The sequence below is a fragment of the Triturus cristatus genome, chromosome 3_1 (genome assembly GCF_964204655.1).
Source record: "Triturus cristatus chromosome 3_1, aTriCri1.1, whole genome shotgun sequence".
Lineage (NCBI taxonomy): Eukaryota > Metazoa > Chordata > Amphibia > Caudata > Salamandridae > Triturus > Triturus cristatus.
In genome coordinates this window covers 297,434,024-297,578,202 of record NC_140583.1, presented here as the reverse complement: position 1 = coordinate 297,578,202, position 144,179 = coordinate 297,434,024, and the positions used below count along the sequence as shown (strand labels likewise).

At 46.4% G+C, this 144,179-nt stretch overlaps 1 protein-coding gene across 2 annotated transcripts; it reads right to left on the bottom strand.

Moving 5' to 3' along the window:
• Positions 1-47,482: 47,482 nt before the first annotated feature.
• HEXA (hexosaminidase subunit alpha) lies at positions 47,483-108,630 on the bottom strand. Of its 2 annotated transcripts, XM_085643929.1 has the most exons (14): positions 108,299-108,629; positions 106,832-106,930; positions 92,342-92,407; positions 91,585-91,631; positions 89,051-89,161; positions 88,435-88,536; positions 87,136-87,268; positions 84,060-84,240; positions 83,679-83,765; positions 67,273-67,345; positions 64,474-64,657; positions 56,292-56,382; positions 55,134-55,238; positions 47,483-50,511 (listed from the first exon to the last, which is right to left on the bottom strand). In XM_085643929.1, the coding sequence occupies exons 1-14, from the start codon at positions 108,552-108,554 to the stop codon at positions 50,448-50,450; spliced, it is 1,599 nt and encodes a 532-aa protein (XP_085500055.1). In that variant the 5' UTR covers positions 108,555-108,629; the 3' UTR covers positions 47,483-50,447. The 2 variants fall into 2 exon arrangements, with proteins under 2 accessions (XP_085500055.1, XP_085500056.1); XM_085643930.1 differs by lacking the exon at positions 106,832-106,930 and having other exon boundaries at positions 108,299-108,630.
• Between the last annotated feature and the right edge of the window lie 35,549 nt (positions 108,631-144,179).

Genomic DNA, 144,179 nt, shown 5'->3' with positions numbered 1-144,179 from the left:
GTTTACCTTTCATTCGGGGGCGCATGGGAGTCTCTCTAGGCTGGACTACTTCCTTATGCCCGCGGCGCAGACTGGTCGGATTCGAGAGGTCAGACACTTGGCGCGTGGTATCTCCGACCATTCTCCGCTGTGGCTTCTCTTTGACACCGGGTCGCGGTCTGCAGGGCGGGTAGCTCCTATTAACCCTTGGTACCTGCGGGACCCTGCGACTCGTGACAGCCTGGTTAGGGCCATGGACCAATACTTCAGTGAAAACGAGGGGTCGGTGTCGTCTGCGTTGTCCCTTTGGGAAGCCTTTAAAACTGTGATACGCGGACACGCCCTCGCCCAGATAGTGGTGGCCAAGAAGGTTAGGAGCGAGGCGGTGGTGAAGCTGGAGACTGACATCTCGGGGTTGGAGTCGGCCCTGGAGGCGAATGTTACTCCGGACGGGCTACATGCCCTTAGCCTGAAACAGTTCGAATATAGGTCCATGGTCACTGACGCGGCCAAAACTATGTATAGGGAGCAGCAGGGCCGATTGTATGACGCGGGGGACAAGGCGGGAAAGTTGATCGCGTGGCTGGACAAAAAGGAGAGAGTGAATCGTGTGGTCCCCGAGTTGCGTGCTGCTGACGGTGTGTGTGTGACTGAGCCGGATGAGATTGTGGAATGTTTCGCTGACCACCTCCGGGCGGTGTACTCCCCGGTGACTGACAGGGATGAGGAGGACTCTCGCCTCCTACTGAGAGATATTGCTCTGCCCGGCCTGTCCGTTGAGGACCGGGAGCGGCTGGACGCTCCCTTGTCGTCGGATGAAATAGCGACCGCGATCCGTTCCCTTCGCTCGGGCAAGGCTATGGGTCCTAACGGTCTGCCCATTGAACTATACAAATTGCGTCCTGATAAGCTTGCGCCCTTCCTCAGCCGCATGTTCCGCGACTCTCTCGCGGCGGGTTCCCTTCCGGCCGACCAGCGCTTGGCCACTATAGTCGTTATCCCCAAGGAGGGCAAGCCGCGAGACCGCTGTACTTCTTACCGGCCCATTTCACTGCTCAATGCGGAGCCCAAAATCCTGGCGAAAGTCCTGGCCAATCGATTGTTGAGTGTCGTGTGCGACCTTATTCATCCGGACCAATGCGGCTTTATCCCGCACCGCAACACCGCTCTTAACTTGCGGCGTCTTCACGGTGCCCTTGCCAGGGCGGAGTTCCTCTCCGAACCGGCTGTGCTGGTTTCTTTGGATGCCACGATGGCCTTTGATACTATTGAGTGGCCCTTCCTCTGGGCCGTCTTGGATAAATTCGGCTTTGGAGAGGGATTTATTGGCTGGGTGAGGCTCCTTTACACGGGACCCATGGCTCAAGTGGTGGTGAATGGGCGGGTCTCTCGGCCCTTTGCCCTCGGCAGGGGCACGAGGCAGGGGTGCCCGTTGTCCCCGTTGCTTTTTGCTCTCGCCCTGGAGCCACTCGCTGCCTGGCTCCGTTGGGAGCCCTCGCTTAGAGGGATCCGGTGGGGCCCGGGCTTCGAAGATCGGGTCTCGCTGTATGCGGACGACATTCTCCTGTATCTCACCTCACCGCGGCAGTCACTCAACGTCCTTTTTGACGTTCTGACCTCCTTTGGGAACAATTCGGGTCTCACGATCAATTGGTCTAAATCCTGCGTTTATCCCATCTCTGGTGGTCCTCCTCTCCTGCCGCCTCGGCTCCCGATTCAGATATCTCTGAGCGGCTTTAAGTACCTGGGGATATACGTTTCGCTGGACCCGGTGGCTCGCTATGAGCAGAATCTCCTGCGTCCACTTCGGCGGCTGCGGGAGGACACGGCCCGGTGGTGCAGGCTCCCCCTGTCCCCGCTGGGTCGGGCCGCGCTGTTTAAAATGATGTCCCTTCCCAGGTTCCTCTATGCACTCCAGAACTCCTTCGATGTTATCCCAGTGGCCTACTTTCGGGAGGTGGAGAGCCTGCAGAGGAGACTGGTGTGGGACGGGCGGGCGCGTATTGCTCTTGCCAAGCTCACTCTCCCCTGGTATGACGGGGGCATCGCGCTTCCTGACATTCGCAGGTACTATTGGGCCTCGCAGCTATCTGCCATTAACCACGCCACGTATGCGCCCGGCTTGAATCCGGCGTATGAGATGGACAAGTTCCTGCTTCCCGGCGGGAACTACAACAGGGCACTTTATTCCCGCCTGGCTGGCCGGACCCTTACGGGTCCTACTAAGATTGCGGTGCGGACCTGGAGGGCTGCCACTGCGGCCATGGGCTGGAGTGAGCGATTAACATGTGCTACTCCCTTGTTTGCTTCCGACCGCCTGGGAAGCTTGTGGACCACGAAGGGGTTTGACCAGTGGGACACGATTGGTATCAGCAAAGTGGGAGACCTGTGGCACAAGGGCGCGGTAAAGACTTTCGCGGTGCTCCAGGCCGAATACGAGCTGACCGACAGGGAGTTCTTCCGCTACGCCCAGGTTCGGCACGCCCTGCTCTCGGTCTTCGGGGAGGGGACCAAGATCCCTGTTTCATCGCCCCTCGAGGACCGCATACTTGATGGACATGTCCCTGATAGTACTATTTCTTTAATTTATAAAAAATTAATCAATCACCGGGCGGACCTTCTTGTTCGCCTTCGGGAGGCTTGGACTGGGGACGGGGTGGAATTGGACGACGAAGATTGGCAGTCTGCACTGTCGTCCCCCAAGGAGGTTGCCATTCCGGCTCGTCTTCGGTTGGTACAGCTCAAGATTCTCCACCGGGTGTATGTGACGGGTCCGCGCTTGGTCTCGATGGGATTTTCCGGCGACGGGCTCTGTAAGCGAGGCTGTGGGCTCAGCGCCACCTTTCTTCATATCCTTTGGGAGTGCCGCGAGGTGGCGGACTACTGGCGCCGGGTCCACACGGTTATGGGACAGGTCACCGGGGTTGTGCTGCTGCCGGAGGTGCGTCGCTGTGTCCTGAATGTGTGGGAGCCCAATGACTACAGCGCGGCTCAGACTCGGTGGGCGGCCCTAGGGAACATGATTGCCAAGAGGGACATAGCGCAACTTTGGGGCGCTCAACGGCCGCCCACCGTGTCAGTACGGAAGGAGAATATGGACTGGTGTATGTTTAGGGAGAAGACTGTGTATGTGGCCCGTGGCAAGCCGGGGGCATGGGGTAGAATTTGGGGGCAATGGAACGCGTATCGCGGAGGCATCTGTACGCCCCCCCTGGTAGATACTGATATCGCCATGTCCCCCTGACCCTTGATGGCTCCTGGCGCCTTTTGGAACAACTACATATGGACGTTCATCTTCCTTGACCCCCTCCCCCCCCCCCCCCCTCCGTCCCCGGCCTCCCGGTACTCCTTTCTTTAGCGGTTTGCTCAATTGTCCTGACTGGAGTTTCCCGGGGGGAGCCTGACCCGCACTGGTTTCCCTCATAACTCGCCTTATGTTGTGTATTGTTTGTCTTTTTGTTTTTGTGATTGTTGGACTTACGCTTCCTGTTCCTCGAGAACTATCTGGAGCCACTGCAGGGCAGTGCCCTGGGAACTGATTGTAGCTTTGATATGTGTAGATTTCCTTCTGTACCTAGCGGCCGGCCCGAGTGGTTGTAGGCCCGTACTTGTAACCGAATTATTGCTTAATAAAACTTTTTCAAAAAAAAAAAAAAAAAAAAATAAACATATTGGTTTTTACCAATGCTTGTTTCATCCAGCCATGTACTTCCTAGTCTGTCTCCTTCTACCTTCTTATCAGCCTGTAGTCCCCTGCTACTCTAACCATACACTTTCCTTCCAACCCACACACCATGGAGTAGCCACACCTGGATCCATCAACCTGTAACGGGAACAAGAGCAGAAGAAAGGAAGAGACGAGATAGGGGAAGAGAGACGCGACTGGAAGAGGAGGGCACAAGACACGTGAAAACGAATAGGAGAGGAGGGATCTCTCCACAAGGACAATGAAGGGACTGCAAGCCCGTAGCAGTGGCAGAGACACACTATACAAGCACCAGTTGCCATAATAAGAAAAATTATAAAGCAAAAACATACTCTTCAGTCTGCCACGTTCACTCAGCTCCCCCATACAAGCCCCAGGGGGCTCCTCTTGAACAGCAGAGATGAAATCCGAAGCTCCCTGGCTGCTGCCCTTTAAGCAGAAGATCATTAAATGTGTATTTAAAAGCAGTTACACCAGATTCCTGCAAGGGCTGCCGTTACAGATGGAGGCTGCTTTAATTAGCATGACCAGAGCAGTTTGTTATGCATGGCTTTTAAGAGACACTGGAATGATCTGGCCACATCCCTAGTAGTTTCTTTCCCAATGTAAAACTGTGTTACAACACCTGGATGTCTCATCTGTGCATCACATGGAATATTCAATGAGCCAATGTGTCCCTTACCATATATAGGTCGGCATACCTTTCTTATTTATGGTCTAGCTTGACAGTGCGGCTGTCCCCAGGCAATTATGTGAGAACCGCCAGGAGAGGAGCTTTGCCGATGTGTTTTAGCCATGTTGTACACCAGCATGGCTGCTGTTCAGCATGGCTAAAAGTTAGTGGCGTAGAGGCGAGTTGCGTGGAGTGTAGTAGAGTGGAATAGAGAAGAGTAGAGTGTTGTAGAGTGGAGTAGCAGAGAGTGTCATGTATTGGAGTGGGATAGTGTGGAGTCACGTAGAGTATACACTGGAGGGGCATAGAGTAGAGTCGACTGATGTAGAGTGCATTGGTGTAGAGTCTTGCAGAGTATAGTGGCATAGAGTACAGTGGCATTAAATTCCGCAGCATACAATGCAGCGTCGTAGAATGTAGTGGCATAGATTACAGTGATGCATAGTAGAGTGCAGTTGAGCAGAATGCAATGGCACAGAGTAGAGTCGCGTAGAGTGGTGCACAGTGGAATGGCATGTAGTTGAGTGATGCAGACAGCAGAGGCTCAGGCTAGATTCAAGTGACAGAGGGTGCAGTGGTGTAGACTGGTGCAGAGTAGAATATAGTGCCGTAGAGTGCAGTGGCATAGAGTGGTGTAGTGCAAAGTACAGTGGCGTAGATTTCAGTGTTTGTTGTAGAGTGTCAAACTGCAGTGGTGTAGAGTGGCATACAGTACAGAGATGCAGAGTACAGTGCAGTAGCATAGAGTGCAGTGATATAGAGTGGAGTGGCACAGATTGGAGTAGAGTAGCATCGAGTGCAGTGGCAAAAAGTAGATTGTTTCACAGTAGAGTGAAGTGCATAGAGTGGAGTGGTGCAGGGTAGAGTGCACTTGCGTAGAATGGCACAGAGTGTAATGGAGTAGAATAAAGTGGTGTAGAGTGCAGTGATGCAGATTCGATTAGAGCGGCATACAGTGGTTAGGTGTAGAGTGCAGAGGCATAGAGTTGAGTGTTGCAGAGTGAAGTGCATTGTCATAGAGCGCAGTGTCATAGAGTGCAGTGGCATAGAGTGCAGTGGCATAGAGTGTAGTGGCATAGAGTGCAGTGTTGCATACCGGTGTAGAGTATCGTGGCGTAGAGTGGAGTTGTGCAGAGTAGATGGGTGTGGCCTAGACTGGAGTGGTGTAGAGTGCAGTGGCGAAAAGTGCAGTGATGCAGAGTAGAGTAGCGAAGAGGTCATTGGCATAGAGTAGAGTGGTACAGGGTAGAGCAGCGTAGCATGAAGTCGCATAGAGTACAGTGGTGGAGAGTGGAGTGGTGCAGAGTGCAGTGGCATGGAGTGGTGCAGAGAAGAGTGTAGTGGTCTGGAGTGGTGCAGAGTAGAGTGGAGTAGCGTACAGCAGAGTATGCATGGTATGGTAGCACAGTGCTATTACAGACAACACATTTGAAATGACCATTACATTTGCACAGACATACAGTTTTAGTAAGAAAACTATACAGTGCACAAATGAAAATGTGTGAAAATTGCATCATCTAGTGTAATGATTTGTTTTGATCAAATTAAAGTACTTGTTTCCAACAGCTTCAGAAATAACAAAAAATGTTCTTCATTTCTGTTTCTAATTCTGATATATTCTGAAATACTTACACAGTTAATTTAAATATTGTTCAGTGCTAGGAAAACCTCTTTCCTACCCTCAGTATCCAGCAAGATTGTCACATAAATCCTCTCACTTTAGAGTCAGAGAAAGAAAAGTAAACAAGAGCCTTCGGAAGAATTTTCACCTCGGTCTTTGAATGCACAGCAAATGTGACAAGATATAAAGGAATGTTTACAGAAAGGGAGTTTGAGGAAGAATATAGTATACACAGTTTAGGCAACGGGAGGGACAAACTGAACCTTCAGAGTCAAAAGCAAATAAAGCCAGCAAATAGAAAGCCAGAAAAAGTGAGTTACAAACCACAAAGCCAACGGTATTCAACGAGCTGAATGCATTCCTAGGTCAACTTTCTGAAAGTCCCCATAGCTGTCTGGTAGGCTGCAACCTACAAAGTGCTTGCCCTCCACCCAGCTGTGTTCACTTATTTATCCATCTGCCTGAACTTTCATTTTAAGGGGTACACACACGTCATTGTAATGATATGAAAGTGTCTCAGATAACTAAACAATTGATGGTGTTTTTCACTGGCAGCAGCACAGATAGGTGGAGGCAGTCATTAACGTACATGGATTTTAGGTCTGGCTTGTCAGTCCATTTGTAAGCCAGGCCTATTGCAATTGCCAATGCTTAAATGTGTATCTAAAACAATTAAAATAAAGGAGCCGGCACACTTTTAATCATGTGAACACTGATGGGAAAAGGTGAGTAAACGTGGTGAGTCCAAGATGCACTGACACTCCTTGAGAAAGACTATGTCGCTACTTGGTGCCCCACCGCCCGCACAAGCAATGTAGTGAACATGGTGGTCCCTTGACTCTGGAGCTGCACGCTTTGATAAATGATAGGATATAGACATTTAATATATAGCGTGTGTTGAACTTAGCCCTTTTTGTAGGGTCATCCCTAAACTTTTTGCCTTTCTCCTAGCCTTTTTCCTGACATGGTGTTGGTGGTTTTAGGACTCTGGGCACTTTAGCACTGCTTTTCAGTGTAATGTGTGTGTGCTCTCTGTGATAAACATGGTAAGATTGGTCTACACCTGTTTGGCCTATTTAATTTACCTGTCAGTCCCTCGTAAAGTGGTATCTCATATACCCAGGGCTGGTTAATTAAATGCTACTGGTGGGCTTGCAGCGCTGATTGCACCACCCACCAAAGTAGCCTTTCAAACCTATCCCAGGCCTGCCATTGCAGGGCCTGTGCGCACAGTGTTACTGCCGCTGTGACGTGGCACCTAAAGTATGTGCCATGTCTGTGACCCCCCTTTTTACTGCATGTCAGTCACCCATAAGGTAGGCCCTAGCTAGCCCTATGGGCAGGGTGCATTGTAGGTAAAAGATAGGACATGTACCTTAAGTGTGTGACATGTCCGGGTAGTGACAAACAGCCATTTGTGGGTACTCACTACTGTGGGGCTGCTCTCCCATAAGAATGCATTGGGGAATCACTTATAAGTGTTTCAGTGGTAATTCCGGATATGAGAGGCGCAGAGTGGTCAAGTTTGGTATGTTCGGAATAGTGATAATAAATGCTGCGCAATGGTGTGTGCAGATTTATTATAACTATTTTAGAAATGCCACTTTTAGAAGTTGGCATTTCTTTGTTCTATGTGTCTGCCAGCCTGATGTGAATTGCATGTCTGGCTTTTGAGTGACAGGGGCTGGTGAGGTGTGTGTGGCTCCAGGAGGGGCAGGGTGAGTCAGCGCTAGGCTGAATGAGACATCTGCATTTGGAGTAGTGGGAGGAGTAGTTCCCTGACCCTGAATAGGTCTGTGCCTGCCTATGTGAATGCTGGCTCCGCCCCCCTGTGGTGTGTCTGATGGCAGAGCCCCCATCTCACACAAAGTGCTTCAACACCCCCCAGAACCAGTTGGAACTGGTTCCCCCAAGCCCTGTGCTTGCAGACAAAGGAGAAATGTGGAATAAATGTAGGGGCTGTGACCCCATGAGGTGTGCTTTTTGGTGCTTGCTGGTACCTGTGCTGTGCAACAGGATGAACCGCCGTAGGACCCAGCTGCTGCTTCCTGGGGTCCCTACCTGCTGGCCTGCCTGTGCCCGGCTCTGCCCCGGATTATGTTGACCTAAGCATCCTGGGAAGCGCACTTGGCACGAAGAATGCCCCAGGGATCGTGAAGCCGGCAGCGCTGTGCTGTGTGAGCATTTTCAAGGAATTCCCCACGTGTGGAGGATTCCACCGTGCTCTGATGGGGAGCGGGAGCCCACCCCACATTTTGTCAGGAGACAAGGAGCGTGCATGCTCCGCAGCGCTGGGCTGTAACTTGGCCGGAGGGAATCCCGATGTGGGGATTCCCCTGCATTTAGGATATTTCAAAACGGGAGCCCACTCCACATTTTGCCAGTCGGGAGGAGCGGGACCCACCCCGCATTTGTGCACCTGTCAGAGGGAACCCACTCCGCGTTTGTGTGCCCTTGAAGGCGGGAGCCTACCCCGCACTTCTGCCAGCAGGAATGGAGACTCGATAAGCTGCCGCCGCCGAGACGAGCAGCAAACCAGAAGTCAGGCCGCTGCTACGCCTGACTGTAGGCAGGGCCAGTATCAGGAAGCCAGTGCCAGTGCGGCAGAGACGTCACTCTGTGCCTGACCATCCTGAGGAACCTGAGGAGAGACCCCAGTGTGTGGCCAGAGTTGGAGGACTATGCCGGAGGACGCGGGGGCCTGCGGGACCTCAAGCAAGGCAGACAGAGGCCTGAAGAGTGTCCCCAACTGCGGCGGCTGCACCGAAGTGCCGGTCTTGCCAAGGGAGTAGCAGTCGAATGAGGGAGAACAGAGCCGACGAAAGTTAGGAGTCCTCCTGGCTTCCGGGTGTTACAGCCACCAGCTGTGAGGAGAACCGCTCAGCCCCCAGAGAATGGTGAGTGGGGCTGAGCTAACTTGCGGTAAGCTCCAATCGCCGTGAGGGCAGGATCAGCATCCATTTTTTAACCAGGGCGGGAGGCTCCTGACCGGCCTCGTTGGGCATTCCTGGCATTTGCGCAGCTGCACCACAGAGTCGCGGGAAGCTGCCTTCGTATCTGCTCTGGGGCATTCATATTCAGAAGCAGGAGCCAGAAACAGCCTGGTAGACTTCAGCGGCACCGGGTCAGTCTCCACGGAAGGAGACAGGGGCGAGTTGCGCCCCCCCTTTGTTTTCTGTTGGCATTGCGGGGTGAGCCCAGGACAGGTCTCCCGCTTAGAGACACCGATGTGTGGGACAGGAACCACGTGGCAGGTGTGTTACGGTGCACAGTTGCTGATGGGATACCTAGCACGTTATACTGGTCAGGTTTTGCCTTATCGGCTGTCCTAGGTGATGTTAGGACGTGCACTACTGTTAGTGAGGTTTAGGCATCACATGTTATGCTTCGTACCCTGGTGTGTAGTGTTTATTAGGGTACACTGCTGCTGAATATGTTGTATGCATAATAGGCTATTCTATGCAATGCTATGATTTCATGCCTAATGAGGTTTATACCTAATGTGATGGATGCATAATGTGTTTATGCCTACAGTGACAACGTGCCTGACGACGGAGGTGGCAGACTCACCGACCACAGCCTGTGCTGCGGTAGAATGCGCTCTTCCGCTGGATGACATGTTGGAGGACCTGGAGGGCAGATCCAGATGAAGCAACCTCTGCTTCATCAGAATTCCAGAAAGCGCAGAGGGTGCAGCACCTGAACTGTTCCTTGAGCGATGGACACAGGAGGCAGTGCAGCTGGTGGTCCCCTCCCAAATGTTTGAGATTGAGAGAGCGCACAGAGCATTGGCCCCATTCTCACCTCCTGGAACCCCGTGCCAGGATTATGATTCCCGAATTACACACAGAAGGTACAGCAACAGCGCAAGAGGTTTATGGCAGTGAAACAGAAACTGAGGCCATGGGCCTGAGGTATATGCTGCTTTTCCCTGCAACCCTTAAGGTCCTGCACAGGGTAAGGTTGCACTTCTCCCATACCCTATACGAGGTGTGGGCCTGGCTGGAACTGGATGGGAAAATGGGGCTGTGGTGTCAACTGGTGGAGCGGGTCGCCCCCGTGAGAGAGTTGCCGAAGACGCCTGCTGATAGAGAGAACCCAGCCTGAGGCAGGTACAGCTGCACCAGAGGAGTTACTGGTGGTCTGGGAGGACGGCACATTAGACTAGGTCACTAGATCCTCACCCACTGAACTGCCATCTCCATGTGAGATGAACCCTTTTTCACTGTTGGAGGAAACAATGGGGGAGATGGAGCCAAGCCCTGGACAGTGAGTAGAAGACACCGCTCTGAATAGGGAGAAACTGGGGGAATCATTGCAAAGCGATGTGGAATTGGATGTTGGCTCGGATTGCGGGTGGGTGCGGGAAGAAGATGTGAAGGATATCTTACATTAAAATGTATGTTTTCAGTCATTATTAACTCTAGATTGCTGGAGGGGCCTATGACTGCTCGGCCAACTAGAAGCAGCTTGAAAATGAAGCCCATACAGAGAGGCCAGCCGAGGTAAGAGCAACGGAGCAGTAAAGACCCCAGTTACACTGTACGCCGGTGCTACCCCCAATCCCCACATACCTAAGTAAGCACTTGGGGGATCGGCCCCTGAGGTGGACACCTGGACAGTTGCGAGCCTGGTAGCACTTGGGAGGAGAGGTCCTTCTACATATTGTGTTAAGACTACAGTTTTTAAAAAATATATATTTTTATTGGCATTCTTTAAACAAGCGTTACATTACAGAATAAGTAACTTACATTTATTATCACGCCTTATCGACACTTATAGTAGAATTTGCGAGGACATTATCCAACAGTATTAGCACCTTCAGTCCACTACAAATAGGTGTATGCAGGAGAGCTATGTAGTGCGCAGCAACTCCTTTCCACTGGTTTCGGGTTTATCAGCAGCTATGTCAGGGTGCGTGTCCTTAGTGAAGTCCCTCTATGAGAAGTGGCGTGTCATTTCTTCGCTGGTGTCAGTGCTGCTGAGCGGGGAGTGTCATATTGCCATGTAATAATCAAATGTGGTAGCATATAACGTGATGAAAACTAACAACATATAAACCAGGAAGCTCAACTAGCGCAGGTTGGGGTGGCAGAAGGGGTTTAAGAAGCGTAGTATGGGTAGTAACCAGTGTGAGATATTTTAAGTTAGGGCGACCCCGGCCTGCAATTGTGCCCAATACAGTCGCACGATTCTATGGCGTGTCAGTCCGGAGAGGGGGACCAGAGGGGAGGAGAAGAGGTGGGGGCGAAGAGGCACAGGGCAGGGCCACACCCACTCTCTAGTTTCAATAAGGCTGACCCCAGTCTGTCTCCATTGTTGCCAATGTTTCAATTTGTGGGCGAGTCACTATCGTCGTCTTTACTATTAGAGTGTCTTGGGTGTTTCCAAACAAATAAGGCATCTTTCCAGAGGTCTGCAATTGGGTGTTGGCGCAGGCCCTTTAATTCTTCTCTATGTAGAGCCCTACCCTCAGCCACAGCCCATTTGGAAACTTCTTGGATCCAAATATTGATCTGTGGCCCCAAGGACAGCTTTCACGACACTTTTATTTGTCTCCTGGCTATCGCCAAGGCCAGGTACATGCACCTGTTTCTCACCTTACGTTTCGGTGGACGAGGACATAATCCAAGTCGGTACACCTCTGCTGTTAAATCGAGGGCCCGCCCCAGCGCAGCATTAATCTTGGACAGTACTGCCTGCCAATAGTTGTATTGTTTTTGCCAGCTCCAGGTCATATGCAGAGAGTCTGCATCCAACTGGCCACATCTCAGGCAGCCTCTCGTCTCCCCCCTAAAGGCGGCAAAAAGCTGATGAGTCATGTATGACATGTGAATGAAGTTAAATTGAATATATTTTAGTCAAGTGTTACGAGAGATTTTCTTGGGGGACTCTAAAACTCTACTCCACTCAACATCAGGGAATTCTCTATCTAGGAGCTTCTCCCATTTGCCCCTCATTTGCAAGAGTGGGGTCAAGGAGGCTTCAAGTAGCAATGCGTAAAACCATTTAATTTGGTGGCCCGCTGTTCCCAGAGTAACCAGAGTGCAGCACCGCGTGGGTTTCAGGTCCTTCCCTGGCCGTACCCCACAATCGTCCAAACGTCCACACCAGTACCTCGTATGTGAGGAACTGCCCGGGTGGGAGTCCGTACCGTCAACTAACTCTGACAAGCGCGAAATATAATGAAGCGCGCAGATGCAGAGTAGTGGGGCGCTTGCGAGGGCTCTTCCAGGGGGAGCAGGCTTGTGCGGGCGTCGCGTCCCAGAGCGGTGGGGGAGCGGCAGTGTCAGGACACTGGGTTAGCTAGGGTAGACTGGCCCTCCCCCGACACATTCTTGGTAGCAGGAGCACGTAGCGGCGGGTGGATGTCCACTGAAGCATGCATGCTCATCGATTATCATATCAGTCCCGCATAGTTAGGACGTATTGCTAGCAGGGCTATTTCCCGCAGCAGACGGTGCGCGTGAGTTGGGTCACTCGATGCAAGATTAGGGAGCCTTGGCTAGCGCAGTCGGTGGAGTGGGGGACTCTTACTCTCTGGGATGTGGGTTCGTGCCTCACGTTGGGACATAAAACGAGTATTTGAGCCGCGTCATGCGCAGCGGGATAGATAGGGCGCGGTTAAGAGTTAGGTAGGGTGGTAGGAGTGGTGTAGACCCTGGGTGGCCTGCTTGTGAGCAGAGCTGGTGGGGAAGGTGATGCGCACTCAGTGACAGCGAGCGCAAGACGTCGTGTGGGACTCCTGTCCCCTGGGTGGGTTATCCTGCACTGCAGAGGTAACATGTCTGACGAACCGGGCCATTTGAATAAGAGATGCGCCAAGCCTGAATATTGGGAACCTAGGGGTCACAGGTCGCTTGGGGTGGGGAGGGGGAAGGGCGGTCTGTCCTGGTCCCCCTTGTGGCGGTAAAGAGGCCACATAGATTGCCTTTACATTGATAAGGGGAGTCCTCCGGCATATTCCGTAGGCCAGCACTGAGGTGGACAGACGGTAAGCTCACCCCAGAGAGAATGGGACACCGGCTGGGGGCAAGGGCGCCAGTTTAAAAATAGGGCATGGGGCTTCCGCCCCTGGTTATTCACAACGAGCCCCGATGAGCAGCCTGGTGGTGGAGGGGTGGGCCCCTCAGGTGGCGGACCTAGACCAGATGACAGGGGCTCACCCCTCAAGGACGCAGGTGGGTTGCGCCTTGCGTGGTTCTCAGTTGGTTGGGCGAAGCGAGCCAGAAGGCCACTTAGTGCTGGAGCAATAGACAATGTTTTTTCTGGTGAATAAATTGAGTTCTGCCCGACTGGCACGAAGCTAGGGGCAACTCGAATATAAATATTGTTTAACAAGTGAATTATTGAATTTGATAACTCCATATCGTATCAAATTGTATGATTTATATATTGTCATGTTTGTGTGATGATTTGTAATAAACATGGCCTTTTTTATCCCACAGCTTTGGTTGTCAAGCATTGATTTGTGGGTGTGGTTGGGGGCTGGGAGCCATACTGGGGGGTACGAGTCCTATGCAAAAGGGAGTAGTGTTTTGCCCTGATAACAGTCCCCCACCGTCTCAATCCCGGCTTCTGTCCAGGTTGGCAACTGCTCGGCCGTAAAAATTGACTGCGGTTCCCGTATGGCAACCGCACCAGCGGCAGTTCCGGGGAGTATCTCGGAGCGTCTGGTATTTTAGTCATACAGAGCTTCCAGCACTGGCTTGGAGTTTCATCGTACCAAAGAGACTCAAGCATTAAATAAATACATTTAAAACAATCTAACCACCGAAACTAGAGAGTGATGTTCCATATCTAGAAATGCTCTTCGAAGTAGCTACCATATCTTGAAACTGTGAAAATATACAATAAAAATTACTTCAGAAAAGGATCACATTTTTTTTAAATTCAGACCCCTCGGTTTCCCTTGGCTATCACAGTAATATTTTGCTTTTTGCATTCAGCGCGGACACCCCGCCAGGCAGTGGGTAAAGCAATATGATTGGGCCCCCAGGCTGAATTTCAAGAGGGCTCCCCGAGTTTTCAATATGTTATAGAGATTCATTTGCTTAGGGCTATATAGGAGCCCTATAAAGGGTTACCCACCCCCCCCAAACATCCGCCATGCATCAGAGGGGCTGCAGAGAGAGGCCTGTGTTACGTCTTGCAAACCAGGATAAACACATAGTCAAAATGACATGTATTATTATTATGCAAGGAAGTAGTAAGAAACGTCATATATGCAGGGCTTTAAGTGGGGCGGGTCCTGCCGGTGTTCTAAAAAACAGGTGCCGAGACAGGTCCCTATTGGGCTCTCAATTTTTGCCCTCTCCCTCGGGGTGAACAAAAAAATTCTTAACTCTGCAGCAGTGCTACCCTTCACTGCCTTTGATGAAACTTCAAAGAGACTCGTTATAGTTCTTTCACAGCCTCATCATTTCAGAATGGAAGTATTTTCAATGTATAACGAACGAAGCCATAGTTGTTGCTTATTTATCTGATGCAACTAACAACCATTGACAAAGCCAATAGTCCTGGCTTGTTGTAGGTGTAATGTTACATGTATTATATATCTGGATGCAATGACAGAAGCAGAAAAATACTAGACGGGTTGCGCATTATGCCAAGCCCAGATTTTTTGCTTAGGTATTTTTAAGCCGAGCCCTTAATTACATCTGCCAAGCCCCTTTGAGAGACCCCTCGGTTTTTTTTATCCCGCTTAAAGCCCTGCATATATCTATGTCCGGACCATACACTCAATCTGGACATCTCCCTTCTCTACAAGGACTGCAGTGAGGTTGGGCACCCCGGCCTGTAAAGTTATCCTCGATTCACCCAACCCACACTCGTGCAAAATCAGCTTCCACCCACAAGCTGTCTTGGATTCTCAGCAAAGGTATGAACTGCAATTTAACAGATTAGTGCTACTCCTTCTGAGGGAATACACTGTTCAACCCCAGGGATGAAAGCATCAGGGTAGGCTTGGGAGGTGGCCGAGGCCACGCATGGGCACCACCCTGGCTCTGAGTGGGAAGAATCATGGAGAGCCAGGCCCATCCTGGTGGAAGTTCAAGACGCTGAACATACTACAACTGCAACGGAAGGGTGAGGCCTACTTAAAGGGGAGAGGAGCCTTCTGCAACCTACATGTAGAAAGAGGTAGAAGCCCACAGGGGGAGGGCGGAGTGTGATGCACGGCCCATCATTGGATGTTGCATCAAGATTTCAAATACTTTTTCCAGGACTGGCCTCATTATTCCACACTTGCAGAAGGGAGGTTTTCGTGCGGTCAAGGCGGAGGAGGACATACTGCTGCTGCCTTCCCACACCGACCTCCCTCAGCCATCTTATTGCACGAGTTCGAGCTCTACCGCTGTAAAATGGCTTCTTGGAAAGCAAAGAGCAGGGGATCTCTCGCTGCAGACTTCAAGGGGTACTGAAAGTCTCATAGATGTAGAAGGAAGGCACTCTGGGACCAAGCTCGGCTTTCAATTACTAGAAAGCCATGGCCCAGCCAGGAGTCGATCGATAGCATTATTAGCCAGGGGAGCTGCTGAAGTCTGCACATCGCAATGACGCGGGTGGCCTTCGTGGTTTCAATCAGGAAGGGAAGTCCCGCCCCCTCGCCCGCACCGTTAATGTCAATCACTCTCACAGGCCTCTGGAGCCCAAAGGAAAATCAAGAGGGAGGGAAATAAAAACACAGCACTGGGGATGCTCTAGTTTCCTCGCCTAGATAAATAAAAGGTCCTGGTGGATGTATCAATGAAACAAGAACTCTCCCAAAATGCAGAACATTTCTGCAGCACGAAGGAGCGGTGCCTTCTCGGACAGAGACTATACGAGGGATTATGCCCCTATTTAATGGTAGCTTCCAGTGATGTCGACTGCAAACTCTGATATAGCACTGTAATTCCATGAGAACTCGCCACAAGCTCACTGGACCTTCTATTACAGTGGCCACGGTTAAACTACTTAACAATGCAGAAACAGTTATTGCATGCATGGGACGGTCTTATTGTAAAGTTTTTTTATTTCTATGTTACTGTGGAGGCTGCTGGGAAGTTTGGGGTAGCTTACATTTCTATGAAATGCACTGCATCTGTGTGAAAGTCACCTGAAATAAAATGTTTTTGAAAAGTTACGGTAAGCTATGACGTCCTCATGCGTGCCTTATATCAAATCGTTGAAAAAGACCCGCACAAGAAAGGTGCCCGGGAATTCGGGAAAGCGCGCTGATGTCTGCAAACTTCAATAATGAACCGGGAAACGGGTGATGCTGCAGTGGCCGCTGCGTGGGGTAACGTGCCACTGATCTGACCCATTTTATACCCAAAACAGTGCCCAAACCAAAGGCAGGGTGCAGAGTGCTTTATGCTGCACGCCCTTTCCTATCTCATAGGACTGTATGCATGGGCTGCAAAGAGAAGGGCCCTGCGCTCTGTTTTACAGATGTGCCGTTCTGCAGTGTCTTGTCTGTAGTACACGTCGCCTGAAGGTATTTGAAGCAGAGTCCAGATAGGTGCCCCTGCGCAGAGGCAGACTCTGTCAGGTTCAGGAACACCGAAAGTGCTCCTCCTTTTATCCGTAGGAAGCGACCTCTCCAGTGACCTACAGCTACAGTCCATGGCTGCACGCTTAGTAACAGAAAGGCGTCATGCTGCTGTTTTGTGTAACCCCTGGGTGTGGCTACCTCCCACCCCTCCACCACGATGTGTAATAATGTCCCTGTGAAAGCGAATGTGTGGTAAATATAGTTTAATAAATGCCTCGGATTCTACTAATTTATTTAAAGGTTGGTAAGGGGTGGGGAGGCATTTTTTTTTCCTCATAAGACTTGGACCCAGAAGAAGAAAGTGCAGAAAGGAGAGCAAGAAGGAAGAGAGAAACAAGGAAACGACCAAAATGGACAAAGCAGGGATGAAAAGACCCTGCAAGAGTGCAAAAGAGGAAGTGTAAGTGTGGAAGAAAGGTGTGAGGTGGAGTAAACACTGTGCAGTCTTGATATACGACAGCAGGCTCACAAGAACAAATTGTGGCCCATGCACTTATTTTTTGTTTACATATGGAGCACTGCTCAGATCTGGGCACGCTGCACCCGATGCTTGTGTGTCCCTGTGCTCTGGCTAGGCCGCCATGATTCCTCTCTGGAAGGTCACCGGTGTAGATGGCACCTAACATCCTCATCCAGTGCTCCTTCTCTTCTGCCCTTGAGCCCGGTGCCTGGATTCTAGATTGTGAAAGAATAATGTAAGGATGCTGAGTTTTGGAAGGTGTCCTATTAATGGACTTTAAAAATGTCTGCACTAGGTACATCTAGTTAGCTATTACAAATATTCATTCTAAGAAAAGCACTTGTTTTTTCACAGACATTAAATTATTGTGTGACAGACTACCTTATACTGGGGGTCAGCCAGGGACTAAAGCTTCTACTCCAGAGACTTCTGTTTGACCGCCGCGTGGTCACAGGTTCAAAACCTGCCAGATCTACTAAGCCTTTCATCCTTTTGAGCTCAATGAGTATCACTGAATTAATGAACAGTAAACATGATTAGTTATCTGCCCACAGCACCTCCAAACTCCACTGAGGTGAACATACATTGTACAAATACACCCGTTACATTATGCTGATGTGAGATATGGGCAGAGCGGCAGACCTCAGCGAAGCCCCCTCCTTCTGATCGTCTGGCCTTGCTGGGAAGGGGTTTCAGTTACTGTTTCCGGGTGCCGGAGACGTTGGGGCAACGCACCTGAGTGACCGCAGTGTACGCGTCACTTCCGCTCCCGCCATGGCGACCTATTTAGTGCGTGTTGGCCCTGGCCACCTCCATTACCATTGGAGGCATCGCGGCGACGAGAGCGGCAACGCTGGCACAAGCGTCGTGATTGCTGGCCTTTTGGGTTTAGCGGCACAGATTACTTAGCCGCCGCGGCGACTTTGGCTGTTTCGGCGACACATCGGAGACCGCTCACTCTCGCACAGCTGATCCTTGGTTCTCCGCGGTCCATCCCCTCTGCCTCGATTTCTCCTAAGCCGGCGGAGGCCTTGGCACTTTCGGCGGGACAGTTTTAATTAAGCGCTACTGTCCTTTTCGGCCGCTCCAGCTGACCCATTTTTTTTCAGCGCTCCTGCTCCACTCTGCCTCCTTTCCTCTCGGGCGGCTCCTTTGTCCGGACGGCACTGAGGCTCTGGGTATTTCTTATTCTGTTTGCGGTGAGGGCCTCCTTTTTTACGCCGTAGTGGCCCTCCCCCCTCCTGGTCTTACTTTGGGAAATTGGCCCTGCTGGTGCGCACAGATTGAGCACCCTTCTGCAGCTGAGCGGGGCCAGGAACTCAGACCGGGGCTTCAGGTGAGTGGCTGTCGAGTTATTTACAGTCTTTATTGTTTTGGTGATTGCACTGTTGGTTGCTAGTTGGGTTCTGGGGTACAATGCCTGCTAAGGGTGGAAGAGGAAGGGACGTGACACAGAACTGGCCCAGCTGTTAAAATTGGTTCTTGCAGAGGTAGGTGATGAGGGGAGTCGGACAACTCCGTCCGCATCTGAGCCAGAACTAGAGCAGGTAGTGATCGAGCTTACTTTCCAGGCCTGGGAAGTTAGCTTCACATCTTCATGGTGAGGTCAACTAGAAAATAAGAAGCGGGAATTTGGCGATATTTTTTCGCGTATTAGACCTAAAAGACATGAGGGTGATCCAAAAGAAAAGGAGCCGAGAGGTGTCTCCTCGAAGGAGAAGCCGAAGGTCAATATTTTACATGAACCAAATACTAAAGGCGCACATGTGTATCGTGGGGGTGGGGCGGCAGCTTGGTTGGATTACAATAGGTACTTTTGATGGGCAAAAGTAGGGGATCCTAATATTGGTTGGTACCAAACAGGTCAATGTGTGTCTGGAAAGTGTGAACAAGACACCCCTTAAACATACTTTTCGTAACCAATATGGCTCTAGTGACAGGAAGGGGTACTGTTGGGCATTCAAAATAAAGTTATGCACTCGACCAACAGGGTCTTGTAAGTTCAACCATGTTGTTTATTCTGGGGGTACCCCTCCTTATTGGAATCCAAATGTGTTAAAAAATCAAGAGAAGGGAAAAGCTTCCACAAAGTCATCCAACCAGTGAGGCCATGCCCACCCCGCAGATCCAAAACTGCTCCCAAGGCTCAATTTATACCCTAATAGGAAGGCAGCTCAGTTGTTATATCAGGGGTTTTCTGGTGGCTTTCGCATACCTGCCCAGGGGATCCTGCCTGTTTTACGTTGCAAAAACCTGTTGCCTGCATATGCTCACACCTGGTGTGGTAGCTTCAAAATTGGAGATGGAGGGCCTTTTGGGCAGGATCGCTGGGCCATTCACCAAACCCCCATTGCTTAATTTAGTTTGTTCCCTGCTAGACGTGGTTCCGAAGAAGGAGTCGGTCAGTTTAGAGTGATCTATTACGGCTCAGGACCCGAAGGCTTATCTTTAATCGATGCAATCACCCTGATCTATGCTCAGTGACTCGCTCCTCTGTTCACATGGCGTTGGCCAAGTTGCTCAAGCTGGCCCAGGGGCACTATTTTCTAAGGCCGACATTGAATCCGCAATTAGACTTCTTCATGTCTATTCTGACGATTACCACTTGGTTTCCAGTATGGTGCTTAATATTTTTAGGACAAATGTATTCCTGTGGGCTGTGCGGTCTCTTGTATTTAATATGAACAGTTTAGCTGTATGTTTCAATGGTTGTTTACCTATAAACCCGGTCACTGCAACATCATACATTATCTTGATGATTTTCTGATCATGAGACTGCCGGCTTCGTGGGCTTGTCATCGGGCCCTAGAGGGGCCAATTTTCTTATTCAGTAATTTAGACGTTCTCCTTGCCCCAGGCAACACAGTTGGCACTTCTATCTGTCTTTCCTTCTTGGGTATTGAGATTGACACCATTGCCGGTGTATGCAGGACTTGAGGATCTGGCGGGAATTTTTGCATCAGTTTAACAGGTCTGTAATGTGGCTTGCCCCGCATGTATCTAGCAAGACTTTGGGCTTGTTTACTGTTGCAGCCAGCAGCATGGGTTTTGGGCCCACAATGGCCTGTTGGGTCGCATGATAGGGGTGTGACAAAGAGCATTGCATTTTTGGAAATGTTGCAGTCCTCATTTGGTCTGCTGCTTCCCAGAACAGGCCGGAGATTTTTTTTTTTTGGTCAGACCAAATGTCTGTAGTTGAAGTTATTAATAGGCAGCTAGCTTTCTGTAGGCTGGTTCTGAGGCTGCTAAGCACCTAGTCTTGTATTGTTTAAAATTGAATGTTGTCTCTAGGGCCAAACACATCCCAGGTGTCCATAATAAGGCTTTATCTCGCTCCAAGTTCCAAGAATTCTGGGAGTTTCACCAACGAGCAGCAGAGCGGATGACAAAGTTCCTGGCATCTCTGTGGAAAACTGGAGCCCCGCCATGTCAAATTTAGTGTCAAGTGCTTACCAGAAGTGCTTTAAGACATACAAGGTCTTTTTGCAGGATCAGGGCATGTCTGAATTATTTACGCCCGGTTCCATATGCCCCTTCCTGGTAGCATTGATGTCACAGGCCCATTTCTTATGCTAGAGCCAGTTTGGCAGCCATTGCTATTATGGGGATTTTAGGATGGGCGAGTTTGTTGGGGCATCAAAAACTGACAGGCTTGTCCTCAGACTGAGGAAGTCCAAAACTGATCCAGCTAGTAAAGGTGCTGCAATAGAACTTAGGGCAGTTCTGGGGGTCTGTTATTTGGCCAGCAAAGCGTATGAGGGCATACCTTTTGGTTCATCTCAAGGTACAATCACCCGCACTGTTTATCCATTCTAATGCGGAATTGCTCTCACGGTACCAATCTATGGCAGTTTTACGCAGCGCTCTCATCAGTATTGGCATTGACCGGTCAGGCTACGCTTCCCTTTCTTTTAGGATCGGGTTAGCAACTTTTGCTGAAGGGGCTGGTTTGTCTTCAACCAAAGTCAAACAGATTAGCCGGTGGTCATCATCTTATTTTATGCACTACATTGACCCGAGTTGCTTTGAGCTTATGCTTGGCGCCATTATTTTTTATGTCTTTCTGTTATCTCACTCTACTTTTTCTCCTTTTTAGTATGCCTTCCAAGGTCGTGTGGGTTATTGGTAACTCCTTTGTGCGGCGGGCGGCCTACCATTTGCAACAGCAACATAAGTCTAAGCCTACTGGACTGAAGAACGTCTTATTCCGATGGTGTGGAATTGGGAGCCTCCGCATCGGTCAGCTGCGTCAACTGGTGGAGGAGATGAGGGTTTGCGGACAACTGCAGTTTCCGAACCTGATCATCATCCACGTCGGTGGTGACGACTTGCTTGGGCTGGGGCGCAAGGGAACCAGGGAAGCTCTTTTGTGTGAGATTGCCTGGTTGGGAAGGGCCTTTCCTGAGGTCGTCATAGGCTGGTCACATGTAATCCCACGGAGGAAATGGGGTCTGAATGTTAGATCTAGGGCCCTGAATGTCTCAGTTAGGCGCCTCAATTCTGAAATGGCTAAGCTGTGCCTGGGGCCTGGGCAGCTATGGAACCTATCACACAAGTTGATTAGGGGTGACCACATGTTTCATAGAGATGAGGTTCACTTATCAGACATGGGTACTGGCTTGTTTATCGATGGCATTTGGCAATTTACTCAAAAATTGTTCTTTGGTGGGGAGGGCAAGTGACTGGTAGACCCTGGTCGCCCTTGCGGCACAGAAGTGAACCCCAAGATCTCTCTACAACAGTGGTAGGAGTCTTCAAACTCATTTCATTGAGCAGCACTGAGGGGAGGGGACAGCAGTCTGAATCCCAAAGCGGAATGTTCACACAGGCTGGGGGCAAGGGTGCACAGTTAGTGTAGGGCATGGGGCTCCAGCCACTGGTCTCACTTTAGGAGTCCCGCGGACAACCTGATGGTGGAGGGGCAGTCTCCTGTGGTTGCAGGCAAGGTTAACGGGAGCGGGGAACGCCACTCAGAGATACAGGTGGGGCACACCTGTATGGTTCTCTAGGGATAAAGTTTGATGGACCTCAGTGTTGGAAGATTATGCATACGAGACTCCATGATGGACAGAACGGTTCTGTAATTAATGATGTTGCTATATCTGTACATTAACTGTAAATGTGTGTTCTGCCTCCTGACTAGAATAAAAGTATTTTACTTTGATAATCCTTTGCTATGTTATTTTAAGACAGTAATAATGTTATGATGTGATGTTGTGCTTGTTTTGATCTGTAATAAACATGGCCTTCACCCCAAAAGACATCTGCCTGTCATTGGCTCTTTGTGGTAGGTGGAGGGGGAATCCCGCAGAGGAATGTTCACATTGGCTAGGGGCAAGGACGCACAGTTAGACAATGTTGGGCATAGGGCTCCAGTCCCTGGTCGCAACCTAAGAGCCCCGTAGATAGCCTGGTGCTGGAGGGGTGGGCCCCTAGAGTTGTGAAGAAGGTTACTGGCAGTTGGGCCTGCTCCTCAGAGGTACAAGTGGGGCAGCTCACCTGTGTGGTTCTCTAGGAAGGAAGGTTGGCTGGACCTTAGTGTCGGAAGATTATGCAGTGGAGACACCATTATGGACATAACATTTCAGTATTCAATAATGCTGCTATATCTCTACATTAACTGTAAATGTGTGTTCTACCTTCTGACCCAGATAGACGTTTTTTTAAAATATTGTATCCTTTGCTATGTTATTAAGAATATATTAATAAGATGTCATGTTTTGATTTGTAATAAACACAACCTTCATCCCAAAAGACATTTCTGACCATCTTTGGCTTGTTGAGTGGGGGCACGGCCCGGTTTTGGGGGGCTACGGCTCCTAAAAAGAGAGATGAAGTTGAGAGAAAACTAAAGTAGACTGAGGAGAGATACATGAAGGGGAGATGGAAACAGCAGTGAGCTGTTGTGAAAGATGTAATGGCTGGCGTGAAGTAGAGATAGGAGGACATAGGTAAAGGCAGTGCAATGAGGTGAGCCTAGAAGACCACAAGACGGAAAGATTATTTTTAAATTAAATTGTCACCAGCCACCTACTTTTGTTAAAGCAAGATGTACAAAAATATGAGGCATTTCAGTAAGGCACGGCAGGAGTAATACTATAATTGGAATTGAAATGGTTACGGTTGGGCAGACCAGGCATACCCCGTTGTCACCTACTGAAGCATTTTTAATGTACACTAGGACTTATACCCTTATCACTTTACCATGGGGGGCCTTGGAAGGTGGAGGCTTTGGGAGATTGCTCATGTATCCCATGCCTCAAAGCATATCTGACCAAACACCCAGATGGATGAGCTGCCCCAGCTAAAGGATTTTGGTTGGAAGGTAGGCATAATTAGGAAACTAAGCAGCAATGGGAACTCCGTGAGATGTATAGACAACAGAGCGCACATTCACACAAACCTAGTGGCAATGGACTTGCAGGCAGTCATTAGCAGAGGAGCAATATATGGTGGTCAGGAGATCACAGATAAGAAACCAGAGTAATAAGGCAGAACTCTAGAATACACATCAGTGGAGAAGAGGCGGACCAGTCATCACGATTATGCTGTTCGGCAGTGATCGCTTGGGGTCAGAACTGGTAGATATGAATTGGTGCCAAAACACGAGGAGAATTTTTAGAACACCTGCAAGTGATAAAATCCTCCAATCCATCCCTTCCTCCTTGTAAAAGAGGTGCTATCTGCACCTGGACTGTGCAACAAATCCATTATGGTGGCCCGTCAGAGAGATGATGGAGGTGCCCCAGTATCTGGCAAACCCCATGCAGTGAACCAGTCCAGAGACTGCACAAAGTTGGAGCAGGGGTTTGGAGTAGGATTCCATGCTGGACGCTCATCATTATCTGGCTGGAATGATGGCTATGCCACTGCCATTCTTGTTGACCTGTGAGAATAACATGAAACTAGACAGCAGGCCCACACAAACAGGCACAGAGAACATGCTACACAAGACAGTATCAGCAAAGGTGGGCAACTGGGATAACTTTGCAGATATAATCTTAGAAGAGCAGCAGATGATACCGTCGATGTTTAGTCTTGGTCATCCGAAGAAGAAGGAACCAAGAAAATAACACATGCTGCATGAAAGGGGCTAGGCTTCCATCACTGGGAAGAGTAAAAGGAACAAGGAAATGACGTTGATCAGATGGCTGGGGTCATATGTAAATTGGTCCCGATTGCGGGGCATCAGTCAGCCCCCTTCCCGATCTGCCGCGGCACGAGACAGGGCTGCCACCTGTCTCTGCTATTGTTCGTCCTAACCTTGGAACCCATGACGGCTTGGGTGCGCGGTGACCCGTTGATCAGAGGTTTTGAATGGCCACAGTGCCAATCTGACCGCATTGCGCTACACGCGGATGATGTGCTGTTCTTTATGACCGACCCGTGGTTTTCGGGACTCAGAATCCTACAGATTCTCTCTGTGTTTGGTCAGACCACTGGGTTCAATACTAACCCCTCAAAATTGGTGCTATTCCCGGTATGTGGGAATTAGGGACGTGGAACCTGGGTAATGCAGCAGTGCATCTTCATGTCGCCCTGCTAGATTACCTCGTGGGCACACAACATTAAGCCGCTTAACATTAGTCTAAGGCAGGGGTACTCACAAACTTTCTCTTGGGGGCCAAATTTACAGTGCGGTTTGTGGCCGAGGGCCGCACCTTGGGGGCGGGGTCATTGGGGGAGGGGGCGGGGCTAGAGCAACAAAAAAAACTGCGACCATGAGGTGGAACATAGGTCCCTGCAGCGGACGCCTTCGTCCACTGAGCAACCGGACCCGGCATACACATATCTCTCCATCTCCCTCCCTCCCTCCTCCGTCTCCCTCCCTCCTCCGTCTCCCCCCTCTCCCTCCATCTCCCTCCCTCTCCTTCCGTCTCCCCCTCTCTCTCTCCCCCTCTCTCTCTCCCCCCTCTCTCTCTCCCCCCCTCTCCCCCTCTCTCTCTCTCCGTCTCCCTTCCTCTCAGTCTCCCTCCCTCTCAGTCTCCCTCCCTCCCTCTCTCTCCTTCCCTCTCTCTCTCCCTGTCTCCCTCCCTCTCTCTATCTCTCTCCCTCTCTCTCAATCAGTTTGTCTCCCTTTCTCTCTGTCTCCGTCCCTCTCTGTCTCCCTCCCTCTCCATCTGTTCTCCCTCTGTCCCCCTCCCTCCGTCTCCCTCCCTCTCCCAACTTGTCTGTCTCTCTCACGCTGTCTCTCCCTCCCTGTCTCCTGCTCTGTCTTCCCTCTCTCCCTCCCGCTTTAAACTCATCTGCTGCTCTCACTAGCTGCTGCCCCCCCCCCTGCCCGTCACCTCACCCGGCGCTTCCCTGGAACACAAACAGCCGCCGCACCCAAGTACTTCACAGCTCTTTTAAAGGCCAAGTCACTTGTTAATGAGGCTTTGTTGTATTTCATCTTTTCTTAGCGCCCCTGCATCTCCACTCATTCAGAGGGGAGATGCAGGGGCGCTATGAAGAGGTGAAATACAAAAAAGCCTCATTAACAAGTGACTTGGCTTTTAAAAGAATCGCCCGGCCTCACAGCTCCGCGCTGCTGCAACCGGCGGTGCACAGGTACGATGTCTGCAAGGTCCGCGGGCCGCCAGGGAGTCCAGCTGACAGCATGTCTGCCTCGAAACTGCAGGAATGCGGACAAGGGGAAGTTTTGAAGGGAGTGTATATTTACAAGATTGTCATCAAACAGACAGTGCACCGGCGCTGATCTGCCAAGTTGGGGGAAAAACACAATGTCGTAATCTTGAAAGGGATAGTTTTATACTATATGAATTAGAGGGTTGTATGTCGTTACAACACATTCTGTTGCAACGCATGCCTTTACCATGCATGCGTTACAACGGAAAGCTTTTTCAACGCATAACCTTTATCACAAATATTCCTTTATCACGCATACCTTTACAACGATTTTCGTTGTAAATTTATGCATGGTAAGGGCATACTCTTGGTAAAGATTATACCCCTCCCCTGTACCCTTACGTGACCCCCCAGTCCCCAATCCTTTTTATATTTACCTTAACCATCAATTTTTTTTTTCCATACCTCTTCACGTCGTCTCCTCTCCATATTCCGCGGTGACGTCGTAAAGAAGAAGCAGAAGTTTCTTTCCTTTTCCTCTCAAACAACGCCGATTGCCTGCACTTGCCTTGCCCTTTTTTTATTTTTTTTGGGGGGGGGGGTGAGACCCCTCGCCCCCGCCCCCCCCCCCAAGATCCCTTTCTCTAATTTTAGCCTTTAAACACATGCCTTTACTACGTATCTCGTAGTAAAGGTATGCATGGTAAAGGCATGCATGGTTAAGGTTTGCGTGGAAACGGCCACGTTGTAGTGGCCGTTTCCCAATTAGAGAGTATTGACTGTTGTGACCAATGTAATACCAAAAATATACAGGGTAATGGATACAAAATTGACAAAGTCAATAATAAACTAAGTCCCACAGACAACGTGTGTATGTTGGAGAAGCAAAAACACGGAAGTGAGGGGACTTCATTGTTACGTGGGTAAACTAAACAAATAATGCAATGGCACCACTATGCGCTTTAGCTTTAGATGTTTAAAGCTAAAGCGCAGCATGCTGCCTTTGCCACAAAAGTTAATAAAAAGGAAAGAAGTTGTGCTGCCCCAGTATTTCTTTACTTTCATATCAATCGTGGCACACCACACTTTAGCTTAATGTGTTAAAAAGTAAAGCGTGGCATGCAGGGCTTGCTATAAAAATAAATGGAAAAGGAATGTGGAATCAGCCCGCCTGTTTTATTGACTTTTGAGCAATGGCGGCGCGCTGCACTTTCGCTGTTGAAAGCTAAGGCACGACGTGCTGTCATTGCAACAAAAGTCAATAGAAAAATAATGGGAGGGAGTGGGTGCATCTGCGAGCCAGTAGGTAACAGATTGCCAACCAAAAGAAACAAATTGGTGATGTCCCTGTGGGAGGGAACCTAGCACCCAAAAGTGGGTCAGATGGACCCGATTGACCAACCTCAGTAAAGGAATTTCCAAAAGGCAGGCCTACCAACCAACCAGAAGTGCTGGGCAGAGCTGAAAGCTCATATTCTGAATACAACATGTCTCGAAGAGGCAGCGCAAGTGCTGCCTAGGCGAGACCTAAAAAAACCCAAGAATTTTCAATGCATTCGGTCTTGCCTTTGGGACCTTATAACTATTTACCTATGCTGGATATTATCGCACATTACTGCTTATTCTCTGTCGTGTGCAGCGACCACTGATAAGAGGTCTTAGCCCTCTGGGGAGTTCACATTGCAGCATCTCACAGTCAGTCTGTTGTTCCTTTGGGAAACTTCCAGATAACTCAAGCAAGACCCGCAGATTGTAGACTGGCTACAGCCATTATACTGCATGCTGCCGTTACAGGAAGCAAGAACTGCAGCATCTACCCTAAGTGCTGCGTGATCTGCTGCCGCCAACTGTTCTAGACTGGTTCTAGGACACGTTCTAGAACAGCTGTTACAGGACACTCATAGTCGAGCCCAGCTATAGCAGATCTTTAATGTTTCGCATTCACTACAGATGCTGTATGTCCCGAAGCGGAGCATGCAGGCGAGAGACTGCTGCAGAATGCCCCTGGGCACCACCTTGCATGGAAGTGCTCTGCTGCCTTCAGGTTCTCGACTAACTGTATTTATACTGCAGTTGTGGATGCAGACTCGGTAATAATTTTTCAGCAGGCGGCGCAAGCTCTGGACTAGAGGTAGCTAGGTCTGCCACTGACTGTTAAAGTCCTTTGCAGTTGGCTGTCTCTGCAATTCACACCATCAGAAAGGAGATATCAGCTATGCAAAAATGCAATTTCTCCCTCACATACCATCCCACTCCACTTACCGCCCATGCCACCTTTCAGGATTTGCAGAGTGGCCACTCCCATCCGTTCACACGGTCACGACCATGACAGGAACGGTGTATGCAGGCACTCAATATTGCTAGGGTGACTTAAATTTGCTGCAACGTGTTGTGGGCTGCCATGTGCACTATACAGCGTTCCGGGTTTGTGTTTTATACTTACCGCTACCCGTGCATAAAGTGTTTTACACTTCCTCCCCAGTGTACACAGTGCACGGTAACAGAAAAGGCAATATATTAACTGCACCACGCAATGTGTGCGTGGATGACGTTTTCATCTAGTAAAGTCCTGTCCTGTCCCCCATGCAGTTTCACAAGGTACACTGTGCTCGTTCTCTACACGCCATGCTTGGGATAGGTTGCAGTTAATGTGATGCAGCTCCGGAGTCGTTGCGTACTAGACCAGTGTGGAACAGGTACTGCCTTGACCCGTGCAGCATGTTGTAGTTGCTCGGCACACCCTTTCCCAGCTGCAGGTCGCTCAGCTCAGACTCTGCGTGACCTATGCACAGCAGCTCGATGCGCTTCACACCATGTGCACTTGGCCTGCCAGACCACTGGATTTTACGTGATTTTATGTACTTCTTGTCTGGAGGTTTGGACTTCTTTCCCATTTTTTGCACACTACTCAGCTGGCAGCCAGTTCAAATGGTGATGCAGTGCTCAAGAGCACATCTTAGCCACGAACAAGGTAGGTGCCGCGGGGAGCCCGTGTTCAAGTATTTTTGCCTACATGTCTTTCCTATTGTTTCCCAATGAAGAGAACGCTCATTTAATAGAATTATTTCTCCGATGTTTCACGGCAACAATTATCCCATCCCTATGCATGCTAAATGGGACGGTTCAAGGTGAATGAGGCTCACAAAGAGGATGTCTTTTGCCCAGGATCACACAAGCTGCCTCTTAGTGAATCCACGAACATAACACAGTTCTTCAGAATTCGTAGGTGGCGAGGCACGTACTAGGACGCATCGCCATGCCATGTGCACATTAATTTTCATCCTGCTAATAAAAACGCAGATGGCTTTGAGAGTGCATGGTGCGGGCCGTTCCCTTCACTTGACACCTTAATGGGAGGAAGTGTGCCATAGTTTGCTTTCCTTTCGCACCCCTGATGTGTTCCCCTGTCTTCGGAATACTTATCACATCTCTGTGTCGGATGGCTAAGCCTCTGTATTTTCACTGCAGCTTTACAGCTATCATAATGCTATATAAAACATACATTTGCGGGTTTAGATGACTGCCCGTGGGCGCTGTTTCCTTTTCACCACTGCTCGAATCTTTGTGCAAGGGAGGGGCTCTGAAAAAATCAGTCAGAGCACTGAGCTATGAGTATTATTCTGCCACATTGTGGTAAATAAAATATTACGCTCTATGTATTTCAGAATATCAATAAGATCATGCATAAAGCAAGAGGCTGAGTCTGTGGTATCAGGTTCTAAAAGGGCTTTATTCCAATAACTCGAGTCAAAAGGAGAATATTTCCATCACCAAAAAAGGATCTGGAAGGGGACTCAAAAGTATTCTCAATATTCTCAAAACATTATTCACAGAGTACAGTATATATACATTTCTCAATTGTACGTAAGCAAAAGAGCAAGAGAGAATGAGATAAGAGCATGTGGGCGTGTAAGTAGGCGTGAAGGTGGGCGTCCATGTGGGCGTCCACTTGATGATAATGGGTAATTTGTCATGTGTGGGTGGATACCTGGAGGGGGTTGCGTGATCTGCTGGAATTGTACTGGAACTTTGCCTTACTTGTGCTCAACTCGAGCATGACGTGTAACTGACGTGGGGCTAGAGGGAGAAAGGGACTTGACATTTAGCTCTACATGTGGAGACAAAAGTCTGGGGTTATGTCAACCTAATCCCAAATCATATCTAACATCCTATGTTTAAAGAACTATGTTATCCAAAAAGAAAGGTCTCTCGGAGTAGAACCTTATTCTATACTGACTATATTGACTGTGAGTGCGTGTACAAGCGTCTAAGTGTCTACACAATATGCGGGGGCAGAAATCGTCCATAGTAACAGGGCTATGAATTACTTGCATAGAGACAGAGAAGCCGGGCCTTTGCTCGGTAGCTGGCAGGATGTTTACTTAAACTACTAGACAGGAATGCATTGGGCAGGGAGCGGAGCAGATAATTTCGAAGCTGAAATACAGTTTTTGGCAGGCAACAAGCTGATGTCAGGCACCGTTAGCTGCGCAGAGAATGAGGACAAAGTTCATGGATACAGATGCAGGCTCAGACTGGAGCTCTCAGAGGCAGAAGGCAGGAAAAGCTTGATGGCAGAATCAGGGCCTACTCGCCTGGACTGAAAAATAGCATAAGTGAACCATATAAAGCCGGTGGCCTTTCGTACTTAGGAATGGAATATCCGGCCCATTCATGGCGGATCTGAAAGAGGACATGTTAACGGTGGACGCACATGTATTTGCGTCTTCATAACTGGAACTGGAGGGAACATACATGTACTTGTGATTTATACATGAAACCGTTGGGGTCCAAGATAGGGGACATAACTGATCATAAAAATCCATATTTCCACATTCCCTCCTTGTCCCCTACTTGCCCGTCAAGAGATATCAATCTTCATCAATCCATTGATCTGTTCATATAGCATCATTTGTTCTTCTTTTTTCTTCTGGGACGAACGAAATCTTGGTGGTGGAATACACGATGTGGCACACAGACCACAAATCGCTGGTCCACATTGTAGGCATAAGCAGCAACTGAATAGTATGAGAAAGCCAATACCTAGGAAGGATAGGACCCTCCATCCAAAGGTAGATAATACACTCCAAAACCAACAGGACCAAGTCCCGGTGCCTGTATTCTGGTGTATCTGGCTTACAATCTTATGAAGGCGAGTTATGGCTTTATATACAGATGGCGAATTTTCTGGTATGAAAAATGCAACAGCTTGATTTGATGACCCTACAAGCTCCGCCCCTATCGGCCAGGATAACGTCAAGGACAAGACTATTTTGAAGCACAACAATCCGCATAGCAGACTGCTCTTCTGTTAAATTGCCTAAGGCGGAAATAGTTTCGTTCACTACTGCTTCAAGGGTTCTGATTAATCTACGTATCAGCTTACTATTGGTAACTGTACCTATATAGGGAAAGAAACCTTTATTGAAATCTGTGTATTTTTCCCATGCTGTTTCAGTGTAATCGACAATTGGGAGATCTCTCTGCTGTCTATTGTGTACTAAATGAGTATTTCTATGATAATCAGGAGGAGCTAGGAAAACAGGTGGTAGGAGGAATGCCATGTAACAGGTACCATCCCAATCTAGAGGTAGGCGTATATATGCGGTCTGGCCACATATAAAGTAGGAATGACGAGAAGCTCTAAATGTAGACTTGCCTTGATCACTGAATTTTATTACAGTGGTGCATTTACTATGGCCCATGTGTATGGAGCCATTCTTTCTTATACATAATTCCCCTTTTACTGGGAATACGGACATGGCGGGCAAGATTGGTGTAGCTTCAGATTCAACGTTCAGGATCATGAGGTTAAGTGTAAAATTACCTAATCCATATACTTCATTTCTTAGATCAGTTCCTGTTCTTTTGGGAAGTCCCTCCTTGTTAGGGTAGCAGACTTTAAGCAAAACTAAGTTCAGGTTTCCCCATACCCAGCTGTCTTGATAAACTGCGGAATTCGAATCTAGGGAATTAATTAGACTAAACCATGCTCCACAGGAGCCATTGTGTGTGAACGGATAGAGAAAGAGGGGCAAAACTCCCTTATAGTTCTGATAGGGGGGGAGTCGGCCACAGACCCAGCAGTCTGTAGCATTGCTAGTCTGATGTGAATGGTGCAGCATCTGAATAAAGGTATTGTTGCGTAAGGCAAGTCGATATGATAGCTCATAGGATGGCAGATCACTAAATGTGTGCTTTATGGTATCATTAGTGGAGGAGTATAAGAGTGAGGCAATAGGAGGAAAAATAGCATGTAGTATTAAGCTGATACATATTATCGTGATGCACAGAAGAGATTGAAAAATTACAGTCACTATACATCTATTTGCTTCTTATCTTGCTCTCTTATTTTTGCTTTATGTTATTGTCCAAGATCTTATGCGAGCCAGAATACATGTTCAACCGCTTCACCACCTAGTGGACTTAATTGATCAAACGGGTTCTGACTTCTTAGATCAAAGTTTAGCTTTGTGGAAACTTCTGGGGAGTCTCCTCTAGAAAATGGTGTTCAAAATCCAAAATCCAAGTTCAAAGTCTTTTTCCTTTGTAAAAGAGTGGTGAAGGTGCACTTTGACTTTAACGGCCGTCCCCGTGGTCCAGAGCACTGACTTTGGCGCCTTTCATCCAGGAGCGATGGAGTATTCTTTGACCTGGGTGTTGTCAGGGAAGGCGGCAGCAACCTGCGAACAACAAGAGAGTAGTGCAGACATCAAGGAAGCCAGGTAATCTGTCAGCATGTTACTATTAACATCAGTAATCTTTTAGGCATTGGAGTGCCCCACATATTTGGTGGTCTACCAAAGACCACTTCATAGGGAGATAAGCCTGTTCTAGAATGAGCTACCATTCGCATGAAAAAGAGGGCAACCGGCAGGGCTACCATCCAATCTACACCTTTGTCTGCGCAAATTTTAATATCCGATTATGTCTTTCTACAAGGCCTGCTGCTTCAGGATGTCGCACACAATGGAATTTCCAGGTATACCCTAACAGAAGGGACACCTGCTTCATTAGTACCAGGACATATTTGTAACCTCTACATCTGTTCATTTGGATATAATCCATTTGGAGCACTTCAAAAGGGTGGTCAGGTGGATGGAATCCACCTTGTTCCATCGGAATGCCTTTACCTGGATTGAATTGGCAACAGATCATACATGTTCTGACCTTTTGTTTCGCTGCTGCACGCAGGTGCTTGTTGAACCATATATTCTGTAAGCTATCTATCATTGCTTTCTCTCCTAAGTGTGCAGGACTATGTGCGGTATTTATAATCACTTGTACCATCGAATCAGGAAGAAGCCATGTGGATTTGCCCTTGTCATCCAACCCTGATCAGTCAGTACCCCTCCTTGTTTCGACCATTTCTTTAATTCGTCCATCGTAGCATGTGTCTGTATGTCTTGTACATCCTTGGAAGGATCCCTAACTGTCATGGCTTTGGACACTTATTGAACCTGTAACTTTGTCATGTCTAGTGGGGTCTGAGCTGTCTGTTTAGCTGTTCGGTCTGCCAGATCATTGCCTTGGGAAATGGTATCTGTGGCTCTAGTATGTGCTTTACATTTTAGGATAGCTATGGCTGTTGGTAAATGTATTGCTTCCAGTAGGGCTTGAATATGGGGGCCATGCTGTATCTTGGCCCCATGAGAGGTCAAGAAACCTCTTTCTCGCCAGAGAATCGGTGTAAATGTTTACTCTCAGGTGCTTAGCTCTTATGCACGCTTGTGTCAGGGCGATGAGCTCTGCTGCTTGTGCTGACAATATGTCTATTCTTTTAGTCTCTATTATTACAGTATCAGTAGTCACTGCATATGCTGCCACTAATTCTCCCGCCCCTGTCCTCATGCATGAGCCGTCAACATATAGTGTTAGGTCGGGGTCTGGGAGTGCAACGTCTGTCAAGTCTTGTCTTGGTTTAGTCACGGTATGTATTACTTCAACACAGTCGTGTGGTGAAACGCTTTCTGTACTGGAGGGCAAAAGGGTAGCAGGATTCAGTATGTTGCATCGTCTGATCTCTATGTGTGGTTGAAATAACGTTGGCTCATAGCCTGTCAGTCTAGCTACAGTCAGGTGTTGTGTTTGTGTCCGGTTCAAGAGAACCTCTACTGCGTGTGGTACTTGTACTGTCAGAGGGTGGCCCAGCACTATCGAGTCACTTTGTCTTATGGCTAAGGCCGTTGCTGCAACTGATTTTAGGCACGCAGGCAAAGCCTGTGCTACTGGGTCTAATGTACTAGAAAAATAAGCACAGGGCTCGTGTTTTCCTGCATGATCTTGTGTTAGGACAGATAGTGCTGTTCCATCCCGCTCTGTCACAAAAAGCATAAACGATTTGTTGTAATCAGGGTTTGCTAAAACTGGTGCTTGACATAAAGCTCTCTTTAATTCTTCAAATGCCACAGTGTGTTCTTGAGGACTTTAGTCTTTTTGTGTCTTGGGCTGGGAAAAACCAGAAATCAATTGAATACGTTCCGGTGCCCACAACTAATTCCCCTGAAAGATCACAATAAAACATGAGAAAAAGGGGAAAGCACCATACCTATTTCCTCGACTTAATTTCTAAGGGGGCTAATTTCTAAGGGGCTTAATTTCTTAAGGGGCTAGCGGGAAGCGAACCTCCTCAGGGGCCAGCAGAAAGCCAATATTCTCCTCCTTCCCCCCCCTTTTTGACAGGAGGAAATCTGAAACAGATTTCACTGCTGTCAAACACTATCAAACCCTGTGTCTTGTCAACACTATTAATCCCTGTGTGTAGCTACTGGGCGTAAGCAAAATTATAGGAGATACACAGCGTATTTGAAACGGCGAGAAATCCTTCAAATTAATGTACAAACCTCATTGTGTTAGCTCATAAGCTAGCCAAATGACATCTCATATGCAAATGTCCCTATTACATGAACCTACACCAACCTGAAGTCAATATTAATGCTAGTAGGCCCTAATAGGAATGCTAAATTACCTAAATATTCGGAAAACCAAGTTTAAGAACAGTTGTTAATGTTGATAATTAATAATTTATCTGCTAAAGAAATCAGTCATTTTGCAATAATTTCCACCTATACAATAAATAGCCTAATTTAAAAACAAGTCAACTTTTGGGGCCACCACTTACAAGAATGAGCTTACTAAAGCAAACTTTAAAAAGGAAATCCTGTCAGATATTTTCTCATTACCCTAAATACCGAGCCTCATTTGTCACTCTGTGGTGGCAGTCCTTATTTAAAACAGGCCTTCAAGAGTTAAGATGCGAGTGCACAGATCATAATTGTTCCTTAATGTCCAATCTGGAAACATATGACCGAGGCTGCCTGTCTATAAGAGAAAGGCAGTCATGTGAAAAATATTTTAGTCTTGCATAATTTTTCCTTTTATTTCATTCATCTCCAACACCAATTAGACATACACTGATAACGTGTTGTCTGCTATTTTGACAGCATGATAAAGGTAATATCACGTCTGTGAAATTTAGTAATTGTGAACAAGTTCCAGCCAAGCGCTGTGCAAAGATCGCCGTCGTCACGACTATCTCTGTACTTGCACAGGAGAACTTGGTATTAAACGCTAAACAGACTGGTCAATACAACACAAAAACAAAACATATATAAAATACATATGCCAAGCCATCAGTATACCAAGCACAGAAAGCATAGACAATTGCACTAACATATATAAATGAGCAGCGATGCGCAATTACAGTACCTACAGCTCAGAGGCGAACATTCTGGCCTGCTTAATTTGTCAGGCTTATAATCAATAATTCATTTACCTGCCCTATATACCCCCATCTGAAATCACCGTGTCAAGTCTGACACACAGAATCAGCAATAATAATCAAAAACGAAGAACACACGAACCTGTTTGTTTTCTTTTATAAAAACAGAATCAGCAATAATAATCAAAAACGAAGAACACACGAACCTGTTTGTTTTCTTTTATAAAAACAGAATCAGCAATAATAATCAAAAACGAAGAACACACGAACCTGTTTGTTTTCTTTTATAAAAATGAGCTATGCATCTTCGTCAACACAATGTACCCTAATGTCCCAGACGAAGACGCACCTCTCATCTCTCCTCACAGACTTTTAACCACTGGATCATTTATCCAATGCAACTGGTGGCAGCTTGTGGCCACAATTCAAAAATGTCTGAATTTGAAAATCGTTTTTATATAGGCACATAGCCCTTAAAATTCCCAGCAAGAGCAACATTTTACTTTCTGGCCAGAAGCAATATAGCATTTTCTAAAAAATAAAACAAATCTTCTCCATAGACATTTCCTCGGGGCACTCGTTTTGCACAGAATTGAACAAGGGAATCTTTCTCGACTTACATTTCTCAGCTGCCCTGTCTTATCAGAGAAGTTAAAAATAGCCCCTCAGCGCGGCCTGAGCCTGGGCTGCCAGCCAACTTTTTTTCGTTGTTCCGGCTGCAGGCATTACACAGATGCGATGTCAGAGAAGCTTTCTAAGCAGTGCCTCTGTTCTGCTCCTCTCACCGGCCCCCACCTACACTGGCTACAAGGTCAGAATCTGTCTCCGATTTCTGTATCACATACTGCTCTACACAGCCCCCACTTCTCCTCACTCTGAAGCTGTCATCGACAAAAAGACTACTCAATTCCATAAAAACTGCAATAATTCGCTCAATTGAAAAATTATTTTTACATACAATTTGCACTCAGGGGGTCATAATCTCACCGACTTGACCCAGCACATTGGCTCACTGGACCACCAAGAACACAAACCTGGATTCTGGAACAATTTTGTAAATTCGAAATACCCACAATTTTTCTCAAGCTAAACTTTTCACTAATTATTTTTCATTAACACTTTGTACATTAGGGGTGTCATCAAATCACAGGTGTTGCTCCTTCTCTAGCTACACCCCTCTCAATTTCCTATTGACAACGTAGTCAAATGTTGGACCATGTAAACACCAGCTATGCGCTGTTCATTTGGTGGGTGGCTCAAGAACCTTCGGGCTACTATATCATTATTATATGTATCGTGGTACTTGCGGTGGCACTCTAACTGGTCTTTCTACTGGGGCCACTCTTGCTAGGTCCTCTGAAAGGACGGGATAAATACCAGCAACGTCAGTATTTCTTTCTCTGTCAGCCTGCGCTCATTTTACCTACTCCAATTACTCCTGTAACATCTGTTCCTTGGCTTTTCCAGACTCCAGTCTACTTCTCTCTGCTTCGTGAAACACTTACTCTGACCTCCTATGTGACTCCTTGCGCCAAAACTCAATGGCATCCTTCCAAGCTGGTCTACATTTTCTCTTTCATAAGAGTGTTTCGTTGTCCATCTACTTGTTCTGCTTTTACTCGGATACCTTCCTCAACTAACACGTTTTCTCGGGCTTTGTCTGAATCCTCCCTACTTTTCTCTTCTTTTCTGAGCGCTTACTCTGTGCGTCTATGCTATTCTTTACGCCATAATTCAATGGCATCATTATGTTACTGTCTGGCTATCTTTTTCCATAATTCTTCTTCTACTCTCATGATGCAATCTGCATCCCATGTCCCAACTGCGGGCCACCTCTGACTTTCTGGTAAATCCTTGGTGTAGTCCACCCATAAATCAAGAAATAATACGGCATCTAGGCCATGCTTATGATACATAAAGTACCCTGGAGTGTCCCTAGGTGGAATGGGAACAGCTTCTTCGAGTACCCCTTTTCTAGTTTTGATCTGTCTTAATTTTGAAAAGAGCGGCATTTTTAGACCTTATTACTTGAACACACTTAATACAATAAACACAATAATGAACAGTCATTCACACCACAATATGTAGAACGTATTTAAAACATTTAACATTTAACATTTAACGAACAACAATGATCATTAGGGAACTAATCACTTAGCATAATACTCGACACTAACTAGATTATTCTGAATTATATACTAGACATACTAGATATACTGCTAAACAGTACAGATACACTGCTGAAACAGTGCAGACCGGATTTGTGTACCCAAACCCGTCTTGACCGGCACAACCTATGTGCACGTCAGAACGCCTCCCCGGCAATGGTACTCACCGGGTAGCTCGGAACGGAAGGCCTCGGAACTGAACTGGACTGGACTGGACCGGACTGGACTCGACGCGGAACTTCGGAACTTCAGAATCTGGTGGGCCTCTGTATACCTCGGACACAGCTCTCTCGCAGGTGGGCTCTGGGTAGGACAATCTGCGTTCCTCACCGCCTCGTATGGATGCCTGGTCGCAGTCTGTCCCCTTCGTTGGCCTGAGGGAGTTGGCGGGAAGACCCGCGACGTGCGCGCTTGAAGTCCGTCACGGCTATGGAAGGGGGCAAAACTGGACCTTCATCTCCGGCGTGTGGGGAAAGAGATTAAACTGTTCGGGCGCCATTATGTGGTAAATAAAATATTACGCTCTATGTATTTCAGAATATCAATAAGATCATGCATAAAGCAAGAGGCTGAGTCTGTGGTATCAGGTTCTAAAAGGGCTTTATTCCAATAACTCGAGTCAAAGGGAGAATATTTCCATCACCAAAAACGGATCTGGAGGTACTAAGGGGCCCACTTCCGCGGCTACCGTCGAGTTGCCCGCTCCGGGTGGCGGAGGAGTCTTTCAAATACCTGGGAATACATATCGCGCTGGATCAGACGGAGTTCTTCAAGCGCAATCTAAGCCCTCAGATAGACCGCCTTAAGCGGGACGTGCAGTACTGGGGAGCGCTGCCCCTGACCCTGGTCGGAAGAGCGGCGCTCTTCAAGATGATGGCTCTGCCGCGGTTTCTCTATGTACTGGAAAATACCCCATTCCAGGTGCCTCCGGCCTACTTCCGTGCGATAGCGGCGCAGGTGTCCAGCCTGCTATGGGGCAACAAGCCGGCGCGCATAGCGCAGTCTAAGCTGGTTTGCGGGTGGTATGATGGGGGAATTGCGCTCCCGGATATCCAGCTATATTACTGGGCGGCGCAACTGAAGGTGATCAACCAGTGGCTCCACGCGCCTCAATCTGACCCGGCCTTCAAGGCGGATAGGGACGTACTGGGGGAGAGGGGTATGCTGTCCCCACTGTATGACACCCGACTGATATCGAGGAGGGTCGGCCCTCTGCGGCAGACTATATCCATCTGGCATGCTGCTCAAGCCAAGTTGGGATGGCGAGGAGTCTTGACTCAGCTAACACCTCTGTGGGATGCCAGGAAGCTGGGACGTCTGAGAGACAGCAAGGGCTTCGACGCTTGGGATACCATTGGAATATCGGCGATGTGTGGCAGAAGGGGGAGGTTGTTCGGTTTGCGAGCCTACAGCAGCAGTACGAGCTGGCCCCCTCGGAATGGTTCCGCTACCTCCAAATGAGGCATGCCTTAATGACACAGTTGGCTCCTGGAGCGAAGGTTCCGGAGGCGTCCCCGCTGGAGGACAGGTTGCTGACGGAATATATGCCAAAGAGGGCCACTTCCTTCACGTACCGCAAGCTGGTCAACAATCTACCGGACCCTATGGGGACCCTGCGGGAGCGGTGGGCTGACGAACTTGGCGATCTGGATGACCCAGAGTGGCGTGAGGCACTGGCCTCGCCGCGCGAGGCGGGTATACCCTCGAGGCTGCGACTGGTGCAACTTCGTATATTGCATCGCTCCTACTACACCAGATGCTTACTACACAAGCTGGGCAGGGCGCCACATCCCTTCTGCTTGCGGGGTTGCGGGGAGGAGGGAACCTTTTATCACACTATCTGGGACTGCCCAATCATTCAGGACTTTTGGAAACGAGTGCTGCGTACAATGTCACAGGCGTGTGGGATATCACTGTTGCCGGAACCCAGACGCTGCTTGATAAACGTGTGGGAGCCCAATGACCTTAATCGTCAGACGCAGGGTTGGGTGACGCTGGGCATCATAACGGCCAAAAGAAATATAGCCCAAAAATGGGGTGCAGAAGAGGTGCCGCTGCTGTCCACGTGGCGCAAGGAAATGGACGCAGCCATGTTTGCGGAGCGTTCCATATTCATTAGACGGGGGTGTCCCCGCAAGTGGGCCAAGGTCTGGGGGGCATGGAACAAGTACAGGGGAGAAATATGCGAACCACCGCCTCTTTCCGATGAGGAATCCTCTGACTCAGATGGTTAAGGGGTCCTGTGGGGCGGTGGGGGGATGGGGAATTAGAGTATTTCGAAATGCATTAGAACTTGGGTTGGTTGAGGGATTGTGCAATGGGGTGATGCTCTTTCTATGGATATGTATACAAGGCTCGCTTCAATGTCCTACTGTTTTCACTGTTTTACAAAACAATAAAATTCTTTTTAAAAAAAAAAAAAAAAAAAAGGATCTGGAAGGGGACTCAAAAGTATTCTCAATATTCTCAAAACATTATTCACAGAGTACAGTATATATACATTTCTCAATTGTACGTAAGCAAAAGAGCAAGAGAGAATGAGATAAGAGCATGTGGGCGTGTAAGTAGGCGTGAAGGTGGGCGTCCATGTGGGCGTCCACTTGATGATAATGGGTAATTTGTCATGTGTGGGTGGATACCTGGAGGGGGTTGCGTGATCTGCTGGAATTGTACTGGAACTTTGCCTTACTTGTGCTCAACTCGAGCATGACGTGTAACTGACGTGGGGCTAGAGGGAGAAAGGGACTTGACATTTAGCTCTACATGTGGAGACAAAAGTCTGGGGTTATGTCAACCTAATCCCAAATCATATCTAACATCCTATGTTTAAAGAACTATGTTATCCAAAAAGAAAGGTCTCTCGGAGTAGAACCTTATTCTATACTGACTATATTGACTGTGAGTGCGTGTACAAGCGTCTAAGTGTCTACACAATATGCGGGGGCAGAAATCGTCCATAGTAACAGGGCTATGAATTACTTGCATAGAGACAGAGAAGCCGGGCCTTTGCTCGGTAGCTGGCAGGATGTTTACTTAAACTACTAGACAGGAATGCATTGGGCAGGGAGCGGAGCAGATAATTTCGAAGCTGAAATACAGTTTTTGGCAGGCAACAAGCTGATGTCAGGCACCGTTAGCTGCGCAGAGAATGAGGACAAAGTTCATGGATACAGATGCAGGCTCAGACTGGAGCTCTCAGAGGCAGAAGGCAGGAAAAGCTTGATGGCAGAATCAGGGCCTACTCGCCTGGACTGAAAAATAGCATAAGTGAACCATATAAAGCCGGTGGCCTTTCGTACTTAGGAATGGAATATCCGGCCCATTCATGGCGGATCTGAAAGAGGACATGTTAACGGTGGACGCACATGTATTTGCGTCTTCATAACTGGAACTGGAGGGAACATACATGTACTTGTGATTTATACATGAAACCGTTGGGGTCCAAGATAGGGGACATAACTGATCATAAAAATCCATATTTCCACAACATCGTGATCGCAGGTGTCCTGTATTCTTCTTAACTAAAACGCACACCAAGGACTGTTACACATATGCAGGCACGTACGATAAAACTACTCGCCTCCTAACATGCATTTATGCATCTGGCAGTGCCTGTATATTTTTTTGCAGTTTTATATCACGCGAACTTGGCCCAAGGTATCACAGCGTGCTTGTTGTTCTCACTAATTTTATGGGTAGAATTGTTCGGGTAGTAGAGTAAAGGCACAAGTAATTGCGTTTCAAAGGAGCGGCTGCGATTTTCCCGGCTGATTTAAAAGAGAAAGCGGGTATGTCATGCTGAATGTAAGCAGAGCACGTCATGCCTGCAGTAAGAGAAGCTCAATAAAGAAAATAGTACAGTGCTTACAAGACTAAACACTACCGTGGAACAACCAAAGAAAAGGGGCCAGTAGCCATGGGAGTTTACAAAGGAAGACAAGGCGCGAGTAAGGAGGGACTAACAAGCCTCTTTATGAATCAGACACCAGCATTTAGGAAGGACACTGTTACAAGCCAATAACACACTTGGGCGGAGCTTCTCCTTCGCACTCCACTACAGCAGTCTTGCAGAGCAGCGCATGCGCGCGGTCTCAGGCTCTACCTAATGATACACTTTAAAGTATTATGCTTGGTACAGTCAGGCTTTTACCACACTGACCCTAGGTTTCGGCTTCATCATGCTTCTTTCAAAGAACTTAGATCTATGTTTCAAAAGTGTAAGCCCAACACTACAGCAGACTAGCTAGAATGCCCCCCTTGTTGGTCTCTGGCATATTTCTGATTGCTCCACCTTTCAGAAAAGGTTGAAAACACACCTCTTTTGCGAAATCTTCTGCTGTAATAGGCTCACAATATTTCTTGTGTGTAGCTTTTGCGGCTGGTCCTAGCACCATGATGCCTTTGGGGAACAGTTTGTGCTTTATAAATAATGTCTAAATAGATATGTTTTAGAATTTGCGCGTGGCAATGCGGATGGCAAAGGTGCAAGTGAAGTTACTGGATCAACAATACACAACACAGATACCTGGTGGGGCAGGACTGATTAACCCCAGGTGGGAGACTAACAGTTAAGAAAATAACCCAGACCCCTCAACTGGGGGAAGGTTATCAAGAGTTCATAATGTAGGAGCAATAGTAGGGAAACAGGACAGGGGCTCACAGTAAGTGCACTGCAACAACAGAGAAAGGCTGTGATCGGAGCCAGCACACTACAATGGTAGGCAGCAGTCGTAATCTTGACCTCACCATCTGGTAGTCTGCTGTAAAAGGTGTCTGCGGGCAAAAGAGACACGACTGAATTTGTAAACGGGCAAAGCAACGACATGGAAAATCAACAGTAGTTTCTATCATGTTTTCTAACTGGCGGGTTTTATTTCCAAGGTGCTTCGATTATACAGTGTAAACACTTGGGACAGTTTAGGACTCGGGGAGCTCCATATTTTTGGGCAACTGCCAGAGGAGCCTAGTCCTTATGGCTCTTCATTTTGTGATTACAAAATGAATACAGAATAGTGTATTACACCTAAAATGCAATATATGGAGTAGTTTTTCTTCCACTCAAGGTAAGGACAAAGTTCTCTAGGCCAGCGACTACACCAATGAGAAATCTATAGGCAACATTTGACTTCAAGTAGCATTAAAAGCCAGCGTCCACTGGAAATAAAATCAGAACCAAACCCCAGGAACATAATGAATGCAAGCCCGAGTTCAAATTCAACATACTGATTTAAGGTAGAAGTCAAGATATTTTCTCCTGAGAAGGAGCAGGCACAGAGGTGAAGCAGAACACGGCACGGAAAGGGTTACCTCGAGAGGAGCAACACAACGCCCAGTGGGGAGACGACCGTCACAGGGACTTAACCTGCAACTATTCAGCCTTGACACTTAATCCATCGCCATAAATCAGCGAGACGCCTGGATTATTCCTTAATTATCTCTCTCTATTCAGTGACATGCCTAGTCTGCGCTGCACATCACAGCTGATTGGCGGCAGGAGCTCAGGGTCACGGCCTCCGTGTCAGCACACGCGCGCGGCTGGAAGTCACCACTGCGGGCATAGAGCGGGGGTGCTCTGGGCAAGAGCCATGGGGGCCAAAACAGCATCCCCAACAGAGCAAGAACCGCCCTTTAAATTATTTAACATGATTTACACAAAGCCGATATCGAAGCTTGAAAAAAATACCTACCAAATCAATAGGGGGAATATAGAAGTTATCAATTAATAATTTGGGGCCGCATTAAAAAAAAACGTTGGACTAAAAATGTTTATTTAAAAGACAGGGATTTTCAGAATTTTACGGTGTACAAAGAATAGAAAGTGGACCCAGAAGGAGGACTTTATGTTTGGGCAATATCACAGTTCTTTCTGCTGACGATATCGCATGATAAACATTAAAGAGAGCGGCTCCCAGCATTAGACATATGAAAGGCCCTATCCAGGGACTGGAACTGTAGAAGCATTGCCATTCTGGCTACAGGCTCTTACGTTCATTCTGGAAGTGTGGAAGAGTTATCGAGGCTTCTCGCCATCCTTCAAACAGAGGAGGGCAGGGACCTAAACTAAACCGGAGGGGGCCACCTATCTGCTCCCGCAGCACAGAAAAAGCTCTCCCCTGATCCCCGCATCATGCACAATAAATACAATATAAGGCACTTGGGTCGGCATGTCAAGTCAGACAAGTGCTACCAAAGAAATCTTGAATACATGAAATATCCTGCCCAGTAGTGGTGGTTTCACTTTCTAGGCTATTTTAGCATCCATTTTGTATGCACTGTCTCCTTTGGTGATAAGAGTAGATGCACTTTGCGGTCCTCCCCTCAGTTCTTCTAGCATCACCTGTTCAGATTAGATTTAGGCCCTTAGAATTCAGGAAACCATGATCAGTGGTCAATATGGTGAACTGGTGTATACTTAAAGAAATACATGCACTCGCAGATTACAGAAGCAGCACTCATCATCAACACAGATGTAGACCGCATGATCCTTGACAGAGGAGACACGCAGCCCTCATTCTCCTGGACATATCTTCGGCATGCTTCACAGTCTCACACCCCATCCTCATCAGGCACCTGCATGAGATTGGCATCCCAGGACCCGATCTCAGCTGGATCGGCTCTTCCTTAACACAAGCGGTCAGCCTGGCACCTTACTCCTCAGAAGCCGCAAAAAATCTGCAGAGTGCCTCATGGTTGTTTGCTCAGCCTTACCCTCTTCAACGCATACACGACCCCTCTGGCCAGTATCATCCACACACACACATCAACATCCCCTCTTACTCTGAAAACACACAACTCCTATTCTCCCTCTCGGACAAGACCCCAACACAAGAAACAAAATCAGCACCTGGTTAACCGAAGTCTGGATGAAAGGCAACTGCTGACAAGACAGAAGTAGTGATCTTCGGCAAGAACACCCACACCCACCACCCATACCAGGAATCTCAAAATTATCATCAACAGCAAACTGGAAATGAGTAAGACTGGCTGTCACTGCATCCTACTTCCATACCCTGAAGATGCGGAGGAAGATCATCAAATGACCCCCCAGCAATACCAGGAAAAGCGGTTACTCATGCCATACTCGCCAGCAAGATGGATTACACAAACACCCTCTATGCCAAGATAATCAAATAACTCATAAGAAGAATACAAACCATCCAGAACACAGCAGCCAGACTCATCCTCAACCTCCCACACAGAAGTCACATCACAATTATACACAACTCGCTCATTCTAAACTCCTCAAACAAATATTCAAGGCACTATACAACTTAGGCCTCACCTACCTGAACAGTCACATCCACCTCCACCAACCACCCAGACACCTCTGCTCCACAGGACTCTTACTCGCACACATCCTACACATATACAGAACCAGATCAGGATGATGGGCGTTCTCTTACACCGACCTCCAACTCCACTTTAAAGCCTCCTCTTCATTTCTTGAATTCCACAAGAAGTTGAAGACGACCTGGCGTTTCAATTAACCAACATACCTGAGCCAGGGCTAGGCACACACGCCTCCTAAGGACCAGAATACCCTTGCGGGGGATATTGAGCTTTATAAAAGAATGAGAGTACTTTCTCATGAGGGTAAGCTACATTGGTTAAAAATTAGCGCGAGAGTACCCAATGAAAATACTACTAAACATTTATTTTGTAAATACCACTAGATCAAGAAGAGCTTCACAAATACATTTAATAAATATTACACAGCACATCTTGCATAAGTTTTCCTTTCAGAGTTCCCATGGTTTCATTTATTCATTCATTCCAGTCCATTCGCCTCTGGAGAGTATCTATTCTGCCTTTTCGAACCAGTTTTTACTCTTAGGCAACGCCTGTTTCACCGCTGCATGGCTGGGAAGTCTGGGGGTTTTTCAAGGCTTACTAGGTAAACTAGTTAAAAGCTAGGAGCCCACTCTTTCTTTGCAATATTAGGATCTTCTGAGAGTTAAGTGGATATATAATCTTGGACAACTGGATAACCACCTCTCTTCGATACAAAGCGCATCTTGTCCCTTACCTGCACCAAAGGTTCACCCCTCCAGTTTTTAACCAGAAGACCTAACACATTGGTTACCTAGGAAGCCTTAGAAAAGCTCCAGAGTTACCAGCCATGCAGGGGCAGGCAAAGAGGAGCAGACACTGCCTCATGGATGTAAAGAAGAGTCGGGATAGAGAGGGTGGGTGTATGGATGTATGGGAGAGGGGATCTGGAGATATTTGTACACAAACCTATGTAGGCAGAGTGAGTGCATAAGCAAAAGGAAGCATGGCATGTGGGTTAATGAGCAAAATGGGCGAGCTACCTGTCCTTTAGCAGGTAGACATATGGTTAGTCCTCATTCACATGCAGGGCTGTAACATGGGAATGTTGGTCAGTATTTGCCCATGTGACACAGTGGCAAACAATTGGCTGGTTAAAATGCCAGCTAATTGGCAACTAAATGTATTTACTAAAATATGAAGCAAATTGTCATTGGCAAATTGATGGCATTTTAGAAAAAAATGCAATCAAAAAGAGGTGTGCTGCAGATTACTTTATAAGACAAGGGCAAAAAGAGTATTTTCCGCAAATGGATGTACGATTATTGGGCACAAAAATGCAACCGCTTTGAAAATATTCTAAAGTGGGTTTTTGAGTGATAATTCATTTTGAATTGAAGACACTAATTACTTACGTGGTGCCATCGATTCCTTGCCTCTCCAGCAGTTTTTTCCGGACTCATGGAGAGTGATTTAATCATATTTAATGATAGCTTCTTATGACATTATCATTACTATATATAACTGCTGTCTGAGACCTTAGCTTTTAATATTGGTGTAAGCTAACAAATAGATCAGCTGCCTGAACCTTTAAGGTATTTTAACCTGAGTTATGCTCTTCTGCCTCTGACTGTAAGATCTGTCTACCCTGAGCAATTATTCTGTCTCAGGCCGGAGATTTACAGATAAGAGTAATTTTTCACTGGACCACTGTGTTCTTTCTCAGAAGACACTAAAAAACATTACATGACTGCGGATATATATACTCCGAAGGGGCAGAAACAGACGACAGGAATGGGAAGGGAAAAGCTAAGCACAATGTTAATACTTTTTGAATAAATAATTATATGAGAGTTTATGCCATTTGGCATAACCATATTATTTCAACTGCTTTCAAACCTGGGGTTTTCCGGTCAGTTTCCTAGGTGTAGCCACTCAACACCTTTGGCGAGGATGAATTATTGGAATATTTTGAAAGAACCTCCTCAACATTGCCTACAAAATCTTTCATGTTTGAGCCATTATTTTCGTTTGTGCTGCAAAATGCAGCAATTGGCTGCCAACATTTTACACATTTTCTTGAGGGAAAGGAGGAAACAGTCCTCCAAATCCGACTACCCAGTGCGGCAGGAATCTCTCGCATTGTGCTATCGGATTTGGGAGCAGGGCTCCACAATTCACAAAGCTCGCTAGCTGTCGCTGCATCTAGAGTTTCAACGCGGAGGCACACTGAAAAGAGGCCCTAAGCTCGAATGTAGACCCCATGTGCCCAACCGTTTTTATCACGCAACCAGCGCTCTACGCAAGAGCAAACCCGCAGCCCTTATAGGCCTCCAGCACCTCTTCCCTTCCGAGAGCTCTCCATCTGGTCTGTGAGGTGCATATAAAGCCCGCACAGAGCGTTAAGAGGTCAAATTAACGCAAGCCTAGCACCTATCTGCCAGAACATCAGGTAAAACTCTACTGAAGTACTGCAGCTCCAATCCGAAGAAAGAGCACTCATTAATTTTTAACCAGTTTTATATCAAAACCTGTTCACGCTATCTCGCGCGTTGTGGCAGCCACGCGCTTCTTCAAGCCAGCAACGCCGCTTCCATGGAGCAGTACTGCCCCCTCCTGGCACTTTATAAAATCGCAAGCGCTGACTGAAGACGAGTCTTTCAAAACCGGTTATCCAGCACAATGCCGCTTTTACATAAAAAGCACCCGCCAATGACAACTCACCAATCCCACGAAATCCCCCTACCACAAATTCTCAAAAAATGTAAGAAAACGCATTTTGAGATGCAAATTTTTATTAAAACTGTACACAAAGTAAACCCAACGCATGTATGCAACAGCCATTTAGTGCAAACTCGCAGACGCCCAACTTTAATTAAAGCGCCCGAAACACGTAAAGGAGATTTGGGTGGCGAAGACTACAGGGGTTTGGAGAAATGTTCAGTCGAATTACGACAAGAAGTCTGCCTGCAGACAGATGAGAAAAAAGCGCAACACATTTGGTTTTGAGGCCCTATGAAGGGCTGGGTAATGCATTTACTTTAGTGATAATTTGCTTTGCCTGGGACCCCCCGACAGTGCTCTTGAAAGCAACTTTGCCATGAAATCAAGTTCTCCAGGAAGGAAGCCGGTGTGCTGCTCTTGCCTGCAGGGTGCCCTGGATGCTACAGCAGGTAAGCGCCACGAACAGGTGTCACCTCTGGGGAACTTGCTTTCAAGCACTGGCTGGTAACTCCATGGTCCAGCCGCAGGGCAGCACACGCATCTCTCGTTCCGTGCATTCCTCACTATGCGGAACAAGGGGAGTTCTAACGCAGTAAGGTATTCTGTCTTTTTAGAATTCGGGCTAGGCAGATGCGAAATGGGCCAACCTGGAGAAAGTTTTGCATCCGCGAACCATGGATTTGATGAAAATAATAAAAGGGAAAAGGTACTACCCAATCAAAAAACAAGTAATTAGCAATCAGAGACAAGGTAATGTTGTGGATGTAGGTAACTGGACCGTGAAAAGAACATGTTAATAAAATAACATGCAGGCTGAGCCCACAGCATCACTTGTTTTAGCTGGGAGGGGTGTAAGGGTGTAAAATTAAGTAGCTATGTCTCACAAGATACCAGCAGGAGACTGATTCCAGCAGAAGATGTCTCGCCAGGAGACATTCTGCTTGAACCGGTCTCACAGACAAAATAATCGACTCAAACATTGCGCGAAGACATCATTTTACAAATTATGCACGGTCTCCAACTTGCGGTTGCAACGTCAAGTTTAACTTGTTTATTTCTCTCCCTCTCCGCATTCAATGCAGGTCTCAGTGCATTCGACAGCTTGGGAGCCAGGACTCCCAATACCCTACCACCTTGTTCCAGGTACATGTAGGTACGTTGTTTGACAAGTACTGCATGCAAGCGGAAACCCTGGGGCTCTGCCAGTGGAAATAAGAAAAGGTTCAGCGTGGAAGAGCCAGACCAGTATGAACAGCTCTCCTCCCCTACCATCTGCTAGATGTACCTCATGGAGGTCGTGGCAAGGAACAAACATGCATTAAAGACCTAAACATACAATTTTACCAGGGCGGCACTACACGGCAACTGGTCATTGCGTTGATGGAAGTAATTAGAGGCATAACAAAAACAAACCAGAAATCCTCTTGATAAAAATCTGAAAAGGTATGACAGTTTCATTGTTGGGGGAAGGCATTTCTATTTTATTTATGCACTGTACATCACTGGAGCGGTTTTAGAGTACTTGCGTGAATGTAACGGTGCAAGACGGTAAACAGTGGGATGGTATGAAACCAAGGAGCTGGCTGAGCCACGTCTTAAAGGGGCAGTCCAGGGAATGGTGTCCCAATACACCTCAAAACGGAAGCAGACATCAAAGAGCAACATTACAGAATACCTACTGTTGCTGGGAGTGATGCAGAACTGGGTTAAGAGGGCATATTTTATCTCGACACCGGAAGGGGCCCTTAAATATAAGAACAGTAGATCGAGCTTGTCTGCCAGGGTCTGTAGAGTAGTGCAGATTGGAACCAGTTCCATAGCTCTGCTGAGCTCCATGACAGGTTACTACAGCCCCAGCATCTTAGGAGCTATACATCACTGCTCCCCTGGCGAGGGCCAATTCTGCCATACCTTAGTAATAGGCACTGGTCTACTAATGCTGGAAATAAAGAAACTTAATAGGTGCTCTAAAGTATGAAGAGCTTGCTTTAAGGATTTCTGCATAAAAAGTTTAATGTCATCAACCAAGTTAAATGGGATTCGAACACGAGGCTGGCACTTCTCTTCATGTACAACTTCCGCTCCCCAGTTAGACGATACGGTTGTGTCCTGTCCGCAGTCTCACTTGAGGGGCAAAGGATCACAGACACACATGGAGACAACCACTTCATGCCAAGGTCTTTGGTAAAGAAGCATACAGGGCGAGCTTTGAGTCCACTGACCACAGTGACATGTAATGTGGAAATTTCACACTCCTCTACAAAAGAAACATATAAAAAGAAACATGTTCCCAGTTGTTGAACATCATTTCAGTACAATTACTACGGTCCCAAGTACATTTATACAAGCTACTCAAACTTCCTCTAGAATACGCATGATCGAGAACTACAATCTGGCCAGAGTTTGGCATCATATCTCTTCGTGTGCTTCGTTGTCGCCCTGCAGCCTAACTGACCTTTTGTGCACAATGGCGGCAAGTGGAAGAGGACGTGTCCACATATCTCTGATCGATGCACGTTAAAGTCTCTTCGGCTCCAGGGACGTGGTAAACACATCTCCCCATAGAACACAAATCTGCTCTGATGTGAGGCCACCCACTCCCAGCCCCTCTTAACATCCAGAATCTCGAAGTTATGTTCTCGACACCAATTGTATACTCCACCCACCCTCAAATAATACTATCGACTGATGTCTGGCATGCAGCATACATCTCACATCCAACAAAAGTGCCACCAAGATGTCCCGATACCCAGTGCCCACCCACAGCCAAAATACAATGCACTGTCAAAATATCTGAGACACCAGCTATTGAAACCGAATAACGCAGCACTCGTAATCGGACAGTAATTGGGGATTCTGTGATTTTTCAGAGTGCTGACCACCCTAAAAGCAGTTTGTGATATTCCAGACACCAGAAATAAGATCCAGATGATCATCAAAACACCAGAAGCCAACACCTCCACACCCCGAGAGCAGAGGGTAATGCCCGAAAAGGATTCAGCAAGCAGAGTGTCGATCCTAGTAGCCGTTGTACTCGGGGTCACAGACTCCAACGTAGAGAGGCTCCGCTCTTACTCCTCGCCTGAGAATGGAAACAGAAGGAACCATTGAAAAGGATAGAGTACAATGTGACCACTCTGGCACAACTCAGGAGTAATCCACAAACTCTTATGAGATAAAGGAGTGTCACAAAGTGCCTAAAGTACATGGTAAGGTATGGACTGGTATGTGTGTGGTCAGATGTGTGTGTTCTCAATGCTCTACGTCAGCAGCATTAAAATGAGATATACTTACTTTTATCACCTTCTCATTCAAAAGAGTAATCACAGTTAGCCCAAAAGTACCTTTGTGTATAAATGTGTACTAGTACATGTGTGACACAAAAAACAATGCAATGCCTCAAGAAATGTACACAAATTGCCTATAGTTGGTATTTTTCCTATCTGCTGTGGAGGGAAATTAACCATTTGCACAAACAGGACCATTATGGTAATGATGTGCACCCACCTATGCAAAGGAGGCAGTGAACCCGGTAATAATGAGGAGGTCAAATTCCAGCTTGGGAAATCGCCACCTAGATGCACTCCTCAGGCTACACATACACTACACGTTAGATCCATGTTTCTAGCTAAAGTAGTCAGGCAACCAACCAGGACAAAACCCACGCCCACCCTCCCCGACAACACGCCCTCAGTGGTTTCCTGGGAACACAATGAATAACTGTTGGGCACTCTGCTACCACTTCGTGTGGGATTCGGAATAATTGAGCTTGTTTTTCTTCCACGTGTTTGTTTCACAATGTACACAGACTCCACTTTAGATTCAAGCATTTTTTCGCTTTTCACAATAAGTATGTGGTAAATGTGCAATGTCTATTATGCGGATCACTGTATTCTGTTGAAGTGGTGCTGGACTTAGCAGCATTATCATGCAAGAAACAACGTAGGGAGCAAGAGGCAATGGGTGAATCTGCGGTACAATTCAAGGTAACCGGTGTGTCCCTATTTTGCGGGGGTAGTTAGTATTCAATGAAGAACTCACTAGTAAGCTATTTCCTGAATCGCAGGACGGTCAGATCTAATCCTCGCTGACGTGAGATGTTGTTCCAAATCTTGGGTCCACAGTGGAAGGAGGCTTGGCTTCGTTTTCCCCCTGGCATATTGTGGCCTCGAATCACGTAAAATGGCGGGTGGGAGGGGGCAGAGTGGTGTCTGACGGGATCATTTCAAACCATCTATTGCAAAAGCCGGATTCATTGAAATGTAATTTCCCTGTCATTTTCCCCCATTTCTTCTAAATTATTGCTTTTGGAACATCTGTTTTCTGTATGGCCTTCATACCCTAGTTGCATTGGAATACAGAGTGCCCCCTTTTCTTTATTTGCCGTTCGATTACCAGCTGCATCAAAACCTTGCCTGCCGTATGAAGTGGCGGGTCCTTACCGGGTCTCACGGCTCATGCCTTCATTTCAACAGCAGGCTCCATCAGTGAAGGAGTCTGGATGAATCACAGAATGCATATGGAATCCCGAGGGACAGCCTTACGCTTTTGTTCAACCAATGAAGTACAGACCCTGGTTTTGACCAAGTCATTATAATTCCCAGTGGTTGTTAGGCTACTCCCCCCTCTGGCTGATTATCCCTCCAAGACGCCCTAATCTGGCACTCTGGATCCAAGAGGGGCAAGGGCAGCTCCCACACTCTGCCAAACCTACAGCTAGTCTCACCCTATGATCGTGCAGGTTTGCAGCAGGCCTCAGGAAACAGGAGGGGAGGAGACACTGGATATTCTCAGACTGCCTGGTTTCACAACTGGGCTTAGCATCCACTGCAGGAGTGTTGATGTTTAGAGGTACAATATCTCTACCAAGGTTATAGCATGGTCTGCTGTGCAGTCTGTATTTCCACACCATCATTAACTGAACTCACTCTTTCGTCTGAGCTGAAATACAACATTGTAACTGTAAATAACACGATGACAATAAGTTGCTATGCTAAAGAGAGCTTCCCTCAATATTTGAAAACGACTTTCAGGGATTTGCTTTTTTTCAATGTGAGAAGAGGATAACTTTAACTAGAAAGGCATTCTTTAGTATTGCACATTTTGTTTATCACCCTGGAAGTCATATTTACTAGCACTCGTGATCATACCAGTTAATAACAATTCAGTGCCAAGACAATTACACTGGAGTTTGCAAAATGAATAGTTACTAAGCTGTACAGGAACTTCTTTGCGGAATTACAAGAGCAACAGAGTTTGGAATCATAAGAAGTAACTCCTTATGAAATAAACACGTGGACATAATTCAAGATTTTAATGAAGGATTCCTAGTAAAACCAAACAAGTGCTGTACAGTACATAATACTTTTTAACGGCTCCTTTGTGAAATGGAAATAACTGACAATTTTTATCTTTGCAAAATATTTCTCTGGTTCCAAGAGGTCTACTGCCAGCAACACATAAAAAGAGATGCCAGGGATCCCAACAATCCGGGCTGCGGCAACTAGCCATCACGATTGCCTTACAAGGGCGCTATGGACCACAAATAAGAAATACTCTAGGTATTCAAGATGGCTGCCAACAGTGGCAAGTTGTGCAAGAGTGCTCTGGGTTCATGGGACATGTAAACTTTCTGGCTCTTACTAGGGTGATGCATGAAACTCGTCCATCTGAGGCAAGGCTTCTGTCCAAGCAGCACGCACGCTATGCACAACTTTCCAGACTCTTCTGAAGACCTGCATGTTTCTGGAGCCCCTGGGTACACACAAACTTTCTCTGAGGGGGCCAAAAGTTTGCTCTGTGTTATGACCGAGGGCAACATTGATGCCTGCAGGGTTTGGATCGGGTGGGGGGTGGTGGTGGTTCGAGGGTTGTAAGAAGGGCATAGAGGAAGCGAAGCAAGGACATCTAGTGGCTGATTTGCACAATGTAAAACCAGAAAACCTGGGATCAATCTCGGCTTTCCCATTTGAACAAACTGTGTGATCGTATGCAAATGCTTTATTTAACTTTGCCTCCTGTTTCTTCATCATCACACACACCAGAGGACCTCAAAATATAGGACTTCCAAGAGGGTGCATATAGCAATTGGCTTGCCTCTTAGTTCACTATTGGCATTGTCAGAGTGAGGGGGGGTGGGGGGGGGAGCACAAATGTTTCTCAACTCATGTTTGAAAATTATAATAAAAAATATATATATTTCTGAATGCACCAATATAATCTGATGTACTGGGGTGAAACGCTTCTGCATGTTAATGAAATACACTTTTTGAATTCTGAAGAGACTATCATATTTTTACACGTTTGTTGCAAGAGGTCTTTAAAAATGAAGGTGTTCCTAAAGTTAAGTGGTGCAGGACACCATAGCTTCCTTTCGTTAAATTGTAAATATAGGCTTGCCCGTTTGACATCTTTCTGAATATTAGTGCTCAGTCAAGTAAACAGCAGCCCAGAGCTGCTGTTGAGCAGGTGGCTGCATGCAAAGGTCAGGTGGCTGCATACAAAGGTCAGGTGGCTGCATGCAAAGGTCAGGAGGGCCGCAAGCGGCTCCCAGGCCATAGTTTAAATATCACTGCTCTGGGTTATGGGTCATGAGTGATCGTCTCATAAAAGCACGCTGCACCACTTCCTGACATCTTTTTACTCATGGTCCACTTCCTTCCTCAGTCAGTAGCCTTCTCATAGAACAATTTTCTTTTTTCTAATCTGATCTCCTGAACCAGGCACTTGCAGTTGTGAAGGAAACTGTACCACAATGCGGCCGATTATGAAGCTGCAGTTGTTACCAGCCGGAATTCAATCTATGTTTTGGTTCCAATCCTCGTTTCAAGGCAATGCTGGATTTTTAAATTGACAATTTTTGAGATAGATACATTCTTAGACTTGATCCTTTTTTTGAGCTTGTCCAAGTCATGGGGTCGATCACCCTTTGGAGGCAGAGAAGAATCTTGGAAACCACCTTCCTGCATTGAAGCATGCAATTGAGGTGTAGGGTAACCACCTTCCTGCATCGAAGTATGCAATCGAGGTGTAGGGTAACCACCTTCCTGCATCGAAGCATGCAATCGAGGTGTAGGGTAACCACCTTCCTGCATCGAAGCATGCAATCGAGGTGTAGGGTAACCACCTTCCTGCATCGAAGCATGCAATCGAGGTGTAGGGTAACCACCTTCCTGCATCAAAGAATGCAATCGCGGTGTAGGGTCTGTCTCATTCAGTCAGCGTTAGAGGCGTGAGGTGTTAGAGAATCGTGTTATCTGGATCAAAACCCATAGGGTGGAAAGGAGATTGGTTTCGTTCCCCATCATCCAAATCAATTACTGAGGACTGTTATAAATATTTCCCTTAATGCTGTTTTAAATACATTTATTGTACTGTTCATATGCGAACCTGGCGTGGAGACCCGGATCCCTTATGCTAAATTCAAGCGCAATGTACCCATTGTTTATCCCGCCTTAATTTTATCAATGTTTATTCACTGAAATGCAAATGGTCACTTGTTCCCTTTAGGGACGTACACAAATGTAAAGTTTTAAACAAATACGTAATGAAGATGCGAAATGGATATGATCAGTCCACAGATCTAGGGTTTCTTGCCTTGTGTGTTTATTGTAAGACTATTTTATTACAGTCTTGAAAGCCATGCACATAGGAGATTTAGGTATTGACCCGAATGGTCACTCTGTTACATACACAAGTATTTACCTCAGTAACCGGCAGCGGAACTCAGTTAGCCTGTTATAAGCATCTTGGAGGTGCCTCACATGTGCATTACTCCAGAGCCTCTCGGCCACTGCTCCAGCCCGGGGCCTGCAAGGAAAGAGGAGGGACAGTGGGAGAGATCAAACACAAATTCAGTCAAATGAAGAACCTCCAACTGGACCAGTGCAGCACCATGTAGGGAAGAAGGCTAATCAAGTTATCAATAAATAGACAGAAGCAATGGGGACAAAATCCTAAGGAAGATGAGAAGCCTTTTGTGGGGTTCTGGGGCAGCTCTTAGTAACTGAGCTTAGCCTAAGCTAGATCCAAGTATTGGAGCAAAAACCTCAAGCCCCCTACAACCCTTGAAAAGTATCATGCTGCAACACCACTGTACTGCAAGCAAGTAAGTAGACAATAATGGAAAAGGCCTCACTTCACAGACTGCCCAGGAGGAACGTCAGATTACAGCTATGTGTAGCTGACAGTTTGTATCAACCTACTACCCCCCCCCCCCCCTCCCCCCTCTCTCATGACAAAACCCACCACGGCACAGGACATCAAAACGGCTGCATAATCTGTAACCTATCGTATGTTTATATATTGAATACTTACAACTTATTAAAAACCACATGCCAGCGCACCCCAAGTATTGTTACAATCACAGTACTACATGGCACTTAAAGTGAGTAACCGGCAAAAGGCTTGTGCAATTTAAAACTACTAAATAATTAATGTTTACGTGACAGCCTATTTAACAGTGGATACATCTGTTTGATCACCACCTTTAAGACCTGTTGTTCTCCACCCTACACTAGAGCGGTGTGCATATGTGCCTCATCTGAAGCACCAAGCGAGGATTGCCTCCTAATATAGACCAACATATCGATTATGTTGGGAATGTGAACAGAAGGGCTGCTACATTCTCACTTAACGTGTACATATATAATCTGTCCCGATTGCATATATAGTTGGCTAAATTGCAAAACAATTTAAATACACAGATCAATCATGCAAGTAAATGCTAGCTTGAGAGATAACTCACTTCCCTTATTGTTACGCCATTATTTGGTCCAATCTCTTGGACTCAAAACAAAGCCCGAAAAAAAGCGAAGAACAGCTTACCTTTCATCAAGAAGCAATCTTAAGGGGGTAGCTTACCAGAGTCTTGGCTCAAGGTTGGTGGCATCCACATACTCTCCCCACATACAGGCCTCACCGCCTACCACCAGCTCTTTCTGCTCTGCAGTTCCTGGGGTACAGAATAAATGAACCTGAATATGTGCCTGAAAGCAGAGAAATGCAGAAAGAAGGGGAAGACCCAATATACCCTTGAGGGCTTGGGCAGACAATTTTGAAAGGTAAAGGTGCCAACAAGGGATTTTGTTTCTAATACACTATCTAATTAAATGGTTCAGCAGAAATTAATTGGCAGGTGTATTTCAAAATTAACACCAATCAAAGATATCAATCAACTGATTCAATCAATAAATAAAGAGCAAACACACAGGAAATCTTTTTTTGTGAACAAACACAAATATTTTATGTATAAATCAAGTTAAAAGGAGTACAGGAAAACCATTGGTTGAGCAATAGATCATGAAAGAAGGGTCAAATCATATCCACATTTCATGAGAGAAAACATCTATTCCATTACATTTAGACAGAGATATGTCTCTTTCTTGAGAAAATAATCAGCTGAATATAACAGATATTATGAAAATAGATGATGAAGTCTACGTTTCGGTCTAAGGTGGCATCAATCCGTCAGACCATCTTCAGGACAATTATTATTGCACATAAAAGACCCTTCAGCAATTATAGATCTCACACGATACTTTTTGTGCGATACTTTGTTGTAGTACGAGCGTTTCTTGCTGTTGCAGATTTTCTTTCAATTTTCTGACAGCAGAAGCATATAGAGGGGAGAGTCCTTCCTCCTTTGTTTTTCAAAAGTGTCTTGCAGTTTAGTAGATTTATTTACTAGTTTCTTAAAGGTTTGCCAAGAGATATTCGAATTCCAAAGGTCACCCAGATAAAGCGTCGTAATACTGTTTTCTAAAAATTTCTTTTGAGCACCGTTGCCCCTTTTCAAGTTAATTTCGATCCAGACTAGATTAGCCAGAGTTTTTTCAGCTGCTGCTCGCAGGTTATAACAGAGCTTTACAAACGCCACCGGCCTAGCGAGTGTCTGTTTCGTAAGCAGAAATTCTAGCAAGATTTGCACAGGAGAAGCCAACCTGGGGAGCCTAAAGATTTGTTTATAGGCTCTTATCAGTTTTTCTAACAAAAGAGCATCATTGCCCAGCATAATCTCCATTCTGTATGCAAGGGTTGGCAACAGTTTGGCTTTCATAACTGATCCCAGGGGCTTTAGATCGTGGCCTTGAATAGATCTGGCCAGTGACGAGAAGCCATAATTAAGGGCCTGCGCTTTCGCCCTAATCGTCTTCTCCTGGGAAACAAATGAACCATTTGTGTCTATTTTCACTCCTAGGTATACATAGAGTTTGACCTCCTCAATGTTGTTTCCGTTGATAAGCTTGCGCTGTTGATACAAGGAGGCATGCTGAATTCGGATTTTGGCTGCTGCCCCCGGATGGAAGATTCTTCATACGGGAGCCGACCTAGGCATTTACATCTCCACCCTGACTGTACACCATATGCCATCATCCCGGAGGGTGTCCCCCCTGCAGGATGAAGGTGCTTCAGAAGACAGGGACAGCTTAAGGTTCAAGGAAGCCCACCGGTGCATGAAGAACCCAAATTGGTCAACAGACCTAGTGGATAACATTATATTGGCCCATGGAGTGGACTGGTTAGGCCCTTCCCCTAAAACCACACAAGGAAACTGCAATGTGAAAAACTTTAAAGACCCAGGCCTGGTGAGATCTGCAATACAAGGTTCAACCGCTGTAGGAGAGAATGGTAACCGAATCCATGCTTTTCCACTAGGGTTTTTGTATTGTCCTAACCTCCCCCTGGCGGCGAGTTCATCTAATCTTGGGACTGGCCTCCCCCGTTCATTGTCCCTTCCAACCTGACTGCCCACTTGCAATGGTTTTGCTCCCCTCTCAGGCCTGTTAGATAATGACTGACTGTTCCCCAATGGTAATAATGAGCCTGGAAATCAGGAGGCACAAATGACAAAAGGAGCCTTCTAATTCCACTTGCATTACTATGGCATCTAATGCGCTACTGGTTGAAGATCATGAATCCCAGCTGACGCTTGACAAACAGGATGATCTTTCCATGATTTCTTGGAATTTAGCTGGGATTGTTCCCAAACTGACTGATTCTGAATGGTCCTCCTTTATAGGGAAGCAGCATGTTTATTTATTCCAAGAAACGTGGGCAGCAGAAAAAGTGTTTGTAAATGGGTTTGTCCCATATAGTGTGGATGCAAAGCCCCCAATGAAATCCAGGCTGGAAGATAGAGGTGCGTTGGTTTTGGTAATAAAAAAAATAAAATAACATTGCATGCTCACACACACTACTGGAAGTAAATTCTCCTGATCTAATAGGGCTTCTGGTTAAAGTTCCCTCTGGATTGACTATGGCACTATTTAATGCTTATGCTAGATCAGTACTAGTTTGCGATGAAATCACCGGCCCTGAGCATGCTAGATAAATACATTGATAGTTACCAGCAGCAAGCAAAAATAATAGTGGGAATTTTTAATGTAACGTTTCAGCCCCCTCCATCTATCAGTGTGTTCATTGAGCAAGAAGATGAGAAATGGGATATAACTGTTTCTATCTGGTAAACCCCAACACCACTTTATCAATGTTGCCCTTCATATTGCATCCATAGTGATGGTTAAGGATCTCCGAGCATGCAACAGGCGAAATCGTTCTAACCAGTTAAGATCATTCACGTTTAAAAGGGGTTCTTACTCAAATATTATTGATTTTGTTTTCCTTGATGTAAGGCTATGGCCGTTGCTCAAAGATATGAAGGTCACAACTCGTACACAGATAGCTAGAAGAGCCCACTGGTTACATCATTAACTGGGGACGCCCTTAAAAGAGCCTCCGCTACTTGCCATACTGTGGTCCCGGAGCCTATTTTAGCCAATAATTATGGAAGAGTCTCCTGGCCTTGAGTAATGTCAAACGCAGAGATCTATCAGAAGTTTGTGTTTTTCCTGTCCGATTAAAAGGAAACTCCTGGCTTGCTGTAACAATCTTAGATATTCATAAACGCCTTTTTAATAGACTGCAGTGCATTTTCTGTAAATAAAAAAAAAGAAAACGGCCCCATGCAGGCAACTTACGCGAGGGATCCCAATGGTTCAATCCAGAGAGCAAATTGACTAAAGCAATGCTGAAATAGGCAGTTGAAGGGCGCAGACATTGAAGCACGATATAAGTATGAAGTGGCACTTGCTGAAGCCAAGCGGGACAGGGAGGAAAGAACTGGCAGGATCTGCTGCAAAATAAACAGCAGCAGATCCTTCTGGCACATAATCTCACACAGTATCATAGACAGTACAATCATATCCAGTCAGAGAAGTGGGTAGACCACTTCTCTGTAGTGTATGCCTATAAAACATCCAATATCCATCCTCCCTGCATGAGACTAAGAGGCCTAATTGAAGATGTACTAAATCTCGCTCATAGGAAGACCGCTGAGGCATGGTTCATTAGTCTAGAGGATACTCCTTCTACTATTAACAGACTCAAGTCCGCAAATGCTCCCGGACCAGATGGAATACCAGGTGACATGTATAAATCTGAACCACGGATATGGTCTAGCTATGTTAATCATTTATCAGATGTAATTGCTGCTGGGCAGAAATCTCAGACACCTGGAGGGGAGTGGAAATAATTCTAGTTTTTAAGAGGGTGACGCCTGCAGTCTGTACAACTATAGGCCTATAAGCCTAATAGACAACTTGCAGAAAGTGTTTTCACAACACATCATTGACAATCTGCAAAACTGGATAGATAATGAACAGGTCCGATCTACACTCCAAGCAGGCTTGCAAGCTAAAACAAGTACCTCTGACCAAGTCCTTAGGTTTGCACTCATATAATGGAAATATGCACCGCTCAGCAACCAAAGATTATATGTTACCTTCATAGATTGCTGGGCGCATTTGATCTTGTCCCTCGTAAGAATCTCGAGAGTGATCGCAGAAATGGGGACCCACGGTAGCCTGAGCAAACTCATTGCCAGATTACATGAAATTAACTATGCTCACGTCCGTTGGTGTAGCAGAGGTAAACTGACAACTCGTATTCCCATTCTTCGCAGGGTTAGTCAGGGGTGCGTCCTTGCCCCAAACTTGTTCACCCTGAATGTCAATCAATGATGTGGTGGCGGCACCAAGGGCATGCAAGTATGACTCTCCCGTTTAAAAGGGATAAAAATCCCCATATTCTTTTTTGCAGAAGATTTGCTTCAATCTCAAAAACCCCTAGGAGTCTTCAAAACCTGATTGATAAGTTTCTGGAATTCTGCACGGCAAGGTGCCTAGAACTAAATGTGACAAAAATAAAGTATATGGTCTTTATCAAAGACACAGCTAGAAGCATAACTGTAAAGATTGACAGTGAACCCCTTGAAAGGGTATTTTGCTTTGATTGTTTGGGAGTCAAACTGTCTGACAAATTTAAATGGGAATCCCAAATTATCAAAAGTTTCCATCTAACAGTCCACAGAGTTAATCCCATACTCCGACTGCATAAGAGGACATATTCTGGCACAATTTCACCAGCATTTGAGGTATACCATGCCAAAGTGCAGCACTTTTTGGAGAGGCAGTTTGGGCTTATACCGACATCCAGAAGCTGGCCATAGCGGAGATGAATTTTATAAAGATCACTTATCTCGGTCATGACCAACACCCCTCTTATCTCTATGAAACCATAAACATATTGGATAAGGCATTTAGTCAACCCCTGAGCTACGAGAGTATAGGGCCTCCCTAGGGGATCTGATAAAAATGGGCAGTGCTATGAAGGTTCCTTGGCTGTAGTTTACTTTTAACCGGTGTAAGAAACTAGGCTTACTCAAATTATGGGAGGATCCTGGAAAAATTCGCAAAGCAGAGATTGCTCCTTTGAAATCAACATACTGGGCCTACGTGTATGACCAACAAGCTACAAGGGGGACTTAAGGAAGTTGACAAAAAAAATCTTGATTTTAAACAGAGGCCACACTTTGAAATATTCATGGACACCAGTACACCACCCCTCACCAAAAGCTTATAAGCAAGGTTACGATTTAGTAGCCGGACCCTGAAGGCATTTAGCAGGAAGTGGAAGAAAGACCAGGTCTCTAACGTGTGCCCAGCCTGAAATTTGGCCCTTGAAACAGAGGGACACATTTTATTTTTCAGTTCTGGGTATCATGGCTCACGCCGAAAGTGGATATGCCTGGGGTATTTGAACTTGGGGATCATCCGCTATCAGCTGCCCAGAAAAATTTGAAAACTCATACTTCTGGTCCAATTCTATTCTCAGTCAGTCACTTCCTATTAAACATTTGGTTTAAATGAGCAAAATGTTTGGCCTAACTAGATTTTCAATTACTGGCATATAAAAGATCATGCCACCCTACCTTACCTTAAATCTCTTAGCCATACCTGCTGATCACAGCCTGTCCCAAATATGTTGTAGTGGGGTTACATTTTTTTTGACTCAGTCGGTTCATTTGGACAGCTACTTTTCACTGGTTATAAAGATCTTTTTAAATGTATAAAATTAGGTTCCAACAAACTTTGTAGATATTTACACTTTATCAATTTTAGTACTGTGTTGTGTCATATTGTCCACCTAGTTTGGACTCTCAGGGATCTGTTTATCGCTGGATATTTTTGCATTCTATGAATTTTGCACTTCACGTGATCTAGCCAGGATACATTTTTAACCAGCTGTTCAATCGGTTTTTATATTTTCCGAGGATTGGATGCAGAGGTTTTTTTGTGCTGTGCTATTCTGTGGCTATTCCTCGCGAAGCCCTATGTGATGAAAAATGAAACGAGAATCAAACTTTTAAGACTGTTCATTTTATATTTATATTAAATGATTTTTAATATGTTTACTTTTGATGTTTTATTGTACACTTCGATGGTTATGGCAACAGAATAAAGTATTTTGATGATGATAATTTAGCAGGTCAATAATCACAGATCTCTTATTTCCTATCAAAAATGCGGATTGAAGAAGTGTTCTTTCTTCTACGTCAGTCCGGTACTCTACCCATATACAGACATAAAACACTTACATGTTCAACAAACAATGTAATTATAATTTCAATGAGGGCCTCTTAGTACCTGACAGGCAATTTACACATATACCCAAGGCTGCAAAAGACTGCCCCCATTCAATGCAATGGTAGTATTTGTATCAACAGTTTACCCATCACCTGGTCAGAGTGGGCAGGGAAGATAATCCAGACACTTAATGAGATCTTTACAGAATTACAAACACATTATAGCATACAGAGTTCCTAACACCAGCGCTATTATCAGCCGAGACATTATCCGATAAGCACTTTAGACCTAGACCCAGTTTCACTGTCTCCATCACCTACTGCGCAATAACCTAGGCTCTGGGAGTAATGTCAGACATATACAGTACAATCACATCCGAGCTCTTTCAAAGTCCATGGAAGGGACTTTCATACTGCACTGGCAGATGACATAAAAAAAGACTCTCTTACTAGACCAAAACAAAATACTCCAAGAGACCAAACTTAAATCCCCATATTTTAAAGTCATGCATGACTGGTATTGTACTCCCCCAAAATGACAGACACTTGCCTCCACATGCAGATTGTGGAGATGTGATTGCAAGTTACTCTGACCTACACTATATTTTGACTATCTTAATATGCTTGCTTTGGATGAAAATGTGGGATAACAGATAAGCTGAGCCACTAAAATGGGTAGCTGCATTCATAGATGCAGCCAAACTCTATAAACTCAGACACTGGCGCCAACATACGCTACTAAAGGAACATAAATGGCTTCTGGAACTACAGCGTAATACCCAATATGAACACACTGTAAATAAAATCAATGATGAATTAGAAGCATTCAGTGCGATATGGGGGCTCCTTCCTTGCTTTCTCAACATGACTTAACCATAGACCGGAATTCTTAAAATGTACTTGCATATCAGTTGTATGTGCAGCACAATCATCTTAAGACCTGGGGACTCTGGTGTCACCATACATTGAAATAGTCCATAGTGTACTAACAATGCCAGTAGCTCTCACCGAAGACTACCTTCACTGCTTATAACTCTGTTTGCCTAACCTGCTGAGTGTTAAGTTATCAAGATTTATATAGCGCATAGCTACCAATAAGTGTGTCCCAGCGCTAAATCAGGCAGCCTACAGCCACAATGAATGTGCGATTATGCTTGCGGGAAGAGCCATGCTTTTAGTTTTTTGTAGTTTGTAGCTCCATAGGGAGTTTATTCCATGTAACTGGCCTGAGATAAGTAAAGACCTGCCGCCAGTTCTGGGCCTACACATTTTGGGAACTCTACACTTTCACTCGGAGACGGAACAAAGGTTTCTGGACGGGACAGTCATGAATCCTCTCTCTCAAATAACCGGCTCCTGACATGTGCATAGCTTTGTGGACAAGGACCAGAGATTTAAGAAGTATCAATTTTTTAATGGGAAGCCAGTGAACAGCTTTCAAATGTGGGGACGTGTGTTCTCGGGTTAAGATTGAGGAGGACACAGGCTGCCGAATTCCGCATCACCTGAAGTCTGCCAAGAAGGTACTATGGGAGACCCAGGTACAGGGCGTTTCGTAGTCAAACCTGGAGGTTACTAATGCTTAGATCACCGTTTTCTTGGTGTCGTCTGACAGTAGAATAAGGAATTTGCCAGGGTCCCCAACAGCTCGAAACAAGAGCCAGCCAGTGCCTGGATCTGTGGTTGAAAAAAGGGCAACATCAAACTTGATTCCCAAGTTCCTTAGGGTGCCATGTTGGGGGTCAGGGAAGAGGGCTCCCGTCAGCCGGAAGGTCCTCCATAAATCTGGCGATCTTGGGCCAAACAACACTCTCTGTTTTATCCAGATTACATTTTAATTGGTTGATTGACAACCAATGGGACACTTTAGAGAGGCAATTTTATATGACTTCCCCCAGCGAGCTCTTGTCCTTCCCTCAGGAGAAGAGGCGCTGGGTATAGTCAGCATAGCAGATTACCTTAGCTCCTATAGACTCCCCTAACACAGCAAAGGGCATGAGTGTGATAGATACTATTGTGCAGCTCACCCAATTTCTGCACCTTGCCCTTCATACTGTGGACTGTGCACTCCCCTCCAACCATTTTATCGCCAACCCTTTTCAGGCTTAGCTAACAGCGTACCATTAAATTGCAGGGGCTCCACCTTGTAGACATCCCTCCAGTCCTGCCCATAATAGATGACATTAAGGTACCAAGGAGAAGACAAGAGAGCTCGATATCCAGCCTTGGTTACAGCTGCCAGCTCCTCCAGGTACTTCTTGTCTCCTGATCCTTTCCACACATGCACCACAGTGTCATTGCTCATCTGTGGGAAAAACCAGGACAGAAAAGTGGGTAAATCTGAAAATTAGGACTGAGGCATTTGGGGATGAGAGAAATGTGCAATGAAACAGCAGTACCGGAAGTCAACAGGCAGACTAAATTACACAAGATTAGAAGATGGAGTGATGTAATTTTTTTTCTCTTCATATTTGCCCACAAATGAGTGTCGTTGGATGCAATTAGTAGACTTGGCACACCCATACATTTTACTTGATGAAAGAGATTATGTGAATGGGTGCTGGTCTGCAGTTCTCTAGGTCTGAGCCTCATTTCCAGTCTTTTATACAATAAACATGGCTGATAGTGTGCTCTGTGGATGCACTTCAAGGTTCAATGATCCTATTCACTGTCAATTATGGTACTGGTATCTCTCTATTAAATTTCTGTTGATTACGTGAAAGCTGCAGATGACACGTGTTTTGTACCTGCCAATAAACTGCAGAGCTTTATCAAGGCAAAGCACGTTGTAACTTTAAGCTATAAAACAAAGTAAAATAGAATGGGATTCATTCAAAATAAATAGGTGTATTTTGTCCACGGGTTCATGTGTCACATTGTAGTACAGTTCACCTCACAAGGGGGACTGCAACTTTAGATCTTCATGGCTCGTGCCACGAATGACACTCCTTCTGTTTAACCTTGAATTGCAACTTTAAACATGTGTAGCCTTAAGTTTAACGTCATAACAAAAATGCAAAAGAAATACACCAGCGATATAATTGACTCAGATCGGATCATTGATCTTATAACTCTCTTAAAATGCGCAGGATCGTCCATATTGTTAATTTTTTTGTTTATACTTCACAGCAGATATTAAATAAGCAAGAAATTTTTCCTGTTCGGTGTACACTGGGAGGTCAATCTTCTTGGCCAAAGAAACGTGAAATGCTACGTTAGCCTAGTTTCTGGTTTGAGGTTTTTTCTTGTCTTCTAAAAGTCAGAGTCATTCAAGACCCTAACACAGAGGACTTATGGCAGAACAAAACTTTGTGGCCAGAAAGACAATCAAAGGGTATGATAAAAAAATGGCAACATACTTGGTGCGGGTTGAATATACATGATCTCTGCAACAGCTGGATGATGGATAATTTTGCTTTGCAGTGGACGATAAGACCCTCAGGAGATGAGTGGTCTGGTGTCCAGGTAAGAACGGTGGTAAATGAGGAGACACAGATATGGTTAGAGGGACCACATGGGCTGAACTATGAAGAGACCGCTTCAAAGAGATTGAGCAAGTTGTACGCTTACCCACCATTGCTTGACGCAACAGGTTGACACATGGTGACCAGGATGAATCTCCAGGTAGGCACAGAGTGACAGTGAAGGTAAAGCAGTTACCTTACCTTCTCTCCTTAGCACACATTTCCCACACAGTGTTTATACAGAGTAGTTTAGACCTGGTAGAGGTACTTATCAGTCTAGAGGAGATATGTTAAAGGTGGAGTTAGAGCAGCATTTAACTTACATTTTGGGAAGGAAGACATAATAATAGTTGTTTTTTGGAAAGTGACAAAAAAACTCATCTGTTATCCAAGCAAAGCGGTCATTAACATGGAAGACTAACCTATTTATTACCTGGAATCAACAATGCCCACTGTAAACAACTGCACTGTTGTGAGTACAACAGGCAACAGCAATATGACTTGTTATAATGATGAACATACCTGTCCCGAATGGCGGCAGGAAGGACCAAGAGGTGAGCAAAGTGGGCCACGGTTATGCAGAATGTTATATATCTATAACTGTTAAATATTATCAAGGTTGATGGATTGAGGGAAGGATGGAAGTCTCAAGATGTTGCACTAAAAGTGTAGCCTAGTGATGAGTTTGAGTCAGTGAAACCAGGGCCTCGGTGATACTGTTCATTTGTATACTGAGGCCATCATAGGAAAACATAAAAGTGCTGGGAATAACCTGTTCAACCTTAACTGCGCAGAAAATGCATTACTGAATTGTGAAAAAGAAAACCTCCACAGGCAAGAAGAAGTGTGCAGTGGGTAGCATGGAGCGCAACACAATAAGAGAATTATCCAGCACTAGGGAAAGTCTCTGCTGAATGTAGATGACAAGGCACCAGCCAATCTGAGTGGCACGAAGTGGAAGAGAGTAACCGCACCAGGCAGAGGGAGGCAAAGGGTGAGATGAAAAGATGAAAGGTTACTTTAAGAAAAGGAAGCCTAGATAGAAACCATGCTGGAGAGGAACGCATGCCACAGAGCATGGAAACAGCATGGAATGCTTTGGTTAGAAGAGTCAATCAAGACTTAAGGGCAGGAAAGTGTGGCAACCAAAACATAGGGGGGTGTGATAAAGAAAAAAGAAGGTGTAGAGGAGAAGGAGTGAGACAGAAGGATGGGAAAGTAACCAGCAAATGAGAAGGCGACTTCATATGAAAGGAGTCCGGTATAGTTGGAATAATCGAAGAGTGTAAGAGGCAGAAAGGAGAGTAGGAAGAGTTTATAATAACGAAGAACAAGCACAGGCAGTAGGATGAGCGAGAGATTTTGGGTTTGAAATGCATACTAGGCAGAAACGAAAAACAGTGGCACAAAGTAAAGTGGGGACGGAGTCAGAAGCTCCATTTCTTGCAGTTCTTACCTGTACTTTGTTGTCAAACACCTCCTGCCACACCACGGGAGCTCTGCTGAACTGACCAACAATCTTCAGCAGCCTAGAGGGACACAACAAATATCAGATGCAAGAGAACGGAGGGAAACATTAGCAAAAGTCATCATCTTCAAGGCAGAAACATTACAGATGTGGGCCCCTTATTCGGAGTTTGGCAGACAAGGTACTGCTCCACAGAAGTACCCGGTCTGCCAGCGGTAGAGTTAAACAAACAGCCCGACGGACTTGAGGCAGTTGGCATAAGTAAACACGGAAAGAGCAAACGACAGACCAAGGTCGAGCACATCCAGTCCACATGTACAATAAATATGAAAGGGGTGCAATCACTTCCCACACCCGCCGTCCGGAGGTGTAAAAAAATCGTCAAGTTTTTCGCGAAAAAATGGAAGGTGCACTTGTTGTGAAGTCAATAGACACGGATAAGAATCTGTTCCAAAAGTACTCCTTTTTATTCAGATTAATCTTTAAAACCTGGCACACAGCCAACGCGTTTCGTTCCCGATTTTTTGCCAGAGGGAACTTTGTCAGGGCTGCAATGTTACAGAAAAGACATGACATCAATACATAGACCAATGTTGAAAGACAAATATAGTGATAACAGACTCTACGTCTTATCTAAAGACAAACAGATTGATAAACTTATTTTTGGTGTTAATTATTGTTCCTTGCCCTTTTAATATAATCCAGGGCATGTGCCGATGTAGGATTTCTAACAGAACAATTTCCTTTCTAGGTTTTTAAAAGCACGCTTATATTTCTATATATGTTGATCACTTTCGTGAGCTTCGAAGGCTGAGGTGCGTTAGTTTTCTGCTTCTTTCAGAGAGGGTGGGTCTTATTTTGGGATTTCAGCCCTGGAAAAGTCGAAAGGACACGGAAGTGAGGCGGCTGGTGAGTTGAGTCTTGTAGACAGTCTTGGACTCTCGGTCCAAGTGTTGTGGCAAGAGAGACTGGGTGTGCGAAGGGGTCATGCGCCTGTCACCATGTGGCGTTCCCTGGTCACAGCTTCCAGACCAGACGTATCCCGGGCCCTCCCTCGTCACTGCATGCCCAGGTTTACTTGAGCCCTTCTATCACCCTCTCCAAGGACCGTGCCAGTGGCACCCTCTCCATCCAACGTCATTCCTCCCTCCCTAACCCTGCTCCGCATCCATCGCTGAGGAGGGGGTCGGGGTTGAAGCGCCCTATATCCTCCCCACAGACAAGCCTTGAATGATTATGCTTCAAGCTAACGGAACACGGCACAGGTGCGATACATGATGCCACCCGGTTGCATGGTAGCCGTCTAAGCAGCTGTGCTTACAGGGCATTCCATGCCCAAAATAATCTCGGAGATTTTTAGTACAGTAGCTATTCACATCGGCATCCTTACCCTGCAGGCTTCAAATACATTGTTGAAATAATTAAGTACAGCGCGATGCAAAATGCCATAAACGAAGGCTAAATGATATAGGACAAGAATGAGCGCCATCTGGAAGTGCGAGCCACTGGCAGATACATTTATAATAGGACAAACGTACATCTGAAATCACAAATGGCAGCAAAAAATAAAAAAAGGATTGCATTGTCTGAGAAGGTTGATGAAATGTGATGGCTGATTACAAGGGAGGGTGGAGAGCTCCCCCTTCCAAATATTTGCCAGCAAACGAGTGCTCGATAGGGATTTTGTTTCGGAAATTGGGGGGTTCGAGATGAAGAGGGGCCATGCCAATCAACTCCCTCCCTGTAACAAGGCCCGGACGAAATACAAATCATGCTGGAGTAAGCTTGTCATTTTCATGATGTGCTTATTTAAATTCATCTATGGGGGTCCCAGTATGTGCTGTACATTTGCATACTTTGGCCTATGCTCCCTGAGGGTGCATGCATGCATAGTGTGGGCTGTAGACATACATTAATTCATCCATTCCTAATAGGGCGGTTCCCGGAATATGATGCAGTAATATTAAACTTGAATACTAGCAAATGTAACGTCCGATGGCTGCTTCCTAGCATGGACATGTGCTCTGGGAATGCCCCAATTTATTCATCTAGTCATTCATAGTAATCCCAATATAATAGCGCTTATGCTGCCCTCAGAGCTTTCCAAAGGCATAACCCCATTAATTCATCCATTTCATTGATACAGCCTTTCATTGCGCTCCAGGTATGTAGTATATATTTGTATACTAGCGTTGGTGCTGCCCTCCGGGTGCATCCTGACAGAGCTGCACTGAAGCCATGCCCCATCTATCATTCATCCATCTATCCATGGTAGCCCCAGAGATTTGATAGCGTTTGTCGCGCCAAGCCAGGCAGCAGGAGCCGACACCAGCGCAGACAGTCCAGCTAACAGAGACAGCATCATTGTTGCAGTTTGCGTTGTTTCCGTTAGGCTGGCTTTGTAACGCGTCAGCATGGCATTACCCTCAGAGCATAATGAAGTTACTGTTTGGCAAATAGGTCGGTGGCCAGATTTATAAGGAGATGTGCGTCACAGCAATATATTTAATCGATGCAAAATTGCACAAGTATTAATAAATAACAATTAAAAAAAGCTTTTATAGGTCTATTCATTGTATGCGGTACCCCCACCCCCTTTTGAAGACCAGCTTTCCATGCGCCTGCGGTAAAGCTCGTTTGATGTGGATTTAGCCAGTAATGGCTAATTCAATAGAAGGGGCGGGCATGGAAGCATCTTGCTATACAATTTGTACTTCACTGAAATTAATAGCTGAAATTAATAGCAGAGGCTTCACTATTCTGCAGAGACGCGGCTTTGATCTCACTATGAAATGTGCCCTTAGAGCTCTGCCGAGTTGTTTTGCAAGTTTTAACTTTGCTTGCAATAATGTCAAAAAAGCAACGTAGCAATGAATACCAAACCAACGTGGTGCCAATTTAGTTCTATTCCATAGTTGGTGTAGAATCAGATTGTACCAGTCCTTGTTCCTTTTGCCTCGGCGCCACCCGCCCACCTATCTCTGCATTTACTGCAGCACAAAAATAAAATATATACACACGCCTCTTTACTGTGCCAACACACAGCACAGCTCAAGAAGCAGGTGCGATAACTAAGAAGAGCACCTGGATATCAAATGAGGCCGCACGTGCAATAAAAAGAAAGTCAAATTGTCTAGGACTTTCCCAAGGATGTATATATTGAGACACGCGCGCACATACGCTTTGTTTTACAATTTGTAGCCTTTGTTATCGATCCATTCACCTACTCATCCATCCACCCCTTCTGTCCTACCAACACCAACCTTTGCCTGCCCATACACTCATTGTCCTTCCAACACACACCTCCACCCGTCTGTCCATCCACGCTCCCACTAGCCTTCAAACACTCAACTCCCTCCATTGGTTCACCGACGCACTGTCCTTCCAACAACCATCTACATTCGTCCATCCATTTACCCACCCTGTCTTTGCAACACCAACCAACCTCCATCCATCCATTTCCCATGCAGGTGTATAATATGCAAATATAGATGTATAGCTAATGGGTGAATACAAATAGATAACATGCATAAGCTATAGTTGCCACATAATATACATTTAAATACACATATCAACAATGTCACTAAACATACTCATACACTAGTAGACACACACCCCAAGTAGTGTTTAGTGCATTCTAGAACTAGCACTACAAACTTTAAGCTTAAACATCAGCATATTCTTATGTTACTGTAGGCTGAAGTGGACATATCTGGACATCGGCATACCTTAATATTGGTGCATCTTCACGTCACCATATCTTCATATCAGTGTATATTACGGATTCTACATTTGAATATCTATTCTGTACAGCCCTACGCCTATCTATCCACCACTCCACATAATTCCACTACACAAATCCACTCCACACCACACATAATTCCACAACTAACAAATCCAAACCATCCCACATAATTCCACTACACACCAAGTCAAAACTCATGGGTAAAAGACTGTCATTTACAACTCCAATAGCTCCAACTCTCCCAAATGTAAAACCTGTTAAAATTGCTAATGCTGGTTTAATGATTTGCTATAAATAAACAAAATGGACAAGTTCTATTATGAGGTATATGCGGTCAAACACTCTTTGCTGCTACCTTCTATAGAAAGGAGTGCAAACAACTGTAGATAGTTTTTAGGAAACCCCTCACCCACCTACCTGGTAGGTGGCATGCTTCATCATCGGGGCCCAGCTGGATCACCTAGTGCAATCCAGCTGTGCTACAACGCCTGAATTACAGCGGAGCAGGTTGTTCGGTGAAGGAAAGTGAAGTGATATGTGAAGTGCAGTTATGAGTTAAAAATGTGTCTAGGAATGCCCTTTTTGAAAAGTTTTAATGGAAGGGTCCTAGGGCATAAGTAAAAACAGACGCGGGATCTTCTTAAGTGGTGTTATTCACAAATCCTCTGGTCGGAGTACATAAACTCCGAGTGTGTTATGCCTCATGGATCCAATCGGTCTGCTATGTCCCGTACTGACCGTTTGTCAGGGGGAAAAAAGGACGTTATGACCTACACAGCCAGTCGAGACCGCTGCTTGCTAAACATTTTTCCAGCAGGCTCCTTCATTCCAATTTCTGCCTGCTGTTCCATGTTACTATGATCAGACTTGCATGTGCTGGGGAAGACCTTTTAGATACATTCGCTGAAAATTAGGAAATGGCCTACTCATCCAACAGTGCGACCCAGAATTATTTGTTTTTAAAGACAGCCCTGAAGACTTTCCAGTTTTATTAACCTAGATCAGTAGAACTATTTTTAAATCAGTTTTGTTAGGTTATCAATCATTTAAAAAGTGTGATTTCAGAGGGGCTTGGCTTAGGAAGCCAACATGGCTGACGTGTTCTAGGCTGGCTCCGTCCAGCCCGCCATTCATCCGACGACAATCCTGGCATCCCGGAACACTTGAGGCAGCCATAGACGTGGCTGAGGCGCGGTACCCGGTTCCCTCCTGATTGGTGAAGTCTGGGAGCGGGGAGCCGCGGTGGAGCTGTAATTCCGCCGCAGCAAGGGAGAGGCCTAGCCGAGTGAAGAAGGTCCCCGGAGCGGCGAGCTGCGTCCCTGCTGAAGGCCGAGGGCGGACGGTGGAGCTCAGCCTGGCTGGCAGGCACACCCGACGGTGGAGTGCGGATTGGGGATTGGTCCTGCAGTGGGAGGCTCGCCCTCTGAGCTGTGGAGCCCTGAGAGACGGAGTCGGAGTGTTCGCGGCGGGAGAGGCGGCCGATCCTGGGCCTTTGTGGGGTCTGAGGCGCTCGAGGGCGGAGGCGGCCGGCGGGCCTACTTGTTGCAGTGCCCCATAACTCTGGTGTAGCGGGGAGACCAGCGGCACAGTCGAGCCGCATGGGGGCTGCCGGGGGTCTGGTAGGTTGCTTCACCCCTGGCTCTGGGGTGGTAGTAGTGGTTGAGCCCCGGTTTCTTCCCCCCACTACCCCCTGTCAGCCGTACAGACTGGGATCAGCGGCTGGGTCCGGCCGCATGGGGGGGGGGGGGGGGATCTGCTGTAACTGCGACTGGCAATCTCGGGCCCCTCTCTTGGATGCTTTGGGGTCTGTATGCTGTGCGGTGGCGCACCCTTCGTTCACCCGCATTGACAGCCACAGCGGGAGAGCGGAGGAGCAGCTGGTCAGCTTCGGGGATCAATGGTCCCACAGTAGGGCTGCCACCGCCCCAGTTGACATCGGCTTGGCCCGCTGGGTCTTTGGTGTGGAAGCCAGAGGGAGGATCCTGTGCCCCACCAAGTTACCCCATGGAGGGGAATAAGTAGCGGGACTCGGCGGCACTATCGAGTCGCGGGACTGGGACAGAGGATCGGGTCGCTTGCCGGGCACCCCACTGCCTGCTTCAGGACTTACCTTGGGCGTCCGGGGCTTTCGGTGGTGTCTGGATTGAGCCGCAGGAGTGAGGGACGGGCTGCTGGGGGAGCCAGTCGCCGCCTGTGCAAAGAATATTAGGCGGTGCGAGTGGGTGAGCTCCGCCCGGTGACCGGTCGCTTCAGGAGCTGGTGGGGCGGGGTCCGCTCGGAGGGCCGGAGGAGTGGAATCGGGGGTCGACTAGAGCACACTCGGTGGCTAGATCAGGCTACGGGATCCGCTATTCCCTGGTTTGTACATCGCTTGGGCGGGGGCGGGCCAGTCCTAGACGCTCACGGCATCAACATGACCAGAGACAAGGGTGGCGGTGGCTCAACCAGGCAGGGGCCCATCGATACATTTACTGGCCCGGTGGTGGGAGCCTCTGGGGGCCAACCAGGAGCAGTGCCAGACAACGCGGCCCTGATGGCTGCCATTACCCAATCAAGAGACATGCTGGATGCGAAAATAGGGGCAGTCGGAGCGGACGTTATGCTGCTGCGGCAACATCTACGCAATGCGGCGTCACGAATTACGGAGGCTGAGACGCGTATTTCTGGCGTGGAGGATGACGTTGCGGAGCTGAAACAAAAGGTGGCAGCGATGGAGACCGTCCAAAAGGGCCTCACACTCCGAGCAGAAGATGCGGAAGGACAGGCCCGGTGCAACAATCTCCGATTCGTTGGATTTCCAGAGGGCTGTGAAGAGGGAAACATGGAACACTTTATCAAGACTTGGCTGGAGCAGGAGCCAAGATGGCGACCGGAGCAGTCGCTTGAGCGCCCGGCTCCGTCGGCCCTTGGCCTCGGACTATCATCCTGATTCCTATCCTTGCCGATTTTCGAGGTGCAACGCGTGCGACGACGCGCTGACTGCGCCGCCGCTTTCCCGAAGTCTTAGCCCGCCCGGATGCCGGAGTTTTTGGTGCCTTTGTTCCCCGCCCTGTACCCTTGCTCTACTGTGGCCTCGGCCGGCCCCCTGGAATCGTTGCAGTCACCGGACCCGCTGGTGCAAATCTGAGCCCGAGGTCCCGATCCCGCCTCACGCCACGCACGGTCGCCAGAAGAGCCGGGAGAGAGACGCCCGGACACCTCCTGTACCCTGCATCTGATGGGCTGGAGCCAGAGGGTAAGCCCCGGTGTGGCAGGTCTCCTACCCCGCTCTGTGGACCACGCTGTAGAAGGCTGCAGACCCCCTTCTTCTATGGTCTAGTCGGCTGCAAAGAGAGCCTGAGGGAGGGGAAGAGACTGCTGGCTTTCACCTGTTGCGGCGCAGACCTGTTGGGAATTGCCTCCTTGTCACGATCCCCCCCCTGGCCACGGTACTGTTCAACGGTAAAACATGGCGCTGATTGCCTGCTCGCTGCTGGGGGGTGATGCTCCGGTCTCGCCCGCTGCCCGCTTCGCCCTCCCTCTACCAGACTCCAGCTCCCCAGTGCCGTCCCGGATTGCTGCCGTTGGGGGGACGCAGCTTCCGCTGACATACGGCTCCGTTCTGGCTGCCCTGCGGGACTTTCGTCTGCAATTGTGTGTCGGCTTGCAAACGCTGAGTGAGCGGTTCGACTCTACACTGTCTGCTGCGGGCCGTGAGCGCCCCGTTTGTGATCAACAAGACGTGAGTCTGCCAGTGCTGTGGTCCTCCTGCGGGGAAGCAACGACTGGGTATAACGGTGCTACACTGGTGTCTGCATTTGGCTTTCCCGGCGCTCAGGATCAATCGCTCTCCTGCTCAATGGCAGATACTTTGTTTCCCCGGTCATTGCTGCCTGCTTTGTTGTTGCCTGCCTCACCGTGCCCGCAGGAGTTTCCAGCTGAACTACACCTGGCGACCTCGAGGAACTGTTCACGGTGGCCTACGACTCCTTTTATGTGGAACTCATGTACTTTACAAGCCAGGTCTGGATTTTATATGGTGTGCAAGGGGACCTCAATAGATGATCGGCGGCCATTTTGTGACTCTACTTCTCCATCTTCTCCCAAGTGGCCATATTGTCTTTGTCTGTTCGGGATGCGGGGCATTCACGAGGGGGCGGGTCTAATCGTACGCCCGCGATCGGGCCAGGGCTAGATTACTTTCTATCATCATGGCTTCACGGCCGGGCTGGACTGAGACTGGAATTGTCTACTTATGTTGTGCGCACTCGTCGCGATCTGTCTGCCTTCATTTCCGTGGTCTTACATGCTATCTTCCCACGACCGCCTTTGGGTGTAGTGGGGTTTCAGTGTGTGGAGGCTTGGTTGGCCGGTGGTGTCGGGCGCTCCTGAGGATACGTGGGCTCCTCCCCGCCTCCTTTCTTCTTTCTTCTCTTAGTTTCTTTACTCTATTCCTACTTTCTCTCTCGTCTATATTTCGGGTTCATTGGGCGACAGGCACTATGCTGGGGGGGGGGTAGGCCATAGCCTCCGCATTGGTGTAGGGTGGGGGGGTAATTTACTGTTTCTTTTTTAGTTCTATGGGCCTCTTTCTTTTATGTCTCTGCGCTATACTTGTTTCGATTCGGGGTCCGGGTGTGGGGTGGATTGAGTGGGGGCGGCTTTTAGGGGGTGCGTATTTACTACTGTGATGATCCTGTTATCTAATTGCATCGCCTTACTGTATGAAATTTTCTATGGCTGTTTTAATGATGCTGCTGCTCTCAAGTGTATGAAGCCGACTTGCGGACTCGAATCTCCTTGTTTCTATCCTTTACTGACTTTTTTCCCGATAAAAATTTTTTTGAAAACCTTAAAATTAACCTTCACTTCTCCTTCCCCCGGTGTCAAGGATCCCTCCAGTGTATGAATCCTGAATCGTTGCTAATCTTGACCTTGACGCACAGGGGAGGTATTGTTTGTCTCTGTGCTCAACCGTATTGTGGCCGGCCTGATGGTTGTAGGCCCGTATTTGTTCTTTTACTATGCACAAATAAAGGTTTTAAAAAAAAAATAAAAAAAAAGACTTGGCTGGAGGGCTGGCTCCCCCCGATGTCCAGATGCTTTGTGGTGGAGCGGGCTCATCGGGTTCTCCTGCAGAAGCCCCTGGTGGGGGCCCGCCCGCGGCCTGTCACCGCCAAATTCTTGAACTATTTGGACAGAGATGCCATCCTGAAACAGGCTAGGGCCAAAGAACCGCTGCTTTTCAATAACTCCCGAATTCTGATATTCCCTGATTATACGCGACAGGTCCAGCAGCAACGTCAGTCATTTATGGCCTCCAAGGCCCGGCTGAGAGAGCTTAAACTTCCCTACGCTCTACTCTTTCCAGCCCATCTCCGAGTGGACTTTCGTTCCCGTACACACTTCTTTGATACTACGGAGGAGGTCTTCAGATGGACGGACGAAACTGTGCGGGTGAGGCCTCACACGCCGCCGGGTAGGGAATCAGACTCCTCTTCAGGGGATGCAGCGCGGGGGGGCCCATGTGGCCGGAGGCAGAAAGGAGACCGGCTATCGAGGTCCCGGCGGCGTTCGCGGTCTGGTAGTGCCGTCGGCCGAGGGGGGCCGGCCCTTGGGGGACAGACATTGGATCCTTTGCGGAGGATGCAGGTGCTGCGCTGTGAAACTTCAACTACCGATAACCGGGATGTCCTGAACTAGGCTTGACCTACCGTCTGATGTGAGCTGGCGGGAGCCCTACCCGGTGGTTATGGGCTGTGACTTGGGGATCCATTGGTTGGGGTGGTTCACATCCCCCTGTTGGGGGGTGGGGGCCAGCCCCGCCGCAACAGATACTTCAAGGGTTTTTTGAGGTATGGGGTGGAGGGTTTGTTGGGGGAAGGGTTGTTGCTGGTTTCAGGTCGCACGTCCATTACAGGTCCATTGCAGGTTGTACACATGCCTCCGAGGCTCCATGATAGTATGGAATAGTGATGCAACTCCCCCATGGTTGAAATGTCTGATGGTGGGCAGGGGACGCAGGGTGGTCTCTGTATCCTGAGTTGGAACGTGCGAGGGGTCTTGGACAAGATTAAGCGGGGGCCATACTCTACCACGCGAAGCGGGCGAAGGCAGATATTCTTCTGTTGCAGGAGACCCACCTCATGGGCACAAAGGCCCTTTGCTTGCAGCGTTATGGGTTCCAACAGGTCTTTCATGCTGGCTTTATGAGAGGGTCTCGTGGCGTGGCTATTCTGATACATCGTAGGGTCCCCTACACGCACGAGCAGCAGTGGAATGATGGGCAGGGTCGCTACCTGTTTAATCGGGGGTAGGGTCGGGGAGGATCCTTTGATTTTAGGTAGTGTGTATGCCCCTCCCCCGTTGCAGTGGAATTTAATTGAGCGGCTACAATCTTTGTGGGTCGACATGCCGGATGTAATGTCTGTGGGTGGGTGGGGACTGGAATGATGTTATGAACACAAGTGTGGACAGGACAGGGGGTGTGGAGGGTCGTGGAAGAGCTCTCCCAACCAAACTAAATTCTCTGGTGACGAGACTGGACTGGGTGGACACATGGCGGCGGGCTCATGGCGCGGTTCGGGAGTATACGTACTTCTCGGCAGTCCACCACTCCTTTTCTAGATTGGACTACATCTTTGTTCCCCGGACGATGGCTGGAAGGGTGGTGGCGGCGACGATTCTGCCCCGGAGGCTCTCGGATCACTCCCCAGTGCTCATAAAACTAGGAGGCAGGCAGCCGTTTCGATGGCGCCTGGTGGTACGGAATCTCCAGAAGGCGGAATATGCAGCACATATGGGCGAAGCCATAGCTCAGTATCTGACGGCCACTTTGTGGCAGGCGTTGAAGCCCACACTGCGAGGGGTGGACATCTCTTGGTGCGCAGCGGCTCGCAGGAAGCATAGGGAGAATCTGACCCGCGCTGAGGCGAATATAGAGATACTTGAGCGACAAAACCGAGAATCGGCGAGTGCTCTGGGAGTGCGAGGGTTGCTGTTGGCTCAACAGGAGTGCGCAGCTCTGCTGATGGATGAGGCACGGCAGGTATGGCTGGCAACACGCAGCAGAGTTTACCAATGGGGGGACAAATCGAGCAAGATGTTGCATCGCCTTTGCCAGGGCACCTTTCACGCTCAAGCCCTGCCGGGAATTTTAGACACCGCGGGGATCCTCCATCCATTGCAGAGAGCTTCGCTACATATTTTGCGGACCTTTATACCCCCCGGGAGTGTCTGTCAGCCGATATGATTGAGAAATTTATTACAGATCTGCCTCCCAGGGCGCTATCGGATGAGCTGCGGGATAGGCTGGAGGCCCCCTTGTCAGACAAAGAACTGGGAGCGGCCCCGGAGGAACTTAACCCTGGGAAAGCTCCTGGACCTAATGGGTTTTCGAGTGAGTTTTTTCATCGGTACCACGTGCAGTTGGCCCAACATTACCGTGCGGTAGTGGAGGAGGCCCAGGACAGGGGCTTGCTTCCTCCAGACTGGAGACACGCAGAAGTGGTGGTGTTCCATAAGCCCGGGCGTCCCCCGGAACATCATGCCTCTTACTGCCCCACATCTCTTTTAAGTGTGGAGGCCAAAGTTCTGACGAAGGCGCTGGCCAATCGACTATTGCCTCATATCACGTCACTCATGCACCCTGATCAGGCGGGGTTCATGCCTCAGCGGGCCACCCGGCACAATATTAGAAGGGCGCAGGTGGAGATTGCGGCGATTCAGCCGTTGTGGGAACCGGTGGCAATACTTTTGGCAGGCATGGACAGGGCGTTTGATTCTTTGAGTTGGGTTTCCCTGTTTGCTCTGCTTCCTAGACTCAATCTGGGTCCACGCTTTTTCCTATGTGCCACCTCCTCCACCTTTGCTATTCAGAGGGGAACGCGGCAGGGATGACCCCTTTCACCGTATCTGTTTGCTCTCACCATGGAGCCCTTGGCGGCCTAGGTGCGTGTAGACGGGCCTGTCTGATAGAATAGCGTTATACGCAGATGACGTCCTCTTTTTCCTGACGGCACTTGACAGGACGGGGCCACGGCTTCTGCAGATAATGCGGATCTTTGGTGAAACGTAGGGTCTATATATGAATCCCCACAAATCCACATTGTGGGTGTTGGGAGGCCAGACGGGGGTGGGCTCGTGGGCGACCGAGGTCCAGTCAGCTGCAGGTGGCTTGAAATATCTGGGGTGGTACTGTTGGATGTACCAGCTGTGGCCTAGGAGTGTAATTTGACACCTGTGTGGGATAGTGTTCGGGCGGACCTTAAGTCCTGGACTCGCATGCCCCTGACACTGTTTGGTCGATCGGCAATCTTCAAGATGGTGGAGCTCCCCCGACTTCTCCATCAGCTACAGAATCACCCATACCAGATTCCGCCCAGATGCTTCCGGTTGGTGAACTCTCTCTATTGGGACAGTTTCTGTGGGAAGGGGGGGGGACGGTGCGAGTGGCCATACGAACATGCTTCTTATCTACCTATAGTGGGGGACTGGCATCCCCGGACCTCCTCTCGTATTATCAGGCCTCGCACCTGCTGGTCCTTAACGAGTGGTGGTATGGGGAGAGGGAGGACCCGGCGTACGCCCTGGAACGTTATCTCATGAGGAATCACACACACTGCATACAATTTTATACTCGGCGCAGTTGCGAGGTGCGCTGCCACCAGCCACTCGGGTGGTGGTCATGGTTTGGAGGCAGGAGCTGCGGCGCATGAGCTGGTGGAACGTCCTAAACTGGGAGACTACTTTGTGGGATAATGGGCGTTGGCCCCAATTGGCGGACCTTCCGGGGATGGGACGCCATCGGTATTTCCACCCTGGGTGATGTCCTGAGGGGCACGACACTGAAATCCTTTCGTGATCTCCAACAGGAGTTCCATATGCGTCAGGCTCAATTTTATCGTTATCTGCAGCTGTGCCACACGTTGTCCCCTAGTCTGCAGGGCCTGGAGTCCATACCCGAATTTAGCCCTGTTGACGCGAAAGTTTTTAAGGGGGACTTACTAGACAAAAAGATTACACGTATTTATCGGTCTCTGGTCATACACTGCTCCCCTACACTACAGAAACTTCGGGGGGACTGGGAGGCAGATGTGGATGGGCTGGAGGAGGAGGATTGGACGGAGGCCCTGGCAGCCCCGCGGGGGCGGCCATAGCTATACGCTTGCGTCTAGTCCAATTCAAATACCTTCACAGAGTCAATTTCACCAGGACACGATTGTGGCGGGCGGGAATGATCGCCTCCCCGGACTGTCTTCGCTGTGGACGTGCGGAGGGTACGTTTATACATACAGTTTGGCAATGCACATCGTTAGACCGCTTCTGGAGGGGGGTCTTCGCCCGTCTCTCAGAGGTTCTGGGATGGGAGCTTATCCGCACACCAAAGCTGGCGCCGATACATGTTATGGAGGGGGTGGGGGGAAATTTATATAAACGACACCTCCTGCTACTAGGCCTGACTTTGGCAAAACAAGATATTGCCAGGGCCTGGAAGGCGACGAGGGCTCCCTCCGTGGCAGCCTGGAAAAATGGCCTGGACTTCTGCATGGGTCTGGAGCAGCCCATCTTTGTGGCCAGGGGGTGCCCGCGCAAACACTATAAAATATGGAAGAGATGAGCGGAGTACCGGGGCCTCTGGCTGGAACCTCCGGTAATGGAGGAGCCTTCGATATCGGCTTAAGTCCGGGGTATAGCATAGGGGGATGGGAGGGTAGGAGCAAGGAGGGTGGCGAGCCTGGGTTAGGACCTATGGATCGTTTCTTTGATGTTGCAAATGAGTGGGTATGGACCAGTGCAACCTTTGGGGGGGGGGGGGGCGGAGGGAGTTGGGGGTGTGGGGCAATATCGTCAAATGCAAATGTTTTGTATTGTTGTGCATGAAGGGGGGGGGAAGAAAAGTCATTTGCTGTAATGCATGTCTTTGGTTTGCTTTGGCAGATGACTCTGGAGTGCAGAGCCCTTCGCAATATATGCAAATTGACCAATAAAATGTGTTAAAAAAGATAAAATAAAAAAAAAAGTGTGCTTTCAAGTAAATATTATAGAACTGGAAGGGCAACACAATACACCATCACATATCCTTTCATTAACATATAATCACATTTTCAGGGACTTCTAGTACTGTAACAGTGATGTTTTTACCAAGTATGTTCATTACTTGGAAGCGCTGTGGAGTGTATGAGGGCTGCAAATATGTGCCATGTAGCAAATAGTCTAGTACTACGAAGCAGCTGAAGGGAGAAGACATGTTGTGGAGAGTAAAAGAAAAGCTTGAGTTCAGAAATGTACAGTGGTTTCAAACATCAGCATCTGGAGAGTCTAGTGCCTCACTGTAGGAAGCAGGCCCTCTATACAGTGTAGCAAAACGAGGTACACTGTGTAGAGTACAGGTGACTTGTACTGATTTACAAGGGTTAAATAATAATCCCAAATGCTCTCTCGTAGTGTGGGTGAGCAGTTTAGGCTTATCAGAGGATAGTGTAAAGCATTTATTACACACCCAAGAGTCAGTAAAAGAGACGCATACTCAATAACAGAAACCCAACATCAATTTATAAAAATAACTGATTTTTATAAGAATTTAAACACCCAGGTCATCATAATCGGTTAAGTACTTTTCGAGTTATCAGTTTTTAAGTCACAATAAGAAAACACTACAGCAAACAGTAATGTTATCCTATAGTGAATCAACATATACTGCATAGGGTCCATTAGCAATGACTTACAGGCTGGGGGGCTTGTGTGCAGGGGTGCATTGTCCAGCAGGGGTTGTGCTGCTGACGATTCTTGAGGTTCTCGGTCCCTGCAGAAAGAGGCTGCAGGTGGCAACTGGGGGACCAGTCTGGTCAAACCCATTGTTGGAATCAGATTTTAAGGGTCTCAGGACTCCGTTGGCACCTTCGCCTCCCTTGGACTCGGACTATGGGGCTTAGGTGCAGAGGTGATTTGAGGCGTCGGGTCACGCCAGGCAGTGACTCACTCGGTCTCGGTGACCTGGTGAAGGAAGGAAACAGGGCAGCTAGGTCACTTGGTGCTGGCCTTGTGGATCCTGACATCCCTCGATAGTAGGTCGGTCTTTGTGATGTTAGAGTCCGGATTGGACCACCAACAAGCATTGGTTGCTGCAACTGCTACGGTACCCAGGGTATTGGTGCTGGGCGGGTCCTGGTGTCTCCACACAGAGCTGACCTCCTGGAGCACGAATACCTACTCCTGTTGTGCTGCTCATTCAGTGGGCCTGATGGACCGGACAGATGCTTTTCGGTGCCTGCAGGTGCATGGTAGCAGCCTCTCTGCTCCAAGGGAGATCTTTCTTAGTTGTTGAGGTGCTGGCCAGTCCCACAAGGGTTTTGGGAAGGATGTACAGCTCTTTGCAAAGTTGGTCCTAGCGATGGTCGAAGAGCTAGCAGCCCGGCAGAGTTTTGCAGCAATCTTTGGAGCAGGTCATCAGTTTTCGCTCTCTTCAGTCCTTCCTTCTTCTTCGGTTCCCAGTAAACTAATCGGATTTCCTGGTATCAGGGGAGCACCTAAATACTCAATTTAAGAGTGTTAAGTGAAGAGAGGAGTAGTAACGATGGGCTACTTACCCCTGGGCTCACTACACCCCTAGATGACCACTTCCTGTGGTTCGTGAGCATTCCCAGGTCCCAGAGTTCCTAATTCCACCACACTGAAGATAGTGGAATCCTTTCATTCGTACTCACTTCAGGCTGCCACCCCAGAGGTGTGTCCAGCCTGGCCGTGCAACATAACGCCTGTCTATCAAATTTTCTGCCTGTCCTGCATCCAAATGGACCCCGGGGCACAGGGTGGCATCCAGGTCTGGGGGAAGCCAGACTCACATATCAAAGGCAGCAGAGGCTTTGAAGCCTCTGGCCTGGATATGCTAATTTATTAGCCTTTCTGCTGGAGGTGTGATCACCTTGTGCCAGAGCAGGCATTGTTCCTGACCTCAGAGCAGAGCTCCCACCTCATAGGAGGTCAGAACTTGTCTGTGGTGGCAGGGTGAACAAGACCAGCCAGCACACTAGAGAATGCGGAGGGTTCAGGGGGTACCTCTAAGATAACCTGTGGGTGCTTGTATTAATAAATCCATCACTTGAATCAATGTGGGCTTATTAATAAGAGGTGTTTGATACCAAACACCATATGTATCAGTGAAGCCATTATGTAGCTGGGTAACTCGTTTTGACCAGTGCCCAGTACACACCTTAAGATGGTTTCCCTGTTCACTCGCAACATACAATGATAGAACTAGACATCAGTTGTCAGTGGCAATGGCAGTCTGGGTGGAATTTGTGTGTGGGTCCCCTAGGGTGGCATAAGATATGCTGCAGCCCTGGGGGACCCTATATAGTGCCCATGTCCTAGGTACCAGAGGTACCATTTACTAGGCACTTACAGTGGTGCTAAAGTCCTTTGACAATTGTGTTACAATCAGACATCACCATGTTTTAAGGAAAGAGGTCTGGTTAACTGGCCTCAGAGCACTGTCCGGGCTAAAACCAGCATCTAGTAACTAAAAAGGGGACAAAAAGTCTGCGGTACTGCAACATAAATCTAGTTTCCTACATTCACCCTAATGATAGACATTATTCCTCCAATGTGGCTAACTTGCAGCACAGATCCCACAACGGTCAGCGTCTAACCCCTCCCTCCAGCTCCTCACCTCCGGATGTAGAAGGATTCCAGCTTGGCATAATCATCCCCCAAATGATGCTCCTCCATGAAGCGCTGAACATGTGGATTGGACTTCCTGAGGCCAACAGCATGCAAAGGCAGCAGAGGAGACAAGAAAAACACATCAAGTTTACATCCAAGACACAACTGACCTGTAGCAATGCCGTATAGAGAAGAGAATTGATGGGAATCCGCACAAAGCTGGCAAGGGGTAATATCGTGTAAGGAAATGTAGCATAACTGCAACCCTCTGCTTCAACTTGTATAAATACTGCTCCTTCATAGCAGAGTCATGCAGTGGGTGTGCAGGGATGAGAGAAAGTGAACGATGGAAGGAAGGAGAAACAAAGTAAACTAGGAAAGCAAATACCAGCAACTGAAGTCCACCTCGTCACCTCCAAGATGAATGTAGTAATCGGGGAAAACCATGCTGACCTCCTTGAAAAATTCAGCCATGAAATGGTATGTGGCGTTTAAGGTTGGATCAACCGGACCGTAGGTACCAGTGGGCTTTGGTCCACTGTAGCAAGGGGTCAGGAGGCCAGGAAAACCTAAAGCAAGAAAACAATGGGAGAAGCAAAAGAAGGAGGAAAAGTTAAAGAAATGTAGAGGGACGTGTATAAATGGAGACAATACAAGTATCAGCTTGCAAGATGCTTTATTAATAATGAAGGACCCCAACTTCCCAGATAAAAGTACACAACTCTTCCGGGGGGAACAAATTACAAGCTTACAGAACAGACAAATAAAAAAATAAAAATTAAAAAAAAACATTGATACTCTAGAAATTACATGGGCATTCCTTTTCACATGGTCAAATTTTCACTTGAGAATGTTTCACATCATTTATGGATTCCCTTTAAGCAGAGTTTTCTTTCTTCCATTCTGCCTATGCATTTTCTAGATAACCTTGTATCTCTACAAAGCGAATGATGGAAGGGAGGCAATATGGATAACAGCCTTCAGTGTTCACTAAAAGGACAGGTCTTGTAGGGTCTAACAAATAAGTAAACAACTCACAAGAAAGGGGCATCTGATCTCCACTCAAGCAGAGCTAACTACACTATTGGAATAGGATTTCACCTCAAGGAATATATCCTAAAACTGATGGAAATGGCAGGGACTAGGACAAGTCTAATCTTTTTAAGCTGAACAGGATTGGCTTAGATGAAATTCAGCAGCACCACAGAATAGACCTAAACAACACTTAGTGCCAGTGGTAAACTGAGTGTTGGGGTTCCTTAACTTTCCTATATAGGGGTGATGGACATCCGAGCATATATCTTAGTCAGCATAAACCATGCAATATCCCGGGTATATTTCAAACACTGATTGCCCTGGTGGAGTACAGTATTGGAAAAATCTGAACATAAAATCTGGTTTAGTATTCCTACAGAGAGCAGGGACAATGTTTTCCCAAAAGTAAGCATTATACAACAGTTATTTTAAAGGAGACCAAAATAAATGAATATGTAGACTCAGGTTTTTGACTAGGCTCAGAGACTGCTCAAACAGGCACAACGGCTTTAAATGACAAAGAATAAAACCATCTCCAAAACAATTCCCATTTTTAGTAATCGCACAAATATCAATCAGAATATTGTTTTGTTTATATTATGCCGTTGAATCCAAATGCCAAACATCTCAATAGTCATGCTCATCACATCTAGTAATCCATCTCAGACCTCAATTCAAGATATACTAATCTCTCAAAAATCAGGACCGCTAAATGAGAGATGCAAGCACTGGTTGAAAGAGTGCTCTTATTGCAGTGCAACACCCAACCTTCTGGTGCAGAGGAAACCTGGATGGGACTCAAAAACCAGAGCTGGCATCTTCATGATGCAACCATCAGGACTCTATGTGCAGATACATGGCAACTAAAAACTTCTCTATTACATGTGTTATCCTACACCACACTGGTTCTGTACCAGAGTTCAGCTGCCTTTAGACTTGCCTGAAGTGATGTCCATCTAAACATTCTACATCCCTGCTACGTGATCATCTTTCCACGAGACTTGTATTTCAGCTCAGTGTTTTATCTTAACTGCTTCTAAGCAACAGGTCTAACATTTCAAGCTGGATTTGTATAGCGGACTAACTTCCCGAGAGGGTATCCAGGCGCTGGGGAAAAAAAGTGTCCCTTCATGCTTACTGACACCCTATGCAAGATGTTTCCTATCGCTCATGGACAGTATCTTGCTGTACACACTTAGGGTCAGACCCCACAAAAGAAAGATGGGCAGCACTGAATTTTCAGTTGGTCTCTGCGTTCTTCATCCCTCAGAGTCCACATGCATCTATTTAAAAATGTGGGAAAGTTTTAAATCATGCGAGTTTTACTACAATCTACCGCTTGGGTTTCCAGTCACAGAGGGCATCTTCTAAACAAAGGCTTAAGTATCACATTGCATGAAAGCTACCCATTTACGAGAAACACAGACCGTGCTTGAAATTAACCATTCGAAAGACATGTCCTTGTGAAGGTAGCACAGAGCAGGACATCAGAATATTTCATTTTGTATCATGCGGTGTGATTGAGAGGTGGAAGTAGGCATCTTCCAAATCTGCTGCTATGCGTCAGTCTCCACCGTCTGGAGTAGCTGTTCTATAAACCAAGGTGACCATCCTAAGTTGGCGTTCTCAGGAATCTAGGAGGTCCATCATTCACTTTATTTTTCAGGAAACAGTGAGTGGTACTAATTTGATTCCAGTGCATTTTGCTTGTAGGCTCGTGAGTGTAGGAAGAAGAGGGACAATGCACTGCTCGCCTGAATAGTTCATTTTTCTCAAATGTAAACTTGTCCTCAGAAGAGAATCCTGACGCCGATGGTCTTAAAACAAGGCCAACAATCAAAGAGGCCATGACTTAACCAAGAGCCCATAACAGGATGTCTGCTAGTGCAGCCAGTCATGCAGAGCTCTCACATATCCAAACTTCGTTTCAGTGCCTGTAAGAACTGTATTCTAGATGGTCGCACCTCCAACAACCTACTCCCCCATCCAATTCCTTTTAATCTATTCCTGTTTTCTTACACTTCTTACAGTCAGTTCTTCCTTCCTATACACAGACACACAACACATACTAATGTCCCTCTGAAGGTTCCTCCCACCACCACATTTTTCTGCCGTCCCTCCGAGCTGATAAACAATTAGACCCTGCAACCGCCACTGTCTCCCTTTCACAACTGTACACACCCTCCTCAACGTGCCCTCTTCCCCACCCCCTCATACAACTGTATATACGGCCTTTGGTTGACAAACAATCCCCTTTAACTTGACAATCTCCCACCGATGCTTGCACAAGTGTCCCTTGTGCCTTTCTCTATTTTACTCTCTTTCTGACACCATGACACTATCTACATATGCAAGAAAAGCACACATTGTTGCAAGACATCCAGACTAGCATCTCAAGCTGTTTTTTTCTGCTCTCCTGGATTACTCACCTTTACCCCAAGACTGTGTGTGGCCAGGTGTATCAAACTCAGAAACGACTCGAATGCCACGCATGCGGGCATACTCAATCACGGTCTGGACATCTGTGGCAGTGTACACATGCGTCGCTTGGTTATACGCACCCTAGGAGGTAAAAAAGGATCGCTCTGTGACAAAGACCTCGCTCACCGTCAGACTCAGAGTTCATTAGGCAGATCTGAACGCTGAATGCAGCAGCATGGAAGTGTGATAGGATACAGAGTACAGCAAGTTACAGGAGGGAGAAATAAATACTGAAAAATACCAAGGCCAGAAGGGAGCAAGTGGTTTAAAGAAGATACGGAAGACTGAATCTTTAACGCAACTGTGAAAAGCCAGATATATTATGCTCAATATGGGGGATAAGAAAATAAGCTGAAATGACTACGTCTATAAAAAGGAAAACTCTAGCTGTACTCTATAAATGGAGTGCCATAGGATGGAGTCGCAGTGCAGAAGACTTCGCGAGTTGATGATTCATACACTTGCATATACAGTTAGTGAGATGGGTTCCTTACATTTCAGCTCACTAATGGAATGGGGCATATATTGTGTAAAGTTCAGAAGATGTGGTATGTTCCATGGTGTGAACCTCGTCTGATATTTCATATACCTGCGCGGAGCTCAGGAAACAGTATGCACATTTCTCTCGCATACAGACTCTGCGTTAGGCTGAAGGAATCTGCAGGATGCGCCTTTCCTCGGAGCTCATTGTGCAGTACGTAGCTTTCTGAGGAGCTCAAGAGGTGGAGGTGCCCCGCTCTGCCTGGGCGCCAGGGAAAGCGCACCATCCACTACAATGCTATGAGACGAGGACATGCATAGTTATTTTTTGCATGCTTAGGTCAGGTAATAGCGTGTCAGTTGACAGTAAGGACTGAAGCGTATATCCTAGTCAGACCTCGAGAATTGGTAAATCCTTTTTTGTTGAGTGCAAGAAAAGCAGCAGGTACCTTCTTATGCCGAGCCAGGGAACTGTAGCCACTACCTTTGCAGAGGGGTCTGGAATTGGAAAAAAACTGCTATGAAGTGACGTTTATGGGTTCGATGGCCACTGCATTAGCTCTGGGCAATGAGGATGCCCTTCAGTAGTGATACGTAGATGGGCCTGTACTTTAACTTCAATAACCAGATACTTAAAGGAAGATTGAAGCACAAGATTGAAATCGTGCAGTGCGGATATGAAAATCTGATCTCTGGAGCGAAACAAAAGATATAAAGAAGGGGATATCGATGGGCCAGAGGTTAGGTGCACTGACAGGGCTCTGTACCTTCGCACTGAGTTCTGGAAATGTGACGCTCTGAAATGGAAACGAAGGGTCATCCACGATGTGCCAGTGGAAGACATTCAGCTTGTTATAGGCCATCACTTCCTGCAACAAGAACGTTAACACAAGTTACCATTTACAAAGAAGAAATAGTCCCAGGGGGCAAAAAATAAAACAGAATGGCGTACAAAGTAAATCGGCAGCTCCCCATTCTCCAGGTGAGCATAATTCTCTCACTGCCTGCTCAATGAATTGACCTCACAGAGCCCTCGTCCAGGCAATGCCCATCATCATCTACTATGAATGGCTGAAGAGCTGACATTGCTGCTTTGCATCCCCGCGAGAGATTGATGCTGAATGTCATAGCTTCATCCAACAAGCTTTAAAAAGGATGCAACACAGTGGCAGATCTCAGAGTGGCAAAGTCCCAAGACTCTTGAACTTAACTTAAGTCCGAGCTCATTCCATGAAGTTCAGGAAACTTCTGATCTGAAAATTAACATTTCACTGTTGCCTTCAATTAGATGGCCTTGGAACAAAATGCCTTGCCAATATTCCTTCACAATTATCAAACTTTAGACAGTGCAATATTGGTACATACAGATGCAGAGTACATTACCAGGGTATTCAAGATGACTTTCAAAGGCAGAAAATGACGAGAGGTATCCAACAGCAAACCCCGGTGTGGAAACCGGGGGAAATCTGTGACTTCAGTCTTGTTCACATAATACTGCATGAAAAAAGAAGACAATACTACCTTAAAAGAGTGGACCGATTATCACTAAATATCACACAAATGTTCAAAAAAGTAGGTCTTCCCTGACACCCCACCTGAATTGGCCTGCATGAGCCACACGACCCCCTTGTATAGACTACACTGGTGTGTCTTAAAGGCTTAAAGTGTGAACAGAGGTGTAGTAACTCCTGTGCTGAACTATAGTGGTCAGATAGGAACACCCACCTGACCACAGAGGTTCAGCACACCAGTTACTACACATCCGCCCACACTTTAAGCCTTTATAAGTGGCATTAGAGTGCCTTTCACACGCTTTGCCTAGTTCCTTTTTCATACAAATGTGTGCAGTTCATGAACACACTGAGCACAAATTGCAAAATACATAACAAAATAGCTAGGGTGACTAATTATATGGTACCAAAGTGCCAGTTCGGTCGAAGATGCTCTTCAAAGTCAATGCCAGTTTCTTGAACTTGAACTTTAGAGCATTTTCCAAGCAGTTTTTTTTTTTTTTTTTTTTTGTAAGAACGGAAAACGATGCATGTGGAGATAAAGCGATTATCTCTGAACTACACAATGTGGGCACTACAAGAAAATGACTTGGAAGCCAGGTCTCATTGTTCACAAGCCACCGACTCCACCGCTAGACAAAGCTGCCTCTGTGAAAGCAGCAGTTAACCAGAGAAAGAGCAGGCACGTTTAGCTAATGATTAATCTTTAAAAAGCTGCCAAATGGCACATGCGATTATGTCTCAGAGCAGTAAAAACTGAACATGTGGTGCAGATATTTAACCCGACTTTTGCAAAAAAATAGTCCACAGAAGAGAATGGCCATAAAAAAGGCAAAGTTACATCTCAATGTAGACGTGACAAAACCGAAGAAGTGAGATGCAAAAGACCAAGGGTCAGTTTGAAAATCCTCCAAATCAGTAGATCTGAACGATTACAAGAGTTAACGCCCTTTATCTTGTGTACAAAACATAACTATTCAAAAAACTGTTTACAAACCACTACATGTGTTTAGAAATGGATACCGAATGGGTTTTTGGAAGGGACATGTTTTGGGTTTCCTTTCCAAATATCAAGCTGATACCCGATCTGTCAATGTTTTGTGACCTAAATCCAGTCACAAAACATTGAAATGTTACGGATAGCCAAGTTGGGGTAGAACAGAGTAAGAAGATGCACAGGGTCACTTCGGGATACCTTTCCCTTTATGACTGTAAAAAACAAAAAATCTATTAGGAGCTGGCAATGGTCAATGAGAACACGGTCAACTATCAAGTTTTACAAAACTTGCAGCTTTTTTTTTTTCTTTAAACACCAGACCAGTTTCTAAAAGAAAGCTAGGCAATAGTTAAATAAAAACAAAATAAACAACATATTTAAAGGTAAATAAGGACAGTTGTCTGCATCCCTGTGTGTGCCAACCAACTGAGTAAGTCGCAATTTAGGACCTACTTTATGTATATTAATGATTGTGACCAACTCCTTATTTTGTGAACCAATCTATTTGTACACAGGTATGTTCACAAATGATTTTGTGGTCGCAAAATATAGGTACAGAAACGGAGCCCATTTTTTGCCAGCACATTTTATAGTACAGCTGGCCAATATTTCCCAGGTGCAATTTTACCATGGTTGATGTTCTTTTAAATTATGAAGAAAAATAAAATAAAAATCGAATACATACATACAAGCGGGGGGAAAAAACCCAAGTGGGACAACAAACGCTACACACGCCTGGAAACGTGAAAAGAAGCCAGTATAATGCTTCCTTACTTTACTCTGTTCCTTTAGTCATAGTTTTGATATATATATTTTTGAACTTTTGCTTGCTCATCTTGCAGTAAAGTCTGCATAACAAAAGGCTAAGTATGCCCAACATCAGTCATGCACGCGTGGCCTACATATGGTCTTCACAGTTTCACCACAAATCGTGCACGGTCTGGAAGTCCAGTGACTGCAGAACGAGCACTAGAGACAAAGGAGCTCCAAGCTGTTGAAAGGCCTTAAGGTAGACTCTGTGGGATGCCACTGCAATCACTAAGATATCTGCGAAGGCTTGCATAGCTTCTGACTGTTCCCATATCGGGTCTTCCCCATGTTACTTATATGTTTTCTTTTCGAAGAGACAGCCTTTTTCCGCTCTCATTCAGAGGAAAACTTTATATTTTTACAAAGTTATTTCGTTTGCAGGTGTATTGCCCTGTAAGCACTGGAGGCCAGATTAGAAAATAAGCTAATACTACAACATACATCAATCAGGCCAGCACTGTGCATCCATGGACGATTCCCAACATGGACTAATTGTGATACATGGGGGACAAAGACGAGATGAAAGAAATACTTGGCATTTGGAACATGATGTGACGGCAGATTGCTTCGTCCTGTCTAAGCAGGTGCCATGTACTCACCGCTCCATCCTCCACTCGCCATACTAACTGGCTAAATGTCTCCAATCCTGTGAAAGCAAAGTTCTACAATGTAAGAGGTATCCTAGGAGAGATCAGCAATCAAATACCACCCCCGGTGCAGCCCAGGACCACATCAGTTAACACATTCCATGAAGAACCACAGAATAACTCATACATCCATCCCATGTTCCTACTGCGCATACATCTACTCCAACATGACGTCTATCATCACTATGAACTGCTGGGGAACGCGATCAATGGTCAATAAACGGCAGACAGCAGGCCATTCAATGGTGCAATAATCATTATGCCCACACCACATAATCTACACCTTGTGCCCCTATGCACTATAGCTTCTTCTCCTTGGATCGGTTTCAAATCACCATTATCCATGAAGAAACCAAAACCCTGAATTTTGTTCTTGTGCCCGCAGCATACCACAAGTCATACACCAACTTTGCTCCTAGCACCCATACAACCTCCAAGGTCGGCTCTACTCTCCTGAGAGAAGACCTCCAATAATGGACGTTTTTCTGTCCTCGAAACGTTCATCATTGCCTTGGTCAGTCGCCCCCATAGCACATCATACTGCAAAGAATCCCACAGTATTTCACGTTCCCCACAAGAAATGAGCCCTCAAAACTGACAGTACTGCCCAATAACACTTTCCACCTATCCCAAACATGCATCAGCAAACTAGAGCACACTTCTTCATGCATGTTAAGACAGAACAGTGAAGAGACGAATGGAGAGTTACCTCTGAGGGCCCCCCACACAGTGTGTGCATTCAGCAGCCAGGCATCCTCCGAAATACTCAGCGTATCTGGAACACAAAACAGGTTCAGGTGCACCTCAATATTGCTGCACAGTACATTTGAGATTAGGGTTCAGTCTTCAATCCCAATTAGATCCATTTCAACTCAGTTTGTCACAGCATTACCTTCCCTTGTTCAATTGCTTACACTATTACTTTGTCGTGTTGACGTCACTCGTTTGCCAAATTCACTTTCCGGCTAAATTAACTAGACGTTATCCACACCTTTACCTTGAATTTAATTCTGTAATACAATTGCAAGGACTGGGGTTGGAATATTAAGTCAGCTCTGTCGAGATAAAAGCATAAGAGTACAACTGCAGAAGTAATGGAAGGGAGACGTTTAGGTGCTAAAAGTATTTACATACACCTGTTTTTATATTTTAACAATGCCCTTAAATGTACCCTGCATCATTAAATTTAGCATTGCTCAGCAGCTCGTTATGACGGAGTACTAGGCTATAAGCATGGGTTTAATGCATTTAAAAACAGGAAAAGTCCGATGCGTAAAAGCTTCAATATAGATGAACGGGGACTGAAAAGTCTAGTCTTTTTACTAGTAGGCTAACTCATGTAACACTGCAGTCTAAATAGAATTTGCTATGGCAGGTAGACGTAACTGTTCGTAATCAATCCACATCCTATCATTGTAATAAGCCAGACCCGACATCAAATCTAGGACAATGAAGTCCGAAAATGTAATGCAGACAAGCCTGGACATTGCAATCCCATTTGAATCCCTGCCATCGAAGGGCAGGAGCCCATCTTACGACAACTCGAATTAAGAAGATGGTGGGTGGGCATCGGAGGGCTCCATTGAAGCACAGCGGACCGGGACAGTATGGACAATTCTTTGGTGGTGCAGTCAGTCATGTATGCAATCAGTGGGAAATGGTGGGAAAGAGATCTATTTTGGCACTGCGAATACTAGTGAGACCTACAGAAGAGCATCAAAACGGTTACTTGGAAGAAGCAAAATAAACGTTTGTAGAGTGGGAGCATTAAACCATTCATATTAAGCATTAAACTAGTAACTTTAGCCACAGTTCATCCCACGCACTTTGAGTTGAAAATTGGGGTGAGAAGCTTAAACTTAAAAAAGCACTCCAAAATGCAATATGGAGAACAGGGACAGAACTATAGATGGATGTATTTTATTTATTTGCAGAGTTTTATATAGCAATGACTAGACCCGGAGGTATCGGAGCGCTTTACATTAGGATCAGCGAGTTACAGGTTACATAATTACAAAGCCAAGTATACACATAGGAGAGAAACATGAGATTACACAAAAATATGAGTTATTAGCACGTACACACGTCTTAAGGGGAGTGAAAGGTAGAGAGGGAATGGTTAACAGGGGTAAGGAATGCAGATGGAAGACACAACGGGGAGACAAGGGAAACCATGTCCGGCTGGGTAGGTGACGGCCGAGGGGTGAACCAGAGCCAAACTCCTCTATAGCTGCATAGGACAGCTCCACCGGGCATCGGCCAAAGTTTCTCGGACACCCGTCACAGAGTTACTGGGAAGCGCCGTCCACCTCACCCTCCAGCTTGCCCCCAGGTTCAGGTTTGGTGCGCTTGTTGTTTGGCTTAAGCTCTTTATCTGCCATGGTTTTTACAGTGGGAGGCTGGTAAGGCGGCAGATGCCAGGGTTAGAGCGAGTCTGTGTTCTAGATACGGCTGGGATTAAAGATATTGCGCACCCTCTAGTACAAGCAGGCTAAGGTAGATGAGTTAGATTGTTGTGGCAACCTGGAGGAACAGGAGAGCCCCGACAGAATCCATCAAGAAAAACCAGCAGGAACGAGTAGGTCTAAATCGGCCAAGAGCTCAGATCAAAGCACCAGGGCTCTGTGAGGCTTCGGTACATCAACAACCCCAACTTCAGACCAGGATAGTTGATGGACTCCTTGGTAAGGAGAATATTGACCTAAGAGCACAGAGAGGCAGCTGCTGTTCACGTAAGCCCCTTTTAGGAGAACAGATTTAAATTCTTATTCTGATCCGGATATAGATATTATAGACAATAGGGGAAAGCAAATTGGCAATAGTTTAGAAGTGGGGAAAAAGTGACACCAAAGAGAGGAGTGATCTGCATGATGACCACACTGCTCAGAGTAGTCCGTGGCGCTCCGGGAAAGAAACAGGGGAATGGCCAAGACGTGGCAGAAGAGCAGCTAAGCACACATCTCCAATACATGAATGCGCTTATCTTGTCCCTTAACTGTGATAATTTAATGATATGTCAACAGGGAAAACTGAGGGTAGAGTCAGTAGGAAATCTACAAATGAGGAAAACCCATAAAAGAGGCAATTAACAGGCTTAAAGGTGGAGTTATTTGCCTAGGTCCACAGCAAGGACTGCATCGACTATCCACCACTCGCCGTTGAGGAAGCAGGGTGTCTAAGGCAACAAGGGAGCCTTGGGCCACAACAGAGCCTTTGTGTAGGTGAAGAGACAAGCTTGTCATGCAAGCACTGGGACACAAAAATTAAGGGAGCTCAGTGCAGAAAGATAAGCAGCACACAGAAATAAATTCTAGCTCAGAGGGGTAAAGAAGGGGTATAGACCCACCAGAAAGAAAGGAAATATAGACTTTCACCTCAAACAGAATCCATACACAACAAAGAATAAAGTGGTCTGGAATAAAAGCTTCATTTCATTAACCATAACTAACCCTTAGCGAAGTTTCTTGAAGGTATTTTTGTCTACTGCGTCCAGCTATTGTATTTAATGTAATGGGAGTAACCTTTGGCTGTGTGAAATGATTCCGGGGCAGGGCCTGGCCTGAGGCAAGGCCATGAGGCAGCTTCTGAGTCACCAAAAACACGGTGTCCAGCCTTCCGTCACAGTGGCGGCTCGTAGGGAACAGCGGCGGGGAAAAAAAAAAAAAGGAGGATAAAAAGAAAACTTACCTGGTGGTTGCCCTTGCCAGCCGCTGCCTCTCCTCCAGCAGGAACCAGGTAGCACACAGCCTCCTAGAATCCCCTGACCAATCACAACACTGTCTTACAGCAGTGTTGTGATTGGTCTGAGCGCCGTGGTTCGGCACTCAGATGGACTGGGAGGCTGTGTATGTTCTCCACCCAGGCTGTACAATATTGCCTGTGGAGAACATGCAAAGCGAGCATGAATGCAAAGTGCGCATGATGGTTTGGCCAGCCCAAGACGGCCAGCCAAACCGTCATGCGTACTTAAGGTGCAGCCACCACTCCTCCTCCCTGGACATCAAGGGAGCCCAACCCGGCCTGCCTTAACAACCTGGCTGCAGCGCAACGGCAATACTCAAAATAAAATACTAATAAAATCCCATTATTATTTTATTTTTCCTATGCACTGCTTTAAAGCAGTGAGGTGACGCTGCCCCTGTTCAGTCATGCTAACTGGGGTTTGAAAATGGGGTGGAACCTGCAGCCAGGCCCCTGCACCAGTCCACCTGCCTTATTGTCTTCTGAACAAGACATTAGCTAGTGTGTATATATGGGAGCAGGGCACATGCCATCCAAGCCACTGGCAGGTCCTTTTGCTGTGCACAGCAGGCTCTGTGTGGGGAATGGCCTGGACCACTAAATGAGGGAGCCTTTTCTTGTATCGTCATTTTGGGTTCATGAACCTGTGCCCAGGTCCGCAGACCCCAGCACTAGGAATGGGGCCATAAAACAGAAAATGTTGTTGCAGCGGTCATTCCCTAGGTCTTGTAAAAACAAAGGCACCTTTAGGGATGGAAGGGCATGGCCACAGGGGTCATCGATTTAAAAGGAAAAAATAACTGGGTTCGTAAACACCGAAACTAAATTTGCGGACTTAAAATGACTCCTGTGGATCCCTGAACTCCGGTTCGAAGATCCAAATTGAAGACAAAAAATAAATAAGTAAAAAACAAGAAAAGGGGCCATGCAACCACCCTAGCTAGACAAGGAAAAAGACTGTGTGCAGTGGAGGTTAGCAGGCAATGGGGTTTTATGCACAGGCCCTGTGGCCAACCCCGCTATATACAAACCAAGGATTGGCCAGCCACATTTCGAGGGAGATAGTGGTTCTGCACATGGCTACAGACCAAACACTGCGACCACCCTGGCCAGCTGCTGCGGGATGTGTTGAAGGTCTGCAGTCAGCCCTCGCAGTGCACAGCTGAAGGTCTAGCGTGTCTGGGTTTAGTCACCCGCTTAGAGTTCAGTGCGGACTTTGGCCACCGCCTTTGGCAACCGTGCTGCACATGGCCAAGCCCAGCAAGCAGTGTCCACTTCTTGGTGATTTGGGCGCACGGCCAGGTCTTGAAGGCTCACCGTTGGTTGAATGGGGGAATATTATTAAAAAAAAGAAAGAAACACATAACTGAAATAAACAGTTACAGTGAAGGTATGGTTATTTTTGTAAACAAAGCAAAAACCAAAGGAAATGATGGACGGAGTGTTGAACATTGCAAGCACTCACCCCCAGTCAACTGATCTGGGTTTAATCCATCACCGTTCTTTAGCCCACTCTGCCACCCCAGTTCAGACATGGCCATATGTAAATCAGTCTGACCCTGTGCCTCATGGGAACAGTCCAGCCCGAACTGCCAAGCCATGTCTTCCCTGGACCGGAAACAAGCTTCCTAGGACCGGTTTCTGGCATTTCAGCCGTCTTCAGCCAGGCTTGCTTGAATCCAGTGGCAAGAACGGTGATGGATTAAACCCAGATCAGTTGACTGGGGGTGAGTGCTTGCAATGTTCAACACTCCGTCCATCATTTCCTTTTCGTTTTGCTTTGTTCGCCGTAAGTTGGCAGGGTATGCTCAGACGTGAGTCCCTTGCTCACTTTGCCACTGGATTCAAGCAAGCCTGGCTGAAGACGGCTGAAATGCCAGAAACCGGTCCTAGGAAGCTTGTTTCCGGTCCAGGGAAGACATTGCTTGGCAGTTTGGGCTGGACTGTTCCCATGAGGCACAGGGTCAGACTGATTTGCATATGGCCATGTCTGAACTGGGGTGGCAGAGTGGGCTAAAGAACGGTGATGGATTAAACCCAGATCAGTTGACTGGGGGTGAGTGCTTGCAATGTTCAACACTCCGTCCATCATTTCCTTTTCGTTTTGCTTTGTTCGCCGTAAGTTGGCAGGGTATGCTCAGACGTGAGTCCCTTGCTCACTTTGCCACTGGATTCAAGCAAGCCTGGCTGAAGACGGCTGAAATGCCAGAAACCGGTCCTAGGAAGCTTGTTTCCGGTCCAGGGAAGACATTGCTTGGCAGTTTGGGCTGGACTGTTCCCATGAGGCACAGGGTCAGACTGATTTGCATATGGCCATGTCTGAACTGGGGTGGCAGAGTGGGCTAAAGAACGGTGATGGATTAAACCCAGATCAGTTGACTGGGGGTGAGTGCTTGCAATGTTCAACACTCCGTCCATCATTTCCTTTTCGTTTTGCTTTGTTCGCCGTAAGTTGGCAGGGTATGCTCAGACGTGAGTCCCTTGCTCACTTTGCCACTGGATTCAAGCAAGCCTGGCTGAAGACGGCTGAAATGCCAGAAACCGGTCCTAGGAAGCTTGTTTCCGGTCCAGGGAAGACATTGCTTGGCAGTTTGGGCTGGACTGTTCCCATGAGGCACAGGGTCAGACTGATTTGCATATGGCCATGTCTGAACTGGGGTGGCAGAGTGGGCTAAAGAACGGTGATGGATTAAACCCAGATCAGTTGACTGGGGGTGAGTGCTTGCAATGTTCAACACTCCGTCCATCATTTCCTTTTAGTTTTGCTTTATTTTTGTAAACACCCAAGTACTCGGAAAATCATGTTAAAAACAAAGTAAATGAAGAAGACCAAATGAAAAACTTCAACCAAAAAGCAGAATGTGAAACCATGCAGACTGACACTGACCAAGCAACAGCACACATACCCGAGCATGCTTACACAGCAGAAGTAACTTAGTGGGGTTTTTAGGTCTGGCATTTGAGACAGCTTAAGTTGTCCCACCAGATAATTGTTTTTCCCGTAAAATATACATAATATACACAAATCTCAGAATGGACAAACCAGTGCAACAACCAGATAAGTAGAATATATCATAAGAAATATCATAAAGGCAACTGCAGAGCTGCTCAAAGTTACCAGCATACTGAAAATCATAAAACTGTGCATCTGTCTCTCAGTTCATCATCCACCACACCGATATATGCTATATCCCATAACAGGACAACCGCAACTTAGTGGTCATCAAGCACGACATGGAAACATTTCCCACATAGGATAAAAACAAAGACAACATACTTCCAACCACACAGCTTACATGGTATAGCGTGCTACCCATGTAGGCAAGCGCTTTAGGCCCCACATAGAGGTAATAAGTGGTATATAAATACTGCAATACAATATAATACAACAAGTGATAATAGAGGGGCTGCACCTTAGCAGGCTACATCCAATTGTCTGTGAAATTGACACTCACATTTTGCTTCATCTCATCAAATCATACCACATAGGGCAGTGGGGCAGGCCAAATTACCCACTGGCTCCCTTCACTTTGAGTGACTGCACAATTCCTGTGCACATTGTTCATATCCACGTAAAATAGTTTCTTTCTCTTCGGTTGCAAACCTGATTCAAAGTGTGATTTTTTGTTTTAGTTATTGTTTCATGATAACTTTAAATACTGGCTATTTATTTTAACTACGCTCCTTTCTAAACATTACAGTATGAAGAATTTAAGTGACATTGTAACATTATAGCTGCCTACGATTTGGGTGCTTGATTAGGTGATAATTTTTTCTTGTTTCCTTCACACATAATAATAAAACTCATCGTACATCTGAAATGACTGGTGTTTAAAAACATTGGTAAAAACAGATGCATCCGTGAATGTTTTTTCAATTGACATTTTTTATTGCAAGCAACTGGTAGCCACATTTACGTGACTGAATATTTTTATTTTTTATTTTTGTGGCATATGCTTGCTTTGTCATGGTTATTACAAAACTTTACTGTTGGGGAATCAACCTCAAAAAGCACACATTGCCATAGTAGTCCTTGACACTTAAACTGCTTTGTGTGTCGATGTGCTTTCTGTGATAGGGCAGAATGCTGTCACACGCAGTGAATTTAGCCAGTGGCTGAAGTTGGCTGACCTATTGCCCAATGCTGTCTCCAGTAGTGGGCAGAAGGAAAATGTGACTGACACAATGAGAGACTAATGGAGGAAGAGGGCTGGTTGAAAGTCCTCACAAATAAGTATATTAAACATACAAGTGTAGTAAAGTTTAAAATGTTCTTTGCAAATAACAGACCTAAAAAAGAAACAACCAGTGTGCCAAAGCCATGCCTATTGGTTTTGCCAATGCTTGTTTCACTGTGTGCTTACCCAGTGGTACTTACTTGGCAGCTGGCTTCCCTAACAGAGTAAAGACATGGTGCTGTGCTTACATAACTGTGCACTAAGCCACCTGTGAAGTTACCTGGTGAACGCCTAAAGGGGCCAACAAGGGAATGATGTCACATGTGAAAACACCAGATGACATCATCACGATTGTCAGAGATGCAGGACAGAGAACAGTGTTTCCCCTCTATACTGAATGCCCCTTTTAACAGACACTTTTTGTTGCCAGTTGGGTAATAGAGGATTAGCTGTTAGTGGGTGTTGCCGGTGGCATGCTTGACTGGCAGCAGGCTAACCTCCTAGCATGTTACCTGTTCGTGGGATATCCTAGTGGCCTACTTCCCCAGTGACATGCTTACCTAACAGTATGCTTTGATGGTGGGGTACTAACCAAACTGCTCACTTACTGAAGTCTTGAATACCTATTGCCATGTTTGCCAGAAGGTGTATTTAGCAGGACTGCTGAACCCGCTTCCCGCTTAACGGAGGGCTGCACACCTCTCAAAGCCGAATGGCCACGTAACCATCATGGCAATTCCTGGTGGGCTGCTTTTAGGGCTGGAAGGGCTACAACATCCATCCCTGAAGTCGCTTAACCTCCATCTTTGTGTAATTTGCACTGTTTGGACTAAATGGTCTTTATGGGAGAAATCCCCAGCCCAAACCAACTGGAGGAGATCTGGCTTGCTTGCTTTTATCGCTTTAGTCACTTGAACAGTGCTGTGTGCTTGAACAATGTTGACTGGACTGGTTTTGGTGGCCCCTTCACCTGAACACTGTTTACCAGAAAGACGTCTTAGTAGGCAGTATGCTTACCAGATGGATCATTTACCTGGAAGCCTGCCCTTCACAACGCTTGCCTAATAGAAGGCTCACTGAAGAGATGACTTGCTTACCTAGCAGGGTGGCCGGCTGCAAGGGTGACTGCATGAAAATTAGCTTACTTGTCAGGCCTACTTATTAGAAAACTTCCTTACTAGTATGTGTGCTAATTAGAAAGCTGGCTGTATCGACGGCTTGCTTAAAAGGATTAATTATCAAAAGGATTGCTTTCCTACTTCCACGAGGACTTTAGCACCAGAAGGCTTGCTTACCTGGCCGCACACTTACCTGGCCGCATATTTACATGAACTTGCGCTGACCCCAGTGATGCTTATGAGGCACTATACATAGCACGGATAAGTTGCGGGCAGGAGACACAGCGTACAGTGGCAAAATGGTTATCCGACTTACCCAGTGAACTATTTAGTTTGGCGGCCTACTGGAATAAATGCCTGTTGGCGCCTTCTGGTGAAGGCCTTCGTGCCAAAAGCTGCACTAGCGATTAGATAGGACAGCGTTAGCATGGTCTTGGTGTTGTTCCTGCTGCCCGGCAAGATGAACCGCCGGAATGGCGCAGCACCATGCCTGACCCGCCCGATGTCGACGGCCTGCAGTGAGCACCCACTACCACTCGCCCACCGCCACAAAGCGCGGCCCATCCTCAGCATCATGTGTGCGTCAACACGTCCAGCCATCACGGACGTGTCCGGCAGCAGAAACCGGGAACATAAAGGATGATTGAAGTCCAGTCTAGACGCGGTTGATTACAATCAAGCTCAGTGGGCCCATGAGGAAAAGGCACAACACGAGAAACAAACTTTAGAAATAAATAATTAATTAAGACAACACAAGCCGCACAAGTTATTCGAGCGGCATGAAGAAATAACAAACACATAGGAACCAGAAACAAAATGAACAAGAGGGACACTAGTGACACAGAGAACAGGAGAAAGGCCCGCAAAGAAAACTTTTAACAGAAACACCACTTTAAAACAAGCGCTCGGCATTGCCTTGTCCTCCCCTGAAGGATCGCTGCCTTTGAAAGTCTCGCCTGCTAAAAGGTTTTTTTATCTTTATGGGGCCATGTGTTTGGCCCCATAATGATAAGAAACCTTTTACGCCAGCAGGAAGTCAGACGAGCCAGTCCAACTGGGACGGCTCAAAAAGAGAAAAGTGTACGTCACTGGAAGCTCTTTTCCAATGGCTGGCCACTGTTTAGCATAAACGGTGACGCCAGCCAATGGAAAAGAGGGGCGGGGCTTAAACCCAGCTAGTGAAAGCTACCCAAAAACATAAAATCTCGCCACCCAAAAACATAAAATCTCGCCAGCGAGACTGCGCAGCCTATGCTAGCCGAGACCTTAAAACAAGGCCCTTGTTATTTAGGAGGGCTATATAATGTCATTTTACCGCACTGCACAAGTTTAACCCGTATATTGAATTGTTATCCAATACCTTTATTCAGATGTAATAGACATGGAAAAATACCATATTATAAATCATATATGCAGATGTAATATGCTATTACCACTGTTCCGGGGAGTACGGGTATCATGACCTACCCATGGCCTATCCTCTCATGAGTGATGGCACTCTCCAAACTCAACATAATACTAATAAATAGCAAGCATATTACACTCGAGTATTTGCATATATACACTATTTTAAACATTACATATTTGCAAATTTACATACACACAAACTTTGCTCTGACTTCACAATCCTCATGTTATACTAAATAAAGCAACTACCAAAAAGAATATACAATGGTTATTCCATTAGAAGAACACTTTTCAGCAGAGATGCAGTCAGAAGTGCCACTCTTGCACAGCAGTGGCAGCTGGGGACATTTGAAAGAGGTGGGCGTAAATACTGCACTGTGGCGAGCGTGCGGAGCGCGCAAGCCTGAACCACCTGAGAAAATTTTGAAAAACGAGTGGGCAAATGGTGCATTTTCATGCAAATTTGAGAAAGAGATGGCTTGGCAAACACATCTCTGGGAGTAGCCACACAATACTGCAAAATTCGTATCCACACTTCATGGATGCCAAAGACACTCCCTCGCCAATGACACTCCTTGATATGCTGTCACGTCCTCTGCAGCAAAACGTGAGAGACGGCCATGTTTAAAACTACCACAACTGGCTACTCCAGAAAGTTCACATTGATTAAGATGTGCCGACGTAGTCGGATAATATAAAGAGACTCTGAGAAAGGCTCCACGTGCGCCCTGCCATGATGTCGCAATGTTCAAACAGGCACTCTAGAAAGTAAACAGGCATGTGCTTTGCAAACCAATAAAAGCCGCAGAGACAGCAGAAAGAAAGATTACATCGTCCTTTGTTTTTATTGTGTTTCTTAATCAGATTTTTATAATAATGGCCTCTTTAGTAAATGTTGCATTTTATATTTAAAAGTAAAAGCAAAGTGTCAGTCAAGCTACATTCACTATTACCCGAAGACGCAGGAATGCACCCAGTGCCCTCGCGTTCAGCGACACATAAACCCTGTTTACTTTACGTTCTTGGGAGCCACCTGTGCTTTAGCTGTGGTCTCTCCTCTAATCTGTTCGCTAGTACTTAGCAGCTTACCCAGCTTGTATTTAACCTTTTTCCGTAATGGCAATTAAGATGTTTTTTCATTTCTCTTGCAGGGGATTGCCAGTGAAATCCTCCCTCCCTCTTTCTCCCTCTCTTTCTCTTGCCCCCTTCTCTGTCTCTATGCCTCACTTTCCCTTTCTCTCGCTCCTACTTCGTGCACACCACTTCACACTCGTCTCAAGCTCCTAGTGTACCTCGTGCACACTGTTTCATACTTGCTTCTCGCTCTTGCTCCCCGTCGCCCTCAGTGGCCAAAACTCCATCCGGCCCAGTGCTCCCTGAGGTTGTTCCGCGCTCACTCACTCTCGCTGCCTCTGGGCCCACGGTACCAGCGCCTTCACCTCAGCCTCCAATTGGCTGACGGAATGCCCGTGCATAAAAATAAATGATTAAGCTGCGCAATGTTTGAAATCCAGCTAAATACACCGATTGTCATCTGCTTAAAGCTTTCTTATCTGCAGCTGGGTGCTGTTTAATACATTAATATATGCGTTAAAGCACTACACTGAGAAGTACTTATTAAAAGTGTTTATGCATGAACTTACAACCACTCTGCCCCCACCCTAGTGAAAGTGCCATTAGTGAACTAGGAGGCGAAACCGTTGGCACATGCACCCTGTATGTGTTCCAGGTTCTTGAAGATAATGGAACATGTCTTTTAAAACAAACCCAATCTATTTTTGTACAGCTGGAATTTGTAACACAGGATTTTGAAGGTGCTTTCATTTGGACAATGAAGAAAAAGAAGGACTTTGACTTTGTTCACCCTGTCCTGTATAAAAATAGTTTGAAGTCACGCGCAAGCTAAATCCTTCAAAGCTTCTCATTTAATGAACAGTACACATAACTAATGATCTGCACAGTGCCACAGTACCATATGTTCTACAACGCTGCAAATGAATGTGCCTGTCTGGCGACGTGCATCCTTTCTATCAGAGTTGAAATAAGGAAATATTTCCAGTTGAGTGGGTGCCTTGTGCATACCACGAGACTCAACAATAATACCCCTCACCCCCGGGGACCCTGCTCTCCGGGCCCACTTGAAAGGTCGCAAATCCGTGGGCAGGCGCTTTTATGGATATTACCGTGACGCGCTCCAAGCTAGAGTGAACCTGCACAAATAGAACCACACACGCTCAGCGTGCAAGAGTGAACCTACGAAAAGTATCAACACAATCACAAGCTAACAAGAGTGAGCATCAACGAAAGAGGTACTACAGTACCGAGCACACCGGGTAGCACGGGGGAGCATCATCTTAAAATACCAACACACATACGACGATGACCAGAGTGATAATCTTCAAAACACAGCATCTCACACACATACTGAAGTAACAAGAGCAATCATCCAGGAGAATTAACAATAAACACACATATGTAACAAATCTAGGAATCTGTCGGGAAAAGCAGCGCACACACAAGGTATGGGCAATTACCAGAAAAAAAGCACAAGTATCGATGTGACAAGTATGGACAACTTTGAGGAATACCGGCACACACGCTGGAATAACAAGAGCGACCATCGACACTACAGGAGGCCAAAGGAACACGCGAGGACGTCTATAACACGCACCAGTGCACACTGCGCAGCGAGAATCTACCCACCGGCACAAAATAGTCAGTCGCGGCTCGCAATACTTGCAAGGAGGAGGGAGGGGGGGGAGGGGGAGTGTCGCGCTGGTTTGAGGGGCCGGGGGTTTAAAAATAAAGTTTGATAAAACTTACCTCACCGCCGGGTCAGACCGCGCCGCTTTTGCTCTGTGCTCCTGGGTCCACGTTGGCGCCTTCGGTTGAGTGGCTGGTGACAACGGCAGCCCCTCTCAGCCAATCCAAACGCTGCTCCGGCAGCGCCAGGATTGGCTCGAGCAGGGACTGTCCCTGCCCATAGGAGACCGGGGGCTGCGGCCACTGGCCAGTAGCAGCCCTCGCTCTGTTTCCTAATGTGCAGCAGCAGCACTGCAGGCTAACTAGTTCGCAGGTTCGGGCGAAAAATGACTAGCCCAAACCTGAACATGCGCACTGGGCCTGCCCTGCTGCTGCTGTCAATCAACAACAACCACACCCTGCAGTGCTGCCCCACCCCCTTCAGTGACACGTTCTGACTCCGGCCGGCCGATTTCGAGTCAGGACGCAATCTTCCTCGTTTAAGTTAACGAGGAAGAATGTGGCCATGCTGTGGGTGGGGCAACGCCCTTAATGGACGCACCGCCACTGTTTAAATTGAGTTAAAAGAAGGGTCCCTTAGAACTACTCCTCGGCCATAAAGGAACCACCTCATCTGCATCTCCGGGACACATTTTCTTGCCCCTTCCACTCTCCTCCGCTTATACCAGGTCGACGAGGTCAGCTTGTTGCCCAGAACAGGCTTTTGGCTATCTTTATAGCTATGACACAGCAGCGATAAGAAGTCCCGGCTCTGCCAACAGGGCTGGAAAGTGGACCGTGTGCTATAGAACCTCTTGGGATACTGCATATTGTGTTTTTAGTCCATTGAGAAATCCAATCTCTGGTTCCATGACAGCAGCCAGCGATTTGGATTTGAAAGCTCAAGGAGATACATTTGTAAACGGACACCAGTCAAAGAGTACCTTTTCCTAGAGTGCTATTAATCTTGAGTGAGCGGCTTTAGAGCCTTTACAATTGCTCCAGACGGATCAAGAGTGCACCAATGGTTTTGGATTTCTTACTCTTGTTATTAAACATAGAAGAATAGTGGGGAAATAACGATGAACCGTATCAGTGCCAAGTGTCTTCAATTCTTGTATGGAATCTATTTTAGAGTGATTATCTTAACTTTGTACTGTAGCATTTTATCTGTACATATATTTTATCAGAGATTTTCCGCAGATGTATTTGTGTAACTAATTAACTGGATGTTTTTATTGTTTTATTTGTATGCTTTTATGGTTGTTTCAAACTGAATAAAGTATCTATGGCTGGCTGGCTGGCTAATCTTGAATGATGTGAATCTGAGTTACCATAAACATTAAACAAATCAGCAAGTAAGCCGTGGAGTTACATTTAAGGGGAATCCGGTAGCATGGCTCAGTGAGTGGCACACCTTCACCCCGGGGGCTCTTGAAAGAGAACGAGGCCTGATGGTTAAGAGGATCATCCCACTGACGTGGACGGAGAAAAACATACTTTGGGACGGTGATTCAGTGGACCTCATGGAAGTCTATAAAGTCATGTCTCATTTTTTGTTGAGGTGAAAATCACGTAACAAAGGATGACAGCCGCCGAATGAAGTCAAGTTAACAGGTAATGAGTTGAACACTCAAATGTCTGGGATATGCATTGAATGCAGGGGGGTCATGAATTTAAATCTCGTCAAGGAAAACTCAGGACTTCCATCCTTCCGATGTTGGTAAACTGAGTACCATTAATTTGGGTAAGATTAACAGGTGAGAAACAGCATAAAATCATATTTTAACACAGCTTTCTAAATATTATTGTGCGAGCACAGCTTTCACGTTTGAATCTTGAAAGGATCTTGCGACCGTATAACCTTAAGCACACATAGTTGGAAACTGTACAAGACTGTACACTCATCACTCAAGTATCTTACAGTAAAGCAGACGATTACTCAACCCCAGCAGGCAGAAAGCTAAGGCGTTCCGCCAGTGTGTACTCGTATTGGGCAATGTCAATACGTACAATTCTCCTTTGAGTCCAAGGCGGGGAAGTCTTCACAGCCAGGAGTAGTGACAGAGACAACCAGGGCGGTAACAGGATCGACTAGAAATGCAGGGTTCTCTGAAAGGAGACAGACGACAATGAAAACCAAGATGAGTCAGACAAGAGCACTTCCAAACAATACACAAAGTCAGGTGCTACGACCAGTGCTTACATTGAGCCAGTGAAGGCCACCGGCACTCAAAGGCATTAACTGAGAGCAAGAGAGGGAAAATTAAACAAAGCAGAAAGATTGAAATAGAGAAAGACGCGAAAATCATCATAAAGGGAGAAAACATGAACCTGCAAGAGTGAGATAAAGGACCAGGGTGGATTAAAGAGGCGCAGGTAGGTTTAACTCTACGCAGCCTCCGTACTCAGCGCGCTCACATGTGATTACACCGGCCGTGGGCTCCTGAGCAGAGCTTTGTGCACAGTAACTCATTCAATTACAAATTAAGCGCTGGATATCCCTCTAATTCCAGGTTAGATCACAAAGAACAGAGAATAGGCGACGCTACTGGGCATTTTCAAGGCGCTTTAGGCTGTTCCTCTCACATAACTCATCACACAAATGCAAGCGCGCAGCTCTGGCATCAGCACCTTTACCCCGACTAATCTTTTCAGCATACAGATTAAAATGCTCTGCATTATAGAATTATGTGCCCGTGAGGCTTGTTTGCCACCGCATTCAATAAAACACAAGACAAAAGGTTAACGCTTAACATCTGTGGAGCTGGGGATGTTTCTGGTCCCCAAGGATTGTGCACGGGGCACGAGGTTTGAATGCGCACTCGAGGGGCACATTTCTCTTGGCTTTCAGAGCGGTTTGCTAGGTATGGCAAGTGGATGCCCACATGAAGAAGTTCTGCTTCTTGTACGGATATATTTACTTAGCTGCGATATCTAAAGTAAAGGCCAGAAGGTAGCAACACATCATGTGAAAATGTAATATTGTATTCCCGTTTATAAACTAATCATCATTATGCAAAAGAGCATTATACAGCAAGGAATACACTACAGAAGAATGCACAAAACTGGATTACGAACATCCAAATGGAGGAAAAGACAAGAAAGAAGTAATATAAACGAATTCCCTCCGAAGTGCACACCTGGGGTATCAAAACTCACACCAATGCCATTTCTGTTTACTTTAAGAAGACAACTGAATGCAATAGCTCGAAGTGCGATAGATATATGTATATATATATATCTCCATATGTACCCCCCACTAAGTGCAAAGACCCCATCATGATGCAGCTGTCCCCTTTGACTGCCAAGTCTCCACGTGTTAACGGCTGTGAAAGGTACCACTCCGCGTTTCTGCATTAGCGATAGGAAGCAACCCTAAAACTTAGCTGCAACCCTTACTACATTCTACCACACCTCGCTCTTTCAGCTGGGCAGGCACTGCGCCTGCGTCTGTACAAGTAGATCACCTCCTTTTACCTGCCAGCGTTCCCTGGAAGAGCAGAGGGTAGTACCGCTTGAACGCCTGCTCCAACACCATACATGCTGGTCCCACTGCAGATGCTTTCCCGTGCAAGAAGCGGAATCTATCAGGAAGCAGCGGCAGAATCTGTGGAGAAGAAACGAGGGACTGCGGCCAGGGCCATACTGCGTCCACCGGAGTTAGGTGCAGTTGGGCTAGGAGAAGCAGCAGAGGCCAGAGAGGAAGGCACCGAGGGGCACGCACGAGTTCCATGTCTTCAACAATGAAACCCACAGCACCTGTGAGCTGATAGTCATATGACACACCGAACAAAATGACACACGGCACTACGCATCACAAGCCGCGCAAGGGCGGGGTCACGTCCTGACCAGAGGCCATTTTCGAGTCAGTCAGAATCCCGCCGTTCCAACGTGTGGGAGCAACTAGGGGTGACGCCTTTGGGCGGGGCGCTGCCTGACTATAGCTTTGTGACACATTCTAGACGCAGCCCTCTCACTCCAACAGTCCGATGATTCTTAAGAAGTTTAGTGGCCTTGTGCAACCTGTCACGTGCAGTACCGCACTGATGGAGCTGTACATGACCTGGTTAGTACAGCCGACATTCTGGAAACATTTGTTTACTGTTTTTCTGTAGCTCAGTCATAAGAAGTCAGAGTGCTTTAAAGCATAGAAAACCCGTTAAAAAGATAAAGGTAAAGGCTGAGTGAAGGAGAAGGGCGAGGAATAGCGCCATCAAACACCGGATTGGGTAGTCATGCACAAGCAGCAGATAAGGATGTCAGAAAAAATTCCAGGTCATATGCTTATGATTACCCATCTTGAAAGGGTCAAGAGGTAATAGGCCATTAAGAATTTGTGTAAAACCCTAAGATTTTTTTAACATTGCAATAACCCATCTGTTTTCTTTAATATTCATAAAGAAATACATTTCTCAATTACTTTTTAATCAATTCCTTCATGTGTTTGATACATTAAATGTATGTTTCAAATGGGATAACGTACTTTGTTTTAGTACTTTGTTTTATGACAGAGAATGAGGTGTCTGTAGTGTTTTGTCTATTATTGCACGCAGGACTCCTCTGGTCTTTAACAGACTGTGTAGTCTAGTGTCTCAAGTGATTGTGTGTGGTTAATTAAATTTGTGACACAGTAAATTTCAGTCTCCGGTTGCGCTCTGGAGAATAAAGACTTATAAAACTGAGCTCCGTGTGTGGCATGATTAATTTACATGCTACCGGCTGGGGAGGACGCACAACTGGCGACTAGATAGGGGATTCGTAAACCCCACAACCCGAAGAGTTGAGAGTGCTCTTCCAGAGAAATTGTCGAGGTCCAGCAAACTGCTTGTGCGTGCCACATGTGCCTCAGTTGAAGTGAAGAATCGACGGTTGACGAATGTGGAGTCATAGCGCAACTCCAGCCAGTACAAGACCTTCAAGACAGTGAAGGCCTCACAGAAAGTTTCATTTATTGTCGGTCAGAAAATTGCTAATATGGCCAAGATAAGTAGTGCAACACCACAACTTGATACAGAGACTTCATTCATACAGTACAGTAACACTAAAAGTAGTCAGGATTGGATTGGGATTAAAAATCGGCCCGGAAATGCCAAAAAATGTGGCCCACATTTGCATATTGCCTTTCCGCAAAACAATGCACGGATTAGTTCACACGTGAAACACACCTGAAAACAAGTGAGGCCACTTTTGCTCAGGCCCCCTGCCCCTGCTCAATCAGCATAAATTAATGGACCGGCCCAGCGAGAGAAAGGGAGTGATACCTCATCTGCCTCTGGAAAGGCCACGCAGGCACCCACTGGGCCGCTGGCGGCATCCTAACAGCACAGACAGCCCCCAAGCTGCCCAAAAAAGTAGCCCACAGCTAGAACTCGGCCATTTCCCGAGTGCCCGCGTTACCAATCCGACCCTGAAGGTAGTGATTACCAAGTACAGAAAGTGCAACAAGCAGCGACAGCCAGGTACAAGAGAACGCTGCGAGGGGAAGCAGAGGAAAGTAAAAGGAGTGTTATAGGCGGTGAAAGCCAGGTTCAATGCAGAAGGCTGAGAGTGGTGATGAACAAGAGCGAGAGATAAAACCACTACTCACGTCAAAGAAATAGATGATGCTTCACCACCCCTAGTTGGGCACAACGGTCCGAGCACTAGTCAGCAGGCTGATGCCCACAGCGGTGACTCCGGATCAGAAGACGCTGAAGGTCAAGTGCGGCCTGAACTACATTTAATCCTGACAGCAGCTGCAGAAAACAGCACAAAGTATGATGCCGCAGTTTTCTTAAACTCGTCGTCTTCTTTGGATACTGCCAGCAGCAGAGTCTTGGTATCCGATAGACTGCTTGGATCGAAACACTGAAGATTTCATTGACATGCTAGAAATAACCAATGACAAAAAGATCATCAAATATCTTAAGAACTTAGCAGCAGAAGGAGTAAAAGAAGTGTTAAAGAGGATACCACAGATGGACAGAGTATCTTACCGGGATGTCAAGGTGGCATTGAACATCAAGTATAATTGGATGCTGAACGTTGAGTATTAAAGGTACATTTTCAGTCAGGAGAGACAGAAACATGGTGAACCGATGGATGGATTTGTTGAAAAAGTTGAAATGCTCATCAAACACTGTAAGTTCTATGAAGTCAATGACGAAGAAGGAATTCATCTCCAAGTCATAGATGGTTGCCTTTCCCATTCTTTCAGACGCCGAATGCTGAGAGAAACGTTCAGTCTGGAGCATGTGCTTATGACAGCCAGAGTAGAGAAGCATGCCAAGAAACAAGCTGCTGACGTGGAAGCCGGAAGTGTCCAGAGTGAATCGGAGTTGAATGTGAAGAGGAAGAAAAAGCACAAGGGAGAAGGCCACAAAGTAATGTCTCAAAAGAAAAAGAAGTTGTGTTATGGACGTGGATTTTCCTTTCCGCATGAAGGTAAATGTCCCGCCATTGGACAGATATGAAAAGACTACGAGAAAGAGAACCATTTTGTAACAGTTTGCAAAGCGAGAGAAAAAGTGAGCGCGTCACATTGTGAAGACAGAATGGCTGCCAGTGCATCATATGCAGACAAAATGGCTACCAGAAAATTTCAAAAGCATTCCCATCATGTCCACCAAAGTAAATTGCAACAACAGTTGAGGTAAGTAGAAATGAAAGGGTCTGATTGTCATCCAATTCTTTGTCAAGATCACTGTTGAGCGACTGTGAAGAAGATGGGTGTGCAGTGTCAATGCTCACTACTGAAACACGTGTGCATGTAGGTTTGGCTTCTTACAGAGAAGACTACAAGACGAAAAAAGATTGACAAGTGAAATCGCGAAATTGACTTGGACATTGTCCAAAAATAAAATTGAAGGTTAATAGTTGCTATATACTGTTTGTCATAGACGGTGGTGCCTCAATGAAAATCATGCCAGTCGAAAAGTACCATGAACTGTTTCCAGTGCCCCATCTTACACCATCGAAAACCAAGGTATATACATGGGCAGCCTCGAAGTCATTACAAAGTCAAGGTTCATTCATGGTGACCATGAAATGCAAAATGACAAGGTACAAGCCCCAATACATGTCCTTCAGAGTACTTCGTTGAGTGCATGTTTAATCAGATTGGGGTAAACAAAGCAAACATAAGGAGATGGTGGACGGACCGCTGATACTTTTCAGAATCTCCCCCCCAGTCACAGATCTGGGTTGATTCCATCATCATTCTTTAGCTCACTTCGCCACCCCAGGTCAGACCCAGCCATATGCAAATCAGTTTGCTCAGCTTCAGCACTGCTGCTGACATCGCACACCTTTTTGTAAATTATGACTTAGTGAATCAGTTTCCGTCATTGTTTCATGGATTAGGAAAGCTTAAGAAAAATAAAAGTGCAGCTCCACATTAAGGAGTACATTCATTCTGTTGCTCAATAACATCGTCAAATTGCATTAATTCTCCAAGTGGCTGAGGAAAAAGAAATTGAGACTTTGCTAAGACATGATATCGTTGAGCTCTCTACAGGTCCAACACCATGGATATCTCTCATAGTGATGTTATCTAAAAAAGACAGTGGAGGGTCTGTGCGAATTTGTGTTGACGTGTGTCAAACAAACAAACTAATCGAAAGAGAATGACACCTAGGTCTGCTCTTTGCCGATATGATTACCCAGTTGAATGGTGCAAAAGTCTTTTCAGTCCTTGGTCTGAATAAAGGATATAATCAACTTGAATTGGAAGAAAAATGAAGGTACATTACTACCTTTCTGATTCATATTGGTTTGTTCAGATTTAAAGGATTAAGTTTCAGAGTGTCTTCAGCTGCTGAACTTTTCCAAGATGTCATTTGTCGCATTATACAGCCTGTCACGCATGCTTTTAATTATAGTGATGATACACTTGTATTTGGGGGCCACACAAAAGGAACATGATAGAGCCCTTACACAAATGTGCCATCTACTGGCTGATGCAGGTCTTACGTTGAATGCTTAAACGTGTGAGTTTCACAAAACAAGACTAACATTCTTTGGGTACATTTCCTCAAATGAAGGAATGACTCTGGATCTAGCCAAGGTTCAGGCTTTGTCACCCATCTCCCCTCCATGATATGTAACCATACTGCGCTCTTTTCTTGATATGGCCAGCTACTGTTCCAGGTACACCCGTGGCTTTGCCACTGTGAGCACCCCATTGAGAGGGTTAACAAAACAGAATGTTTCATTTAAGTGGTCACAGGAGTGTGATCACAGTTTGAAAACGATTAATGATGCAATTACAAAATGCACTGAAATCGTTAACTTTGATCCAAAATTGCATACAGAGATTGTTGTGGAGGCCAGCCCAGTTGGCGTGGGTGTGATTCTTGCTCAACATAGTTGCCATGCAAACGCATTAAGTCATATTGTAGCTTATTCTAGCCAAAGTTCCTCACAGACTGAACAAGCTTACTCACAACCTGAGAAAGAGAGCCTAACTGTTGTGTGGGCTTGCAAACACTTTCATGTGTTTCTGTATGGGAAACATCTTACTTGTTACTGATCACCAAGCACTGCTCACTATTTTTGGTAATCCAAAGTCCAAAATGCCCCGTAGCATTGAGAGGTGGGGCTGCGACTGCAAGAGTATGACTACACCATTATGCACAGGTCGAGAAAAGATCAAAACCCTGCTGACTACTTTTCTCGAGTGCCCATACAGTGTCAGGGCACCGCTTCTAAAGTGGGCAAAGCCTGCGTTAACTTAATTGTCAGATCCAGCACTGTGTCCGTGGAGTAAATAAGTGCTGCTACAAATGCAGATAGGAATATGCTCATCCTCAAAGACTTTTTAATGCATCAATCCTGGAGAACACATGCTTAACTTCTTGATAATGACTGTGAATATCAGAAATTCAAGAATGTATGTGATGAACTGTCAGTTACATAAAAAAGAACTATCTTGCAAGGGTCAGGAATTGTGATTCCTGAAAATTTATGACAGCAAGTCATTGAAGTGGCACACGAGGGACATCACGGAATTGTCGCCACAAAGCGAGCCCTGCGGGACCGGGTTTGGTTCCCTCGTCTTTGACGAGTGAGTTGAGCGAGAGCTCCAGGCTTCCTGTGAACATGTCGGGTCTCCCAAAACACGTCTGGGAACAACTTGCAGTTGACTTCTTTGGACCTCTTTGGAAATGGTCATTACCTCATGGCAATTATAAATGAGTACTCTGGTTTCCTGTGGTGGAAGGCCATTCATTGGTCGGGAATTCAAATACTTTCTTACTCATTTGAATATCAAGCATCAGAAAAGCACACCTAATGGCCACAGGCTAATGGATTTGTGGAACGTTTTAGGACCACTCTTAAGAAAGCTGTTGAGCGCATAGCGCTTGAGAGACTTGAGCTCAAGTCAGTTTTCCATTCTGATCTTTCTACCTACAGATTTACCCTTCATTCTGCTACCTGTGAAAGTACAGCCACCCTGATGTTCGGGAGAGCCATGGGTACCAAACTGCCTCAGTGGACCACTGAAAGAACAATTGATGCCAAGAAAGTTCGACTCTGATTCATCTCACAATTCCAGAATGAAGACTTATGCAGACAAGCGTTGATGTGCTCGGGAAATTACCTTTCATAAAGGGGATCAAGTCCTTGTCAAGCAGAGGTAAAAATGCAAATCTGATGCTCCATTCAATGCTAATCCATTGCAAGTTGTGACTAGCAAGGGACACATGGTGACTGCTCACCATTCTGGAAAGTCCATTACAAGGGTTTCCTCATATTTCTAGCACCTGCCTTGGAGTCTGTCAGTTGCAGACATCCGGAATGAGACTCTGTCATCAGAGGACGAGGAGAGCCCTACGACTGCCTCAGTGGCTCGCTCATCAGTGCCTGCTGTGGTTGTTCCTCTTGTGTCTCCTCAGCCTCACGCCACGAGATCTGGAAGAGTGATTCAAGTGCCTCAGTGACTCATTAGGAACTATGATATGTATATGTTTTGTTCGTATTTTTTATTTAACAAGGGGGAGATGTAGTGTCTTGTGTATCATAGAGTGATGGACCCCTATGGTTTCTAACAGACTCCGTAGTCTAGTGACATAAGTGATTGGGTATGATTAGTAAAATTAATGACGCAGTACGTATCAGTTAACGGTTACGCTCTAGAGAATAAAGACATGTAAGCCACTGTCACCGTGTTGTCTGATCACACTAATACATTGCGATGGCTTAGCTGTTGATTGAAATGCTGGCGAGCATGGAAGACTGCCGTCTGTGCTCTCCAATTCGAAGATCTCTGACCCTACACCCAGGAACACTTCTCTTGGACTGCCATATCCCCCAGGGTAGCACCCCAGCCCAACAAAGTTGCATCTGTTGTCAGAACTACTGAAAGTTCTGGACGCATCACCACTCCCGTGCAGAGATTGTTCAGATCCATCCACCTCTACATACTGAGCTTGATGTCTGACGAGACAGGACTCACAGGATTCAAGTCCCTGGCTCACAAGGCTCCATGTTTTTGCAGATGACACAACAGCGGCCTGAAATGCAGTCTTGCCTATAGCACTAGGAATATCAAAGCTGCCATATAGCCCAGCAACTCCAACCATTTGAACAAGGTGGCTTATTTGCTCGAAATCAGATCCCTCATCATAGATTGGAGACAAACAATCTTCTCCAAGGGATGGAAGAGTTTGCCCAGCTGAGTGTTAAATCTTACCCTTAGGAACACCAGATCCAAAGATGGAAGAAGCAAGCATTCCAGTCGATTCAATAGAAATCCATGATGATTTAGAGTAGCAATGGTCAAAGACAGGTGCTGATTTAGGATTGACACCGAAGGGATCTGAAATGACCAGTCTTCGAGGTACGGAAAGAGAGACACTCCTTTGAGATAAAGATGGGCAACCAGCAGGGCTACCACCTTCTTGAACACCCTCAGAGATGACCGGAGATGAAATGAGGGGACTCCGTGTTGCTAGTGTTGATCCAAGACACAGAACTGCAGTAACTTCTGATGTGGCATGGGAACATGCAAGTATGCATCCATCAAGAGCAGCGTGGCCAGTAAGGAGTTCAGTTTTATCAGAGGAATGATCCTTTGAAGGGTCTCCATCTTCAAGGGTATTTTTTTCACAGATCTGTTTATGGCCTCCAAATCTATCACAATTCACAATCCTCCTTGAAGCTTGTGCACAAGAATCACAATTGAATATGTCCCCTTCCCCATCGTTGCCATGGGAACAGGGACAATGTCTCTTTTCAGGACCAAAAAAGAACGCCTTCACTCAGTTCGTCCTTCTGTCCTGGGATCTTGGTGCAGTAGTATGAATAATCCCTGAGGGAACTAGAGGAGAGGAAAATTCGATCTTGTAACCTCTTTAGATTATTCTGAGGGTCCATTTGTTTGAAGTTGTTGTCTGCCATGCACATGGGAAATAATGGCTTCTGCTACAAATCTCACACATTAAGTCATCTACCTCCTGGTTTCCTGGATAGTCAGGAATACTGGTTGGAATTTGGAGGATCCTGTTTCGGCTTCTTTTGGAATTTGAAGGAAGAATCTCTACCTTGGAGTTTTGATCCCTGCTCCATCCACACTCTTCTGCCTCCTGGAAGGCTGTCTGAAAGATTTGATCTTGAGTGGATAGTACAAAATATTGTGTGAAGAATATCGAGGCCAAAAATATTGTGAAGGTGAGTTTCGATAGCTAAGGAAAGTTTTACTATATTTAACTCCGCATATATGTACCTTGACATTATATATATATATCTATATATAAATATATAGATATATATATATTATCTACTGGCGGTCGCCAGTAGATAGTTATAGTTAGGACCGTGTTTCCATAGGAAATCTGAAAATTCTATTTTGAATAACTTTGGCGCCGGGTGACGAATCCTCGCGAAATTTTCAAAACTAATGGGGCGCTCCGCTCAGCTCCTACCCTAAAAGTGTCGGGGTGATTCATCAAGCGGGGGCCGAGAAAAAAGGGGGGTCCCAAAACACGTTTTCCCCATGCATTTTCCCATAGGACCTTTAGTCGAAGGTACAGCCCGAACGGCTGAACCGAATTACTTGAAATTTGGCAAAGGGGTAGTCCTCAGGTCAGGGAAGTGCCTTTTGCATATCTGGAGTCAATCTGTTCAGTATTTCCTGAGAAAATTGCATTTAAAAGCATATACATATCTATATGCGCGCACCCTATCGTGCGCGAGCGTAATTCTGATTGGTTGTTAGATGTCAGTCATCATTCGAATCGGTCAAAATCAGGAAGTGTCGGCCGCCATTTTGTCTGTCGCACTGATAAGGAAAGGTGGAAAAAAGGTGGAAAACGTGAAAAGGGGGCAGGGAAGAGTGTTTCTGACCCCCTAGCCTTAGTCAGGGGGTCACAGAAGGACCCCAAGGGTGAAAAAAACATTTTTTTTTTAAATTGCGGTGCGTGCACGGTGAAAAACCTTAAAAAAAATATATTAATAAATACATAACTTAGCATTTAGAAAACCGTACAAATTCACTTAAATAAACCATAGGTTTCACACACGTTATAGTTAGGAGTTAGCATTTAAAAAACCTTGCAAATTCACTTAAAAAACCATAGGTTTCACACAGGTTATAGTTAGGTGGACATTTCACTCGTAAAAAACCAATGAAATTCCCCCGTTATAGTTAGTTCAGATAACTATAACTCGCGCGACCGCCACTCTATCACAAGGATGATGTCATCAGTGATGTCATGAGTGATGCCACTGACCATGTCATGAGTGATGTAATATGTGACGTCATGAGCAGTGGATTGCGGGCGTGCGAGTTATAGTTATCTGAACTAACTATAACGGGGGAATTTTATTGGTTTTTTACGAGTGAAAGTCCACCTAACTATAACCTGTGTGAAACCTATGGTTTTTTAAGTGAATATATATATATATTCAAGATACGTAGATTTAGAGTTAAGAATAGTAAATCTATACTTTCTTATTTGCACTTACCTTCTCAATATTTTGGTCCTCAATATTTTTAACACAATATTCAGTGCACTCGATATTTCTGTTTCCAATATTCTGTCAGTGATCCTGGCTGGGCACAAGCTATATGTGGACAGACATTAGAACATGACCCTTAGTTAGCTTCTTTTGGGAGGTGGATTATTAGTAGTGGTAAATATGCATCTACAACTGGCAATAATGCCACTAACACAATATAGGGCTGAGAATAGGTCTCAGAAAACTATTCCCATGCTCAACCCTGCGTAGGTTGGCTGCGAGCAGGTAGACTTAACTTCAATGACAAGTATGTATTGCAATCAAAAACACCAATTCAGTAAATAATTAAGACACAGCACACAATAAAAATCCAACTCCAGTTTATAAAAGTAGGAAATATTTTCATCTTTAAAATTACACCAAAATGAAAAAAAATCCAATGTAGGGAACCGAAGATAAGAATTTGTAAACATTTAGCACTATAAAGCACCTAGAAACCTATACCACCTATTGGGACATCTGGCCGCGCCAAACCTGGGCAAAGTTAAAGTTTCAGGCCGACCATGATGGAACCCTGTGCAGCTATTCCCTCATGGTAGGCCACGGTCAAAGTTTTTACCTTCTGACTTAGAAACCTTTCTGGAGCTTTTCTTCCCAGGGTCTCTCAAAGCTCACAGCAAGTGCGGATTCAGTAAGGGTTCGCCGGCTCGCCTTGTGACAAGGTCCCGGTCACATGTATGGAAGGCAGACCACTAGAGCTTTCCAGCGGGATGTACCAGAGATCCAGGCCGGTTTGCAGTTGAAGGTGGGCGGCTTGATTCTTGCGCTTGGTCCCGGTCACCTTTTCTACATTTGGACTTAAAACTTTAACAGAACTTTTTCTCCTGGGGTCCCTCGATGCTCTTCACCAGGCCGGATTTGGTGAGGGTTCGACGGTTTGGGTTTTGACCAACTCCTTGTCAAACTTTGTAAGTCGAACCTCCAGAGCTTTTCAGCGGGACGAACCTGGAGGGCAGGCTGGGTCGTGGTTGAGGGTTGCCAGCTTGGCTGGATCGGTTGAGTCAGTCCACTTATGGAGCTTTTTTTCAAAGTTGTCCCGAAGTTCTCCAAACTTGTGGAACTTCTTACTGAAGTTCATTTGAGAGTCCTAAAGTGTCCAACACAGACACCAACGGTCTGGAAGTTCCAAGATGGTCTTTGAAAGTTTGGAACTTCAATTCTCACTATCCCCTTGGACAAAACTCTTACAAATCCACTGGTAGTACTCCAGGCTGGGGATTCTTGTTGGTGATGGTGATGGTCCAGGTGAGCTCTGTTTGCCTGTAGGTTGCTGGAAGTTCATTATTTAATCCTTTTGAAACAGGTTTGATCCACAGGGCTGAAGTTCCCAATTGTGCAGCAGGTGCAGTCAGTCACGGTGCAGGGCCTGGTTGTTGGAAATCAAACTTCTCAGCATGGACGTTTCTTATTCCTTTAGTTTCAAGCATCACATCTGAGACGCATTGCCCCTCTCGGATACGTAATTAGTGTTCTCTGGGGTCATGCAGGAGGGCACCCCTGTCCAATGAGGTGCAGGGCAATATCCCAGAGCCTGACCATTTCTTCCAAAGTGTGGCACAATGGTCTCCTAGAAAGCACTATTTCTCCAAAATTCAATATGACTGAAGTCTCAGCAGAGAGGCAAGAGCTGGTTAAACCAACCTCCAGGATGGCACATCTCCATAGACTCCCTCCCATTGGCATTTGCACATTCCTTCCTTAAGCCTGCCACCTGGCTAGGTTCAGAATGTAGGGGCATAAATGAAACGGTTTTCTTCTGCCTGTCTCCTTCTTTTGAAGATCACTCTTTTCGACCCCTCACCCTTGCAATGGCATTCCTATGCAGCAGAGAGCCCTCTCCTCCCAGAATGGCTCTTTCACCCCAGGGGCTTCTTATAACCCCATTAAAGCACCCTGGCTAATCCACATAAATCTGACCACTCAGGGCAGATCACTGAAAGGCTGAATTGTTGCTTACAGACAAGAAAGTCTTATAACTTTTTGTCTGTGCATTTTAGGATAGATTCAACAATAGCATATTGTTGGATTTGCCAATACCATTCTAGTAAGTCCTTAAATGACATTTTCTGGGTTTCCTGACGGGAATTATTAATTAATAACTTCTTGCCATGTTAACCTATGTGGCTGGGTATCTGCAATGGGGAAAATGAATTGGGCAATATTTTCAACACCAGGGCTTATAAAACATCTATCATAAGGACCCTGCCTATATCTACAAGACCACCCACCCCTGGAACACTTTGGGGATACTTTAGGGGCGTAAAATATTGCAGATGCTCACTCCACAGTGCTCCTAGCACAAACGTCAATTTTGGGATGCACTTTACTACAATAGGGGAAGTGCAATGTGCAATTGCACTAAACCCAAGGCATATAAAACCTATTTTATAAGGGTCCTCCATATAAGAACCCAACCTAGATTGATACCTTGCATCGCTATTAAAATAATTAGAATAAAAGGATTTTCACCACTCACACTGACAATCACTGCCAAACTCTGAGACTGCCAAATGGAAAGTCTTTCCTTTACTACTTACCCTCATCCTTCCAAGGTCAATAAACTGAAGTCCTGAATTACATAATAGTGGTGCCTATTAATTACAATATAAAACATAATAATGTTTACCTATTTTGTGTACTGCATTTTCAAAGATGTGTGGGTGATGCAAGTTGACACGTTGAGGCATTTCTGACTTTTCAGCCAACATCACTTTGCATTCTGGGATTTGTAGTTGAACACATAATAAGTAAGTGTTCCGGTTGTCTGTTTTTAGAATTTTAACGAATAATGCAGACGGAAAATCATTTATTTGTACATCAGCATTTATTTTTAAATTGGTAAAAAATTAAAAACAGGTCTCATTTAAAGTGATTTTCACTGCTGTCGGTAATGGTAACGAGGACATTACCTACACACACTGGCCAGTGGGGAGGTTAGAAGAGGAACAAGGTTCACTATTGAAGCTTAGGTAGCTGCAGTTCTGCAACGTGATTCACTACAATGTTACGTTTTTTCATATGAGTATATTCAAGAACATGCATGGCTAATTATTGCTCTAAAATCCATCTTGGTTACACCAGAGCTGAGAAGCAGCTACCGGCAATTGAGGTTTTATGGTAAGTAGAACTTATCAGCAGTGGGGCCATTCTTGATCTGAAGTTTCTCCTTTGGTTGTATAGTCTGAGTTCCAATTGTAAGAAGGTATTTCCCAGCACGTGACTTGTATAATGTGCAATCAAAGGGCTTTAAAAGAGATTCTTTTGGCCACTGGTAACCAGTATAGCACTTTGAGGGCACGGGTGATATGGTCCCTCTGGTTCAGGTTTAGGTTAAGGACTTATCTTGTGCAGTGTTCTGCATGCTTTGTATTTTGGCAATTGATTTTCTAGTGAGTCTGATGTAGAGTCCAGTTTCATCTGACATACTTGTTTAACTTAGTGATCAACCCAGGTTGTTTTCTGAAGTTATGGAAGAAATCACTAGTTAGGCTTTTGTTGAAAAAACCCAATCTCTATCCTAGAGACATGAAAAATATGATCCTATATCTTTGTTACCTATCACTGCTGAGGTGCTAGAAAACACCTCAATCAGCAGCTTATGACATTTATTCAAACACATGGGCTCCTCCATCCAATGTAATCTGGGTTCAGAATGAGCATAGCATGGACTGTGCACTGATAGCTGCGGTAGACAGATCAGTAGCCAATGCACGAGATGCTGCGGCACTTATTATGTTAGATTTGTCTGCAGCCTTTGGTACGGTTTCCTCTTTTCTCCTCACTTCTTTTAGTCTCAGTTTGGGATCAAATGCAAAGTCCTGAGTCTACTAAGATCATTTCTGTCAGATAGATTGCAGACAGTTAGTCTCAAAACATTTCACTCTTCCTTGCGGGGTTCCACAGGGGTCTTCTTTAAGTCTGACCTTGTTCAACCTACATGTTTCCTTTGTGACTAAGCAAATCTAGTCATTTGGTTTTTGCAGACAGTCATACAGCGGAGAATGTTCACTCTGTGACACTGAAATAGTAACTGTCTCAAATTAAATGCAGATAGACAGAGATCCAGATTTCGAGTTGTCATCCTTCTGTGTGGCACAACAACTGGTGTCCTGATGTGCTCGGGTCTCCTCCTGCCCCATCAATTGAGCTAAAAACATTTGTGGTGAACTGTGGTTTGATTCACAGGTGAACCGTATTGTGTCCTCCTGTTTTAACATCATTAGATCCCTGAAGAAAATGTTTATCTTTATCCCGGTTTCTGCACGTAAAACAGTGGTACTCTCCTTTGATGTTGTAACAACTTCTCTAGCTTAACATCAATAAAGTTTGCTTGATTAAACTCCCAGCCATCCAAAATGCAGCTGCCCGGATCATTCTGGATATCCCCAAATATCAATCAGTATCTACCCAACTGATGAAAATTCATTGTCTTCCGTTGAGAAAAATAATTGTTTTCAAATCTTTATGTACTGCACATAAGGCTTTATACAACCTAGGCACCAAGTTTATCAGATCCAAGTTGGAGTGGCATACTTCAACCAGGATGCTTGACTCAGCTAAGCGCAAACTGGTGATGGTACAGAGAATTTGCAGTGCTAGATGGGGTGGAAGGTCCTTTTCTGTTGTCAGAGCTAAACTGTGGGACCCACTACCCACGCCACATTTCAATTGAAAATCATTTGATGTTCAGAAAAAATCCTAAAACATGTCTCTTCACATCTTAAGTGGGCTAGGTCCTTTAAGACTGTGACTCCTTTTCCCTGGTTTGGTAGGCTTGACACCTTGATGCCTTTGGGTATATACACACACTTTACAAATCATTTTTCGTTCCATAATTCAGTCTTGGTATGGCTAGTGAGATGTGTATCTTATTTGATAGCCTAGGTTAGGATAAATGGGTCTTAGTATTCTTGTCATGTCAGATCAGTCTCTCAGCAGTTTGTTAATGTGGGCTGCTAGAGGTTGAAGTCCATTATCCCACCAATGTTTCTTACTTCAGTTTATGTGGATCCCCAGTTCTTGGGGCCAAGAGAACATGGGCATATCCTAACAAAATTGACAGACATATAGTTCTGCTATGTTGGGAGTTTCCACTGCTTCTATCTGCAGGGGTTGATAGCAGGAAAGTTGCACTAATACAATGTGAGCAAACTTTGTACCACAGCTGCAGGTGCTCCGGTAATATCAGCGCTATGCAGCTTTGAAAATTCTACCAGGCTGGGCTTCTGGCTGTTGCGCTACAAGGGGTGGGGCATTACACCCTCAGGACCGGAAACCAGGTTGAGTCAGATGAGAACCCTGAAGTGCTGCTAGCTGGATTTGGTAACTAAAGAAAGATGCCTTCAAATTCTGTGTTTAACTTGTGACCTTTGCCGGGGATTGAAAGACAGAGGTCAAATGTCAAGCTGCTTTGTTCTTTTAACATGGGGATTTCATGCCTTTTCTTTCTCTGACTGCAAAGTGAGAGGAGTTTTTAGTGTTAATCATGTGACAATTTAGGCTGTTGCTTTTTGCAAAACACTACAAAAAGTAAATAAACTGTATGCTTCCGGCAGTAAGGAAAGTAAAGACGAACCACGTTTAAAAAAAATTCTGAAGTGTACTGGAAACAGAGATTTTCATAGGATCAAAAAAATCAAGACACTTACTTGGTGATGCACAAATGATAAATATTCACAGAAACACGATTTCCACTCATTGACATTTATTTGCTTTGTAGTTTGGTCTATGAACACTGTATATCTGTGCACATTTACTGCTATTTCTATTGAAAATGTGCTGTCTTTAAATGACAATGCACTAAGACATGATGTTTTAGTTATATTAAAAAATCACCCAGTTTATTGTCCATTAAAGGTAGATGGGTTGCAAAAATGTTTTGTTCTAAAAAGTGTGTCATTGGTCTAAAAACTTTGGGAACCACTGGTCTAGATGATGCTCTGCACATTAGGAAATTGTTAGTATTCATCCGTCATACCTGACAAGGAAAAAAAAGACCTCAGCTATCTTGCACATCAGGTGAAGTGGATGACATCCTGGAGGTATGTCAGCAGCTGTTTATTGTCACAGAGCAGATTCAAAAACAGCATGTGCACCTACCGATTGGCAAGTGTGTGCAACGTGTGGTACTGTGGCACGTGTGGTCCGTGGTAAAATAGAAAAATAACAAAAACAAAATTTTAGCCCATCATCGTCATTACCAAAACTAAAAAAGAAAAATTAAAAAAAATACTGAATTTTAGCCCACCATTGTCATTTATAAAAAGCAGAACTGTGTAAGAAAGGCTGAAGCCTAGAAATGTCTGTTGTTGGACTAGTTGAGATTAAAAGGTGTTCCAAAATACAAAAGGCAAATCTGTATCTGATACAACCATGACTAACTATGATTCTGGAATGGAACTGGTCAGGTATGTCAGGCTATTTGGCCTACAAGCCGTGCTCCTGCAAAAAGAAGAGCATAGGCATTGCTAATGTTTAGGTAGTGCTTGCTGGATCCTGATCCCCACAGAGCAGGGCAATTCCTAAATTTAGATGGATGCCATCACTATTCTTTAAGGATATTGACACTTTCTCATTTACAAATTTGGATCAGACTCACTGTTTCGTTTGTCAGCGCCACACTTTCCCCCAAAGTTTATAATGGAGTAGCGCCCATGGAACAAGGATTTGGTGGATTCGTTTTTACAGCATCCCACACCAGCTGCTTATTTGAAGAAGTAAAAAGCATAGAGGACATTGGAACATATTTTGGTTGAAGGGGATCTTCTCAAAGCCAACACACTGGTTAAACACAGATGTGTGAAAACCTGCAAACTCTTATTCATGCAAAGCATTTTAACTTACAGTAAATTTGCTTTGGTTTACTCACAATGAGTGACTCGGTAAAACAGTATTGTATGACCTTTAAAAATTATTTTATGTGGGTGGTTAATAAAAGGTAATAGAGGGCTTTTAGTGTATATTCCATATGCGTACATGAATTAATGGTTGCACCTTCGCCAACAGATACTCAGTCCATACAAACACATGTCCTTGGAGAATGTGTTGAGGATCATGACAGAAGCACATCAGACAGCAGGGCATAGCCCACACCAACCACCAAACCAAGTAGAAGTATTGGAAGAAGAGCAATGATGCATCACAGGTATTCTGCTTCTGTGCATTCAACACAAATTTGTTTATATCAAGAGTCTCATATTTCCAGAGCAACCTTCATTACCCAAAGATTAATAGGCAAAGAAGGTTAGCAATGAGTTCAAGGCATAGAGAAGATTTTTTTAAATATTTGAATCTATATTGTTACTTAATGTCAACACATACAAACATGACATATCCTATGTGGTGCGATCCAAGGCGTGACAACATTACAGCCTTTAACATATTTGCGAAAGGAGTTGTTAAAACCAACAGCTACCCATCTATCATCCAATGCACTCATCCTCCTTCCCCAGTAGGTACAGCACGAGGCATCCAAAGGCATAAATATCTGATCCATACACATTGGGGAGAGGATGTGGTCTAATAGCTAGGACGATTGACCTCGAAGCTAGGGAAATGAGTTCGAGTCTCTGCAGGGACGCTCAACAGCCTGTGATTCTGGGCAAATTACTTAATCGCCCCATACCTAACAAAAATGAATGTGTCCATCTGTAACGCAACTGGTGCTCATTTAAAGCACTCTAAAAACTTCAGGTCTAGTTTGCGCTACATAATCCCCCACCCCACCAAAAAAAGATGAGACTATCATATCACCAATTCACTCTTGTTTGAGAAAAATGGGCTAGTTGGGTCTGGCTGGTGGTGCTGGGTTCTGCCGGGTCATCGCTGTCCTGGTCAACCTCGTGAGTAGCCCAGGAGTGTTATAGGTGGATTAGCTTCTAAGTGTCGATCAGTCATCTGCTCTAGCATATTCAGCACCGTATTCCAATAGGCAAGAAGAGAGGGGCACTCCTAGGCTAGATGTAGGAGGCCTGCATGGTCAGCCCCACAACGTATGCATCTATGGCAGAAAGTAGAATCAATGCAATTTTGGCTGGCTGGTGCACTGTAATGCAGACCTTTGTGTAGATAGGTTAAGGATATACAACCAGTTTGTGTGCAACAGTACTTCCATTGTGTATGAGTCAAGGCTGTTTCCAAATCTCCGCCCCATGCTTGTCATGCGGGATATGCTCTACCTACTCAGCAATGCAACATACGTGCTTAACATACGTGCTTATAACCGGGTACCCAATGTGTTATATCAGAGGATGTAAGAAGCTTGGTCAGTGGTGAGAGCTCCTCCTGTTCTTCTGGGAGCCAGGTAGTCTATCACGTGCTGTGTTAGGAAGCCTAGCATATGTAAAAATATCCAACGTTGTGAAGCTGGAATTGTTGTAAAAGTAAGAAATAGGCCATCTGTATATAGGTGGCTGAATTCAGACCTGGCCGTTTTGGTCAGCGTGGTCTGAACTTTCCGTTCTAAATAAGGAAAAGCAAGGAGTTGCTGTGTAGGCGGAGCACTAGTGGATATAAAAAGGAGCCACCCATTCTGCGGATTGATGTGCACCACATCCAAACGTTGTGGCTTCTGTTTTTACTTCTCTTTGTGGCCTGGGCAGTCCCTGGGAGAATACTGATGATAGCAGAATATTTCCTATCTGATCTCGCTCTGGTATAAGGTAAGGATGAGGTATGCCAGGGCGGTACCAAATGGAAAGCGAATTAACATTGGGTCAAGTAGCAGTAAAAGTTCAAAGTATGGGAGCACGAAGGGCCCTTGGTCATAGGGAAGTGTCATTGTGTCCCAAATTATCCTAGGGTTGCTTTTTGCCCAAACAAGTTTGATTAGTAGGGATTTAGAATTAAATCGGTTTTTATTAGCAGAGCATGCATTACAAACAGTACACCCCATATTTGCCTACAACTCAGTGGGCCGGCTGTGTTAAGGGTCATCAAAGAAATGGAACAAGTAATTATAGCATTTTCTTATGCAAATTAAATATACAGCAAGCCACCTACAACACAACCCTTGCCGGCCGCATCAACAAAAAAGCTTTTTGAGGCCAGCTGCATACTAACTTCAGTTCTTGAGGCAAACATCAGCCAACTGTGCGAGGTGCCCTCATAGTGTACACCTCAGTCGGAAACAGCTATTACTAAACCGAGTTTGCCTTTTCCTAAACAAATAAACATCAACACAACAGAAAGAAATAAAAAACATCTTGATCCACACTAGTAGGACAAGACACCCCCCCTCCCACCCCACCCTATCCCTCTCTGATTGAGCCAAGATTCAGTAATAGGAGCAAGGGCAAAACCACTCAGGGGAACATCCAGGCCCCCCCCCCACCCTTGTGATCCTCACCCAGAAGCAGAGGTCTCAGTCTCCCCCTGCGAGTCCGGTATCAGTTTCAAAATGTGCAGATAGACGGGGCAGGTCAGCTCTCGAAATTCACAGGATAGTATTGATATAAAGGGAGCCCAGATCTTCGTATAGTCAGAATTATCCCCCAGAGTGGCCATTGATAATCTTTCCATTCCCAAAAGGGACCACAATTGGTGGAGTCACTGTGTGTGCTCTGGGATTCTATCAGTCTTCCAACAAGATAAGAGCACCCGGTGGGCGGCTTAATGCCAGGGCCATCTGTCTGCCTTTAATTGAACGTAGAGGAACGGTCAGTGTATTTGTCAAAATCAGCATTGTATAAGCGTAGAACCTAGGGATAGCGGTGTCAAAGGCCTTATCTATTTCATCTAATATTTTATCCCAGTATCTAGTGAGTTTTGGACAATTCCATAGAAGATGGAGGAGAGTGCCAGGACTTCCACATCCTCGGCAACATAGCCATTCGCATTGAGAGTTCCACTTCATTAATCTAGAGGGAGTGTAACACCAATATGAAATGATTTTGTACGATGTTTCGCTATGTCCCCTGGTATGTGCACTATGATGAGTCCTATAAAAAATGTCCTCCCACTCTATGTCTGAGATTGTCCGGCCAATTTCCGCCTCCCACCACTGGCCCGCAGATCTGACCTTATGAATGTTGCAGGAAAGAAACGAGTATATTTCAGAAATTAGTTTTTTGTTGTCATTCTTAGGAAATATCCACTTTTCGAACGGGAACATTGGCCTGCCAACTAGGGGATGAGTGGATGCACCCAATACCCAATGTAGCATTTGTATGTGGAGAAAGTGATCGGAGGTAGATAGGTTGTAATCAACCGTGAGTTGTGTTAAAGAGATATGGGCATTATGATCAAAAAGGCAGCCCAGTTGCTTGCACCCTCCCCTTACCCAACTGGCATCCACCCCCTTGGCCATACCAGGAGGGAAGTCAGGATTCGAGAATATGGGGCGACGGGAACGTTGTGAGGTCCGCAGACAAGGCCACCTTTTCCGAGACCTGCAAGGTGGGCCGTGTTACAGGAGAAGAATAAAGCCCCCAAGCTCAAGAAGACCTAGGTCACCACACCTCCCTCCATATATGGCGCCCAGCAACCGTCTGGTCCATAAATACCCAGTGTTTCTCTGTACTCCGAAGGTTCCATTCCACCAAGTATCGTAGTAACGACACCTGAAAGTAGCAATTCATGTTTGGCAATGCAAGGCCACCTTCCATTTTCGGATGCTGCCACAGATTTGTCTGCAACCTAGAGAATACCGATTTCCAGATGAAAAGCTCAATCTCCCTTTGGATGTTAGGGAGTGCGCCCGGGGGCGGCAGAAGCCGAATGAGTCTGAAAAACATATAGTGCCCCTGGTAAGGTGTTCATCTTTACAGCAGCGAGCCTGACTAACCACGACAACGGTAGCCGCTGCCATTGTGTCAGATCCTTGCGTATGCGTGTGAGTAATTTGGAATAGTTTGCTTCAGTGGTTTTCGCTAGGCTCTTATTGAGGACCAGCCCCAGTTAACCCAATCAAAATCAAATTGAACATGTATGGTTCCCACGGTGCTCAGATTGGAAGTCAAGTTCAATATTTGTGACTTTTGCAAATTGATTTAAAAACCAGACGCCCGGCCACCACAATAGCTGGAAGAGAGGTCAAGGTGTGAGCGATGGAAAAACATAACATCATCCGCATATAGACTGATCAAATGTTGGCTGGCGCCAAATGGAACGCCCCTAGCGTTAGGATGGCCCTGAAGTCTTTGTGCGAAGGGCTCCATGTACAGGGCAAAGAGCAACAGTGATAAGGGGCAACCCTGTCTCGTTCCTTTACCGATTGCGAAACCCAGAGATCGTACACCGTTCACCTTGACAAAAGCGTTAGGGAAGCTATATATGCTCGCAATCCAGTTACCGAAACGTATGCCCATACCGAAGCTTTCTAAAGTAGCGAACAAGTAAGGCCAGTGCACCCGATCAAAGGCCTTTTTGGTATCGACCGCTAACAATAAGGCCTCCCCGCGGGATCGCTGCACCTTATCGATTAGATGACAGATCCATTTAGTGTTGTCCCCGCATTGTCAACTGGGGATAAATCCAGCCTGATCCGGCTCCACTAGGTCGCGCAACGGGTTCAAAAGCTGGGCAAGGATACTAGCGAATAACTTCGCATCAATATTTAGCAATAAGATCTGACGATACGAGCTGCAGAGCGAGGGGTCCTTACCGGGCTTGGATATCACAGTAATCGAGGCTTGGATCATCGATTCAGTGAGCGTACCTGTATCCGCAAATGAATTAAACAAACGAGTGAGCACGGGAGCCAATTCAGTGCAGAAAGTCTTATAGAAGACTGCGCTGAACCCATCAGGTCCTGGCGCATTCAAAGGCTTCAATCGGGCAATTGCAGATATCACCTCCTCGATATGTATAGGAGCATCGAGATTTTCAGCCTCGTGAGATGGGAGGGAAGAGACCGCTGCCTCATTTACATAGGTATGTGGATCTAGGGAGAGAAAAGGCTCTGCAGAATATAATTCTGAGTAATAGGCCTGAAAGGCGTCAGTGATTCCAAGGTCATCGGTGACCTCCGCCCCCTGGGCTCCCAGCACTGTTTTTTCTGCTTGTACATGTTGCTTGCTGCACAGGCAATGGGCTAGCATGCGACCCCCTTATTTGTTCCCACAAAGTATTTATGCTTCAAGCACGTTACTGCGTGTTCAGCTCTATCCAAATCTAGGCTCCAAAGGTGGAGCCATTTCTTTTCGAGTTGCCTCCAGATCCGAGGGGCTACGGAGCGTTTGTGAATTACCTCTAGTTCCTTTAATTTCGATTCAAGCTCCTCCCTCTTAGCCCTTTTATCTTATTCTCGTGTGGAGCATTAGCGATCAGAGCCCCCTGGGCGACCAGTTTAAGTGCCCCCCATACCGAGAACAGAGCAGTGGAACCGTCATCGTTAAGTGATAAGTAATCCGTCAATGTGGTCTGTAATGCATTTACAATTGTCGGGGCCGACAGCACGAATCTCTCAGGTGCCATTGTGGTGTTGAGGGTACGAGGGAGGAAGTGCACATGGTCAAAGTGATGTGTGTGTGATCAGAGAGTGAATGGGCTTTGATAGAAGAAGCCTGGGTGCGTTCTCAGGCAGCAGAGGTGACAAGAAAGTGGTCCAAGTGAGCGTAGGATTTATGTGCTGCAGAGTAATATGTGTAATCACGGTCGCTGGGGTGCAAGACGGGCCAATCATCTTTCAATCCACATTCCTCAAGCCAGACCAGGCAATGATAGGGCTCCCCTGTCCACAGACCAGATCGGTCCATCTCTGAGTCCATCACCAAGTTCAAGTCTCCGCCCATCACAACTGCAAGGTCAGGTGTGTGAAGCACCTTGGCGATCGCCTCCATCAAGAAATCTTCTTGATGTTCGTTAGGGGAGTAGATTGAAGCCACTGTATAGTGAAATGTACCCATCAGTACCCACAGAGCTAGCAAACACCCATTGATCTCGACCACCGAACCCAGCACCGTGCCCATAAAGCGCTTGGAGAAATAAAATAGCCACACAACCCCTCTTGCCCTTCCCGGGGGACCAGTACTGACAAGGAAACCCTCTAGCTTGCATTCTATGTGTGTCTTTTGAGAGTAGGTGAGTCTCCTGAAGAAGTCAAATATCTTCACCCGAGTGCTCAAGTAGGGAGAGTATTGCCTTCCGCTTAACTGGGTTATTAAGACCGCGAACATTGAGGCTAACTATTTTAATCTCAATAAACATGATTGGGATAGCGAATCTATACAGGTTTGGCTATTGTACCACTGAGTATCGACAAACCAAGGAAAGTACTGTCCCGCTGTAAACACTATGAGAGAATACCTGAAAGGAATATTCTAAGACGCCCATCAGAGAGGGATCCCTACCCACCCATAAACAGTTCAAACAAATCAATAACCCACATACAAACAAAAGGAAAACATACAAAGTGTCCATCCCAAAGGGGGCCAAGAAATATGGAGGCAGCCAAGAGAGCAAGGTACATCTCCCAACATTAAGATAATCACCCTGTCCCCCTCCAGCCCAATCATGCGGAGCACCTCACCCATCCATTGATACCTCATCCATTGGAGTCCAGGGAGTCCCCCTCCACACCGGAGAGAGTCCGGAGCAACGCAGATAACTCTTTTACCATTGTTGCAGGATCGGGATGTAAGCAGTCGAGTTTTGACCCAGACCGTGGGCACCGCTGGCGTGTAGACGGGGCCTCCTCCCCTGTGGTTGAGGACTGGGAGGCCAGGCTGTCCATGTCCAGGTTTAACAGCTTGCAGGTCTCCGCTAGAGAATGGAACTGTTGGAGTTTGCCTTCATACCGAAAAATGATGCGGAACGGATGGCCCAAGAATAAGCAATTCCTGCTGATTGCAAATGATTGGTCACAGGTCGGAAGTTTTTCTGCTTCTGAAGAGTACTGGACGCCAGATCTTGGAAAAGCTGTGAAGATGGTCCCTGAATTGTAGTGTCTGGTTGGAGCGAGCCGCCTTGAGAATCGCCTCGTTCACTCTGAAGTCGTTTACGCAGACCAGCATGTCCGCCGGGGGGGCAGTTGGATTGTTGTGGGGGCCCCACCCGATGGCAGCAATTTATTTTAACAGTGTTCTCCGCTGAGTGCTCAGAACTGCTCGGAACAAAGCCTGGACATATCACTCTAGGTCCTCACCTTCTGTGCCAGTGGGGACTGAGCGAATTCGGACATTGTTCCATCTCGACCTATTTTCCAGGTCTTCTGAGTGTGCCTGAAGATCAAGCTGTGGATCTTGCAGCCGGATGACCTCTTGTTGGAGAGCGGCGATTTCTTCGTCTCTAGCCGTCGTGGAATCCTCAAGTGCCGCCACTCTCTTGCCTACCACATTAATATCCCGCCGCAACTCTCTAAGGTCGGCTTGAAGGTCAGTTTTTATGGACAGGATATTTTCACGTTGCGAGGCGAATAGGGACTCCAAGCATCCATGGGTCACCGCCCCGCCGGCATCTTCTCCAGGGTCAACCTGTCCAGCGCCTTGCAGATCCCCGGTGGGGTTTAAAAGGTGGTCATGCGCGAGCGCTATTTTTTATTTTTGACCGTCGTCATGGTTTGTGCCTATCAGTTGCCCCTTGTGTGTATGGTAGCCGCTATGACAGGGGTGGGCCAGCAAGGCCTCCAGCTCAGATGACATGGGGCAAGCGAACCAGTCCCTCCCCAAGTAGGGGGTGTATTGCTCAGCGGTCAAGGAAGCAGGCCCGTGCCTCTCTCGGCTCCTCACCTTCAAGTGGTGAAATCAGCAAACGGGGCAACTCCCAGACCTCAATGGCTTCAGCAGAATAGTCTCACATGGCAGGTCAGGGCTAGGCCAATCTGGGTGGACTACCGTCGGCAGTCACCGGGCCGTCTTCACCAGAGCAGTAGTGGGCAAGGATCTACACAAAGGCACGAGCTGCGGCCATCCTCCTTGGTCTCTCCTCTTACTGTGCCACTGAGTACTCTTCAAACTCCCCCGAGCCTCGTCGATCACGGGACTGCTTGGGGCGGGCCCCCCTTCAGGGCTAGTCAGCCGGCCTCCCCCTTTCTCACCCAAAGATACTGTTATTCTGCGGCCCCTCACCGGGCACTTGTAGAATCACAGCTGGCAGGGGCAGGGGCATTAGCTCTACGCATGGCCTCTCAGTAGATGGGCCGGGGCGCTGCTCTCTCCAGGTGCCTGGGACGTCAAGAGCCGATCTCACAAGCCGCCCCCAGTAGGCCTCCACAGCCCCCTCTCTCTCCGAGCTCCCTTAGAGGGTCAGTCACGCCTTGCACCCCGCGAAGCCTCCTCAGAATCCCCAGCGGAGCCCCTTATCAATTATGCCCTGGGCAGCAGAAGATTGAAAAGCCTTGTTCATTAAAGGGCTGCGGGGGCAACAGCATGTTTGTAGAGTTTCGCACAGTCCCACAATCTCATTGGTCGGCGCCGCCGGCCTCCTCCACATAGACCCGCGGCCCTTCTTGTCCGGCTCCCGTTGCTTAATTGTTGATTGTGGGGGCACCTTCCAAGAACCAAACGCAGTGCCCGATCAGCCTTGGGATCTGGCACAATCGCGACCTGGACCTCCAGCGGGCTCCGCCTCACTCCGCAACGTCAGCTGCCGGCCTGCTAGTCTGCAAGTCTGTGCCTGGGCTAACGAAGTTTGATAAGGCCACCATTTTAAGCAGTGCAGCCCTGCCAGCTAGAGATAAAAGTAGCTTAAGCCAAGTATCTATTTGATGGTGTAGCTGGTCGATAGCGAGGTAAAACTTAAGATGGATTACGGCTTCCATATCTCTGTGCAAATTGATTCCCAGGTATTTGACAGAGTCCGAGGCCCACCTAACAGAGCACTCCAAGGAACATGGTGCTGTGTTGTTAGTGAGGGGGAATATATTAATTTTATCCAGGTTGATGGAGAAACCCATGTATCTACCAAATCTGAGGATTTCCCTAATTAATGACAATACATTATTCTCAGGGTGTTTCACAAAGAGCAAAATATTGTCTGCATATATGGGTATCAAAATGTTACCTGAGCAAAAGGAAAGCCCTCTGTGCATGTTGCGCTCCTGGAGGTGCTGTGTCAAAGGGTCCATGGCTAGAATAAAAAAGTAAGGGAGACAAGGGGCATCCTTGTTGCGTTACTCTGTTAATTGCAAATGGGTCAGAAAATAGACCGTCAGCAGAGGCTCATGCTACAGGCTTAAAATAGAGCAAGTGTATCAGTGCCAAAAGAAACCTTTGAGATGTCGTAGAGCAGTGATACTCAAAGTACGGCCCGGGGGCCGTTTGCGGCCCTCTTGACCTTTACATGTGCCTCCCTCAGTGAACAGCAGCATGAGCTGCTGTTCAATTGCTGAGCACTAATGTTTAGGAAAAACTGTTAAATAAACGGGCAAGCATGTTTTAACCTGCAAAAAAATGCTTGCCTATTTATTTAAAATGTTTTTAGACCTCCTTTCACAATCCCTATCCCACCCAGGCCCCCTACCCTCACCCTGTTGGCATCAGTGCGGCCCTCGGTCACACTTCAGACAGTACTTTGTGGCCCCTTGGCCAATGTTTGTGAGTACCCATGCTGTAGAGTTTTAGAGTTTCCAGAAAAAAAGGCCATTCCATGGATTTGAGCGCCTTTTCGGCATCGAGTAGATCCACCACCGCTTGAGGTCAGGTTTTAATTGGTCTGAGACAGTGAACACTGTATGCAGGTTAATCTTAGTGTCGAGAAAGCACACCTTCAATGGGTGCCTAGGCGTGCACCTCTAGGAAGGCTTTGTAGAAGTCAAACCATCAGAGCCTGGGCCTTCGCTCCTCCTAGGGAACAATTAACTTCTGTATCTCCTCTCCTTAGATTGGGTGACTCAGAACTTGCTGGTGACAGCCCTCCAAACACTCCAGAGCTACCTCCTCCGGGTAATGTGGAATGGAGTCAGTCGACTCTGTTATGCGGGACTCGTATAAACATACATAATAGGAGTGGAATTCAGACAATATTTCCTCATTGTCTAGCAGTGGTACGCCTGACTGGGTCGTGAGTGTGTATATGGTGATCTGTCTGCGGTCTCGACGAAGGAGCCAGAACAGTGTCTTAGAAGGCATAGAGTAGCTCTTGATGTCCAGGGCACTACACCCTCTAGACAAGAGGTTATTATCACTGAGAAATCAAGTTGGGCCAAAAACTGAATGTCTGAACCAACCACCAGCAGACCCACTGCTTCAAGCGGGAGACAGAGACATTGAGTCAATGAACTTTATAACACTCAATTTTCATTTACTAGGATTTACATTAACCAAAATAAAATGTGTTTGTTGAAAGCATTTGCTTCACATTTTCATTTTTCATGTATCCTGGGAATACACATAGACATAATGTTGGTCATTATAATCAGTTAGTAGCCTGGGTTATTATGCAATATTTTCGCTTGTAGTGTATGTAATTTACAAATAGCACTTTATGTAGGTCTGTCTTTCCCTTGCTTCCACAACTCTGACGTCCTCTGGACCTGGGTTTGGTGTGCAGGATCTTCATCATCATAAGAAGTGTCCTTATCTGGCTCTATTGTCAGCCTTTCCTGCTGACATGTTGTGTGACATAGAGAGATTTGTTACCATCCTTCATGTTGTCGTAGACTGAGAGGGATGCTAAAGCGTACCACCATTCTAATGTAGACACTTGAATCTGGCTTGCAGAACACCAGATGTCCTTTCTGTTGCTACTCTTATTCTCTTGTGTGCAACGTTGTATCTTCTTTGCCTGGCTGTGACTGCAGTGAGGTTTGATGTCTGAATCCAAGGATGTAGAACATATGAACTGCCACCTACGAAAGGGGCAATGAATTTTAAAAAAGTGTTTGTTTTAATATTTTATTTTGAGCCTCAAAAATATAACTTAATAACCGTAAAAAAATAGGTAGCCATCAACTAAGTCAACTCTTGAGAGACAGCTGTGTACACAACAGAGCCTTAAGGTGTAGGAGTCGTGTACTCTCTGGTTTTTTTAACTACACGGTTTGGAACCATTGTATAGAACTTGGATGTTAATTGAGTGATGGCTTGTGGGATTCTGATACTGATATTCTGTTGCACATAGTGCACGAAAAAAACTTGTACAGCTCACACAACCTTATACTTTAGTAAAATGAGCAATTCTGTAAAAATGCAACATGATTTGCTGAAATTGTTGCAGGTTATTTGTAAATGCAGTTTGTGTGTTCGTTTTAAGCAACATTGCATCTAGAATTTTTTTATTTAAAGCAAACTGAAAGTGAGATATGTGAAGGTGTGTCTTCTGCACTAGGAAAACAACCAGAAGCAAGCACAGAACTTGAATACACGTTTGGATGCTCTCACTTTTGTGTATGTCCCTACTCAGGAGGGCAGCTTGGTCAGTAAGATCGGGCGGGGGTGGAGGAGAAGGGGGTGGAGCTTCAGATTTCCCAACAATCACGCTGGCATACAACGTTAAAGTGCATTATACGACAAGCATGGCGCAAGAGAGGGGCGAAAGGTGCAGTGGAAAGGGAGATGAATGCAGATTTGTAGGGGTACTAGGTGGGAGCAAACACAATAGTTTGTAAAATAACAACCATTTTTGAAGACTTTCAAAACAGAGAGGGACAGATAGTACGCACTTTTTTTTGTCTGTGTGTATGTAAAACTTCCTGATGAAAACCAACAGGCCAGTGGCGGCTGGTGAGATTTGAAAGGGGTGAGGCGAAAATAATGATAGTACTGCGTTGCAGCGAGCAAACCCGACAACGTACGGAGGCTTCGGGAGGGTTCTCCCCTGAGAAATTTTGAAAACAATTGGACAAATGGTGCCTTTTTTAGCAAATTTGAGGAAGCGGAAGGTTAATAATGCAATTGTTAATTGCCTTGCTATTTCCCTGTCAAGCAGCATCACACCCCTGTACATCTCCCTTCTATGTTTATTGCCTTGCTATGTCCCTCTAAACACCAGCACAACCTTGTATGTCTCTCTTCTATGTTCATCTTCTTGCTATGTCCCTATCAAACAGAAGCAAGGCCCTGCATATCTCTCTCTGTTCTGTTCATTGCCTTGCTATTTCCCTGGCAAGCAGCAGCACAGCCCTGTACATCTCTCTTCTATGTTCATCACCTTGCTGTTGTGCCAGACACGGATAAGGGCAGTAAACAATTTAACCTGTGTATCTGCTAAGATCCAATGCAGGTTTAAGTCAATCCATTTGTTCTGATCCCCGGTCACTTGTATCGCCACAAAGCAAAAGAAAGTTTGTCTCCCACGGTATGCCCTTCAACGCCGATTGTTAGCCAACTCAATGGCACTCCTTTTATCACCTTTGGAATAATGTACATTAGGAAGTTGGTGTTCTCCTCCACTCAAAACTTTTTTCTAAAAATACTGTAGATGTGTTTTTCCAAGAAGCAGGCAGCCTTTGAGTAGTTAGTTGCATTTAAAATCTAAATGACCAATTCCAGCAGACTTTGCCTGAAGAAATTTAGCGAAAGGTGAAGTATTTAATGCACCTAGTTATTGGTTTTTACCAGGTCCGTTAAATACCACCTACCTCAGAATTCTGTCCCCTTTGCAAACAGGAGTTTGTGTAGGGCACGAAAAACAGCTACCAACTCGAAATCCGAGCCTGAGAGTCCTATTTCAGAACTCCTCTTGCTTCACTGTATGCCAGGTTGAAAAAAAACACACGTTGTGCCCACAGTGCTTGTCCTCACGCACATCAGCAGACTTCCGGGACAGCCCACCTCAGAGTCCAGACTCCTCCAACCAGGCATGTCCACGGAGTAGCATGGTACCATCCGCAAATGCAACTGGTGTGAAATGCCATATAAATACCACCAATGCACCTACCATAGAATATAAACAATCAGCGCATTTACTACAACGAAAGATAATGCCAAAATTTAGAGTGTCAATAATATTAAGACCAAGCTGACGAGTTACCACAAATTAAGTCTTTGAAAAACACCATTACGACATGAAATCTGCCAGGCTGTATTGGAGGTTGCATCTGGCTGTAAATACCTCTGCTGGGTGTCTGCACACACCTGTACTGAATGGCACTGCATCACCTTTTAGCGTTACACGTACATTCATGGAAAGGAAAAGTGCATCAGGCATTTTTGTTTTTTATTCTGGGTGTTGTTTTGTGTGCGCAGAGGCATGCCTTTCAGACACGCTCCTCTGTTTGTTTGAGGACGGGGAGAGGGTCAGTCCCTTTACACCCAGCCCATCCCAAGGGATTTGGTTATACTGCTGTTGTCTGAGTGGAACAGGTGTATTAATTTAATCCTTCTGTCACTTAGTAAACTCATTATAAACAGAGTGCTTCTTTCACCAAATCCCCCTTTTTAAGACCATCACGCCAATCAAAACTTCTGGGACACATAATGCACTGCTGTGCAAAACTTGTGAGTGCAAGTTTAATGAGCTATATTTTGGCCCGCGAAAACATAATGTGAAAATGTGGCCTACACTCGCGCACAAAGAAAGTTGCAGAATACCAGTACAGTTCCCTGAACTCATGTTACTTGTAAAGTCCTTTTAATGCTTGCGCTACATAAAACAAAGAAATAACGCCAAACTAAACACGCGGCTTGGCCGACTGAGACTCATTACCCAGTAGCAAGCAGCGGCCAGCGGGCAGGGTCCGAGAAGCCGTCCAGGAGGTCAGTGGCGGCCGGCATTACGGGCGGGTGGGGGGGGGGGTGAAATGTGGTCATCGCGGGGGGATGGGCTGGAGGGGTTTAATTAAATAAAAATATGAAATAAACCTTAACCTTCTGGATGGATCTGACGATTCCCAACTCCCGCCGTCCTGCGCCAATTCCTGCAGCTCCTCCAGTGCTTAATTTGTGCGGTGCTTTCCGGTGCTAAGCACTGGCACTTTATTATCAGGGCCGGGTCTACAAGCATCTTGCTGCACGTCATTCATTGATATATTAAATTTACCTCACTATTGGACTTGGCGCAGAGTGTTGTGTTCAACTTCTCGTCCCACCCCTGTGAAGTGAGTTGTGGGCGCGTCTGTGAGACTGAGCCTGCCCTGCCTGAGCCAAGAGGTTCAATCTGATATGTTGATGGCGCCTGCGCGGCCCTCAGTTCAGTGTTCCCGGCCCGGTGGGCATGGGCGGGAGACTGATAAGGGCTAGATTTTGGTTCTGTGGGAGTTGGGGCTGTGTGGCAGCAGCAGCATGCGGAGATTTTTTAAGATTACACTGCCACGCCCCAGCATACCTGCACCCCACCACTCGAGTCATCGTTCAGCGGTTCAACTGAGTGCTGCCAGCCCGACCAGACGACGGCGTTGAGGACTGGCAGGCAGCAGCCAGTACTAGCAACAGCACCAGGTGAGGCAGGCCTAATCAGTTAATTAAGCTAAAGGCAGTGCAGTGTGTGTCCCGGCTGCCCGTCCCACTACGAATGGTAAATTAAGTACTAATTAATAGCCATGGTGTGTGGGGAGGCGGGGGGGGGGGGTAATAGTAGTCTGTATTTCAATGGTCTGATTACGAAAGTCCTCGACGTGTATTTTGTATATCAGGGCAGGAGGGCACGTTATACAGACTGGCTCCCTTTTGAATCTGCTCTCTCCAGCTTGGCTAGGCTTTTGCTAACGCACAGCGGGGCGGTGTCATATTTATGCTGGATCATTCGGCAGGGGCGTAGGAGACACTAAAATTCTGGGGGGGACAGGGACAACCTTGTGCACTTTCCAGTGACCCTATACAAATCACCGCCCGTTAAACAAATACAATCGCATACTTTCGAAGTGAAATATTGAGAAAAGCAGGCATGTAGTCACAGTTTGCATGTATGCTTTATTGTTATTTACATTCATATAGTAATGAGACCAAATGTTTAACCCCTTCGCTGCAGCGGAAATTCCGCCGCAGCGCTGGGGGGTGCGGGGGGCAGCGCGGTGGCGCGGTGCTCATGACGGAGCCCCTCCGTCATGAGCCACGGTTGAGCTGTGCTCATGACGGAGTGGTTCCGTCATGACTCCGCCCACGGCGCTAATCGCCCGCAGAGGCGGGGAATTAGCGCCGCGTGGGCGGCGCGGCCGCCAACGGCCACAGCATGACGGAACCACTCCGTCATGAGCACACGGCAACCGTGGCTCATGACGGCGTGGTTCCGTCATGAGCACGGAACGAGTTAAAAAAAACATATATATGAATCTTGCATCTTAATGCACAAAGCAAACAAAGGCCGCTGACTTAGGGTGGGGGCGTCGTGTTTGCAAGTGCATTATGGTTTGAAAAGTACCTGCTGCTGCATTCCTGGTCTCCAACAATTTTCAGGCAACAATAAAAATGTGAAGATAACTTTGGTGATTAATGTTCTTTTTTTGAGAGAGATCGAAGGCTTGTCTAGTGAAAGTTTTAATTCAAAAGGTCAGTGAGTTACTGCTTTTGTCTGAGATATTTTTTTGGTATTTGAAGTTTATAAGTTAAAATCCTAACATTGAACAGTGAGCTATTAACCGTCATCAAAGAGCTGCATAAAAACTTCAAGGTATAGATTAGAACGTTATGATTTTCCCCAGTCTTTCCCTATCCTAATGTTGGAAAATGGGTTCATTAGGATAGAAATCAATTCTGATTATTGAAGAGAACCCCCCAACCATGGTGTTATGTTTTACATTCTGAGTTTGTGTTTCTCTAGTGTTGCAAAGCCGCCCTGGGCACTCCCCAACTTTTTGCTGACTGGTACTGGTGGTACCTGACTGACTGACCCTGGCCTCTGCCTAAACAGCCAGTGCTATTCTGAAGGAGACACTTAAAAATACAGTGAAAACACCTACATACACTAGGGTGCACTATGGGTTAGGGTACCCCTATGATTGGCATGACCTCTCCTATAAGGCCCTAGTACATAATAGGGCAGGGGGATTAGAACTACTTTAAGTCCCTAGAATATATTAAGGCATGGCAGTTTAGAGGCCAGCAGCCCTTTCTGCGCTTGCATGTGTGCACTGCTGTAGCCTGAGGTCAGTTTAAAAGTAGCCCTGTGTTATAGGGCTGCTTTTAAAATGCAAATTGTGCCCAAACTCGACTTTTTGGTTTGGGGAACTTACAAATTGATCAACTACAATGTTGGGGCAAAATTAAGTGGAAAAATGTTTTCCACTTAACTATGGCTGTATCATTTGCCACATAATACATCATCTGCTGCATAATCTAACGATTTCCTCCAAAACAATTTTGTAGCTCAAACGGATCCCAAATTACTAAAAGAAATGTGACTTGTGTTGCTGTGAAGTTTAGGGCCCTTTGCAAAGGTTAGTAAAGAAAACAATTCCTAAGAAAACAATTGGTCCCAGACACTCCTAATGACACTCAAATTAATACCTGTAGGAGAGTGTAGAATGCAATCAATTCATACAACCGAAAATGTATAATGTAAAGGTACATTCAACAGGGAAATCTCATAGATAAGAGGCCAACCAAAGTCAATTAAATTGCAAACATCAATTTATTTCCCGCTGAATCATATTCATAAAATGCAAACTTAGGGGCTGACTACAATGGCAGGCGGACCTCAGTACCACCGCCATCGAATCGGGGAATGGGACCGCTGGCCTTCAAGGTGGAGGCCCCACGATAGGCATTACAATGCGACTGCCACTACGGTGTTCGCAGTGCCTATCTTTTACATTGCAGCAGGTGCTGCTGGCTGCATCATCCGCCGCAAAGTAAAAAAAAAAGGAACATGTTAAATATATCGGTGCCTGCCACATGGTGCAGTGATATGTTGTGGGGCATCATAGATGCCCCCCAGGACCCATGTCTGAGGGCCAGGGGTAAAGGGGCCTGCTACAGGCCCCCAATGTCCCTTTCGCCAGCATTTCCATGGCAGGTGAACCGCCATTGATAAGCTGGCGGGTAAGGGACATCGTAATCCCTGCTGCGGTGCATGGTAGGCACCACCAGCATTGTAGGAACCACGAGCCCCTCCACCACACCGGCGGGCTCAAGAAGCCCGTCGGGTGCGTGGTGGTTGGTCTTTCCCACCGCCAGGTAACCACCCGCCATTGTAATATGGCGGGCTGTGATGCAGTCACCAATGGCGGTGGGACCGCCACCGACGGGGTGACGTGGCGGTCCCACTGCCATTATAATCACCCCCTAAGTTTGGTGTGCATGCAAATCCTACATTGGCAACCCCTGGCAAGTTGCACTGCTAGTGCTGGAAAAAGGCCAAGGTACCAATGGGTGAGGTGGACTGGCCTCAAGGGTCTTGTGACCTCAGTGACAGATTCACTGTCGATCTAGGATGTGCTTCTTCATATGCCTGCCCGTAAGACTGGAAGTGAACTGCAGTATGGATTGTGGTGGACAGGTCCACCTGCGGGTGCTAAGACACCTGTGCTTCTAAGGTCAATCGGGCCTTCTAAGGTGTAGCATCGGAATAAGTTCCGTCAGGAGTGTGGTATGGTGAACTGGTCATGAAGGTCTGAACATAGTTCTCCAGTTCCAAATTCAGCAGCTCTGGCCAAAGTGCCACATCCTCTCCCACACTGAACACCATACTGCCCCACTGGGAGAAACTCGCACTGCCTTCAGCACAACTCAATTGTGCTGCGACTAAATTCAAATTATGCACTAGACAACAGGAAAATGCTGCCTGAAAAAAATGAATAACACCCTGGAAAAAGCAAACACTCATAGGGAATGCAAGAATAAGCAAAGCATGTGAACTGTAATCAGAAAAAACATGGTTACCTTAACGGTTTTAAACTCATTATTCAGAAATCAGTAAGTGATTTTGCCTGAAAAGTTCAAGACATGGCTACAGGACCAGGAAGGGACCCCTTTCAATGTCCATTGCTTATATCCTTTCAAAATGTATGCAGTTTGGTTTAAAAAAGACCACATCCCCAACACAGAGCCGCATTTTATAAGCTAAAATAATTAAAAAGTTGAAAACGATCATATTAAAAGTTTCCACTCTACCCATCAACCAGGTATTGCAGTCCCTTTAGGAATGGCGCACTTACCCACCCTGGGAAAACAATGTTGTTCAAAGAAAGAAGATAAAAAGAAAGTAGCGCTTTCACTGGCAAACTCTGTAAAGTGGCGCTAATGTGTGTGGGTGTAAATAACAGTCTGGCCTGTCTGCTGTCCACTCTGTATTGCTTTATTTAGGTATTTAACTATTTTTTCTCTCCATTCCGAGGTTTTTCTTTTCAATAGAAAACGGTCAGAAAATGAGGACATTTACAGCCAAAGTGTTCAGCCTTTTTTGGATCAATTTCACAGGGGAACAAATAAAGAAAAGGAGAGGCAAGAGAGAGTACCTTAAGAGATGCCTCTTGAAATCAGCACGTAAGCAGGAGCGAGACAGAGACAGAAAGAGATGGAGGAATAAAGAGAGGAGGGCGGCCGCCAGAGGCAGATCAGGAGTAGTGGACACGGTCCTTGCCATGAAGGAAAAGAGACAGCGTTTATTTGTTCTCCGTTCTCTGCCCTTCCCAGAACGGCCGAGCCTTCCTGCAGCATAACAAAAGGCAGAGGGCGGGTGGCCTCTGACTCCAGGCAGGTCAAGTGCAGGGCCATTAGGTAGCGCCTTTGTGTGCTAATGGCCCTGCGATAGATAACAGAAGGGAGAGGGGAAATTCCTTTGTCCCCTCATCACCCCCACCCTTGTCCCCCGTGTCCCCCCCACTCCAAAATCTGGGGGGGATATATCCCCCGCGTCCCCCACACTTCCTACGCCCATGTCCTTCGGTAATTGTGCCTCACTGCTCGGGTGGGTCACCACCAATTAAGGAGGCTTGAAATGTCCATTGCATTACCTGAGTAAATCTGTAGATGTTGGAGTCCAACCACAGCATTTTGTTAATTAATTTTGGCGGTAGTTAGCGTGTACCCACCACATGTAACTGTTTTAAAAACCACAATTAAACTATTTAATGGTGTTTGTAGTCTTATTAGGAGACAATGAGGTCTGTCAGCACCGAGACATTTGTTTAAATGTTCTCTTAGCACCTATCTTTCTGGCAGTCTCACACTTTGTATCTGTTGCAATTTCTGTGAGAGTTAAGATGAGATAACTTATTTGTAATAATTTAGGCCTGTGCCTCTGAATTGAGGTTGTTTCACTGAGAATGCCTTATTTATGTGTATGTTTGTATAGCATTCACTGTACAAAGTAGTTCCTTCTTGGCGCCACAGCATCGACTTGAACGGCGAGTTTGTCATCTTTAAAATAACTGGTCCAGGGCTTGGGGTTGCAAGAGACCTCCACAGTTGTAATTATATCGGTGAGCGGGGTTTTCAAATACAGCAGTTACATACATTTTCTGAGAGGGGAGACGAATGGCAACATAACATGACAATAGTTGAATTAAATTGCATTATTTACAGTGAGTTACAGTACACAGAAATGTGCTATGTTTAAAGTTAGTAAAGAGGTTGGCATGAGGCGCGGAGTGGTGCGGATGTCTGAG

Bases quoted from the DNA above. Each gene is read 5' to 3' on its own strand.
- HEXA (XM_085643929.1), bottom strand. From the start codon at position 108,554: ATGGAACTCGTGCGTGCCCCTCGGTGCCTTCCTCTCTGGCCTCTGCTG. The intron at 83,766-84,059 runs GTATTTGCTTTC...TGTTGGCCTCAG, and splicing joins GAGGTGGACTTCAGTTGCTG to GAAGTCCAATCCACATGTTC. The intron at 64,658-67,272 runs GTAAGAACTGCA...TTTTTCCCACAG, and splicing joins TGTTTGACAACAAAGTACAG to ATGAGCAATGACACTGTGGT.